Source organism: Salvelinus alpinus, chromosome 1 (genome assembly GCF_045679555.1).
Source record: "Salvelinus alpinus chromosome 1, SLU_Salpinus.1, whole genome shotgun sequence".
Classification (NCBI taxonomy): Eukaryota; Metazoa; Chordata; class Actinopteri; order Salmoniformes; family Salmonidae; genus Salvelinus; species Salvelinus alpinus.
Window position 1 is genome coordinate 26,645,763 of NC_092086.1, and position 144,179 is coordinate 26,789,941.

At 41.3% G+C, this 144,179-nt stretch overlaps 2 protein-coding genes across 2 annotated transcripts; both read left to right on the forward strand.

The window, feature by feature from the left end:
- The first annotated feature begins 472 nt into the window (after nucleotides 1-472).
- Nucleotides 473-46,498, forward strand: LOC139572088 (nuclear GTPase SLIP-GC-like). The gene is made up of 30 exons (XM_071394877.1): nucleotides 473-555; nucleotides 6,853-6,934; nucleotides 7,166-7,281; nucleotides 12,734-12,823; nucleotides 12,978-13,066; nucleotides 13,160-13,244; nucleotides 13,668-13,716; nucleotides 14,064-14,150; nucleotides 14,646-14,739; nucleotides 15,282-15,504; nucleotides 17,324-17,554; nucleotides 24,644-24,844; nucleotides 25,111-25,371; nucleotides 25,772-25,865; nucleotides 26,437-26,558; nucleotides 26,658-26,831; nucleotides 30,013-30,179; nucleotides 32,148-32,265; nucleotides 32,651-32,759; nucleotides 32,917-33,044; nucleotides 36,681-36,765; nucleotides 38,770-38,921; nucleotides 39,026-39,102; nucleotides 39,279-39,484; nucleotides 39,855-40,105; nucleotides 40,300-40,419; nucleotides 41,217-41,367; nucleotides 41,970-42,011; nucleotides 44,101-44,379; nucleotides 45,301-46,498. The coding sequence occupies exons 2-30, from the start codon at nucleotides 6,862-6,864 to the stop codon at nucleotides 45,315-45,317; spliced, it is 3,891 nt and encodes a 1,296-aa protein (XP_071250978.1). The 5' UTR covers nucleotides 473-555; nucleotides 6,853-6,861; the 3' UTR covers nucleotides 45,318-46,498.
- A 15,971-nt stretch (nucleotides 46,499-62,469) lies between these two features.
- Nucleotides 62,470-110,844, forward strand: LOC139572072 (nuclear GTPase SLIP-GC-like). The gene is made up of 27 exons (XM_071394876.1): nucleotides 62,470-62,564; nucleotides 65,696-65,777; nucleotides 66,010-66,125; nucleotides 66,714-66,803; nucleotides 66,977-67,068; nucleotides 67,162-67,246; nucleotides 67,816-67,864; nucleotides 69,861-69,947; nucleotides 71,330-71,423; nucleotides 71,519-71,735; nucleotides 76,599-76,826; nucleotides 77,033-77,233; nucleotides 80,951-81,211; nucleotides 81,608-81,701; nucleotides 83,647-83,768; nucleotides 83,868-84,041; nucleotides 90,172-90,341; nucleotides 90,862-90,979; nucleotides 94,211-94,319; nucleotides 96,052-96,179; nucleotides 97,788-97,872; nucleotides 106,829-106,980; nucleotides 107,085-107,161; nucleotides 107,338-107,543; nucleotides 108,225-108,475; nucleotides 110,316-110,435; nucleotides 110,689-110,844. The coding sequence occupies exons 2-27, from the start codon at nucleotides 65,705-65,707 to the stop codon at nucleotides 110,842-110,844; spliced, it is 3,555 nt and encodes a 1,184-aa protein (XP_071250977.1). The 5' UTR covers nucleotides 62,470-62,564; nucleotides 65,696-65,704.
- Nucleotides 110,845-144,179: the final 33,335 nt, after the last annotated feature.

Sequence of the window (144,179 nt, forward strand, 5' to 3'; positions counted from 1 at the left end):
TCTTAGTAATTCGATTTTTTTCTTTTGTTGCTTTTTACCAAAGTTTCCATTCTATTTCTCTGAAATGTTGCCTTACAAAACACTCCCCTAGATAAACGTATATGTACTTTTTGTAACAATGGTTTCCTTTGAAACTGAAACTCATGCCTTGCTTTATTGTGATGCTCTGTTTTGGCTGTCCAGCCAAAAGGTATATTTTAGCGGTCTGCAGAGTGGCCACTAGCTGCCACAAAGTCATAAAATGTCATTTTAAACCTAACCTTAAATGAATTCCTAAAAGCTCATTTTTGTTTTTATACATTTTTACGATATAACCAATTTTGTCTGCAGCTGGCCCATCTAACGGAAACCGCTCAGTTATGCCTCCAGGACAAGACAAATTAAAATGAACGTTAACCTGCGTTACAACATGACAAAGAACAGCCACACCTACAGTATACCCATACGGCTGTACTGCTTTCAACACCACATACTCCTGTTGTTCTGTCTGTTTTCTTGCTAGAGGACTGTGTCAGTAGCACAGAATATACATTTGCTGAACATTGCCTTTATGTGGTAAGTATCAGCATGTTTTTGTTGAAACTTTTCACACATTTCATGTTTTCAGAGTAAGGAAACAAATTAGAAAATTTGAAGAGATTTGCAACTTTATGTGAGTATAAAAATATATTTTTGTTTTATATAAGTAGCAACATTTATTCAACTATCTTTGATGAGGGTTAAGCTTGGGCTAAATTGATTCCGTTTTTGATGAATATCTTAAAAGGTGATAATGAAATGCAAAAATTCCTTCAAATGAGAAGATTTTGTAATTTGGAGATTGGAGAACTTTGTGTGCATTCGTTATATCACTCTAGAGTGTCAGAGTGCGCTCAGAGTGCACTCTGGGCATTTGTAAATTTAGAGCGTTGTCAGATTGGAGTAGCGTTGGAGCGTTGAGTGTTGGAGTAGGGTTGATCCAAGCATTCTGACCTCACAATGGCAGTCAAGCACACAAGCTAACTGGCTAAAGTTGGCTAGCTTGTTAGCTACTTAGAGACGTACAATAAACAAGAGAAAAACACTCTCTAAACCTTTTACTCGCCCTTGGTAGAGCCCTGGTAGAGCTGCTTGTGTGTTATCAAGAGGGTTCATGACTGTAACTGTGTTATTGGAAAACATTTTATTCCATTTATTAGGCAGATGTTTACTTACACCTGTCAGGACAACCGAGTTTAGGGTGTTTGTAAATTCCTCAATTATTCTGGCTCTGAAATTGGAGTAGATTGCCAAGGTGAATTTACGAACGCACCCTTTATGTAATGTGAATACATGTATAAAAAAAAAAATCTAAGTGGCAGCATTAATTAAATTAACTTGAATTTAGCTTGGGTAATATCTTGTAAAATTATAATTCAATGATAAAGTTATTGCAAATGAGATATGGAAAAGTAATTCATGTTTTACAGACTGCTCTACTATAGAAGCAACCTCCACTCTACTGGTGCGTTAGTAAAACATACAATGGTATTTTTTCATGGCTAAATCACATTTATCTACTTGGCAGATATGAAACAAACAGACAATCATAATTTCAGTAAAAATATCAAGTTCCTAGTTTATGCTACGAAACCACCTTTATAAGAGGTTTTACAAATAGGTTATATTTTACCCCAAAATTCCATGACCTGGGGTAAGGCATTGTTGGCAGAATAGATGGATGCAGTTCGATGCATGATTAATATAATTCACCAGTACATTTCTTGGTAGTCCAACAAATACTGCAATCAGGTTGTAAATCACAGCTGGCCTGGTACATTGTTTGCTGCTTCCACCCATTCAGAATGATCACTATTTCAGTTTCAATGACTCAGTACTTTGGACAAAAATGGACAAATGTAACTAAGGCTGGTAATGTGTTAGCTACAGTAGCTAACTTTCTAGCTTTTGGGAGGATGTCATGTCATTGGGCGTGGGCAACTTTTAGCCCCCTTTTCAGTGGCTACAGCCATAGTTGCATGTGTCATTTGGTTAGCTTGGAGAAATGTGAATCACTTTGCTTGCTAGCTATGGTGAACTTGAACGACTGTTATCCACAGTTAGCATATATCTTAGTTGTCAATCAAATGTATCTGGGATCGATCAAATTGGCGAGCAGGCAGGCAAGTTCCCATTCAGTTGTCAAAATGTGGGTTGGAACAATCATGCATTGGCAGGCAAGCTGCAGAAGGGCGAGCAGGCCATTTTGATGGCCAACTACAAGCTGAAAAAGTTTGAGGGTTTATCTACTGTTCCCTTGTTAGATATTTGCTTATCTCACTCTGGCTAGTATTAGTTGTTGATCTTGTTGTTGATGTGCATAGGCAACTGAGGGAGAGAGAGCCTCACTTCTCATGGTTGTTTGATCAATAGGACTGTAAAGTTCCCAAATGTAATAGGACTTCCATGGTGTTTGCATATTTGCAGAAGTCCATCCAGGTGTATTTTTTGGCTTGTGGCCAATGCTTTCTAATTATCTAAAGTTGCACTGTTGCTATTGCATGTAAACACACAGTCCAGTTCAAAGATCAGTGTCTATAAATTGTAAAAATGCACAGCTGCTTTCCCACTATATTGCTATAGAATTTTTACAAATGTCTTACTCTACGTCATTCCCAAACATTCTATGAAAGTATGAAAACGTGAAAATGACAATATCTAAGTGCTTGCTTGTCGAAAAAAAAAAAAAAAAAAAGTGTGATATTCTTCTTGGGGTGTATATGAACATATTTTAACAAGGTTTCATGTTGCTAAAACGCTCTCAGTTCCACTTAACAAAAATATTCCATATTTTAACTTAGCAGAGCTCTCCAACCAAAGCATGGGTTGCTGTCATACCTTATCCATAATAAACTGCTTACAGGGTAAGCAAACCAATATGTGATTTAGTAATTTAGGTGAACTACACTTTTAACATTGAGGGAACAACACCATCAGGGAACAGTACCATCTAGTGGTCAGAACCTGGTAATATCAGGATGTATGATAAGACATAAACCTAACAACTTCAATGACTAACTTCTCTGAACAGGGGGAAAAAACATCACAACATTTTCTGAGAATACATAGACAGTGGTTCCCAGGAAATGGGTCTCCCTAGTGAGGGAGATGATTCGTGTGTATCTCTAGCTGAGACCTGGGCAGAGATATGTGATGTAGTGTGCCCTCTGCAGGTTGGCCCAAGACCCATAGAGTTAGCAAGCGCAATAATATTAGCCATCTAGTTAATCGATTTCGTAACACTGAATTTGTATTTGTCCTGTGAATTTTTATTTGTCCAAATACTTATGACTTCTTCAAATGGGGGGACTAGATACAGGATAAACCCATCTTCTATTAGTTTTTACTTAAAGGGGAAGTTCAGTATTTTAAAACTTAAGTTGAGTTGTTTCCTCAACCTGAAAGTAGTCTATGGTTCTGGAAGAAACTGTAATTTAGCAAAAATTCATCTGTAGTGATAAAACCAACGGAAATCAACTCGATATTTGGTTTGACGTGACTTTCTATTTGGCCATAGAAAAAGAGCATGTTTCATCAATTCACCAGTAGAGTGGAGGTTGCTTCTATCGTACAACAGTTTTGTAATGTCTGTAAAACATGTATCACTTTCTTATCTCATTTGCAATAACTTTAGCATTGAATTATCATCTTTCAAGATAGTAATCAAAATCTGAATCAAATTTTACCTAAGCTAAACCCCAATTCAAGCTAACTTAATTCATGCTGCCACTTTGAAACAAAAAAAATATGTTCATACTCACATTACATTAAGGTTGCATAATATCAGGATGAGACATAAACCTGACAAAATGAATGATTAATTTCTCTGGATATTGGAAGAAAAACGCATCACCAAATTCACTGGGAATACTGTACATTACATAGGATGAATAAACAATACTCAGAGCCACAGCTACACCATACAACTCACATAAGCCTCTCTGAGCCAATGAACATTACAGAATGGGCAGTTATGAAACTAAGTCATGTAGTAGCGCTTACATCCACTTGACGGCAGTGTAATAATACACACCATTGGAGGAGCTGAAACCAGCCATAAATGTTAGACTTACATATCAGACTTTTTATTTTTTATCGATAAAAATAAAACTTAGTACCCGATTTTGGTGACTAGGATTTTTGTCAGCTCAAGAAGTCATATTAACAACCCATCCTAGTTGTTGCATATTTATATTTCCCCTCTTTCTAAGTTTCTAATGGAGATATTCATCTGTGTCAGTGGTGGGAAAATTACTAAATTGTCATAAAAGTAAAGATACCTTAATAGAAAATGGCTTAAGTAAAAGGGAAAGCCACCCAGTAAAATATTACTTGAGTGAAAGTCTAAAAGTATTTGGTTTTAAATATACTTAAGTATCAAAAGTAAATGGAATTGCTAAAATGTATTTAAGTATCAAAAGTAAAAGTAGAAGTATAAACCATTTCAAATTCCTTATTTAAGCAAACCAGACAGCACAATTTTCTTGTTTTTCTTTATTGACGGATAGCCAGGGGCATAATCCAACATTCAGACATAATTTACAAAGAAGCATTTGTGTTTAGTGAGTCCTTCAGATCAGAGGCAGTAGGGATGACCATGGATGTAATCTTGATAAGTGTGTGAATTGGACCGTTTTCCTGTCAAAATGTAACGAGTACTTTTGGGTGTCAGGGGAAAAGTATAGAGTAAAAAGTACATTATTTTCTTTGGAATGTAGTGTCGTAAAAGTAAAAAATGTAAATAGTAAAGTACAGACACCCCAAAAGACTACTTAAGTAGTACAACTTCTTTGGGGTAGGGGGCAGTATTGGGAATTTTGGATGAAACGCGTGCACAAATTAAGCTGCCTGCTACTCAGCCATAAAAGCTAGAATATGCATATAATTAGTAGATTTGGATAGAAAACACTCTGAAGTTTCTAAAACTGTTTGAACGATGTCTGTGAGTATAACAGAACTCATATGGCAGGCAAAAACCTGAGAAAAAATCCAACCAGGAAGTGGGAAATCTGAGGTTTGTAGTTTTTGAACTCAGCCCCTATCAAATACACAGTGGGATATTGGCAATTTTGCACTTCCTAAGGCTTCCACTAGATGTCAACAGTCTTTAGAAACTTGTTTGATGCTTCTACTATAAAGGAGGGGGGAATGGGAGCTCTTTGAGTGAGTGGTCTGGCAGAGGGCCACAAGCTCAGTCTCGCACGCTCACGTCAAAGGTAGCTTCGTTCCACTTCATTTCTGAAGACAAAGGAATTCTCCGGTTGGAACATTATTGAAGATTTATGTTAAAAACATCATAAAGATTGATTCTAAACATCGTTTGACATGTTTCTACGGACTGTAACGGAACTTTTTTGACTTTTCATCTGAAACTAGTGAACCCGCGTCATGAATGTGGATTACTGGACTGTACGCGCTAACAAAAGGAGCTATTTTGACATAAATGATGGACATTATCGAACAAAACAAACATTTATTGTGGAACTGGGATTCCTGGGAGTGCATTCTGATGAAGATCACCAAAGGTAAGTGAATATTTATAATGCTATTCTGACATCTGTTGACTACACAACATGGCGGATATATGTATTGGCTCTGAGCGCTGTACTCAGATTCTAGCATGGTGTGCTTTTTCGGTAAAGTTTTTTTTTAAATCTGACACAGCGGTGGCATTAAGGAGAAGTGTATCTATAATTCCGTGCATAATAGTTGTATCTTTTATCAATGTTTATTATGAGTATTTCTGTAAATTGATGTGGCTCTCTGCAAAATCTCCGGATGTTTTGGAACTACTGAACGTAACGCGCCAATGTAAACTCAGATTTTTGGATATAAATATGAACTTTACCGAACAAAACATACATGTATTGTGTAACATGAAGTCCTATGAGTGTCATCTGATGAAGATCATCAAAGGTTAGTGATTAATTTTATCATTATTTCTGCTTTTTGTGACTCCTCTCTTTGGTTGGAAAATGGCTGAATGCTTTCTGTGACTAGTTGCTGACCTAACATAATGATATGTTCTGCTTTCGCCGAAAAGCATTTTTGAAATCGGACACTGTGGTTGGATTAACGAGAATTTTATCTTTAAAATGGTGTCTAATACTTGTATGTTTGAGAAATTTGAATTATGAGATTTCTGTTGATTGAATTTGGCGCCCTGCAATTTCATTGGCTGTTGGCGAGGGGTTCCGCTAGCAGAACCTCGTTCCTAGACGGGTTAATGACAAATGTTGGGTCCTTGTACCCATGCATAGTATTTTCAATGGTCACATAATTGTACTTTTTGGAATTCATTTAGTTATTTAGTCGGCAGCAAAATTGACTGAAATTAGCATCCCCAATGAGAATTAAAAGACAAAACAATATGAAGATCAGAAGTAAAAGAGAAATTAGAAGTTTGTGTTGCAGAGGTAAATAATAAAAAACAAGGGTCTTGAAAGGCGCCTCAACCTTTCAAATAGTTATAGCAAAGTAAATAGGAGAATAATTACATATATTTAAAAAAAGAATATGTAGATAAGGGTTGAAAAGACCGATATACTTGCATTCAGATAAACTTTACTCGTCTGAGAACAAGTAAGTCTATGAAAAATTATTGCGGACATCCTACAATAACAAAATGGTTAGGAATCACAAGAACATGAGCACTTGATTTTCTCTTGCAAATGAAGCTTAAATACTGAATGGCATGTGCTTTTGTTGTTTTAATAAATCATCATGTTTTTCTTTATAGTTGCAGTTACACCTTTTGGAATAAAGGTAATGTGATAGCGCCTACCACAAATATCTAAATGATCTAATTTGTACCATTTTTCTCTCCCTTCATAGTAAAGTCTCATGGCATCATTTGATTTCGTCAGAGACAAATTAACTGAGTGGAACCTCAGTGACTTGATTCAGAGGTTTGAAGGTGAAGACATTTGTGATGTATTATTCTACATTGTATAATACATTGTGTATTAATACAATTATTGATTGATTTGATTAAAATAACGTAGGTATTATTGTACATTGTATTATTACACATTCAACTAAAGATTTCACCTCAATTGTAAACACGTATGTTTATTTGTTAATTTGATACAGTAATTATTATTTTATGATATTGAGATGCCTAAAATGTATATTTCCTTAATTTCAGATGAAGAAATTGATGAAGAAAGTTTCCTCTTCCTTAAGGAGAAAGACTTCATCAACTTGATTCCAAAAATAGGACCAAGGTCTGCATTTAGAAACAAACACAAAGAATTTCTCAAGGTACTTTACAAACTAGGTGTACAACAGCTACTGTTACACAGATTATAATTATAGATCCATTGGATGTCTTTTCAGTGATGTTCCTATCAGAGGATTAATTGCTAAATCTACAAACTGGCATATGTTTTCCAGTCTCTGAAAGACTACAACTCGTGTGGGGAAGTGTCGGTTATGGCAGCCCTCCACATCTCTCTGAATCAGAGGGGTTGGGTTAAATGCGGCATACACATTTCAGTTGAATGCATTCAGTTGTACAACTGACTAGGTATCCCCCTTTCGTGCTCTGGGCATATCTTCCAGTTTTGAATAGCATAAGTGACTTTCTGTAACAGGTTAGGATAATTAACTTGGTAGGTTGGGAGAATTAACGTGGCAGGTTAAGATAATTAGGTTTAGTTTAGGAATAGGGTTTGGTAAAATGCTAAAATTATCCCGACGCAACTTAAACATATCTAGCTACAACAAAGCCCTGAGAACAGTCTAAAGTTTACAGCTAATAATTGTTATATATATATTTTTATTAATTTTTTTATTTCACCTTTATTTAACCAGGTAAGCTAGTTGAGAACAAGTTCTCATTTACAACTGCGACCTGGCCAAGATAAAGCAAAGCAGTGCGACACAAACAACAACACAGAGTTACACATAAGTCACACGTAATAAACACGCGTACAGTCAATAACACAACAGAAAAAAAGAAAGTCTATATATAGTGTGTGCAAATGGCGTGAGGAGGTAAGGCAATAAATAGGCCATAGTAGCGAAGTAATTACAATTTAGCAGATTAACACTGGAGTGATAGATGAGCAGATGATGATGTGCAAGTAGTGATACTGGTGTGCAAAAGAGCAGAAAAGTAAATAAAAACAATATGGGGATGAGGTAGGTAGAGTGAGTGGGCTATTTACAGATGGACTATGTACAGCTGCAGCGATTGGTTAGCTGCTCAGATAGCTGATGTTTAAAGTTAGTGAGGGAAATATAAGTCTCCAGCTTCAGCGATTTTTGAAATTCGTTCCAGTCACTGGCAGCAGAGAACTGGAAGGAAAAGAGGCCAAAGTAGGTGTTGGCTTTGGGGATGACCAGTGAGATATACCTGCTGGAGCGCATGCTACGGGTGGGTGTTGTTATCGTGACCAGTGAGCTGAGATAAGGCGGAGCTTTACCTAGGATAGACGTATAGATGACCTGGAGCCAGTGGGCCTGGCGACGAATATGTAGCTAGGGCCAGCCGACTAGAGCATACAGGTCGCAGTGGTGGGTGGTACAAGGGGCTTTTGTAACAAAACGGATGACACTGTGATAGACTGCATCCAGTTTGCTGAGTAGAGTATTGGAAGCTATTTTGTAGATGACATCCCCAAAGTCGAGGATCAGTAGGATAGTCAGTTTTACTAGGGTAAGTTTGGCGGTGTGAGTGAAGGAGGCTTTGTTGCAAAATAGAAAGACGATTCTAGATTTAATTTTGGATTGGAGATGTTTGATATGAGTCTGGAAGGAGAGTTCACAGTCTAGCCAGACACCTAGATATTTGTAGTTGTCCACATATTCTAGGTCAGAACCGTCCAGAGTAGTGATGCTAGTCGGGCGGGCGGGTGCGGGCAGCGGACGGTTGAAAAGCATGCATTTGGTTTCACTAGCGTTTAAGAGCAGTTGGAGGCTATGGAAGGAGTGTTGTATGGCATTGAAGCTCGTTTGGAGGTTAGTTAACACAGTGTCCAAAGAAGGGCCAGGTGTATACAGAATGGTGTCGTCTGCGTAGCGGTGGATCAGAGAATCACCAGCAGCAAGAGCGACATCATTGATATATACAGAGAAAAAAGTCGGCCCGAGAATTTAAGCCAGTGGTACCCCCATAGAGCCTGCCAGAGGTCCGGACAACAGGCTCTCAGATTAGACACACTGAACTCTGTCTGCGAAGTAGTTGGTGAACCAGGCGAGGCAGTCATTTGAGAAACCAAGGCTATTGAGTCTGCAGATAAGAATACGGTGATTGACAGAGTCAAAAGCCTTGGCCAGGCCGATGAAGATGGCTGCACAGTACTGTCTTTTATCGATGGCGGTTATGATATCTGTAACGTTCGTCATATTCCTCCTCCTCGGACGAGGAGGAGCATGGATCGGACCAACACGCAGCGAGGTATGTAGACATAATGAATTTATTTGACAAGACGAACACTGACACGAACTACACTTGATAATTTACAAAATATCAAACAAACGACGTAGACTGACCTGAACATGAGAACTACATATAACGAAGAACGCACAAACAGGAAAGAACGAACGAACGAGACGAGACAGTACCGTGTGGTGCAACAAACACAGACACAGCAACAATGACCCACAAACAAACAGTGAGAACAGCCTACCTTAATATGGTTCTCAATCAGAGGAAACGTCAAACACCTGCCTCTAATTGAGAACCATATCAGGCAACACATTAACCCAACATAGAAACACATAACATAGACTACCCACCCAGCTCACGTCCTGACCAACTAAACAAAGTAAAACAAAGGAAAACCAGGTCAGGAACGTGACAATATCGTTTAGTACCTTGAGCGTGGCTGAGGTGCACCCTTGACCAGCTCGGAAACCGGATTGCACAGCGGAGAAGGTATGGTGGGATTCGAAATGGTCAGTGATCTGTTTATTAACTTGGCTTTCGGAGACTTTAGAAAGGCAGGGCAGGATGGATATAGGTCTATAACAGTTTGGGTCTAGAGTGTCATGACCGCGGCAGCTTTCCAATTTTTAGGGATCTTGGACGATACGAGAGGTTGAACAGACTGGTAATGGGGGTTGCAACAATGGCGGCGGATCATTTTAGAGAGGGTCCAGATTGTCTAGGCCAGCTGAGTTGTACGGGTCCAGGTTTTGCAGCTCTTTCAGAACATTTGCTATCTGTATTTGGGTGAAGGAGAAGCTGGGGAGGCTCAGGTAAGTAGCTGCGGGGGGTGCGGAGCTGTTGGCCGGGGCTGGGGTAGCCAGGAGGAAAGCATGGCCAGCTGTAGAGAAATGCTTATTGAAATTTTCGAATATCATGGATTTATCGGTGGTGGCCGTGGTACCTAGCCTCAGTGCAGTGGGCAGCTGGGAGGAGGTGCTCTTGTTCTCCTTGGACTTTACAGTGTCCCAAAACTTTTTGGAGTTAGAGCTACAGGATGCAAATTTCTGTTTGAAAAAGCTAGCCTTTGCTTTCCTGACTGACTGCGTGTATCGGTTCCTGACTTCCCTGAACAGTTGCTTATCGCGGGGACTATGCGATGCTATTGCAGTCCGCTACAGGATGTTTTTGTGCTGGTCAAGGGCAGTCAGGTCTGGAGTGAACCAAGGGCTATATATGTTCTAGGTTCTACATTTTTTGAAAGGGGCATGCTTATTTAAGATGGTGAGGAAATTACTTTTAAAGAACGACCAGGCATCCTCGACTGACGGGATGAGGTCAATATCCTTCCAGGATACCCGGGCCAGGTTGATTAGAAAGGCCTGCTCGCAGAAGTGTTTTAGGGAGCGTTTGACAGTGATGAGGGGTGGTCGTTTAACCGCGGACCCATAGCGGATAGGCAATGAGGCAGTGATCGCTGAGATCCTGATTGAAAACAGCAGAGGTGTATTTGGAGGGCAAGTTGGTCAGGATAATATTTCTGAGGGTGCCCATGTTTACGGATTTAGGGTTGTACCTGGTGGGTTCCTTGATAATTTATGTGAGATTGAGGGCATCTTGCTTAGATTGTAGGACTGCTGGGGTGTTAAGCATATCCCAGTTTAGGTCACCTAACAGAACAAACTCTGAAGATAGATGATGGGCAATCAATTCACATATGGTGTCCAGGGCACAGCTGGGAGCTGAGGGGGGTCTATAACAGGAAGCAACAGTGAGAGACTCTGCGCATCATGCGATGCTGGCGCAGAGGGGGACAGACAGAAAGGGAAAGGAAAGGGAAAAGGGGATACCTAGGCAGTTGTCCAACTGTATGCTTTCAACTGAAATGTGTCTAATGCATTTAACCCAACCCGTCTGAATCAGAGAGGAAGAGCAGCTAGGAGGAAGTTATTTCAGATTTCCGCGCGTAAAATTTTACGTGATTTTTTATTCAGATGGGACAGGAAAGTTCCAGGGTTATAGAACTGTTGCAGGATCAAGACAATACTGGAAAAAAATTGACAGGACAAGATTGACAGGAATGAATATTCACTCCCATGTCAACCTCTAGTGACTACAATGGCATAGGCGAAATTGATTGACAGTGTGCATCCAAAAGATAGCTAGCTATATGATTTAGCTGGTGGGTTAACGTTACCGAGTTCAATACACGACTGTAATGCTAGCTAGCTAATTTACCTATTCCAGCGAACGTCATGTTACTTCTAATCAAGAATCTTCCATTTTGTTGTGAAAAGAGAAAATGATGGTACAGTATCGCATCACTTCTCAGCTGTCGACTAAATAGATTCCGTTCAGCCAGAAAATCCCTCTGATAATCTTTGGTCACCGTAAGCATCATTCTTGATAGCCGCAAACCACTGGCAGCATTGGGGCAAATCTTTGGTAGGTAGAACAGTGAAAGAGAACTCTTTTTCACGCTTGTTGTAGTTAGCACAGCCAGACAGAACAACACACGGGCATGATGACAAACGTTAGTGAAAAACAAACATTTAAAAACATAAAATGCTACACTATGTTCTGAGATTACTGTGCGTTGGTCATTCGAAGTAAACAACGCCATCAGCCAAGGTTGTGGTCACGTCCCATCTACCTAGCGGGCGGTTTCTGCATTTGCTATGAATGCTGGACTTTGTGGTGCACTATGAGCAGACGAATGCCCAGGAAGTCAAAACTTTCAATTTAATTGATGTTTATGACGAAAATATAATGTTGTTAATATAGTAATGACTATACACAGGTGGCAGAGCCAGGATAAAATCCCCTTTTAAGGGTTGGCAGGTAGCCTAGTGGTTAGAGCGTTGGGCCAGTAACCGAAAGGTTGTTAGATCGAAACCCTGAGCTGACAAAGTAAAAATCGGTCGTTCTGCCCCTGAACAAGGCAGTTAACCCACTGTTCCTAGGCTGTCATTGTAAATAAGAATTTGTTCTTATCTGACTTGCCTAGTTAAAGAAAGTTTACTTTGTTTGAGCCAGTTTGCTACAGCATGAAAATAGTCTTGCAGCAATAGGAAATGTGAAATATTATGTTGATTATAATTAATGGACTTTTTTTGTAGTGGTTGATGCATTTTTCGATAGGAAAAATCAAGTGTGAAATTTCAAAATGGAAATTAAACTTCAGAAGCCATTTTAAACCTCAAATACACTACATTGCACGAACACCATGTGTATGTGACCAATATAATTAGATTAAATTTGTTGTAACTAAAGTCTGAACTGTTACTGTACCGTTCTTGTTCTTTGCCTAACAACTTAGAGAATTTTGTTTTTTAACTGCAGAAACAAAATCAACCCGATGATGATAAGAACATTCAAGCGGCCACGTGGTCATCAGTATCCATTAAGGCCTCCAAGAGTTCCTCACAAAATGTACCATCTTTACCCTCCTATATAACCATATACATTACATGAAATCTCAGCCCGAGTACAATTACCTAAACCAAATGCATAGTTGTTTTATTTAGATCAGTATACAGACCTTTATATTTGTCACCCTATAACTCAACACGGCTTCCGTCCCCAGGTTACTGGTGAGATGGTCAATCAAGAGTCTTGTCAAAAGGCCATCATAAAACCCAGAAATCAAACTCCTAAACGATCAGAGACTAAAAGGTAAGAAACACATAATTTCTTTATTCATCACTGACTACATATAATATCCCGTTGGTGTCAACAAAATGACAATTGTTGTGAGTCTGTCGCCAGGTCATTGGATAAACTCTTTGGTACACTTGGAGGAAGTGTGCCCACACTGAACACCTCTGGAGTGGGGGAAACAGTCTATGACCAGGTGGGTAAAATCTATATCTCATTTGTCCGTGGTCACAGCTAAGGCATCACTTCTTGGCACAACTTGGAAAGATTTCAGGCCATTTTACAGAGATGAATTATCATACATTAGGATAGCAGTGCACTCCACGGGGACTAAAATAATACTTTAAGATAATAACAATCAAATGTATTTAGCAAGCGCTTTCTCATAGTCACAACCCTATACAACATAGAAAACATCTACTCTGTAAACAACACCAGTCAGTGAAAACAACATACAGGTAGAAACCCAAATTATTAATAAAGAAAATGCATCTCAAACTAAAGCAAGAAAAGCCCATATAATAGCTACATAGAGGGTAACAATAGGGATATGTTTGTGTTGTAAGTTTTGTGGAACAATTCCTTTGTTAACCTGTTGATTATCTATATGTTTTTTCAGAGTGAACCCTCAACCAGTAAAACACGCCCTCTTCAAGTGAATATCCCAGGTAAAAAGCACAGTTGTTTCAGATCTCCACTTACAGAAAAATGATGCTAAAATACTAGTTTTAGAAGATGACAAGGAGAAAAATGTAGTGGTACCATCTTTCCAAAACATATAATAAAACTCACTCAGTTACGCATTGAATTATGAGATTCTATACACTTGATTTGCATGTACCCTTTGTACCGTGTACCATATGCACACAGTAAGTGGATAATCTGAAGTTATTTTCCACCGACTGATGCAACTCATTTGCATCACATCATTGGCTGTAAGGAGATTGGGAGATCTTTGACTGCTGTTGGATGATCTGTGTATTCATTAATAAAATACGTTTCCAATTGTTTCCAGGCAAAAGGAAATCTGATGAGACCGATGCAAACAAACAAACAAAGAAACGACAACGTGTTGCTGCATCCAGAATAACTGAGACATTTGGTAGGTGGATGAAGGGGTTTATATGAACCACAATCATTTTAAGAAACACTTGTTTAATTGGAAACCATTTAACATGATGTATTGTAGAGATTCCTAATTGAGAATCATACAAATGTACATGACTGACAGTTCACTGTTCTGTTCACTGATTGCAGGTTGCACAGTAGGACAAGCTACAATTGCAGTTCACTCCAAAATCAAAGTGTGTCTGTGGTGTTATAGATTCCAGTGCTCTGCTCTTGTAGCCATCTCTCTAAGAGTAGTAGATACTGTATATGCTTGTTTGAGTGGAGTACTCCTTTAACTTCACACATGCTGTAAATTCCTCTAACATCAGCACACAGAAAAAGGTTATCTCAGTGTATTATATAGCAGATCTGAATGCCACTGTGCATTACTCACGTTATTTCCCTGTAATATCTTTTTCACCTTTATAAACACATGTTGACGCAACAAGATTATAGCTGACTGGTGACCTGTGTTTAACTCTGACAGAAACTGAAACCAAGACAGAGGTGAAGAAGATCATGCAACGTATCAAAAGCAAACTTGATGATCTGCCTTCTACCAAACTCATTGACTTCCTCAGGTATGCATAATTTAAAAACATTTTTTACCCCTTTTTCTCCCCAATTGGTAGTTACAGTCTTGTCCCATCGCTGCAACTTCCATACGGACTCGGGAGAGGTGAAGGTAGAGAGATGTGTGTTTTCTGTAACACAACCCCACCAAGCCGCACTGCTTCTTGACACAATGCTCGCTTAATCTGGAAGCCAGCCACACCAATGTGTCGGAGGAAACACCCTGCGACCGTGTCAGCGTGCATGCGCCCGGCCTGCCACAGGAGTCGCTAGAGCGCAATGGGACAAGGGCATCCCAGCTGGCCAAACCCTTCCCTAACCCGGACGATGCTGGGACAATTGTGCACCGCCTCATGGGTTTCCCGGTCACGGCCAGCTGCGACACAGCCTGGGATCAAACCAGGATCTGTAGTAACGCAGTTAGCACTGCGATGCAGTGCCTTAGACCACTGTGCCACTCGGGAGGCTCCAGGTATGCAATTTTAAATGTGGGGAGATGCATATAATCCACTAAATTGCTTTAATTATTTTCGTCTTTCATTTCTAACAGAGGTAAAATCCAAACTTTGGAGAAAGACAAAAAAGAGATAGTGGGTGTTTTTGGGAAGACTGGAGCTGGTAAGAGCTTCTTGATTAACACCATCTTGGGTGAGAAGAAACTGCTGCCCTCTGGAAACCAAGGGGCGTGCACCTCGGTCATGATTCAGGTGGAGGCCAATATGACAGACTCGGACTCTAAATACATCGCAGAGATTGAGTTCATGACAGAGGAGGTAATAGCATCTGTTTCATCTGTTTATATCCTAATCTCACAATGTTTTGTGGTGTCATGATGAACAGTACATTTAATGAAAGGCTTCTTTGAAACATATCAAGGCCACTAAAACTAATATCTGAATCGAGGTCTGTCATTGATCCAATTGACACCTTGCATTAATTTAAAAGAAGAAGCAATGATAAAAGGAACAATGATACAATGTAGCCTAACATTGCTCGCAAACGGCACAAATTTGAGGGGGATTTTCTTGCTATGTGCTGGTCCTGGTCCTGGTCCTTTTAAATTTCAATTCCAGGTTGCACATAAAAATATTAATGCTACGATGGGTCACTTGCAGCTGTGCTCTGAATTGATGATTATTTGGGTGGTGGGCAGGGTTGAAATTTAAATTAAACCCAAGGAAAACTGTTACACACCCTATATTCCTTTCTCCAATCTCTGTTTTGGAAGATACTGACCTCATGAGGAGGTGAAATCACAGGCAAAATGGCCGTGCGGTACACAGTGCTGAGGTTGCCTATCAGCTGGTTTCACGCGGCAACGTTAATCTACAGACCCATTTTGGGCGGGAAAGAGGGAGCGAGCACAGATTTTTATGCTAATCAACACAGGAGGTGTGAATTGCAGGGAATTGCCACACGCCATGTGTTAGATTTGACATTTTGGTAATTTAGCAGACGCTCTTATCCAGTGTGACTGGAGAGTAGAGTGTGACTGCTGAAGCAAGTCACATTAATCATAATTTTACAGTATAGAGGAAACAGGGTGATAGCATGTTGCAGGTAGTAAGTCAGCAGGGTTTGTGGAGCTGGTGATGAGAATGAATACAAGTCACACTCCTTCATTTGTGAGTAACCTCAAAGCCTGGGCCTCCAACAAACATGGTAACAATAGAACAAATGCATCCCGTGACATTTTCACATGCAAATAGCACTCGATTTACATGATCTGTAGTTCTTTAGTAATGACTCAGTGGCAGAATGAGAGTTCATCAGAGCGGCCAGCACGCAGGCTCAACATGATGGCTAATTCAGCACTCTGATTGGTGTAAGGTGCTTCGCTGTTACACAATCAGGTCCAGATGAAAAGGGTTAAACACTTTGATGTTCTGACAGATATGAGGAAACAAAGGTTTTATACAAATAGAGAGGTAGATTCCCACTGCAGTATCTGATAGGCTTCATTCCTGTAGTTCTTAGCTATGTATGAGAGTTGATCAGAAACTGTGCTACCTGCCACAGAATGTTATTTAAGGTTGAACAAGTTATAAGGGTGCACACTGCGGTACCTTCCACAGTAATGGGGTAAAGGGACGGGATGTGCCCTTGTGCATAATGCTTCTTGCACAGTAACATGGTAAAGGGTGTGCCCACCTGGAAACGGCAAACTGGTTTCTAGCCACAATTCTACACCTCTGTGGGAGGGGAAGGGAGTTGATGTGGAGAGAGACTAGTAGTGACTACTATAAATAGTTGTGGGTTAGTTGCCATAGTGTAATAGTGACTGTAGGCAGTAGTAGTAGTAGTAGAAGGCCTAATAGCAGAGCAGTAATTGTAGTAACAGCAGTAGTAAGTTGCGAGTGAGTTTGAGGTGTGGGTCATAATTAGTCAGATTGCAGTGATGCTGGACTGTAGCCTCTTGGGCCATCCCACGTTTCTTGTGTGTAAATCTTTAGTTTTGGCATACCGCCTTTTCCCCTATTTGTATACTATGTGTTGGTCACCATTTGGGGGGCTAGGTGGTTTTGTAATGCAGGACTTTCAAATGAAGAGAGTATGCATTACACATTTGTAATGGTTTTACATTTTTATTAGGAATGGAAAGAGGAGCTATGGTCCATCTTAAGAGACAGATCTTATGAGGATGGAAATGATGAAGACCATGAAAGGGATGACGACGATGATGGCGATGATGATGAAAAGATATCATCTTTGTATGGAAAAGATGGACGTGGGGCAACCTTAGAAGAACTAATGGACAGGAAGCACTTCAGAGAAATTCCAGAGTTCCGTTTATCAGTCAAGAAAATATTTGTATGTGACACAGTAAGTTACTGTCATGCTAGTTCACTTCTGTGAAGATTGTGTGCTAAGGTGAAAATCATTGTTAAAAAAATAATTTAAAGAAGGTAACCACATCTGATTGCAAATGATATTAAATCATGTATTTATTCCCTTACCAAAAAAACTGCCTTCTGGCAAACAGTTGTGGCAAACCTTTGGCCAATTTGGCACAAATTTGCAGCAAGCGCATATTTTCACGGCAAACTACTGCGGCACATTTGCAGTGACTTGTGAACTTGTGGCAAACAATTCTGGGAAGCTTGTGGCAAAAATGTAACTGTTTGCTGCAAACATAGTATACATATGAAATTAAATCAGGTTTTTGGTTACTCTGTGTTAACATTGAAATGTTGTATCTACGTAAACCAAATAACATTCACTTTAAATGAAGTTGCTTCTCACAGAAAACTAAACCAAACATACAAAAATTACTAAATGTACTAAACATTGTATGCAATGTCTTAACAGATAAAAATTTATCCAATACAACTTGAAGTGAGCATGCTAATGAAGATAAGAGCAAAGACCAGATATTTAGCAAATAAATTGTTTATTTTGTAGTTTTATGTGCAGTTGCTACAACATCTACTGTATATGAGAGAAATTTGAACACTAAGGGGATGTTGGTCTTAGGATGTTTAAAAGGGCAAATACATGAATGTACATGAGCCAATTTGAAATTTGAAATCCCCTTAAATTGAACACTAAGGGGATGCTGATCTTAGGATGCTTAAAAGGGCAAATACATGAATGTACATGAGCCAAGTGACAATTGAGCAATAGCTTTCAACCAATGGAAGTTTAAAACTTCTTATGGCTGCAATCCCGTTAACGGGATGATATGACAACAGCCAGTGAAAGTGCAGGGCGCCAAATTCAAACAACAGAAATCTTATAATTAAAATTCCTCAAACATACATACAGTGGGGAGAACAAGTATTTGATACACTGCCGATTTTGCAGGTTTTCCTACTTACAAAGCATGTAGAGGTCTGTAATTTTTATTATAGGTACACTTCAACTATGAGAGACGGAATCTAAAACAAAAATCCAGAAAATCACATTGTATGATTTTTAAGTAATTATTTTGCATTTTATTGCATGACATAAGTATTTGATACATCAGAAAAGCAGAACTTAATATTTGGTACAGAAACCTTTGTTTGCAATTACAGAGATCATACGTTTCCTGTAGTTCTTGACTAGGTTTGCACACACTGCAGCAGGGATTTTGGCCCACTCCTCCCTACAGATCTTCTCCAGATCCTTCAGGTTTCGGGGCTGTCGCTGGGCAATACGGAGTTTCAGCTCCCTCCAAAGATTTTCTATTGGGTTCAGGTCTGGAGACTGGCTAGGCCACTCCAGGACCTTGAGATGCTTCTTACGGAGCCACTCCTTAGTTGCCATGGCTGTGTGCTTTGTGTCGTTGTCATGCTGGAAGACCCAGCCACGACCCATCTTCAATGCTCTTACTGAGGGAAGGAGGTTGTTGGCCAAGATCTCGCGATACATGGCCCCATCCATCCTCCCCTCAATACGGTGCAGTCGTCCTGTCCCCTTTGCAGAAAAGCATCCCCAAAGAATGATGTTTCCACCTCCATGCTTCATGGTTGGGATGGTGTTCTTGGGGTTGTACTCATACTTCTTCTTCCTCCAAACACGGCGAGTGGAGTTAGACCAAAAAGCTCTATTTTTGTCTCATCAGACCACATGACCTTCTCCCATTCCTCCTCTGGATCATCCAGATGGTCATTGGCAAACTTCAGACAGGCCTGGACATGCACTGGCTTAAGCAGGGGGACCTTGCGTGCGCTGCAGGATTTTAATCCATGACGGCGTAGTGTGTTACTAATGGTTTTCTTTGAGACTGTGGTCCCAGCTCTCTTCAGGTCATTGACCAGGTCCTGCCGTGTAGTTCTGGGCTGATCCCTCACCTTCCTCATGATCATTGATGCCCCACGAGGTGAAATCTTGCATGGAGCCCCAGACCGAGGGTGATTGACCGTCATCTTGAACTTCTTCCATTTTCTAATAATTGCGCCAACAGTTGTTTCCTTCTCACCAAGCTGCTTGCCTATTGTCCTGTAGCCCATCCCAGCCTTGTGCAGGTCTACAATTTTATCCCTGATGTCCTTACACAGCTCTCTGGTCTTGGCCATTGTGGAGAGGTTGGAATCTGTTTGATTGAGTGTGTGGACAGGTGTCTTTTATACAGGTAACGAGTTCAAACAGGTGCAGTTAATACAGGTAATGAGTGGAGAACAGGAGGGCTTCTTAAAGAAAAACTAACAGGTCTGTGAGAGCCGGAATTCTTACTGGTTGGTAGGTGATCAAATACTTATGTCATGCAATAAAATGCAAATTAATTATTTAAAAATCATACAATGTGATTTTCTGGATTTTTGTTTTAGATTCCGTCTCTCACAGTTGAAGTGTACCTATGATAAAAATTACAGACCTCTACATGCTTTGTAAGTAGGAAAACCTGCAAAATCGGCAGTGTATCAAATACTTGTTCTCCCCACTGTATGTCTTATACCATTTTAAAGGTAAGCTTGTTTTTAATCCCACCAAAGTGTCCGATTTCAAATAGGCTTTACAGCGAAAGCACCACAAACGATTATGTTAGGTCACCGCAAAATCACAGAAAAACAGTCATTTTTGCAGCCAAAGACAGGAGTCATTCAATAATCTGAGAACAGCGTTCAGCCACAAAAGGAAGCAGTCAACAAAACTCATAAAAATCATTATAAATCTTCACTTACCTCTGCTGATCTTCGTCGGAATGCACTCCCAGGACTCCCACTTCCACAAGAAATGTTCCTTTTGTTCGGTAATGTCCATCATTTATGTCCAAATAGCTATTTTTGTTAGCGTGTTTGGTAAACAAATCCAAAGTCAGAAAGCGCGTTCACTAAAAGCTGACGAAATGTCAAAAAGTTCCGTAACAGTCAGTAGAAACATGTCAAACGATGTATTGAATCAATCTTTAGAATGTTTTTAACATAAATCTTCAGTAATGTTCCAACCGGAGAATTACATTGACTTCAGATGTGCGATGGAACAGAGCTCCCTCTCATGTGAACGCGCATGGTCAGAGCATGGCCAGGTCATGGTAGACCTGACTATTTCCTGTCTCCTTCGGCCCCACTACACAGTCACTACACAGTAGAGGCATCAGATAAGGTTCTACAGACTGTTGACATCTAGTGGAAGCCGTAGGAAGTGCAAACTCATCCATATCCCACTGTGTGTTCTGTAGGGGCTGTGTTGAAAATCGACCAACCTCAGAATTCCCACTTCCTGTTTGGATTTTTTCTCAGGTTTTTACCTGCCATATGAGTTCTGTTATACTCACAGACATCATTCAAACAGTTTTAGAAACTTCAGAGTGTTTTCTATCCAATATGAATAATAATATGCATATATTAGCAACTGGGACTGAGGAGCAGGCAGTTTACTATGGGCACCTCTGTGCACCTTTCATCCAAGCTACTCAATACTGCCCCTGCAGCCATAAGAAGTTAAAAGGTAGACTCAGCGGCTAATGGCCAGGTTTGGCATTGGAAAAACTGGGTCAGCTGTTACAAAGTTGCCTTGATATTGCAATGCTTCTCACTGAAACTGGAATTCTATATATTTTTCAGCATGGAAACAATTTTTCTGCCTTGTATAAATGCTACATAAACAAACAAAGTATCGAGAATAAACTGGGACTTAGCTCTACTAAAAACTACTACATTTAAAATGTGTGGCCAACTGTTCCTAGAGATCCACAGTATACACTATACATCACTAAGACAGTTGTCTACTAGTTCTCTTCTTCCTGACTCAGTGCATTTGGAAAGTATTCAGACCCCTTGACTTTTTCCACATTTTGTTACGTTACAGCCTCAGTCTAAAATGTAATTTAAAAAAATCCCTCATTCTACACACAATACCCCATAATGACAAAGCGAAACAGGTTTTTAGAAATTTGTGCAAATGTATTAAAAATAAACGGATACCTTTATTTACATAAGTATTCAGACCCTTTGCCATAAGACTCGAAATTGAGCTCAGGTGCATCCTGTTTCCATTGATGATCCTTGAGATGTTTCTACAACTTGATTGGAGTCCACCTGTGGTAAATTCAATATGATTTGACATGATTTGGAAAGGCACACATCTGTCTATATACGGTCCCACAGTTGACAGTGCATGTCAGAGCAAAAATCAAGCCACGAGGTCGAAGGAATTGTCCGTAGAGCTCCAAGACAGGATTGTGTCGAGGCACAGATCTGGGGAAGGGTACCAACAAATGTATGCAGCATTGAAGGTCCCCAAGAACACAGTGGCAGCTCCAGAGTTCCTCTGTGGAGATGGGAGAACCTTCCAGAAGGACAACCATCTCGGCAGCACTCCACCAATCAGACCTTTATGGTAGAGTGGAAAGACGGAAGCCACTACTCAGTAAAAATGAACTTCACAGCCAGCTTGGAGTTTGCCAGAAGGCACATAAAGGACTCTGACCATGAGATACAAGATTCTTTGGTCTGATGAAACCAAGATTGAACTATTTGGCCTGAATGCCAAGCGTCACATCTGGAGGAAACCTGGCACCATCCTTACAGTAAAGCATGGTAGTGGCAGCAACATGCTGTGGGGATGTTTTTCAGCGGCAGGGACTGGGAGACTAGTCAGGATGAAGGGAAAGATGAACAGAGCAAAGTACAGAGATATCCTTGATGAAAACCTGCTCTAGAGCGCTCAGGACCTCAGACTGGGGGGAAGGTTCACCTTCCAACAGTACAACAACCCTAAGCACACAGCCAAGACAGACAACGCAGGAGTGGATTCGGGACAAATCTCTGAATGTCCTTGAGTGGCCCAGCCAGAGCCCGGACTTGAACCCAATCAAACATCTCCGGAGAGACCTGAAAATAGCTGTGCAACGATGCTCCCCATCCAACCTGGCAGAGCTTGAGAGGATCTGCAGAGAAGAATGGGAGAAACTCCCCAAATACAGGTGTGCCAAGCTTGTAGTGTCATATCCAAGAAGACTCGAGGCTTTAATCGCTGCCAAAGGTTTTTCAACAAAGCACTGAGTAAAGAGTCTGAACACTTATGTAATTGTGATATTTATTTTATATACACATTTGCGAACATTTAAAAAAAACGTTTTGCTTTGTTATTATGGTTTATTGTGTGTAGATTGATGAAAAAAAAACATATTTTATCAATTTTAGAGGAAGTCTGTGTAACGGCTCTCGTTGGGAGAAGGAGACCAAGGCGCCTACAACGCTGTAGGCATACATCGTATATTTATTGACAACACCAAACAAAATAACAAAGACAAAAAAAACGAAAGCGCACAGTTCTGTCAGGCTCAGATACTAAACAGAAAACAAGATCCCACAAAACCCAAAAGTAAAATGACAACTTATTAATGATCCCCAATCAGAGACAACGATAGACAGCTGCCTCTGATTGGGAACCACACTCGGCCAAAAAAACAAAGAAATAGAAAACATAGACTTTCCCATCCGAGTCACACCCTGACCTAACCAAACATAGAGAATAATAAGGATCTCTAAGGTCAGGGCGTGACAGTCTGTAACAAAACAAAATGTGGAAAAAGTCAAGGGATCTGAATACCTTCAGAATGTAAATGCTCCTGAGTGGCGCAGCGGTCTAAGGCACTGAATCAGATCTTGAGGTGTCACTCTGGACACCCTGGTTCAATTCCAGGCTGCATCACAACTGGCCATGATTGTGAGTCCCATAGGGCGCCCAAAATACACCCAGCATGAGCGCTCACAAAGAAGAGGCAAACAAAAGAAAAACCCACACCAAACATAAAGACAGGATGCAACCCCCAAAAATTGATTTTTTTCTCCTATAAATCAAATAGGGAGCGCCAACTACAGGTGATGACCCTACACATCTCTCAAGACAACTAGAACACTGGGCCAGGCACTCTTAAACAGCACCTGGGCAAGCACAGCTGAAACACCTTCCCACTAAAGAGATGGCAACCAGCACAGGTGTAACACATACTGACTAACGAGGTGACACCAACCGGTGTGCAATACGTGCTGAAGTCCAACCTCAAAACATAAATGGAAAAACCAAAGCCTGTAACAAGCTTGAAGATGATAAACTAATTTATCACTCAGAAAACGTGTTATGAGTGAGTGCACCACAAGCATCTTTCCAGGGTGTTAATGAATCCTCCTCCAACACCACGGGTAGGGGAAGGGTATCCATCTGCAAAAGTGAAGTCTTGCTTTGATGTCAAGTCAGCTCATATTGTTGCTACCTTAGCTGTTGTGCTAGCTAACATGCTAGTGAACAGAGACTCTAGCATATTGACATGCATATTGGTATTAAATTACAGCAATGTATTCACCAAAAAAGATAAGTGTTTAGGCATATCATTAGTTAGCTAGCTAGCTATCACATTAATTGTGAAAAAATAGGATAGCTAACGTTAGTTAGCTAAGCGCTAGCCAGCCAGTGGTGCTGACAGATTAAAACTGATATCAACAAAATGTGTTTCACTGTATCCCATAAAACATGACATTGCTAACTAGGCATCAATTAGCTAACACAATTTTAAAGTTTATTAAGATGTTTAAGTAATAAGTTAGACACTCACCGGACAACTTTGGTAGGTAGCTAGCTAGATAAATGGAAACCAAGCTTCCTACAGATTTTCAAATCCCCCTGATTGGTCGTCAATGGATACAGGTCTTGGAACTCATGTGTTCACCAGAAGCGGCTTCTAGTAAACTCTTTGCCACTAGTGGGAATAAATATTATTGTGGCCAAAGAATTGCCACAAACTCACCACTAGCGGCAAACATTTGCAAACTTCTGGCAACATTTCGTGGCCCACTATATAATTTGCAGCAGATTTGCCACAAATTTGCGAGAAGTTGGCCACAACAAATTCCCTTTTGTAAGCTATTGCTGGAAAATATGGAACTACTGTACATCTTTTAGGCTCTTTGAACTTTGTCAAAGTGTTCTTTAGGAGAAAATAATTTTTTCACCAATGCATGTAATGATACTTTATTACAATTGCAGGCAAAAAAACTCTCTGAAAAGATAACTTGTTACACACGGAGTGACACACAGAGTGATACATTTAAAAGACAGTATTGGCCACTTGTGAAGTGTATAACCATCAAGGTGCCAAACTCCAAAGACCTGCTGGAGCATGTTGTGCTGGTTGATCTTCCAGGCAATGGAGACAGCAACAAGAGCAGAGATGAGATGTGGAAATCGGTAATTATTTACAATTCTTATTGGTAATGGTTCGATATTCAATTTAGAATTGTATACATACAATTTCTAATTTGGTTGATGTTAGATTAACATCATAGGTACAGGGCCAAATGTCTGGCTATAACTATGTATTTGAGTTTATTTATATGTATGTTCAATTGATTAAACATATTATATAGGCCTATGTATGTTATTAATATTATGTTTATTGTGTATTTTACACCATTAATGTTGGGATGTTTTAAGTTAATTTTACACTTCTTTAGTTTGTTGGAAACTGCTCTGCTGTGTGGATTGTAAGCGACATTGCAAGAGCAACTTCAGAAAAGGAATCATGGGAGATTTTAGACAGCACCGTTAGCCTCATCGGGCCTGGTGGAGAATGTCGAAGCATCAGTTTCATCTGCACCAAGACAGACGACATTGAGGAGAATCAAAAGGCAAATGCACGTACCTTTATTTTGCGCAGAAATGAAACAACCAAGAGGCAAGTGAGGGTCAAATTCAACAAACAAAAAGAAGTCAAGGTAAGTCCCAACTGACATAAAGGAATCTTTTGTGACTTGTCAACATGCTCATACTGTATGTTGTAGTGGTGAAGATTTAAGAATTTCATGGAATTAAATGAAAGCAAGATTACATTGTACACTAAAGCTTTTCATTAGACATTTGTGTTGTCTAATATACAAAACAAACAATTGAGTAATAGGTGCTTATTTGTATTTATGATAAGGTAAGAAAGTTGTTCTAATCTGGTATTTATCAGTCATATCAAAATCTTCAAAATGTATTGAATTATTTTTTTTAAATGGTTGAAGCACATCTGTTTGCATGAGCATAATGAATTTCGATTTTTTTTGAGCTTGCAAAATGTCAGTGTGTGGACATTATTTAATTGGCTGTCATTGTCTCATAAACACCTTCCAGAAACACTTCAGTGGGGGAAAGGATTTCCTTCAGGTGTTTACTGTGAGTTCCAAGGAATACCAAAAGGAAAAGCATTTGCAACAAGAAGAGACAGGTACGATAACTAAACGTGTTTATTGATTCTACAACATAGAGACAATTGTGTCCCCTATTTTTATGCCTATGCATTTTTTTAGATTATTTGTGTTGTTAATTACCTTACATAGCAACAAACTTCACCTAAGCAGCATGCATATTTGAGTATGACCTGTCGTATCTGGAACATTTAAACATGCAATATGTCTTAATCAATAACAATTACAAGTGTAACCTGGACCATATGATACTCAATAATGCAGGTTGTTATTGTCTCTCAAATATTGTGGGTAGTGTGTATACATACAGAATGCTAAGCTATCCTCATGTCCTCTGAAACATTTCACTATATTCTAAGGAGACTCGTCTTCTCAGGAAATAACATCCTGCTCTTTTGACCACTAATATGCGCTGATTCCTAATTGAAATTCTGCATGCATAACTAGGATTATGCCCATAATCAATAATTCAGTTAATCAAACGGAAAATTAAATGATCAAGAATTTAATCCAGGATCAATAAGAGCATCAAAGAACACTGACACCAACCAAAGGTAGAAATAAATATTTTGTTTTTAACTGATGTTGCAGAAATACCCAAACTTCAGGAATTTCTCAGAAATCTCAATGATCGTAGTACAAAGACTTCAGATTATGTTTCTGGAGCCTATGGGATCCTCTCTCTGATAGAAGGAGCCAAAAGCAGTGACATGGTATTGTACTTAAGGCAGAACAAAGTATTTCTCTCAGAAAACATATTCCTTACATGTGAATCAATGTATTATATTGATTATGTTGAGTTTGAATTTCAGACAGACAGCAAAGAAGAGGTGTGCCAGGTTCTGGAACAGAGGCTCAAGGATGAGATCAAGCCCATTGGTCAAACTTTGGATGAGGCTTATGAGACTTTTGAACGATGCCTCTCAGAAGGAGTTCGACAGTCAGAAGAATCATGCGAAAAATTAATGAATAAAGTGATAGCACCAGTAAGCTACTTTAAAAAAAAAATCAGTTTTAAGAATAGCTGCTTTTGCACTGTCACCCTACACTGAGTTTGCCAAATATTAGGAACACCTTCCTAATATTGAGTTGCACCCGGTCTCTTTTGCCCTCAGAACAGCCTCAATTTGTCGGGGCATGGACTTTACAAGGTGTCGAAAGTGCTTCACAGGGTTGCTGGCCTATGTTGACTCCAATGCTTTCCACAGTTGTTCAAGTTGGCTGGATGTCCTTTGGGTGGTGGACCATTCTTGATACACACGGGAAACTGTTGAGTGTGAAAAACCCAGCAGCGTTGCAGTTCTTGACACAAACAGGTGCGCCTGGCACCTATTATCAGACCCCGTTCAAAGGCACTTAATCGTTTGTCTTACCGATTCACACTCGGAATGGCACACATACACAATCCATGTCTCAATTGTCTCAAGGCTTAACAATCCTTATTTAACCTGTCTCCTCCCCTTCATCTACATTGATTGAAGTCGATTTAACAAGTGAGATTAATAAGGAATGATAGCTTTTAGCTGGAATCACCTGGTCAGTCTTTGTCATGGAAAGAGCAGGTGTTCTTAATGTTTTGTAAAATCAGTGTACAGTATATCCGTGCTAGCCAGTTTGTGCTAGCGCCAGAGAAGCTGAAAATCAAGAGACTCAACCAGGATCCCAAAAGCGATTTGATTTACTTCTTGTAACTCAGTTTAGCGTGAGATAGAAACATAAAGTAAATGGGAGAGTAATCTTTCATGGACGGATGCAAGTAACATAACCGGTATTGGCAGCATCTGTTAACAGAGTGTGGGATGCGACGACTAACAGGGAAATGTTTTGCCTTCCGGTAAGGAGATTTTTTTTTCCGGTAAGAATTTATTTCCTTCTTAATGCGTTTGAGACAATAAGTTGTGTTGTGACAAGGTAGGGTTGGTATACAGAAGATACCCCTATTTGGTAAAAGACCAAGTCCATATTATGGAACAGCTCAAATAAACAAAGAGAAACAACAGCCCATCATTGCTTTAAGACATGAAGGTCAGTCAACCCGAAAAATGTCAAGAACTTTGAAAGTTTCTTCAAGTGCAGTCGCAAAAACCATCACGCTCTGTGATGAAACTGGCTCTCATGAGGACCGCCACAGCAAAGGAAGACCCAGATTTACCTCTGCTGCAGAGGATACGTTTATTAGAGTTACCAGAAATCTGCAATTAACTGCACCTCCAAATGCAGCCCAAAAAATGCTTCACAGAGTTCAAGTAACAGACATCTCAACATCAACTGTTCAGAGGAGACTGCGTGAATTAGGCCTACATGGTCGAATTGCTGCAACTAAACCACTACTAAAGGACACCAATAAGAAGAAGAGACTTGCTTGGGCCAAGAAACATAAGCAATGGAAATTAGACCGATGGAAATCCTTTGGTCTGATGAGTCCAAATGTGAGATTTTTGGTTCCAACCGCCATGTCTTTGTGAGATGCAGAGTAAGTGAGCGGATGATGGAGGTGTGATGGTGTGGGGGTGCTTTGCTTGTGACACTGTCAGTGATTTATTTAAAATTCAAGGCATATTTAACCAGAATGGCTACCACAGCATTATGCAGCAATACGCCATCCCAACTGGTTTGCGCTTAGTGGGACTATCATTTGTTTTTCAACAGGACAATGACCCAAAACACACCTCCAGGCTGTGTAAGAGCTATTTGAACAAGAAGGAGAGTGATGAAGTGCTGCATCAGATGACCTGGCCTCCACAATCACCCGACCTCAACCCAATTGAGATGGTTTGGGATGAGTTGGACTGCAGAGTGAAGGAAAATCAGCCAACAAGTGCTTAGTGTATGTGGGAGCTCCTTCAAGACTGTTGGAAAAGCATTCCAGGTGACTACCCCATGAAGCTGGTTGAGACAATGCCAAGAGTGTGCAAAGCTGCCATTAAGGCAAAGGGTGGTTACTTTGAAGAATCTAAAGTCTAAAATATACATTTTTTGGTTACTACATGATTCCATTTGTGTTATTTCATAGTTTTGATGTCTATACTATTATTATACAATCTATTACATTGTCAAAATAAAAACCCTTGAAAGAGTAGGTGTGTCCAAACTTTTGACTGGTACTGTATATTTTTTTTACTGACGTCTTCAAAAACGCCACTAAGGAACTCAAAGGCATTTACATCAGATACAAGGATGATGCTTCAATCTACAACCTGCGCAGGCTCCGAGCAAAGACCAAAACACAAGAACATCTTGTCCATAAGGCCCTCTTTGCTGACGATTGTGCCTCAACGGATCTACCGCAACTCATGTGAGTTCCAGAATGTCGAACACGTTACATACCTGGGGAGCACCATCTCTGAGGACGGCTCAAGCCAATCATTGGGAAGACTGAGGAACAGGATACTCAACCATAACACCATCCCTCTTTCCACAAAACTGAAAATCTATACTATGGTAGTGATCACAACCCTGCTGTATGTCTGTGACACTTGGACCCTGAACAGTCACCACATCAAACAGCTGGAAACATTCCATACACAATCTCTGAGATCTATTATGGGTATGCAGTGGTAAGACAAGGTCCCCAACCTGGAGGTAATGCAGAGGGCAAACAGAAGAAATGCACAGCTCCAATGGACTGGCCACACCATCAGGTTTCCCCAACACAGTCTCCCAAGAAGGATTTTCTTTGGCGAGCTGCAGCAAGGGCATTGAAAGACAGGCCAGCCCAAAAAGCACTTAAAAGACAACCAGCAGAAGGCAACTTCGAGCGAGAAAGAAGCAACCATCTAACTGAAGCCAGAGAAAAATATCATTACTGCACAAACCCGGGTCCAAAACACCAACAGAAGCACTTGTCTGTCCCTCATGACTCAGTCTGTGCTTCAAGACTCAAGAACCCACAATTAACCGAAGTAATGTGCACAAGTCGTCATTATCCAAACTACCAGAGGGAGAAAGAAATGGGAGAGTTGTAAGTTCTTATGTACATGAAGTTATCATGTATCCAGTCTCTCGATTTTCACATTTCTCTGGCGATAGCACACATTGGTTCGCACAGATATACTGTAGGCTTGCACGATACTGGAAAAGCAACTATTGAAGAGATACTCATCCATGACAGATTTCCAGTGCTGTGCTGTTAAAAACATTTAACATATGTTCATTTTTTATTCCCAGAGAGGGAAAAAAGGCTGTGGATATCAAGTAGTGAAGGCTTTATGCAAGAATGGCGGCATTTACAAACCAAAAGGGAAAAAGGAAAGGAGAAGAGGAATAAACCTTAATGAGAGTTTAGCCTCATGTATGAGAATTCTCATTGATGAACAGTTTAAGATACATTTCCCGTAAGTCATTTAATCATTATCTAAATATATATACAGTGGCGAGAACAAGTATTTGATACACTGCCGATTTTGCAGGTTTTCCTACTTACAAAGCATGTACAGGTCTGTCATTTTTATCATAGGTACACTTCAAACTGTGAGAGACGGAATCTAAAACAAAAATCCAGAAAATCCCATTGTATGATTTTAAGTAATTCATTTGCATTTTATTGCTTTATAAGTAAGAAAACCTGCAAAATCGGCAGTGTATCAAATACTTGTACTCACCACTGTGTATATATATATATATATATAGCGCATTTGGAAAGTATTCAGACCCCTTGACTTTTTCCAAATTTTGTTACGCTACAGGCTTATTCTAAAATTGATTAAATATTTTTTTTCGCTCATCAATCTACACAAAATACCCCATAATGACAAAGCGAAAACAGGTTTTTAGAATTTACCTTATTAACATAACTATTCAGACCCCTTGATATGACTCGAAATTGAGCACAGGTGCATCCTGTTTCCATTGATCATTCTTGAGATGTTTCTGCAACTTGATTGGAGTTCACCTGTGTTAATTCAATTGATTGGACATAATTTGGAAAGGCACACATCTGTCTATGTAAGGTCTCATAGTTGACCGTGCATGTCAGAGCAAAAACCAAGCCATGAGGTCGAAGGAATTGTCCGTAGAGCTCCGAGACAGGATTATGTCGAGGCACAGATCTGGGGAAGGGTAACAAAACATTTCTGCAGCATTGAATGTCCCCAAGAACACAGTGGCCTCCATCATTCTTAAATGGAAGAAGATTGGAACCACCAAAACTCATCCTAGAGCTGGCCGCCCGGCCAAACTGAGCAATCAGGGGAGAAGGGCCTTGGTCAGGGAGGTGACCAAGAACCCAATTTGTCACTCTGACAGAGCTCCAGAGTTCCTCTGTGGCGATAGCAGAACCTTCCAGAAGGACAACCATCCCTGCAGCACTCCACCAATCAGGCCGTTATGGTAGAGTGGCCAGACTGAAGGCACTCCTCAGTAAAATGAACTTCACAGCCCACTTGGAGTTTGCCAAAAAGCACCTAAAGGACTCTCATACCATGAGAAACATGATTCTCTGGTCTGATGAAACCAAGTTTGAACTCTTTGGCCTAAATGCCAAGCGTCTCGTCTGGAGGAAACCTGGCACCATGCCTATGGTGAAGCATCGTGGTGGCAGCATCGTGGTGGCTGTGGGGATGTTTTTCAGCAGTAGGGACTGGAAGACTAGTCAGGATCAAGGGAAAGACGAACAGAGAGAAGTACAGAGAGATCCTTGATGAAAACCTGCTCCAGAGCGCTCAGAACCTCAGACTGGGGTGGCGGTTCACCTTCTAACAGGACAATGACCCTAAGCACACAGCCAAGACAACGCAGGAGTGGCTTCGGGACCATTCTCTGAATGTCCTTGAGAGGCCCAGAAAGAGCCCGGACATGAACCCAATCGTACACCTCTGGAGAGACTTGGAAATAGCTGTGCAGCGACGCTCTCCATTCAACCTGACATTGCTTGAGAGGATCTGCAGAGAAGAATGGAAGAAACTCCCCAAATACAGGTGTGCCAAGCTGTATGCCTTTCCAAATCATGTCCAATCAAGTTGTGGAAACATCTCAAGTATGATCAATGGAAACAGGATGCCCCTATAGCTCAATTTCGCGTCTCATAGCAAATGGTATGAATACTTTTTTAGGTTTAATAAATTTGCAAAAATTTCTAAAAACATGTTTGTGCTTTGCCATTATGAGGTATTCTGTTTAGATTGAAGAGGAATTGTTTTTATTTAATACATTTTAGAACAAGGCTGTAACGCACCAACATGTGGAAAAAGTAAAGGAATCTGAATACCTTCCGAATGCGCGTAAATAATACACATGGAATGATTAGGGCCCTGTTTAATCAAATCTTGTAACCATCTTTCTGATTTCAACATATTGTGTTTCAGAAACGAGGGCAAAGGTGGCCCAATCAGGGAGCAGATTGAGACATTCACCCTTGACACGAACAGCTTGGTTGGGAAGCACCCGGAAGTGTCACTGCATCTGACATTCCTCAAGACAGAGGTAGGGTTTAAAAAGAAATCCGTTTTGAGGCTGATATGTAAAGCTTGATAAAGAACGATGATACTAGCAAGAGGATTGTGCGGTTTTCTCATGTCTTTCAAGTATTCAATTGTTACCATGCACCTGCTACAAAGATAGAAGATAGCTCAGATGTACAAGTGCCTTTTTGAATTTTTAAACGAACAATCAGGAACATTGAACCCCCCCCCTCCCCCACATACCCCATTTTTAGAAAGTAGCCATGTAAACACACCCTCCAGAAATAAGATTACTCTTATCTGGTCCATAGACTGGAAACCACTTAAATAAGATTACTCTTATCTGGTCCATAGACTGGAAACCACTTAAATTAGGGTCTTCTTGACCATGTTTTTCTATCTGAAAGGAAACTGAATTGAAGGCAAAACTAATCTTTGACCTCCGAGAGAAAAAGAAGAAAATCTACTCCACTTTAACCGAGTCAATCAAGGACACCATGCATCGATGCTATATAAGTAAGTCTTAAAATGAAAATGTATTATCTGAGAAAGTGTTGTATTCTACTTATTAAAATTATAATGATATTTGGGAAGTAACACATTCTTAAACATATTTAAATGTATTAATAGCAGATACAATGGTTATGGAAACAATATGATGAACTTGTTTTAGGGGCATCAGAGCAGACAGGAAAAGATTCTCTGAAAAGGATGAAAGATGAGCTCCATCATCACATGAAGAATAACAACATATTCCTGAAGGCCAAGGAAGCTATGCTGGTTTGTTTAACCAACCTAAAGGTTTGAAACATTGTACTGGCGAGTTAGAGTTTGAAAAATGCATTTAAGTGACACTCAACAATGATACAATAATACAAATAACACATGAAATTGAGTTTTGAGGCACTAAAAACAATCATGGTCAAACATGGTACATGCTTAAACATGGTACATGCTTCATCTATAATACATGACATCATCTATACACATGTATGCATAAAAACAAATAATAAAAGGGTAAGGCTTGACTTTGACTACATATCCATAATGCATTTATTACACTAAGCGTTTCATGAACGTGTTATTACAGGTCCCAAACGCATCAATAAAGATTATTGAAATATATTCATTGCTTATCTATAACTCGTTTGTGTCATGCTATGCAAAAGCTCATATTTAGGTACAATATCTTAATAGATGTATCATTACAATGACAGCCTAGTGTCATCATTACGGCTGTTCTCTAAAGTGTGCTTCTGCCATACCAGTGCTAGAGATTATGCCAAACCACGTTTTGAAAATTAAGCTGAAATGTAGCATGTACCAGCCCCATTTCTCCCACCGGCCGCTATAGGCCCATGACTTACCTTCTTTTCCCTCTCACTGAGGTCGATGGTGCATGAAGATCCCCACAGGGTTGAATCCCTAGAGTACATTTTATGGATCAAATCGTGTAGTTGAGGTTCATATCATAACTCATTAACAGTCCTCCTCCACATCACAATTAAGATGGTCATACTGGTCTATAACGCACACATTAAGGGTCTATGTATGAATTATATGCAGTCAAAGTAAAGTCAAATCTATTTTCCCATTCATAAAGCATTTATAGCTAATCATTTCGTGGTAGCTAACTGTGCAGTTTCCCACTGATCTATAATACCAACAATAAAGGTCTGTGTATGAATTTAATGCAGTCAATATACTGTCATATCTATTTTCCCATGCATTCAGCATGTATAAATCATTCCTTATCAAAAATAATATGGACATCCTACAATATAGAATGTTAAAAGTAATATGAACATTTTATAAACTTTTTCCAAATGTAACGTTAGCTAGCTAGCACAGAAAACAATTGCTGAGGACATCGCCAAAGAATCCTACCATTTTAATTTTTAAATTGTACTTTTCTTGAATAGATTGAACAAATATTCATATTCAAAGCATTCAATTTCAATTCCCCATTTCAGACTCATAGCTAGCAATAACTATTTTAGTGAGTAAAATGTACTAAAACAGGGAGGTAAAGCCAGCTAGCATTTCCTCCATATTCATTAATGTAATGTTAGCAAGCTAGCTAGTTAAGTTAGCTAAGCCCCTGGCACAATGTCAACACGTTTTACAACTCGGTCAATAAACATTACAAAATTTGGGACATTTTGTAAAAAAAAATAGCAATTTCACTATTAACATTGTACTTTTGCACATTACACACCTTTTAAAACAGGACATATTAAGAGATGGACAGAAACCAGTTCCTTTCGTTTTGACCCAAAGCTATTATATTGACTCCAAGGTAGCCAAGTGACCGCTCTAACAATGGTAATACACTGAGTGTACAAAAAATATTGCTTGCGCTTTGTGTAACTTCTTTTTTTACTTATTGTGTACATGTTGCTGCTACCGTCTCTTATGACCGAAAATAACTTCTGGACATCAGAAAAGCGATTACTCAGAAAAACTTTTTCCATTAACGAGTCCGACGAGAAGGATATCCTGCTTTCACTGGAACAGGCCCAGATCCACACCTTTTGCATGAAGAAAAGACGCAGGAAAAGGGTAACCAGATTGGGGATCCTTCTGAGAAGCCGGAGTCGAGCGAGTAAACTCCCAATGCCTTCCATTCTTCTTGCTAATGTGCAATTGTTACAAAATAAAAGTGAGTGATGACCTACTATTAAGATTATCCAACCAACCCGACATTTAAAACTGTAACATCTTATGTTTCACCGAGACGTGGCTGAACGAAGAAACGGACAATATAGAGCTGGCGGGATTTTCCATGCACCGGCAGAACAGAGACGCTACCTCTGTTGAGACGAGGTGTGGGGGTGTGTGTCTTTTTGTCAATAACAGCTGTTGCGCGATGTCTAATTATTAAAGAAGTCTCGAGGTATTGCTCGCCTGAGGTAGAGTACCTTGTGATAACTGTCGAAAAAAACATTATACCAAGAGAGTTCTCATCTGTATTATTCGTAGCCATCAATTTACCACCACAAAACAAAGCTGGCACTAAGACCACTTTCAACCAACTCTATAAGGCCATAAGCAAAGAAGAAAATCTCACCCAGAAGTGGCGCTCCTAGTGGCCGGGGACTTTAATGCAGGCAAACTTAAATCAGTTTTACCAAATTTTTACCAGCATGTCACATGTGCAACCAGGGGGAAAAAAAATCCTAGACCACCTTTACTCCACACACAGAGATGCATACAAAGCTCTCCCCCGCCCTCCATTTGGCAAATCTGACCACAATTCTATGCTCATGATTTCTGCTTACAAGCAAAAACTAAAGCAGGAAATACCAGTGACTCGCTCAATAAAGAAGTGGTCAGATGACGCGGATTTTGTTGTATAACCCACAGTAAAATAATGCATGAGCTTCAGTTTCAAAGGAAATCATCGTTACAAAAAGTACATATACGTTTATCTAGGGGAGTGCTTTGTTTCGACCAGTCTCAATAGAGAGAGGGGCCACTCCACATCTAGATTTGGCAAAATAGTGTTGATATTGCTTGGATAAAACAGTACGTACATAGGGTTCTGTCCCAAAAGTTACTTTCAGGTCTGTTTATCAGCAACATCACAATCCCATAAAATAAACGTTTACATAGACGTTCATTTGTCATGCTGCAAAATCTCTGAAAATTCTAAAGAAATACATTGCCACTGGTGAAGCCATATAGGTTTATAGTCCATATTGCCTTGAATAGCAGCATGTGGCATGTACACTACCGGTCAAAAGTTTAGAATACCTACTCATTCAAGGGTGTTTCTTAATTTAGTCTATTTTCTACATTGTGCTGTTTGAGAGAATGCCAAGAGTTTGCAAAGCTGTCATCAAGGCAAATGTTGGCTATTAGAAGAATCTCAAATCTCAAATATATTTTGATTTGTTTAACACTTTTTTGGTTACTACATGATTCCATATGTGTTATTTCATAGTTTTGATGTCTTCACTATTATTCTACAATGTAGAAAATAGTAAAACTAAAGAAAAACCCTTGAATGAGTAGGTGTTGTAAAAGTTCTGACCGGTAGTGTATGTTAGGGTTCAAATGAAGTACATTTGTGTCTGTACATATAACAACCCTTCAGTTTACACAGCAGACGGATTGATGTTTGCTAAAGGTAAATGTACTCAAGTACTGTTGCTATTGTCATTTTTGCTTTCACACAGCAGGTTAGGGGTGCATTTTCAGATGGGTTTAGGTTAGTACTTCTCTTGGGATCTGCATGTTTCCACAGGTCACCATAGAGATTATGATCACACTTGCTGAATTCAAGTATTTGCGGCTTGAAAGCACACCAAAATGCACTTAAGAAGAACTTAGTTTATGAACACCCAGTGCACAGCATTTAGACTTGGTTGTGGTAAAGTACAATCATCACTTAATGTCAGAGTGGACTAAATAATAATTTCTGTCCTGTATTAGGATCACATCATGATGCAGCTGAAGTGTAAACTACAAGAATCAATGGATCTCTCACTGAAGACCCCCAACAGCTCGTTCCTCCCAGGTAAATGAAACGGACCAAATGCTTTACCTATTCTAATATAGTTTAAATCAAGTCAAGTACTCATCAGAACAAGTCTGGAAACCATGTCCACTTTATCTTGAGCTCCATTTAGCTCGTGTCATAAGTAAATGTTTTCAAGTTATACATTACTCACGTTACTTTCAATCTTGTTGTTTGTAAACAATTGAGTAATAAACATTTATATTTTGGGTTATAATAGAGTAAGACAAGAACACAAAAACATTTCAGGATTTTTGTCCATGGCAGTCTAAAATGACTAAAGAAACTTCAATATTGGATGACAGCTAGATAGCTTTTTACTTAAAGGAGAAGTTGAGGATTTTACAACTTGATGTGAGTGTGACCTGGTGAGATCGGACCCAGGTGCAGAGAAGAGACCAGTCGAGGAGTCAGTGATTAAGGATAAACATGAATTCTTTACTGAGAAACGGTAACCGAAGGATCACAGTAACACTGGGGAAAAAAATACTGTCTCAAACTCACTCAGGAGACAAATGTACATGGCAAACAATTCAAGCTTCTGCAAAGGAAACCAGAAAACACACCTCTTTTAACTTCACTAGGGTAGGGGGCAGCATTCAGAATTTTGGATGAAATGCATGCCCAAATTAAACTGCCTGCTTCTCGGGCCCAGAAGATATGATATGCATATAACAGGTAGATTTGGATGGAAAACACTCTAAAGTTTCCAAACTGTTAAAATAGTGTCTGTGAGTATAACAGAACTGATTTGAAAAATCCATTCAGGAAGGAGTTTTTTGGGGGGTTTTGTAGTTTTCTATTCAATGCCATTACAGTATCCATTGACTTAGGACTTTAACTTCATTCTGACTTAGGACTCAAATTGTAGTTTCTATGACTTCCACTAGATGTCAACAGTCTTTAGAAATTGTTTCAGGCTTGTATTCTGAAAAATGAAGAAGTAAGAGCAGTCTGAATGAGTGGACCCTAAAGTGTCACAGAGCTTTTTCATGCGCACGACCGAGAGAGTGCGTTTCTTGTTTACCTTTTAAATTGACGACGTTATTGTCCGGTTGAAATATTATGGATTATTTAGACTAAAAATAACCTGAGGTTTGAATATAAACATCGTTTGACATGTTTCTATGAACTCTACGGATACAATTTGGATTTTTTTGTCCTCCTGGTTTGACTGCGTTTGAGCCTGTGGATTACTGAAGAAAACGCGCGAACAAAACGGAGGTTTTTGAATATAAAGAGACTTTATCGAACAAAAGGAACATTTATTGAGTAAATGAATGTCTGCTGAGTGCAACCATATGAAGATCGTCAAAGGTAAGGGATTAATTTTATCTCTATTTCTGACATGTGTAACAGTTCAACCTGGCTGGCTACTGTTTGTAATGATTTGTCTAGTGGGCTATGTTCTCAAATAATCGTAAGGTATGCTTTCGCCGTGAAGCATTTTTTAAATCTGACACCGTGGTTGGATTCACAAGAAGTTAATCTTTAAACCTATGTAAAATATGTTTTGTTTTCTGAATTTTTTATTTGAATTTGGCGCCCAGCAGTTTCACTGGCTGTTGAAGAGGTGGGACGCTGCCGTCTCACGTGCCCAAGAGAGGTTAACAGGGAACTCATAATGAGTAGTAGGACACACCGGAGTGTCATTAATGTCTCTAGGGCGGTCTCTGCTGCCATCTGGTGACAGGTGGAACCATGACAGGTGGTTCCTCACTCTTAAAGTAATCCATTGGCCAGGAGAAACTGTAATCCATGTTTGGTTTTCTTTAAACAGCCACTACAAACTTCAGCTAACTTTAGCCACCACAAGCTAACAAACAATAGAAATGATGGGAACATTTGATCATGTGTTTTTTATTCTTAAAATGAAATGATCAAATTACCTTAAAGTAACATCAAACCAAATAGAGTTAATTTCAGGGGATTGGCCACTATCTAACATAAAACATTTTTAATCTTAAAAGTTGCTGCTTGTTCTGAACCCTTTCCCTTGTGCAGATGATGTCACTGTGGAGTATAACAAGATGAAGATGTGCTATGAGAAACTGATGGGTTGCTCTAGTACAGTACAATTCACTCCAAGACTGGATTTACACACAAAAACTACCAGATTTGAATCGCAGTCTGGGAATAGAAGGAAGCGTGTGCAGGTATGTTTGTGGGGAGTTGATTAACCATATTTCAACCACAATTCAGTCTGAGAGTATTTGATCCCATGTACTAGAGTTACCTGGTCTTCCTTTTTCTGTTACAGGTGTCAACAGGTGTACCAATGTTAACTCCTGAGATTGTCAAAGATCTTACAACACATAACCACAAGCCTACGTATAGGTAACTATTGATCACTGAAACGTCCACTACTTTATCATGGCCTTTTCCTATGGTCATGTTTACCACTAATCAGTTCCACACAGAATCTACAAAGACATTATGTCAAGAGTGCTTGACTCTTTTTATTCCCCCAAAAAGTTTACAGCTGTCATCTTTTCCCTTCGTCTGCCTCACAGGCTCCAATCCCCCAAGGCAGGTCTTTTCCAGTGCAGTTCCACTGGACTGGTGTTTCTGATGGAAGGGAAAGGAGATGTGGTTTACAAGGTGACTCAATGGGACAGCAGCCTCCTGGGCTCCAGGATACCAGCAGGACCCCTATTCAGCATTGACTGTCCTGAGCAGTCTGTCCGCCAACTGCATCTCCCACACTGTATGTGTGATGGTAAGTGGTGCCTCGCTGTATGTGTGATGGTAAGTGATGCATCACTGTATGTGTGATGGTAAGTGATGCCTCACTGTATGTGTGATGGTAAGTGATGCCTCACTGTATGTGTGATGGTAAGTGATGCCTCACTGTATGTGTGATGGTAAGTGATGCCTCACTGTATGTGTGATGGTAAGTGATGCATCATTTCAGTATATTGATTGTTTTAATATACAATATCAAGATTATTCTAATACAATTATAAAACAAGTATAATGGGACAATAACGGTGAATAATACATTCAATAATAATACATACTTTGGATGAGACTTACAGTAAATTAAAGCATTATTTACAGTCAATGAAAGCATTGTTCTTATTCTGCAGAGAAGGATGACAAATTGTCCGTGGCCCATGTTACTGATGGCAACATGGAGATTGTTCAGCCACTCAAGACGACTGCTACACACGTGATTGTAAACATCACACACCTCTCCCTCTTTGGCCTCATCAGGGATGTGTTCTCCTTCCTCCCGGTCCGAAGCCAGGTGCTGCTGTTCCTCCGACCACAAGGGAACAGACCCCAGAAGAGCATACTGAGTGTTATTTTGTTGCCCAGAAATGTGCCACTTTGTGAGGTAATATTTACAGTATGAAGGAATTAATTCTGCACACTGCAAGAGCTGTTTTGTAGAATGAACTTGAACGTAGATATTGTTCTAGCTGGATAAGTGGTGGTAAAATGTCTCATTACCATTACTTGATTTCTCTCTGTTAGTGTGAATGTATTTGATCAGTTTACCCTGAAGTAATGCACCTTTATTCTTTGAAGGTGGAACATCAACAGAAGGGGAGTACTTTCATTCAAACCAGCTCCAACTGCACATTGACTCCTAGAGGAAAATATGGTCTCTGCTGTGAGCTGGTGGCAAATTCTAGCATACAGCCAAAAGTAAGCATGGCCATCACATACTACCATACATTCCTATATGCACAGAGTGTACAACACATTAAGGACACCCACTCTTTTCATGACATTGACTGACCAGATGAATCTTGTTAAATCCACTTTAATCAGTATAGATGAAGGGGAGGAGACAGGTTAAATACTATTTTTTAAGCCCTGAGACAATTTAGATATGCATTGTGTATGTGGGCCATACAGAGGGTGAATGGGCAAGACAAAATATTTAAGTGCCTTTGAACGGGGTATGGTACAGAAGTTGGCTTGTGTCAAGAACTGCAAAACTGCTGTGTTTTTCAAGCTCAACAGTTTACCGTGTGTATCAAGAAGATATGGATTGTGTATATGGGCCATTCAGAGGGAGAATGGGCAAAACAAAAGATTTAAGTGCCTTTGACCGGGGTATGGTACAGAAGTTGGCTTGTGTCAAGAACTGCAAAACTGCTGGGTTTTTCAAGCTCAACAGTTTACCGTGTGTATCAAGAATGATCCACCACCCAAAGGACATCCAGCCATGATGACAAAACTGTGAGGAGTGGGGTTGTGACTCAATATTAGGAAGGTGTCCTTAATGTTTTGTACACTCAGTGTAAGTATTCCTTTGTAATGTGCTACTACTGGTTTGTGGTGTTGGGTTTGATGTGTGGTTTTTATGTGCATGTACCTGACACCATGAAGTTTCTACAGGAAAAAACATTCTATGTGCTATATGACCAGCTACAGTAATTCTAGCTCTCTGTTACTGTCTACATTTGGCTAATATTATCTTTCATTTTGTGTTTCAGAGTGGGGAGTTTGACTATGACTATAGCCCAAACTTCCACCCCACATTTCAGGTGTTTTTAGACTGTATGTCGGGTGCAGAGAACATCAGACTGAGTCTTTTAGACAGAGGAAGTAACGACCAAAGAGTGTGGGAGTGTCTAGTTCCAACAGGTTAGATCAAATGCCAGTTTGTTATGAACCTGTACACCCCTCACCCCCTACTTATTTAAACTCTATTCAACACACTGTACACCCCTCACCCCCTACTTATTTAAACTGTATTCAACACACTGTACACCCCTCACCCCCTACTTATTTAAACTGTATTCAACACACTGTACATCCCTCACCCCCTACTTATTTAAACTGTATTCAACACACTGTACACCCCTCACCCCCTACTTATTTAAACTGTATTCAACACACTGTACACCCCTCACCTCCTACTTATTTAAACTGTATTCAACACACTGTACACCCCTCACCCCCTACTTATTTAAACTGTATACAACACACTGTACACCCCTCACCCCCTACTTATTTAAACTGTATTCAACACACTGTACACCCCTCACCCCCTACTTATTTAAACTGTATTCAACACACTGTACACCCCTCACTTCCTACTTATTTAAACTGTATACAACACACTGTACACCCCTCACCCCATCTTATTTAAACTGTATTCAACACACTGTACACCCCTCACCCCCTACTTATTTAAACTGTATTTAACACACAGGATAAAATAAATGTGTTTCGATTTTCTCCAGATTTCGAACCACCTCAAGTCAACCCGATCAACCCTAATCCTGGTAGGGTTTTGTTTTCTCTTTCATTGTCTGTGGCTAAATGTCTGATATGGATTGTGTTTGAGTCTTGTCTTACGCAAAATAATTAATCATTGTTATTGTTATGTACATCATCAAGTGATCAGTCTTGTTAAACTTCTACTTGGTACTCATCCCGGATCCGGGAGCATCCTCATCAGTAAAAAGCTGACTAGCATAGCCTAGCATAGCGCCACAAGTAAATACTAGCATATAAATATCATGAAATCACAAGTCCAAGACACCAAATGAAAGATACACATCTTGTGAATCCAGCCATCATTTCCGATTTTTTAAATGTTTTACAGCAAAAACACAATATGTATTTCTATTAGTTAACCACAATAGCAAAAGACTCAACCGCATATTTTCACAATTTTTCTACCGCATAGGTAGCTATCACAAAACCGACCAAATAGAGATATAATTAGTCACTAACCAAGAAACAACTTCATCAGATGACAGTCTTATAACATGTTATACAATAAATCTATGTTTTGTTCGAAAAATGTGCATATTTGAGGTATAAAATCATAGTTTTACATTGCAGCTACAATCACAAATAGCACCGAAGCAGCCAGAATAATTACAGAGAGAAACGTGAAATACCTAAATACTCATCATAAAACATTTATGAAAAATACATGGTGTACAGCAAATGAAAGATAAACATCTTGTGACTCCAGCCAATATTTCCGATTTTTTAAGTGTTTTACAGCGAAAACACAATATAGCATTATATTAGCTTACCACAATAGCCAAACACACAACCGCATTTATCAGCAGCAAAAGGTAGCGATTGCAAAAAAACAGCAAAAGATATAAAATTATTCACTAACCTTGACAAACTTCATCAGATGACAGTCCTATAACATCAGGTTATACAATACACTTATGTTTTGTTCGAAAATGTGCATATTTAGAGCTGAAATCCGTGGTTATACATTGTGAAAATGTAGCAACTTTTTCCCAGAATCTCCGGATATATTTCTGACACTCACCTAATCTGACCAAATAAATCATCATAAACTTTACTAAAAAATACATGTTGGATAGCAAATGAAAGATACACTAGTTCTTAATGCAATCGCCGTGTTAGATTTTTAAAAATAACTTAACAAACAGCTTACGTTATAGCGAGACAGCGCCCGCAATAAGGGCGGAAAATAGGACTAAACATTTTCCACAGAAATACGAAATAACATCATAAATGGTTCCTACTTTTGCTGAGCTTCCATCAGAATCTTGTACAAGGAGTCCTTTGTCCAGAATAATCGTTGTTTGGTTTTAGAATGTCCTCTTCTCCTGTCGAATTAGCAACCATAGCTAGCCATGTGGCGCAAACGTGCCCAACTTCACATCACGCAAAGAAAAGAAAATTCCAAAACTCGCAATTAACGTTCAATAAACTGATACAACTCGGTTGAAAAAAACTACTTCATGATGTTTTTATCACACCTATCAAATAAAATCAGAGCCGGAGATATCTACCGTGTATACCGAAAGCTTTTCAGAAGGCAATCTGGGGTTCCTTCTCGCGCCTTCGAAGACAATGAAATTTCCAGACACGTCATTCCAAAAGCTCTTGTTCGACCTCAGATCAAGCTAGACACCCCATTTCACCTCCCACTGCCTGTTGACATCTAGTGGAAGGCGTATGAAGTGCATGTATATCCATAGATTTCAAACAAATGAATAGGAAGGCCCTGGAACAGAGCATCGATTTCAGATTTTTCACTTCCTGTCAGGAAGTTTGCTGCAAAATGAGTTCTGTTTTACTCACAGATATAATTCACGGTTTTAGAAACTTGAGAGTGTTTTCTATCCAATAGTAATAATAATATGCACATTGTACGAGCTAGAACAGAGTACGAGGCAGTTTAATTTGGGCACGATTTTTTACAAAGTGAAAACAGCGCCCCCCTATTGAGAAAGTTAATTAAGAGAGACACATTCAGGTCATCAAATATGTTTTGTTGTATTTAGTGGCTTGTTATGTAGAACACAGTTGTTCTTGAGGGTTTTAGTTAATTATGGCTCTAATAATATGACCACTTTCTGACATGAATCTCAGGTGCTGAGACTGAACTGAAGCAGCTCTCGGGTGAAGCGTTTGTGGATAAGCATATGGCTGCTCTCATTCAGAGGGTCACGATGGTGCTGCATGTAGCAGATGACCTGCTTGTGGAGGAGATGATCCCAGATGAATTGTACTCAAGAATCCTCATGGCTTGGCCCAGTCAGGAACAAAGGAGACTACTGTTTGATGCTGTACAAGCAGGAGGAACAAGAGTGAAATCTGCCTTCTACAAAGCTCTCCTTAACCATGAACCTCGTCTTGTCCAGGACCTGGGTAAGATCAAACTCCTCTGATCCCTTGTAGCTCAGTTGGTAGAACATGGTGCTTGCAATGACAGGATAGTGGGTTTGATTCCCAGGAGCACCTATTCGTAAAAATATATGCAGAACTATATATAGTCCCTTCGGATAAAAGCGTCTGATAAATGTCATATCATTTATTATTATTGCTCTCCCACTATGAGTTCTTGAAACATGGAGGGACATTTGAACGGCCCCTGTAATTGCAAAGTTTCCCAAAATAACCATCATATTTCAAATAGACGGCCCTCACTTAGGGCTTGTACAGACAGAATACATTTTGTGGATAGAGAGTATATTGTTCCTATAGTGTGTATTCCAATAGTATGTATTTTTGTGTGTGTATTCAGTGTGTATTCCCATCGTGTGTATTCAGAGGGTGTATTCCCATAGTGTGTATTATTATGTGTGTATTCAGAGTGTGTATTATTATGTGTGTATTCAGAGTGTGTATTATTATAGTGTATTCGTATGTGTGTATTCAGTGTGTATTATTATGTGTGTATTCAGAGGGTGTATTCACATAGTGTGTATTATTATCTGTGCATTCAGAATGTGTATTATCATAGTTTATTCGTATGTGTGTATTCAGTGTCTATTATTATGTGTGTATTCAGAGGGTGTATTCACATAGTGTGTATTAGTTTCTGTGCGTTCAGAATGTGTGTTATCATAGTGTATTCATATGTGTGTATTCAGAGTGTGTATTAACCATAGTGTGTATTATTATGTGTGCATTCAGAATGTGTATTCTCATCGTGTGTATTCCCATAGTGTGCATTATTATGTGTGTATTCAGAGTGTGTATTCTCATAGTGTGTATTCTTATGTATTTTGATGGGAAGTATGTACATTTACAGTAACATTTCTAATCCCATTCTTCTACCAATGGCAGCAGCAGCTTCCTGCTGATGAATGTGATGGCCTGGGTTGGTCCTCGACCGCTGGACAAAGGGCAGCAAGTGGTCCCTCTTCCAGAGCAGGATGTCACAATACTACAGTCACTATGCTCCTAATCTGCATTGGAGTGTTGGGAGATATGACTGACAGCAGGAAGTCTATGATGATTTAAAGTTAAAGATGATATAGTCCTGTGTTTGTGCTAACATTCCACTACTTGACACTTCTTGTCATGCCAAACAGTCTGGCTGTAAGGCATGCCAAGAATCAATTAAAAATCAAAGTTTATTCATCACGTGCACAGAATACACTGTGTATGAATGTGGGTGTGCGTGAGTGTAGGTGGGTGGGAATGTGTGGAGTGGTGTGTGTAGACAGCCAGTGATTGCAGGTAGACAGTCATTGATAAGCTGTTCAGCAGTTTTAATGCTTCAGAGTTCGCCCCCAGTGATGAACGGTGCAGCCTTCACCACCCTCCGTAGAGCCTTGTGGTGGAGAGGGGTGCAGCCTTCACCACCCTCTGTAGAGCCTTGTGGTGGAGAGGGGTGCAGCTGCCGTACCAGGCGGTGATACAGCCAGTCAGTATGCAGCTCAATGGTACATCTGTAGAAACAGGTACAAAGTTTTTTCAGCTGCCTGAGAAAGAACAGGCGCTGGCGTACCTTCTTGATAAATGCACAAAGGAGTGGAATGTTACCACAAACACACCAGATTTCTTCATGCTAGTAGTGTGTCCTAGTATTTACAATAATATGTAACCATGTTCATTTTTAAATGTCTTTGTCTTCGTAATTCGTTTTTTTTCTTTGTAATAGGGTGGTGCATTTCCGCATTTCTCTCATTTACTTATATTAATGTAGTGAATATAAATTACTATTTTAATGTTGAAATGTTGACATTTAACACCATTCAGTTTCTACAAATGTGTTGAACCAGAAGGGTGCAGGGTCATGTTATTAATAGTCAGATTGTATGTTTCTGACTGGCTACTCTGTTCTCTGGTGGTACTGTAGCCTTCACAGGTCCATATAGAGATAGAAGGAAAATAAATATCCTTGAGGAAAAACTTTAACCTTGTGATTTACATTTACATTTAAGTCATTTAGCAGACGCTCTTATCCAGAGCGACTTACAAGTTGGTGCATTCACCTTATGATGTCCAGTGGAACAACCACTTTACAATAGTGCATCTAACTCTAAGGGGGGGGGGGGGGGGTTAGAAGGATTACTTTCTCCTCTCCTAGGTATTCCTTAAAGAGGTGGGGTGATGGTCCAATTGTTGCTGTTTACCAACGTTTCCATTCTATTTCTCTGAAATGTTGCCTTCCTCTACTTTGGAATAGCAAGTTTCTATGGAAACGGTGTAGTCAAAACATTATATGCAATTTTGAGTATTGTCATATACTAAATGTGTCAATGTGATGTTGTTATAACCTAATAGTTATGTTTCGTCATTTTGTAATTTGTTGATTATTGTTATGTCCATTGTGGGGGAAAGAGGAAGTTTGAAAATCATGTCCTGTTATGGGTTTATTTCTCAATAAATAAATACTATAAATAGTATAGTTATGGTGTGGTGATTCCCTTCACATGAAACAACATGGTGTAGTGTTTAGGGTGAGGGGGGTTAATGATTGTACTAAACATAATAGCTACTATATGGTCAATACCAACGTTCAACATGATTAGAATTCATTTTCAAATTACAATTATCATGGGTCTTAATACAAGAAATAGATCATGCTAAATGTATATTATCAACGTGTAACACTGCCCTACTACACCACCCCAGGTTTAAACAGGAGCATAAGGAGCTCTGCCTAACACATTATACACAGGTTCTAACAATCCAGCTTGAGCTGACAAATGTGGAAATGAGCAAACCATCACCAGGTAACGGTACAGTATCTATTTTCTCTGTTCTTTAGAGTTAGAAAAAGACAAGGCCCACTCAACATGTAGATTAGTGAACCAGATGGACAAACATCACCCAACGTTCATCATCAACAGAACAGTATATACTTACAACTAGAAAGGGGCAGGAGAAAGTCAGGGGGAAACTGGGCATCAAACTATAAATTATTCTTCAAAAACTGGGTCAAACTTGTCAAATCAAAACCAACAGCTCTATTCCCTCTCATCTGCTCCTTCCTCTGGGCGGCCACACCCAGGTCTCATCACACCTGATATTGATGAACCTCATCAGCCAATGAGAATAGTTCCAAAATTAGACAACCGTCACCGGGTTACGCAACAGCATGTAAGGAAAATAGTGCCAAGGGCTTTGTCAACCATGATACAAATGTACAAAACAAAGTACTTTTTGTATCTAATAACTCACATTTCAAAGAGAAAGCAGAAATACCACACAACTACAAAATCAACCTGCAGGAGGCCTTATGTATATGTTGCTGTAACCTACAGCTTTTAAAAGCAGGTTTATATGAGCATGAATTCAAGTCATGGTTTTCACATGGTTGACCTTGGGGTTAGTGTTGGCTGAGCTGGTTCAGAAAAGGCCGTCCACACAGTGTACCTCAAGCTGATAGGTTACCTTGGTTTCCATTTCATGCTTTCTCACATCAACCAATAGATAATCAGCTATAGCGCAAACATGCAGTGTCACAGAGCACGTCTCTGTCATAGAGCACGTCTCTGTCATAGAGCACGTCTCTGTCATAGAGCAAGTCTCTGTCATAGAGCACGTCTCTGTCATAGAGCAAGTCTCTGTCATAGAGCAGGTCTCTGTCATAGAGCACGTCTCTGTCATAGAGCACGTCTCTGTCATAGAGCACGTCTCTGTCATAGAGCACGCCTCTGTCATAGAGCACGTCTCTGTCATAGAGCTTGTCTCTGTCATAGAGCTCGTCTCTGTCATAGAGCACCTCTCTGTCATAGAGCTCGTCTCTGTCATAGAGCACGTCTCTGTCATAGAGCACGTATCTGTCATAGAGCACGTCTCTGTCATAGAGCACGTCTCTGTCATAGGGCACGTCTCTGTCATAGAGCTCGTCTCTGTCATAGAGCATGTATCTGTCATAGAGCACGTCTCTGTCATAGAGCAAGTCTCTGTCATAGAGCACGTCTCTGTCATAGAGCCGTTCTCTGTCATAGAGCACGTCTCTGTCATAGAGCACGTCTCTTTCATAGAGCAGGTCTCTGTCATAGAGCACGTCTCTGTCATAGAGCACGTCTCTGTCATAGATCACGTCTCTGTAATAGAGCAGGTCTCTGTCATAGAGCACGTCTCTGTCATAGAGCACGTCTCTGTCATAGAGCCGTTCTCTGTCATAGAGCACGTCTCTGTCATAGAGCACGTCTCTGTCATAGAGCACGTCTCTGTCATAGAGCACGTCTCTGTCATAGAGCACGTCTCTGTCATAGAGCACGTCTCTGTCATAGAGCATGTATCTGTCATAGAGCAGGTCTCTGTCATAGAACACGTCTCTGTCATAGAGCTCGTCTCTGTCATAGAGCACGTCTCTGTCATAGAGCATGTTTCTGTCATAGAGCAGGTCTCTGTCATAGAGCAGGTCTCTGGCATAGAGCACTTCTCTGTCATAGAGCAAGTTTCTGTCATAGAGCACGTCTCTGTCATAGAGCATGTTTCTGTCATAGAGCACGTCTCTGTCATAGAGCATGTTTCTGTCATAGAGCATGTTTCTGTCATAGAGCACGTCTCCAGTGAAAAATACATTTAGAACACAGCAGTACATTCAACTGTCAACAAGCTGGACATTTACACATTGAAGTTTGTCAGAAAAAGACAGATATATTAAACTGCACAAACCACACACAAAACACACCGACATGTTATGGTGCAGAGAACATTTAGATTGATAAAAGGTCATCACCATGAACCAGAGGGAGAGAGTCCTCTAAGCCCTTTGAATGAGCAAAGACAAAAGCTAGGCATCACAGTGTGTGTGTGTGAGTGTTTGTGTGTGTGTGTGTGTGTGTGTGTGTGTGTGTGTGTGTGTGTGTGTGTGTGTGTGTGTGTGTGTGTGTGTGTGTGTGTGTGTGTGTGTGTGTGTGTGTGTGTGTGTGTGTGTGTGTGTGTGTGTGTGTGTGTGTGTGTGTGTGTGTGTGTGTGTGTGTGTGTGTGTGTGTGTGTGTGTGTGTGTGTGTGTGTGTGTGTGTGTGTGTGTGTGAGAGAGTCGGCTGCCTCTGCCTGGCAGGTTCCCCTCTCTCCACTGGGATTCTCTGCCTCTAACCCTATTACAGGGGCTGAGTCACTGGCTTACTGGTGCTCTTCCATGCCTTCCCTAGGAAGGGTGCGTCACTTGAGTGGGTTGAGTCACTGATGTGATCTTCCTGTCCGGTCCTGCGCCCCCTCGGGCTCGTGTTGTGGAGTAGATCTTTGTGGGCTATACTCGGCCTTGTCTCAGGCTAGTAAGATGGTGGTCTGTTAATATCCCGCTAGTGGTGTGGGGGCTATGCTTTGGCAAGGTGGGTGGGGTTATATCCTGCCTGGTTGGCACTGTCCGGGGGTATCGTCGGACGGGGCTACAGTGTCTCTCCTCCTATCTCAGCCACCAGTATTTATGCTGCAATAGTTTGTGTCAGGGGGCTAGGGTCAGTCTGTTATATCTGGAGTATTTCTCCTGTCTTATCCGGTGTAATGTGTGAATTTAAGCATGCTCCCTCTAATTCTCTCTCTCTCTCCCTCTCCCTCCCCTCCCGGAGGACCTGAGACCTGGGACCATGCCTCAGGACTACCTGGCCTGACGACTCTTTGCTGTCCCCAGTCCACCTGGTCGTGCTGCTGCTCCAGTTTCAACTGTTCTGCCTGCACCTATGGAACCCTGACCTGTTCACCGGACATGCTACCTTGTCTCAGACCTGACATTTACTCCTGAGGTGCTGACCTGTTGCACCTTCTACAATGACTGTGATTATTATTATTTGACCCTGCTGGTCATCTATGAACGTTTGACCATCTTGGCCATGTACTGTTATAATCTCCACCCGGCACAGCCAGAAGAGGACTGGCCACCCCTCAGAGCCTGGTTCCTCTCTAGGTTTCTTCCTAGGTTCCTGCCTTTCCAGGGAGTTTTTCCTAGCCACCGTGCTTCTACATCTGCATTGCTTGCTGTTTGAGGTTTTAGGCTGGGTTTCTGTACAGCACTTTGTGACATCGGCTGATGTTAAAAGGGCTTTATAAATACAATTCGATTGATTGATTGTGAGCATTTGTGTCGTGAACGTGCAATTCCACATGTGAATGTGACATTTTCACGTGTTGTTTTACATGTGAAATGACAAATGTGATTTTCACATTGTAATGTGATGCTACTGGCGGTAGAAAAGTCAGGCGCAGAAGAGCGGAAACTGATTTACAACGGTTGTGTTTAATAACCATAAACCACTGTCAACAGAACAATACAATAAATGGGTCATACAAAACCCGGTAAAATACCAGCATACCGTGCATAAGCACTACAACAAACAATTACGGACAAGGACATGGGGGGGAACAGAGGGTTAAATACACAACATGTACTTGATGGAATTGGAACCAGGTGTGATGGAAGACAAGACAAAACCAATGGAAAATGAAAAGTGGATCAGCGATGGCTAGAAGGTAGGTGACGTCGACCGCCGAACACCGCCCGATGTGGAAAACATGTGGAAATCTCAAGTTCATATGCGGAATTGCATTTTCAAATGTGAAAAACATTTATGTGTTCCGCCGAAGTTGGTCCCTCTCCTTGTTCGGGCGGCGTTCGGCGGTCGACGTCACCCGAACAAGGAGAGGGACCAACTTCGGCGGAAGTCGTGACACACATAAATGTTTTTCACATTTGAAAATGCAATTCCGCATATGAACTTGAGATGTTGAGTTAACATGTGAAAACACAAACATCACATGTGAAATGGTGAAAACATGTTATTTGCCCCACATGTGAAAAGAAGGTGTTAACGTGTGAATTCTAAATGTAATACATGTGGAAATATGGTTTCACATGTGAAATTTAAGCTCAACATGTGAAAATAGCTATTTCACATGTACACATGTGAAACTGCAAATTTGACATGTTTTTTTGTAACTGTGGTGACGATGACATTACAATTTTGGGGACAACATCCATACAAGTATTACAGTCCGATTTACCCCCCAACATAGTGTGAAATACACATAAAAACAATAGCCTAAAGCTAGGCTTATTCTGATAACCGGTAAAGAGGAGATTCCGGATCTATCCCACAGAGGTCAGACGTGTGGTTTTTATGGTTTTGGTCGAACTCAGTCTTAATGTTTACATACTTCAGGTGCACAGCAACTGGACCTGAAAGGAAATCATTGTTTATTATTAACCTCATTGTTATTCCGAACATAATTGAACATGAGGAGGTTCTCAACATCTATCATATCTGATAATTGTAAGTCACTCTGGATAAGATCGTCTGCTAAATTACTAAAATATAAATGTAAATCTGATCTGGTTTATGCAACATGATCTTTGTTCCTTTGACTTAATATCTTTCCTTTGAACGAGGAGATTATCCCAGGTCTAGTCAGCCAGATCAGTTTAGGGCAGGTATATCATGTTGAACAGTCTTCTGAATGAGGAGATTATCCCAGGTCTAGTCAGTCAGATCAGTTCAGGGCAGGTATATCATGTTGAATGAGGAGATGATCCTAGGTCTAGTCAGCCAGATCAGTTTCACGGCAGGCATATCATGTTGAACGAGGAGATTATCCCAGGTCTAGTCAGTCAGATCAGTTTAGGGCAGGTATATCATGTTGAACAGTCTTCTGAATGAGGAGATTATCCCAGGTCTAGTCATTCAGATCAGTTCAGGGCAGGTCTACCATGTGTTCTATCAAACAAATATTACACATACATTCAATAGTTTAACTCATTTAGCCTGTATGTTTGCAAGCCAAAGACATTGAGATGTGACATTGCACCCCAACACCCAGCCTTTTCAAATCAAATCCCTGTTGTCATTTTTAATATGATGCACTCTGACTTCATGGAAACATCAACCAATACAACAGTTTGGGTTACAGCAAAACTATAAATAGGACATTTACTGGCAAGAGAGGTTTGAGCGTGAGAGAGGGAAAGAGAGAGAGGGGAAGGGAGAGAGCGGGAATGAGAGAGAGAAGGAGAGAGCAGGAAGGAGAGAGCGGGAAGGAGAGAAAGGGAAGGAGAGAGAAAAAAGGAGAGAGGGAGGAAAGGGAGGAAAGGAAGGAGAGGGAAGGAGAGAGATGAAAGGAATAAGAGGGAAGGAGAGAGAGAGGAAAGGAGAGAAAGGGAAGGAGAGAGAGGGAAGGAACAGTGAAATTGGTATAGTGAGAGCACACTCTACACTGTAGTATCAAACAAAACTTTAGTCTTGAATTTTTCTTTCACACAAGGTTCTATTGCTATGAAGTAGATAGACCAATAGGATTTGATTTATGAAGTAGGCCTACTTTCGTGCCAGCAGATCTTCTCATTATAATCTGTCTAGACTTGTTCAGCAATGTACATGTTTCTTCTGTTCTGTTCTTTTCATAGGAAGTACATCCACCCATTTCATAACAAGTAGTCCTACCTTCACTCATCCATAAGATACAGTATCTATCCATCACAAATTGATACTAAAATGCGCTGTCGCCTAGAACAATTTGAAACAAATAAATCCAACCAAATAATGTTGAATTCAGTTGTGACAGAGAACTAGCCTAAACTGGTGCTCCACACACAGTAGGTGCTCCATTATTCCAACATGATTGTAAAGACAGTGTTTTGGTCTACTGTATTTTGCTTTGACACAGTTTAAAGGTGAGGTGTGACTGATTAGTACGTACATTAGGAGTGACTCTTTACTTGCACCCTTCACCATGTTTCTTTGTTACTATATTTCTTACAGTAGATACTGTATGTTTGCAACTGTTGTTTCCATTTCACAAGAATGGACAAAAATTTTGATCTACAGATGCTCTTTAATATATCATGAAAAGTTTGTTATTACATTGTGTGTGTAAAAACTACTTTCACTTCTACATCCTCCTAACTTCAAATCAAATCAAATCACATTTTATTGGTCACATACACATGGTTAGTAGATGTTAATGCGAGTGTAGCGAAATGCTTGTGCTTCTAGTTTTGACCATGCAGTAATATCTAACAAGTAATCTAACAATTTCACAACAACTACCTTATACACACAAGTGTAAAGGAATGAATAAGAATATGTACATATAAATATATGGATGAGTGATGGCCGAACGGCATAGGCAAGACGCAGTAGATGGTATAGAGTACAGTATATACATATGAGATGAGTAATGTAGGGTATGTAAACATTATAAAAAGTGTCATTGTTTAAAGTGACTAGTGATACATTTTTTACATCCAATTTTTTATTATTAAAGTGGCTCGAGATTTGAGTCAGTATGTTGGCCGCAGCCACTCAATGCTAGTGATGGCTGTTTAACAGTCTGATGGCCTTGAGATAGAAGCTGTTTTTCAGAATCTCAGTTCCAGCTTTGATGCACCTGTACTGACCTCACCTTCTGGATGATAGCGGGGTGAACAGGCAGTGGCTCGGGTGGTTGTTGTCCTTGATGATCTTTTTTGGCCTTCCTGTGACATCGGTTGGTGTAGGTGTCCTGGAGGGCAGGTAGTTTGCCCCTGGTGATGTGTTGTGCAGACCTCACTACCCTCTGGAGAGCCTTACGGTTGTGGGCGATGTGATGCGTTGTGCAGACCTCACTACCCTCTGGAGAGCCTTACGGTTGTGGGCGGAGCAGTTGCCGTACCATGTGGTGATACAGCCCGACAGGATGCTCTTGATTGTGCATCTGTAGAAGTTTGTGAGTGTTTTTGGTGACAAGCCAAATTTCTTCAGCCTCCGGAGGTTGAAGATGCGCTGTTGTGCCTTCTTCACCATGCTGTCTGTGTGGGTGGACCGTTTCAGTTTGTCCGTGATGTGTACGCCGAGGAACTTTAAACTTTCCACCTTCTCCACTACTGTCCCGTCGGTGTGGATAGGGGGCTGCTCCCTCTGCTGTTTCCTGAAGTCTTTGTTTTGTTGACGTTGAGTGTGTGTCACGTTCGTTGTATGGATGAGACCAAGGCGCAGCGGGAGATGAATACATCTTCTCATTTAATGAAACGAAGAACACTTAAACAAACTTACAAAACAACAAAACGAACGTGAAGCTATATATGAAAAGTGCAGACACAGGCAACTAACACATAGACAATCACCCACAACCCACAATGACAAAACAGGCTACCTAAATATGGTTCCAAATCAGAGACAACGACTAACACCTGCCTCTGATTGAGAACCATATCAGGCCAAACACAGAAACAGACAAACTAGACATACAACATAGAATGCCCACTCAGATCACACCCTGACCAAACAAAACATAGAAACATACAAAGCAAACTATGGTCAGGGCGGGACAGTGTGAGGTTATTTTCCTGACACCACACTCCGGGGGCTCTCACCTCCTCCCTGTAGGCCATCTCGTCGTTGTTGGTAATCAAGCCTACCACTGTAGTGTCATCTGCAAACTTGATGATTGAGTTGGAGGCGTGCGTGGCCACGCAGTCATGGGTGAGCAGGGAGTACAGGAGAGGGCTGAGAACACACCCTTGTGGGGCCCCAGTGATGAGGATCAGCGGGGTGGAGATGTTGTTTCCTACCCTGACCACCTGGGGGCGGCCCGTCAGAAAGTCCAGGACCCAGTTGCACAGGGCAGTGTCGAGACCCGGGATCTCGAGCTTAATGACGAGTTTGGAGGGTACTATGGTGTTAAATGCTGAGCTGTAGTCGATGAACAGCATTCTCACATAGGTATTCCTCTTGTCCAGATCGGTTAGGGCAGTGTGCAGTGTGATTGCAAATGTGTCGTCTGTGGACCTATTGGGGCGGTAAGCAAATTGGAGTGGGTCTAGGGTGACAGGTAGGGTGGAGGATCCTTGACTAGTCTCTCAAAGCACTTCATGATGACGGAAGTGAGTGCTACGGGGCGATAGTTGTTTAGCTCAGTTACCTTAGCTTTCTTGGGAACAGGAACAATGGTGGCCCAATACCCAAGCAGGCAACGTCATGACAGCAGTGCGCAGTGTGGTTGCGATTGCGTCGTCTGTGGACCTATTGGGTCGGTAAGCAAATTGGAGTGGGTCTAGGGTGTCAGGTAGGGTGGAGGTGATATGATCCTTGACTAGTCTCTCAAAGCACTTTAATGATGACGGAAGTAAGTGCTACGGGGCGGTAGTCGTTTAGCTCAGTTACCTTAGCTTTCTTGGGAACAGGAACAATGGTGGCCCTCTTGAAGCATGTGGGAATAGCAGACTGGAATAAGGATTGATTGAATATGTCCGTAAACGCACCAGCCAGCTGGTCTGCGCATGCTCTGAGGACGCGGCTAGGGATGCCGTCTGGACCAGTAGCCTTGCGAGGGTTAACACGTTTAAATGTTTTACTCACATTGGCTGCGGTGAAGGAGAGTCCGCAGGTTTTGGTAGTGGGCCGTGTCAGTGGCACTGTATTGTCCTCAAAGCGAGCAAAGAAGTTGTTTAGTTTGTCTGGGAGCAAGACATCGGGGTCCGCGACGGGGTGGTTTTCTTTTTGTAGTCCGTGATTGACTGTAGACCCTGCCACATACCTCTCGTGTCTGAGCCGTTGAATTGCGACTCTACTTTGTCTCTATACTGACGCTTAGCTTATTTGATTGCCTTGCGGAGTGAATAGATACACTGTTTGTATTCGGTTATGTTTCCGGTCGTCTTGCCCTGATTAAAAGCAGTGGTTTGCGCGTTCAATTTTGCGCGAATGCTGCCATCAATCTACGGTTTCTGGTTCGGGAAGGTTTTAATAGTTGCTGTGGGTACAACATCACCGATGCACTTGCTAATAAACTCGCTCACCGAATCAGCGTATACATCAATTTTACTGTCTGACACTATCCGGAACATATCCCAGTCCACGTGATCGAAGCAGTCTTGAAGAGTGGAATCAGATTGGTTGGACCAGCGTTGAACAGACCTGAGCACGGGTGTTTCCTGTTTTAGTTTCTGTCTATTAGCTGGGAGCAACAAAATCGTGGTCAGATTTTCTGAAAGGAGAGTGAGGGAGGGCTTTGTATGCATCGCGGAAGTTAGAGTAACTGTCACGATCGTCTTCGGGTGAATGAGTGGACCAAGGCGCAGCGTGATACAAATACATCTTCTTTTTATTAAAATGAAGATGAACACGAAACGAACACTTTTACAAAACTAACAAAACAATAAATGACCGTGAAGCTACAAACAAAAGTGCACACACAAGCTACTAACGTTAAACATAGACAATTACCCACGAAAACTCAATGAATATGGCTGCCTAAATATAGCTCTCAATCAGAGACAAATGAACAACAGCTGCCTCTAATTGAGAACCAATCTAGGCAGCCATAGACATACAAACACCTAAACAAGACACTGCCCCATTAAACATACAAAACCCCTTGACAATCCAAAAACACATACATTCCCCATGTCACAACCTGACCTAACTAAAATAAGAAAGAAAACAAAGATAACTAAGGCCAGGGCGTGACAGTACCCCCCCCCCAAAGGTGCGGACTCCGGCCGCAAACCTGACACAGAAGGGGAGGGTCCAGGTGGGCCTTCTTATGGCGGCGGCTCGGGTGCGGGACGTGACCCCCACTTCACCATAGTCAATTCCTGCTTTGGTGGCGCCTCTGGAACGGCGAGTCCCGGACTGAATACCATCCTAGATGGCGTCACTGGACGGAGGGGCAGCTCCGGACTGAGGGGCAGCTCCGGACTGAGGGGCAGCTCCGGACTGAGGGGCAGCTCCGGACTGACTGACGGCTCTGGCAGATCCTGGCAGGCGGGCGGCTCTGGCAGATCCTGGCTGGCGGGCGGCTCTGGCAGATCCTGGCTGGCGGACGGCTCTGGCAGATCCTGGCTGGCGGGCGGCTCTGGCTGGTCATGGCTGGCTGACGGCTCTGGCTGGTCATGGCTGGCTGACGGCTCTGGCTGGTCATGGCTGGCTGACGGCTCTGGCTGGTCATGGCTGGCTGACGGCTCTGGCTGGTCATGGCTGGCTGACGGCTCTGGCTGGTCATGGCTGGCTGACGGCTCTGACTGGTCATGGCTGGCTGACGGCTCTGGCTGGTCATGGCTGGCGGGCGGCTCTGGCTGCTCCTGACTGGCGGGTGGCTCTGGCTGCTCCTGACTGGCGAGCGGCTCTGGCTGGTCCTGACTGGCGGCCGGCTCTAGCGGCTCCTGACTGACGGACGGCTCTGAAGGCTCAGAACAGACGGGCGGCTTTGAAGGCTCAGGACAGACTGGTGGCTTTGAAGGCTCAGGACAGACGGGCAGCTCAGACGGTGCTAAGCAGACGGGCAGCGCAGACGGCGCTTGGCAGACGGACATCTCAGACGGCGTTGGGCAGACGGGCAGTGCAGGCGATGTTGGGCAGACGGACAGCGCAGACGGCGCTGGGCAGACGGCAGACTCTGGCCGGCTGAGGCGCACAGTAGGCCTGGTGCGTGGTGCCGGAACTGGTGGTACCGGGCTAAGGACACGCACCTCAAGGCTAGTGCGGGGAGCAGCAACAGAACGCACAGGACTCTGGAGACGCACAGGAAGGCTTGGTGCGTGGTGCCGGAACTGGTGGTACCGGGCTGGAGACACGCACCATGGGGCGAGTGCGTGGAGGAGGAACAGGGCTCTGGAGACGCACTGGAAGCCTGGTGCGTGGTGTAGGCACTGGTGGTACTGGGCTGGGGCGGGGAGGTGGCGCCGGATATACCGGACCGTGCAGGCGTACTGGCTCCCTTGAGCACTGAGCCTGCCCAACCTTACCTGGTTGAATGCTCCCCGTAGCCCGACCAGTGCAGGGAGGTGGAATAACCCGCACTGTGCTGTGTTGGCGAACCGGGGGCACCATGCGTAAGGCTGGTGCCATGTATGCCGGCCCGAGGAGACGCACTGGAGACCAGACGCGTTGAGCCGGCTTCATGGCACCTGGCTCAATGCCCAATCTAGCCCGGCCGATACGAGGAGCTGGTATGTACCGCACCGGGCTATGCACCCGTACAGGAGACACTGTGCCCTCTACCGCATAACACGGTGTCTGCCCGTACTCTCGCACTCCACGGTAAACACAGGGAGTTGGCGCAGGTCTCCTACCTGACTTCGCCACACTCCGTTGTAGCCTCCCCCAAGAAATTTTTGGGTTTGACTCGCGGGCTTCCAGCCTCGTTTCCGTGCTGCCTCCTCATATCGCCTCCTCTCGGCTTTAGCTGCCTCCAGCTCTTCACCAGGGAGGCGATATTATCCCGGTTGTGCCCAAGGTCCCTTACCATCCAGTATCTCCTCCCAAGTCCATGAATCCTGTATATGTTGCTCCTGCTGCTGCTTGACACGCTGCTTGGTCCTGGTATGGTGGGTAATTCTGTCACGATCGTCTTCGGGTGAATGAGTGGACCAAGGGGCAGCGTGATACAAATACATATTATTTTTATTAAAATGAAGATGAACACGAAACGAACACTTTTACAAAACTAACAAAACAATAAACGACCGTGAAGCTACAAACGAAAGTGCACACACAAGCTACTAACGTTAAACATAGACAATTACCCACGAAAACTCAATGAATATGGCTGCCTAAATATAGCTCTCAATCAGAGACAAATGAATAACAGCTGCCTCTAATTGAGAATCAATCTAGGCAGCCATAGACATACAAACACCTAAACAAGACACTGCCCCATTAAACATACAAAACCCCTAGACAATCCAAAAACACATACATTCCCCATGTCACACCCTGACCTAACTAAAATAAGAAAGAAAACAAAGATAACTAAGGCCAGGGCGTGACAGTAACAATGATCCAAAATTTTGCCAGCCCGGGTCGCACATTCAATATGCTGTTAAAATTTAGGGAGCCTTGTTTTCAGATTAGCCTTGTTAAAATCCCCAGCTACAATAAATGCTGCCTCGGGATATGTCGTTTCCAGTTTGCATAGAGTCCAATTAAGTTATTTCAGGGCCGTCGTGGTGACTGCTTGGGGGGGGGATATCCACGACTGTGATTATAATCGAAGAGAATTCTCTTGGTGGATAATGCGGTCAGCATTCGATTGTAAGGAATTCTAGGTCAGGTGAACAAAAGGACGTGAGTTCCTTTATGTTGTTATGATCACACCATGACTCGTTAATCATAAGGCATACACCCCCGCCCTTCTTACCAGAGAGATGTTTGTTTCTGTTGGTGCGATAAGTGAAGAAACCAGGTGGCTGTACCGATGCTGATAACGTATCCCGAGTGAGCCATGTTTCCGTGAAACAAGAATGTTACAATCTCTTATGTCTCTCTGGAAGGCAACCCTTGCTCGGATTTCGTCTACCTTGTTGTCAAGAGACTGGACATTGGCGAGTAGTATACTCGGGAGGGGTGTGTAATGTGCACGTCTACGTAGCCTGACCAGAAGACCGCTCCGTCTGCCCCTTCTACGGCGCCGTTGTTTTGGGTCGCCTGCTGGGATCCAATCCATTGTCCTGGGTGGTGGACCAAACAGAGGATCCTCTTCGGGAAAGTCGTATTCCTGGTCGTAAGTTGACGTTGCTCTTTTATCCAATAGTTCCTCCCGGCTGTATGTCATAAAACTTAAGATTTCCAGTAACAGTGTAAGAAATAATACATACAAAAACAAAATAGTGCATAGTTTCCTAAGAACGCGAAGCGAGGCGTCCATCTCTGTCGGCGAACGCGAAGAACGCGAAGCGAGGCGTCCATTTCTTCACAAATGTCCACATTTGCCTGTCAGAACTTCTTAGTAACCATGTATTTAGAATAAATACACTAATTACATATGATCATGGATGTAGAATAGCAAATATATACTTGTACTTTTTGTCTACTGTCATTTTTTTTGCTATGCAAGTAGAAACCTGCAAAATAACTTGCAATTTTGGCAACACTTGTTATTCTTAGATTTAACAACACTCAATAAAAGATGCCAGCCAGAAAGCTATTTTATTAAATGATCAGTAAAAGAAAGATGAATCATGCCGCTAAACCGTTAGCTTGAAACATTAAAAATAAATCATGAACATGTTACAGCTAAAGCATTGTTTAGTTGAATGAAGCAAAAGTTATTGTGTGACAGGATTTTTTACGAGTTTAATTTGTTTTAACCTGTCTAGCCCCGGACCCCCCCCACATTCCACTGAAAAGGCAGCGCATGAAATTCAAAAATATTTTTTTGAAATATTTAACTTTCACACATTAACAAGTCCAATACAGCAAATGAAAGATAAACATCTTGTGAATCCAGCCAACATGTCCGATTTTTTAAATGTTTTACAGCGAAAACACCACGTATATTTATGTTAGCTCACCACCAAATCCAAAAAAGCATAGACATTTCTTTCACAGCACAGGTAGCTTTCACAAAACACCCAAATAGAGATAGAATTAATCACTAACCTTTGAAATTCTTCATCAGATGAGTCATATAACATCATGTTACACAATACATTTATGTTTTGTTCGATAATGTGCATATATATATATATAAAAAATCTCAGTTTACATTGGCGCGTTACGTGCAGTAATGTTTTGATTCCAAAACATCTGGTGATTTTGCAGAAATACTCATAATAAACATTGATAAAAGATGCAAGTGTTTTTCACACAATTAAAGATAAACTTATCCTCTATGCAACCGCTGTGTCAGATTTCAAAATAAACTTTACGGAAAAAGATTAATCTGAGAACGGCGTTTAGAGCACAATCCAGCCAAAGAAATAGTCGCCATTTTGGCGTCAACAAAAGCTACAAAAACACTATAAATATGCACTTACCTTTGAATAACTTCATCAGAAGGCACTCCCAGGATTCCCAGATCGACAATAAATGACTGAAAAGTTCCATAAAGCCCATCATTTAGCCACTTGTTGTTAGCATGTTCAGACCAGGAATCCATTTTCATGACGCACGAACAATCCCTCCAGACAAAAACTCTAAAAGTTCCGTTACAGGTCGTAGAAACAGGTCAAATGATGTTTGCAATCCATATTTAGTATGTGTTTTACATTAATCATCAATAAGGATCCAACCGGAGAATTTCATTGTCTGAAGAAAGAGCATTGGAACGAGAGCACTCTCTCTCCCTCACGCGCAAAACCAGACTGAGATTTCTGATGACCACTCACTAAAACAGCTCCTATGAGCCCCTCCTTTATAGTAGAATCATAAGACTAAAATCTAAAGACGGTGACATCTAGTGGAAGCCCTAGGCAGTGTTTGTTCAGTCATATCTAGAAAATCGAGTTCTCATTTCCTGTTTTGACCTCTTCTCAGGTTTCTGTCTGCCAAATTAGTTCTGTTATACTTACAGAAATAATTCAAACAGTTTTAGAAACTTCAGAGTGTTTTCTATACAATAGTAATAATAATATGCATGTATTACCTTCTAGGACAGAGTAGGAGGAAATTTCGTTTGGGCACGCAATTTGTTCAAAGTCGAAATGCTGCCCCCTATCCCGATGAAGTTTTAAGCACTATTGAGCAACCACAGTAATATACCGAGCAAGGTCATTCTATTTTTTTAGAGGGGAAATTAGGGGTTCAGAATGGCTACCACACTGAGGTGCTTTTAGTTTTTTGTACCTCGCATAATTTTGCATGCAAATGAATATGAAAACCAGTCACAACAGCAGCTTGGCATTTATTGAGATGACTCATGTACTGAAGGCAGCTCTGCAGAGTGGTCTCTAGCTGGCACAGCCACAAAGTCATAACATCTCATTTGAAACCTAACCTTAACCCTACTCTTAACCACACTGCTAACCCTAGTGCTTAACCTTAACCTTAAATTAAGACCAAAATGCTCATTTTCGTTTTCATGAATTTTTACAATTATTGCCAATTTTGACTTTGCAGTTGGCCTTTCTAGAGGAAACCGCTCAGTTTTGCCTAACCTTAACCTTAAATTAGACCAAAAAGACCATTTTCGTTTTCATGAATTTTTACAATATCGTCAATTTTGACTTTACCCTTCTAGCAGAAATCGCTCAGTTATGCCTCCAGGGCAAAACTCATGCCAGTAAACGTTAACCTGCGTCAGAACATGACAAAGAACAGCCACACCTACAGTATACCCATACGGCTGTACTTCTGTATGCAACACCACATACTCCTGTTGTTCAGTGTGTTTTCTTGCTAGAAGACTGTGTCAGTAGCACAGAATATACATTTGCTGAACCTTGCCTTTATGTGGTAAGTATCAACATATTTTTGTTTAAACGTTTCACACATTTCACGATCAACTCTCAGTTGATCAATGTGGACTCATTTAAAGGAAAGACATGAATTAACTTCAATTTCCTCATGCAAAAGGTTTTTGAAAGAAACTGTTTAGAAATGCCTGAAATACCTTTAGGACTGCTTTCAGAGTAAAAAAACGAATCAGTCATTTTTAAGAGATATGCAACTTTATGTAATGTGAGTATAAAAATATATATTTGTTTTATATAAGTAGCAACATTAATTAAATTATCTCTGTTTAGGGTTAAGCTTGGGCTAAATTGATTCCGATTTGGATTAATACCTTACAAGGTGAAAATTAAATGCATAAATTCCTGCAAATTAGATAAGCAAAATTGAGTAATGTAAGAGATTTGCAAACATTGGTTGCATTCGTAAATTCATTCTAGAGTGTCAGAGTGCGCTCTGGGTGTTTGTAAATTTAGAGCGTTGTCAGATTGTCTGTTTGTAAATTCAGAGCATTTTGCTCTCTGAGTGTTGGAATAGGGTTGATCCGAGTGTTTTGACCTCATAACGGCAGTCAAGCACACAAGCTAACTGGCTAAAGTTGGCTAGCTTGTTAGCTACTTATAGACACAAATAAGAACATTTTACTCGCCCTTGTAGAGCTGCTAGGGTGTTTTCATGTTATAAAGAGGGTTCGTGACTGCAACTGTGTTACTGGCAACAATTTAATTCAGTTTTATAGCAGATGTTTACTTATACCTGTCATAACAACGAAGTTTAGGTTGTTCGTAAATTCTTCAATTATTCTGCGCTCTGGCACTCAAACCAGTAGATTGCCAGTGTGAATTTACGAACGGCCACTTTATGTAATGTGACTATAAACATAATTTTGTGTTTCAAAGTGGCTGTATGAATTAGGGTTTAACTTGGATAAAATTGAATGCAGATTTTGATTAATATCTTGTTAAGTGATAATTCAATGCTAAAGTTATTGCAAATGAGATATGGAAAAGTGATGAATGTTTTACAGATATTACAAAGTTGTTCTACTATAGAAATACATCTCCTCTGTACTGGTGCGTTGGTGAAACATACAATATATATATAAATTGTTTATGGCCAAATTACCTTTAAGTAACGTCGAACCAAATATTGAGTTGATATCATTTGATATCAGTGGATTTCAGGTGATTTGGGGATCTTTATTTTTTTTCACATTTGCTAAATTACTGTTTTTTCCAGGCCCATACTTTCAGAAAATCAACAAAAAATTAAATACTGAAGTTCCCCTTAAAACAATTTCATATGTTAGCTTAGTAGCTTTTGTAGTACTCAATGGTACCGATATTTGCATTTTCACTCTTCATGTCGAAATACTCCTAAAGTATCAAATAATTTATTTATATATTATGCTAATATAGGTACCATTGACTTGTATTGGATTTGTGACACAAATACTACAAACATAGCATTTGAAACAGGGGCCAGGTAAGCAAAACCAAAGCATGGGTTGCTGTCATACCTTTTCCATAAACTGCTTACAGGGTAAGGAAACCAATATGTCAATTTGTCATTTGGGTGAAGTATCCTTTAGCATTAAGGGGGATTCTAAAACAAATAAAAGCACATCTATGTAGAAACAGCACCATCTAGTGGTCAGAACCTGGTAATATCAGCATGTAGGATAGGACACCAACTTACCAACTTCAATGACTCATTTCTCTGAACAGTGGAAAAAAAACATCACAACATTTCTGAGAACACATAGTGGTTTCCAGGAAATGGGTCTCCCTAGTGAGGGAGGTGATTCTTGTGTGTCTCTAGCTGAGACATGGGCAGAGATATGTGATGTAGTGTGTCCTCTGCAGGTTGGCCCAATACCCCTAGTATTAGCGAGTGCAACAATATTAGCCGGCTAGTTATTCGGTTTCAAAACAACACTATAAGTCAGTTTGCCCAAATACTTATGACTTCTTGAAATGGATGGACTAGATACATAATTTGCTTTCATTTCTTAACTGTAAAACGTATTATGTGAAGGCTTGCAAATTTGACTAATCAAAGCAGTATTACAATATGACCGCACAAAACTGTCCAATCATCGCACTACAAAAAGAGGCCTCATAATTGTAAGCACACGCTGACTACTTCCTGCTGACCCCTTGCCAGGTCCCCCTCGCAAAAAAAAGGACAACTAAATGTAATTTTTCTGAGACCTATGACACATAGACTACTGTTGAATGTCTGAAAGTCTAAGGAGTTGGATAAAACATTGTCCAAACACATCCATAAATCGATTACTGATTTAGAGGATTAACCAATCTTCTTTTATTGTTTTCTTAAAGGGGAAGTTCAGTATTTTACAAAATAATGGGCCAGGATTTTTTGATATTTTTGGCGAAGAAAAGAAAATACCCTTGAAAGAGGCGGTTTGGAAGAGATGGAGGATGCAGAGTAAATCTGTTTTTTCCTAGAAGGGATAAAGCTTTTGTCAAAAATATACTTTTCTTAGCAGGTTAGGAGGAGTAGGTTAAGGTTAGGAAAAGGGTTAGGGCAGGGGTGAAACTAATTTCATGGAGGGCCTCCGTGGAGGGAGTTTTATACGTGGTGTATTAGGAAAATTATCTGCAACAAGACTGATCACGTTAAGATCTGACCTCTCTCTCTCTCTCTCTCTCTCTCTCTCTCTCTCTCTCTCTCTCTCTCTCTCTCTCTCTCTCTCTCTCTCTCTCTCTCTCTCTCTCTCTCTCTCTCTCTCTCTCTCTCTCTCTCTCTCTCTCATTTTAACAGTATAAGACAAATGATCCTTCATGTGTTGTCATGTCAAATAATCCTGCATGTTCAATAATATGAGAAGATAAGCAGTAGAATCATGATTTGTTTTTTTTGTTTTTTTTTTGATGTGAAACATTCCTGCTAACATCCTACAATAACAAAATGGTTGGGATTCACAATAACATGAGCACTTGATTTTCTCTTGAAAATGAAGCTTAAATACTGAATGCCATGTGCTTTTGTTGTTTTAATAAATCATCATGTTAATCTTTATAGTTCCACTTGCACCTTTTGGAATAAAATGTATGTGATATCGCCTACCACAAAAATGTGAACTGTACTATGCTTCTCTCCCTTCATAGTGAAGTCTCATGGCATCATTTGATTTCGTCAGAGACAAATTAACTGAGTGGAACCACAGGGACTTGATTCAGAGGTTTGAAGGTGAAGACATTTGTGATGTATTATTATACATTGTATAATACATTGTGTAATAATAAAATTATTTATTGACTGATTTGATTAAAATAATGTATGTATTGTGCATTGTATTATTGTAAATGAAAGTAAAGATATCACCTCAATTGTAAACATGTATGTTTATTTGTTAATTTGATACAGTCATTCTTATTGTCTGATATTAATATGCCTAAAATGCATGTTTCCTGATTTTCAGATGAAGAAATTGATGAAGAAGGTTTCCTCTCCCTTGAGGAGACTGACCTCATGAAGTTGATCCCAAAAGCAGGACCAAGGTGTAGATTTAGAAAAAAACACAACAAATATCTGAAGGTACTTTACAATTTATCAGTACTGCATCAGTAGTGCAGAATAAACAGTTTGCATTTAGTTCTCAGCTGTGACATTGTACTCTAACATGTCCACTGTACTGGCATATATTTTCAGTTTACAAATGTCTTAGAATAACAGGAGATTTTGTGTTCCATTTTGTGTTACACATGTAGGATCTTAATTTGAGTCAGTTTGCAACAGCAGGAAAGTAATCCTGTCGCAACAAGAAATGTGAATTATTGTGTGATTTATAAATAATGGGCATTTTTGTAGGGGTTGATACATTTTCGAAAGGGAAAATCAAATGTGAAATTTCAAAGTGGAAATTACAAACTTCAGAAGCTTTTTTAAACATCAAATGCCCTACACGTTTTAAATGTCCTGCATTGCAGAATGGAATGCCTGACTGAAATACGGAACAAATCGACCTTTGTAAATTAGTGGTGTTGGAATTTTTAAAATAAAATGCGGGCCATGATTGTTTGGTTGCGGGACGTGGGACAAAAGGCCAACATGCGGGACTGTCCGGCATAATCCGGGACATGTGGTCACCCTAACTGAGAGTCATCTAATGTTTTTTAACTGCAGAAACGGCAGCGACACAATGATGATATGAACATTCAAGAGGCCACTTCGTTGTCAGCCACCATTAAGGTCTCCAAGAGTTCCTCAGGAAATGTACCATCTTTACCGTCCTATATACCCATTTACTGTACATGAAACTGTACTGTACTGTACACTAGCCCTAAAGTACAATAATTACCTAAACCAAATGCATAGTTTTTTATTTAGATCAGCATACAGACCTTTATATTTGTCACCCTACAACCCAACACGGTTTCTGTCTCCAGGTTACTGGTGAGATGGTCAATCAAGAGCCTCGTCAAAAAAACATCCTAAAACCTCTCAGAAATCAACCTCCTAAACGCTCAGAGACTGAAAGGTAAGCAACACATCATTCCTTTATTCATCACTGACTACATATAATGCCCCGTTGGCGTGGACAAAATGACAATTGTTGTGACTCTGTCACCAGGTCATTGGATACACATTTTGGTACACTTGAAGGAAGTGTGCCCACAACCGACATGTTTGGAGTGGGAGAAACAGTGTATGACCATGTGAGTAAAATCTATAACTCATGTGTCTGTGGTCACAATTAAGGCAGTGCTCAGTGGTGATCCCAAGGCATCACCTCTTGGGACATTTCATGCCATTTAACAGACATGGACTATCATACACTAGGATTAGGATAACAGAGCACTCCAGAGGGACTAAGATAATAACAATGAAATGCATTTATCAAGCATTTTATATTTCAGTCATTTGGCAGACACTCTTATGCAGAGCGACTTACAGGAGCAATTAGGGACACGGTCCTCGCTCAAGGGCAAGTGCTTTTTCACCTAGTCGGCTTGGGGTTTCAAACCAGCCACTGTTCGGTTAATCGCCCAACACTCTTAACCGCTAGGCTACCTGCCACTTTCTCATAGTCGCAACACTATACAACATAGCAAACATCTACTGTCATCTAATCTATAAACAACATCAGTCAAAGGTTATCAGTGAAAACAACATTCAGGAAGAGACTAAAATTATTCAAGAAAATGCGTCTCAAACTAAGGCAATTATGATAAGTTTTGTGGAATGATTCCGTTAATAACCTGTTGATTATCTATATGTTTTTCAGAGTGAACCCTCAACCAGTAAGAAACCCTCTCTTCAAGTGAATTTTTCAGGTGAAAAGCACAGATGTTTCAGATTTACACATACAGAAAAACATCACAAAAATACCAGTTTTAGAAGATGACAATGCGAAACATCTAAAGTGATATATGTATATACAGTATATCACAAAAGTGAGTACACCCCTCACATTTTTGTAAATATTTGAGTATATCTTTTCATGTGACAACACTGAAGAAATGACACTTTGCTACAATGTAAAGTAGTGAGTGTACATCTTGTATAACAGTGTACATTTGCTGTCCCCTCAAAATAACTCAACACACAGCCATTAATGTCTAAACCGCTGGCAACAAAAGTGAGTACACCCCTAAGTGAAAATGTCCAAATTGGGCCCAAAGTGTCAATATTTTGTGTGGCCACCATCATTTTCCAGCACTGCCTTAACCCTCTTGGGCATGGAGTTCACCAGAGCTTCACAGGTTGCCACTGGAGTCCTCTTCCACTCCTCCATGACGACATCATGGAGCTGGTGGATGTTAGAGACCTTGCACTCCTCCACCTTCAGTTTGAGGATGACCCACAGATGCTCAATAGGAGACATGCTTGGCCAGTCCATCACCTTTACCCTCAGCTTCTTTAGCAAGGCAGTGGTCATCTTGGAGGTGTGTTTGGGGTCGTTATCATGTTGGAATACTGCCCTGTGGCCCAGTCTCCGAAAGGAGGGGATCATGCTCTGCTTCAGTATGTCACAGTACATGTTGGCATTCATGTTTCCCTCAATGAACGGTAGCGCCCCAGTGCCGGCAGCACTCATGCAGCCCCAGACCATGACACTCCCACCATCATGCTTGACTGTAGGCAAGACACACTTGTCTTTGTACTCCTCACCTGGTTGCCGCCACACACGCTTGACACCATCTGAACCAAATAAGTTTATCTTGGTCTCATCAGACCACAGGACATGGTTCCAGTAATCCATGTCCTTAGTCTGCTTGCCTTCAGCAAACTGTTTGCGGGCTTTCTTGTGCATCATCTTTAGAAGAGGCTTCCTTCTGGGACGACAGCCATGCAGACCAATTTGATGCAGTATACGGCGTATGGTCTGAGCACTGACAGGCTGACCCCCCACCCCTTCAACCTCTGCAGCAATGCTGGCAGCACTCATACGTCTATTTTCCAAAGACAACCTCTGGATATGACGCTGAGCACGTGCACTCAACTTCTTTGGTCGACCATGGCGAGGCCTGTTAATGAGTGGAACCTGTCCAGTTAAACCGCTGTATGGTCTTGGCCACCGTGCTGCAGCTCAGTTTCAGGGTCTTGGCAATCTTCTTATAGCCCAGGACATCTTTATGTAGAGCAACAATTCTTTTTTTCAGATCCTCAGAGAGTTCTTTGCCATGAGGTGCCATGTTGAACTTCCAGTGACCAGTCAGTATGAGGGAGTGTGAGAGCGATGACACCAAATTTAACACACCTGCTCCCCATTCACACCTGAGACCTTGTAACACTAACAAGTCACATGACACCGGGGAGGGAAAATGGCTAATTGGGCCCAATTTGGACATTTTCACTTAGGGGTGTACTCACTTTTGTTGCCAGCGGTTTAGACATTAATGGCTGTGTGTCGAGTTATTTTGAGGGGACAGCAAATGTACACTGTTATACAAGATGTACACTCACTACTTTACATTGTAGCAAAGTGTCATTTCTTCAGTGTTGTCACATGAAAAGATATACTCAAATATTTACAAAAATGTGAGGGGTGTACTCACTTTTGTGATATACTGTATATATATATATATATATATATATATATATTTAAATCACTTAGTAAATCATAAGTCGTACTATTGAATTATATATACTACCCCTTTGTACCGTTTATCATAAGCATGCAGTAAGTAGACAATCTGAAATGCTTTTTCACCGACTGATGCAAATCATTTGCATAACATCATTGGCTATAATGAGATTGGAAGATCTGTTACTGCTGCTGGATGGTTTGTGTATTCATTAATAAAATATGTTTCCAATTGTTTCCAGGCAAAAGAAAATCTGATGAGACCGATGCAAATAAGCAAAGAAAGAAACATCAACGTGGTGCCGCAGTCAGATTAACTGAAACACTTGGTAGGTGGATGATGGTGTTGATATGAACCACAATCATTTGAACCCTTTACAGTTGTGGGAATTGACCTCCATGCCTAGGGCTAAACTGAAATGTTCTTACAGAAGAAATATGGAAAGCAGATGCATAACCATGGTAGCAATTAAAAGGGAACAGTTTGGAGATGATGGGAAAGGTATAGACTAAAGGTGATAACATCACAGTACACTTGACACATGACTGAATCCAAACATTACACTGATAGATTTTTGGAGCATTTTATATTTACTGTACTTTTTGCTGCATTTATTGATAATGAAATATAAAATATAATCTGGATACATTTAGTAACATGACAAGAATCATTTGGGGTAGGGACAACATAAGACAAAAAACATTACAAGGGTTTGAGTGAGAGGACTAACTGGTGTCTCCATAAAACTTCTCCGGGATCGGTGTCCCTTCCACGGGACGGTTGAGCTAATGTAGGCTAATGCGATTAGCATGAGGTTGTAAGTAACAAGAACATTTCCCAGGACATAGACATATCTGATATTGGCAGAAAGCTTAAATTCTTGTTAATCTAAGTGCACTGTCCAATTTACAGTTGCTATTGCAGTGAAAGAATACCATGCTATTGTTTGAGGAGAGAGCACAATTTTGAACATGAAAAGTTATTCATAGACAAATTAGGCACATTTGGGCAGTCTTGATTCAGAAGTATGAACAGAAATGCAATGGTTCATTGGATCAGTCTTAAACTTTGCACATACACTGATGCCATCTAGTGGCCAAAATATCAAGTGCACCTGGGCTGGAATAATACATTATGGCCTTTCTCTTGCATTTCAAAGATGATGGTACAAAAAAATACAAAAGAACGGTTGTTTTTTTCTTCGTATTATCTTTTACCAGATCTATTGTGTTACATTCTCCAACATTCCTTTCACATTTCCATAAACGTCAAAGTGTTTCCTTTCAAATGGTACCAAGAATATGTATATTCTTGCTTCAGGGCCAGAGCGACAGGCAGTTAGATTTGGGTATGTCATTTTAGGCGAAAATTGAAAATAAGGGGCTAATCCTTAATCCTACAGTTGACTGTAATTTTTCAGATGTTTTCAGACCTCAAAAGTGGTGTTATAGAGTCCAGTGCTCTGCTCTTGTAGCCATCTCTATAACAGTAATAAATGTATGGTTATTTCAGTGGAGTACTCCTTTAACTCAACACATAATGTAAAAACATCAGCACACAACAACATTTTATCTCAGTTTTTGATATAGTAGATCTGAATGCCACTGTGCATTCCTCTCATTATTTCCCTGTAATATCCTTTCCACCTTTATAAACATGTTGACACAACAAGATTATAGCTGGTTGGTGACCTGTGTTTAACTCTGCCAGAAATTGAAACCAAGACAGAGGTGAAGAAGATCATGCAACGTGTCGAAAGCAAACTTGATGATCTGCCTTCTACGAAACTCATTGATTTCCTCAGGTAAGCATTTTTAAATGTGAAGAGAAAACACATGGAGAAAGACTCATACAGGCCACTAAATTGCTTTAATTGTTTTGGTCTTTCATTTCTTACAGAGGTAAAATCCAAACATTGGAGAAAGACAAAAAAGAGATAGTGGGTGTTTTTGGGAAGACTGGAGCTGGTAAGAGCTTCTTGATTAACACCATCTTGGGTGAGAAGAAACTGCTACCCTCTGGAAACCAAGGGGCGTGCACCTCGGTCATGATTCAGGTGGAGGCCAATATGACAGACTCTAAATACATCGCTGAGATTGAGTTTATCACAGAGAAGGTAATAGCACCTGTTTTATCACAATGTTTTGAAAGTGGTGTCATGATAAATAGTACAATTAATGGAAGGCTTCTTTGAAACATATCAAGGTAACTAAAACTTAGATCTGAATCAAAGTCCGTCATTGACCCAATATACACCTTGTATTAAAAGAAACAACAATATAAGAAACAACAATACAATGTACCTTAACATCACTGCACATCACGGCACATGTTTGGGGGAGGGGCTTCCTGGTAGAAGTGCTGGTCCCCTTACATTTTTATTCCAGGTTAAACATCAAAATATTTCAGGGCATATCCGATGGTTTGCTGTGCCATTCAGTCATGAAGATGTCTTAAATTCAAGGGAAAAGTGAGATCCGAACACAGTGCAGACACAATCCGTCCAAATTGCAAGCGTTTTAGTACCAAGTGTAATTGCAAGTAATACCAGGTGTAATTGCCAGCGTTTTAATACCAGGTGTAATTGCAAGTAATACCAGGTGTAATTGCAAGCGTTTTAATACCAGGTGTAATTGTAAATAAATGCAAGGCCAGAGTTCAGAATGTAATCCTATCCCAGCAGTTTGGATAGGGATAATGCAAGGTGTAAATTGGGTCAGAGTGTACAGTTTCTTATATGTGTTTTGGATGCTCAATTGAGTGTGTTCCAGGTGTTATACAATAGATACTGTAGATAGATTAGTAGTAGGTCACAAATAGACACTACACTTTCACTTCCACACCTCATCCCTAGGCGCAGTAGCAACCGTGTCCAGGTGATGTGCCAGGCTTGTCGATTGACTCATGGGCATGCCAATCTAATTAGCATAATAAAAAACACATCAACATCTGTCTGTTTAAGCTAAAGATATCTGGTTTTGTGCATGGGCTGCGTCTCAATCCACCACATCCGCCGATGTCGACCTTCCGCATCTTCGGTGGAAGGAGGCAGGCAGTGTTTTTCAGACCAGAAGACATTCTGAAAATAAAACATCTAGCATTTATGCTGAAAACTCGGGGGTGTTCTCTGGTTTGCTCTACGACCACCACAAGATTCACGGGACTCATCTGAAGTCAGTACAGCGAAGGTGCCAACTTCGGTCTGTAGAGTCGAAAGGGTTTAGGCTACAAATTAATATGACCCCACCATCGAAAGCTGAGACTATCATGAACACATACAACATATACAACGACACCCACAAGCTTTACAAGACTTGTCTGAAGGTAACCCGGTACTGGTTACCGGGTTAAAATTTATGGAAGTAAGTTTTGTTGCAAATATATTTCATATATATATATATATATATATATATATATATATATACACTACCGGTCAAAAGTTTCAGAACACCTACTCAGTCATTGATTTTTCTAAAATGCTAATATTTTCTACATTGTAGAATAATAGTGAACACATCAAAACTATGAAATAACACATATGGAATCATGTAGTAACCAAAAGAGTGTTAAACAAATCAAAATATATTTCAGATTTGAGATTCTTCAAATAGCCACACTTTGCTTTGATGACAGCTTTGCACACTTGACATTCTCTCAACCAGCTTCATGAGGTAGTTGAAATGCATTTTAATTAACAGGTGTGCCTTCTTAGAAGTTAATAATGTGGAACTTCTTTCCTTCTTAATGCGTTTGAGCCAATCAGTTGTGTTGTGACAAGGTATGGGGAGGTATACAGAAGATAGCCCTATTTGGTTAAGAGACTAAGTCCATATTATGGCAAGAACAGCTCAAATAAGCAAGAGAAACGACAGTCCATCAGTACTTTAAGACATGAAGGTCAGTCAATACGGAAAATGTCAAGGACTTTTCAAGATTCTTCAAGTGCAGTCGCAAAAACCATCAAGCGCTATAATGAAACTGTCTCTCATGAGGAACACCAAAGGAATGGAAGACCCAGAGTTATCTCTGCTGCAGAGGATACGTTCATTAGAGTTACCAACCTCAGAAATTGCAGCCCAAGTAAATGCTTCACAGAGTTCAAGTAACAGACACATCTCAACATCTGTTCAGAGGAGACTGTGTAAATCAGGCCTTCATGGTCGAATTGCTGCAAAGAAACCAGTACAAAAGGACACCAATAATAAGAAGAGACTTGCTTGGGCCAAGAAACACGAGCAATGGACATTACACAGGTGGAATTTTGTCCTTTGGTCTGGAGTCCAAATTAGATTTTTTGGGTCTTTGTGAGACTCGATGTGGGTGAACGAATGATCTCCGAATGTATATTTCCCACCGTAAAGCATGGATGAGGTGTTATGGTGTGCGGGTGCATTGCTGGTGACACTGTCTGTGATTTATTTAAAATTCAAGGCACACTTAAGCAGCATGGCTACCACAGCATTCTGCAATGATATGCCATCCCATCTGGTGTGGGCTTTGGGGGACTATCATTTGTTTTTCAACAGGGCAAAGACCCATCTCCAGGCTGTGTAAGGGCTATTTTACCAACAAGGAGAGTGATGGAGTGCTGCATCAGATCTGGCCTCCACAACCCCCTGACCTCAACCAAATTGAGATGGTTTGGGATGAGTCAGACCGCAGAGTGAAGGAAAACAGCCAACAGCATATGTGGGAACTCTTCAAGACTGTTGGAAACTCATTCCAGATGAAGCTGGTTGAGAGAATGCCAAGAGTGTGCAAAGCTGTCATCAAGGCAAAGGATGGCTATTTGAAGAATCTCATATATATATACAGTGGGGCAAAAAAGTATTTAGTCAGCCACCAATTGTGCAAGTTCTCCCACTTAAAAAGATGAGAGGCCTGTAATTTTCATCATAGGTACACTTCAACTATGACAGACAAAATGAGAAAAAAAATTCCAGAAAATCACATTGTAGGATTTTTTATGAATTTATTTGCAAATTATGGTGGAAAATAAGTATTTGATCACCTACAAACAAGCAAGATTTCTGGCTCTCACAGACCTGTAACTTCTTCGTTAAGAGGCTCCTCTGTCCTCCACTCGTTACCTGTATTAATGCCACCTGTTTGAACTTGTTATCAGTATAAAAGACACCTGTCCACAACCTCAAACAGTCACACTCCAAACTCCACTATGGCCAAGACCAAAGAGCTGTCAAAGGACCCCAGAAACAAAATTGTAGACCTGCACCAGGCTGGGAAGACTGAATCTGCAATAGGTAAGCAGCTTGGTTTGAAGAAATCAACTGTGGGAGCAATTATTAAGAAATGGAAGACATACAAGACCACTGATAATCTCCCTCGATCTGGGGCTCCACGCAAGATCTCACCCCGTGGGGTCAAAATGATCACAAGAACGGTGAGCAAAAATCCCAGAACTACACGGGGGGACCTAGTGAATGACCTGCAGAGAGCTGGGACCAAAGTAACAAAGCCTACCATCAGTAACACACTACGCCGCCAGGGACTCAAATCCTGCAGTGCCAGACGTGTCCCCTTGCTTAAGCCAGTACATGTCCAGGCCCGTCTGAAGTTTGTTAGAGAGCATTTGGATGATCCAGAAGAAGATTGGGAGAATGTCATATGGTCAGATGAAACCAAAATATAACTTTTTGGTAAAAACTCAACTCGTCGTGTTTGGAGGACAAAGAATGCTCAGTTGCATCCAAAGAACACCATACCTACTGTGAAGCATGGGGGTGGAAACATCATGCTTTGGGGCTGTTTTTCTGCAAAGGGACCAGGACGACTGATCCGTGTAAAGGAAAGAAGGAATGGGGCCATGTATCGTGAGATTTTGAGTGAAAACCTCCTATCAGCAAGGGCATTGAAGATGAAACGTGGCTGGGTCTTTCAGCATGACAATGATCCCGAACACACCGCCCGGGCAAAGAAGGAGTGGCTTCGTAAGAAGCATTTCAAGGTCCTGGAGTGGCCTAGCCAGTCTCCAGATCTCAACCCCATAGAAAATCTTTGGAGGGAGTTGAAAGTCCGTGTTGCCCAGCAACAGCCCCAAAACATCACTGCTCTAGAGGAGATCTGCATGGAGGAATGGGCCAAAATACCAGCAACCGTGTGTGAAAACCTTGTGAAGACTTACAGAAAACGTTTGACCTCTGTCTGTAACGGCTTTCTTCCTGGGGTGAAAGAGAGGACCAAAATGCAGCGCGGCTAGTGTTCAACATGTTTAATAAAGCACAAGTGAACACTACACACAACAAACAAAATAACAAACAGTGAAAACCGAGACAGTCCTATCTGGTGCAGAACAAACACAGAGACAGGAAACAAACACCCACAAAATCCCAACACCAAACAAGCCTCCTATATATGATTCTCAATCAGGGACAACGATTACCATCTGCCTCTGATTGAGAACCATGTTAGGCTGGACATAGAAACAGACAAACTAGACACACAACATAGAATTCCCACCCAGCTCACGTCCTGACCAACACTAAACAAGCAAAACACATAATAACTCTGGTCAGGACGTTACACTGTCATTGCCAACAAAGGGTATATAACAAAGTATTGAGATAAACTTTTGTTATTGACCAAATACTTATTTTCCACCATAATTTGCAAATAAATTCATAAAAAATCCTAATCCTTTTCTCATTTTGTCTGTCATAGTTGAAGTGTACCTATGATGAAAATTACAGGCCTCTCTCATCTTTTTAAGTGGGAGAACTTGCACAATTGGTGGCTGACTAAATACTTTTTTGCACCACTGTATATATGTGTGTCCTAAAATTCAACATCAAATAGCTAATTGACCTATGGTATGACCATCTTACAACAATTCCATATGGCCTTGGACCCCTAGACATTGCATTGCTAGTGTAGCGTTAGAAGTAGGCTGGCTAGGTTGTTTCGTAACACAAAGAGATACAGTATGTATTACACATTTGTTATGGCTTTACCTTTTTATTAGGAATGGAAAGAGGAGCTATCGTCCATCTTCAGAGACAGATCTTATGAGGATGGAAATGATGAAGACCAGGAAAGGGATGATGATGATGATGACGATGATGAAAAGATATCAGCTTTGTATGGAAAAGATGGACGTGGGGCAACCTTAGAAGAATTAATGGACAGGAAGCACTTCAGAGAAATTCCAGAGTTCCGTTTATCAGTGAAGAAAATATTTCTATGTGATACAGTAAGTGACATTGTCATGGTAGTTCACTTCCGTGAAGATTTTGTGCTTTTGTAAAAATATATATTTTGGTTAAAAAAACATTTTAGGTCGGCAACCAGACTGATTACAAATCTGTTAGGTTCTTTGATCTTTGTCAATGCGTTATTTTAAGAAAAACCCTTATTTTTTTCATCATTGCATGTAATGATTCTTTATTACAATTGCAGGCAGAAGAACTCTCTGAAAAGATAACCTGTTACACACGGAGTGACACACAGAGTGATACATTTAACAGACAGTATTGGCCACTTGTGAAGTGTATAACCATCAAGGTTCCAAACTCCAAAGACCTGCTGGAGCATGTTGTGCTGGTTGATCTTCCAGGCAATGGAGACTGCAACAAGAGCAGAGATGAGATGTGGAAATCGGTAATTATTGATAATTCTTATTGATGATGATCCCATGATCTGTTTAGAATTGTATTCATGCAGCTTCTAATTTGGTTGATGTTAGATCAACGTCATAGGTTAGTATCAATATCATAGGTACAGGTCCAAATGGCTGGCTATATCTATGTACTTTAGTTTATTTATACTTATGTACAATTGATTAATAAATACATATTATATAATCATAGCTGCGGGAAGTAGTTTGGTATGCAGAAGAAAAGAAATCGCCCGCGCTGAAGACGTCTATATCGGTCCCTCATACAGGACTAGTAAAGGCCCAGTGCACTACTTTGGTGAATTATTTTTCTTTAAATACTTTGCAAATGCAACTTGTTTCAAAGTGAAAGCTGAAATGGTCTTTTAATTTCTTACCCATTTTAGTAGACACTCTTATACAGAGCAACTTTCAGTAGTGAGTGCATACATTTTCATACTGGTCCCCTGTGGGAATCAAATCCACAACCCTAGCAGTGTAAGCACCATGCTCTTCCAAATCAAATCAAATCAAATGTTATTTGTCACATACACATGGTTAGCAGATGTTAATGCGAGTATAGCGAAATGCTTGTGCTTCTAGTTCTGACAATTCAGTAATAACCAACGAGTAATCTAACCTAACAATTCCACAACTACTACCTTATACACACAAGTGTAAAGGGATAAAGAATATGTACATAAAGATATATGAATGAGTGATGGTACAGAACGGCATAGGCAAGATGCAGTAGATGGTATAGAGTACAGTATATACATATGAGATGAGTAATGTAGGGTATATAAACATAAAGTGGCATAGTTTAAAGTGGCTAGTGATACATGTATTACATAAAGATGGCAAGATGCAGTAGATGATATAGAGTACAGTATATACATATACATATGAGATGAGTAATGTAGGGTATGTAAACATTATACATTGTTTAAAGTGGCTAGCGATACATTTTTACATACATTTCCATCAATTCCCATTATTAAAGTGGCTGGAGTTGAGTCAGTATGTTGGCAGCAGCGACTAAATGTTAGTTGTGGCTGTTTAACAGTCTGTTGACCTTGAGATAGAAGCTGTTTTTCAGTCTCTCGGTCCCTGCTTTGATGCACCTGTACTGACCTCGTCTTCTGGATGATAGCGGCGTGAACAGGCAGTGGCTCGGGTGGTTGTTGTCCTTGATGATCTTTATGGCCTTCCTGTGACATCGGGTGGTGTAGGTGTCCTGGAGGGCAGGTAGTTTGCCCCCGGTGATGCGTTGTGCAGACCTCACTACACTCTGGAGAGCCTTACGGTTGTGGGCGGAGCAGTTGCCGTACCAGGCGGTGATACAGCCCGACAGGATGCTCTCGATTGTGCATCTATAGAAGTTTGTGAGTGCTTTTGGTGACAAGCCGAATTTCTTCAGCCTCCTGAGGTTGAAGAGGCGCTGCTGCGCCTTCTTCACAACGCTGTCTGTGTGGGTGGACCAATTCAGTTTGTCCGTGATGTGTACGCCGAGGAACTTAAAACTTACTACCCTCTCCACTACTGTCCCGTCGATGTGGATGGGGGGTGCTCCCTCTGCTGTTTCCTGAAGTCCACAATCATCTCCTTTGTTTTGTTGACATTGAGTGTGATGTTATTTTCCTGACACCACACTCCGAGGGCCCTCACCTCCTCCCTGTAGGCCGTCTCGTCGTTGTTGGTAATCAAGCCTAACACTGTAGTGTCGTCCGCAAACTTGATGATTGAGTTGGAGGCGTGCATGGCCACGCAGTCGTGCGTGAACAGGGAGTACAGGAGAGGGCTCAGAACGCACCCTTGTGGAGCCCCAGTGTTGAGGATCAGCGGGGTGGGGATGTTACCTACCCTCACCACCTGGGGGCGGCCCGTCAGGAAGTCCAGTACCCAGTTGCACAGGGCAGGGTCGAGACCCAGGGTCTCGAGCTTGATGACGAGTTTGGAGGGTACTATGGTGTTAAATGCTGAGCTGTAGTCGATGAACAGCATTCTCACATAGGTATTCCTCTTGTCCAGATGGGTTAGGGCAGTGTGCAGTGTGGTTGCGATTGCGTCGTCTGGACCTATTGGGTCGGTAAGCAAATTGGAGTGGGTCTAGGGTGTCAGGTAGGGTGGAGGTGATATGGTCCTTGACTATTCTCTCAAAGCACTTCATGATGACAGAAGTGCTTTAGCTCAGTTACCTTAGCTTTCTTGGGAACAGGAACAATGGTGGCCCTCTTGAAGCATGTGGGAACAGCAGACTGGGATAAGGATTGATTGAATATGTCCGTAAACACACCAGCCAGCTGGTCTGCGCATGCTCTGAGGATGCGGCTGGGAATGCCGTCTGGGCCTGCAGCCTTGCGAGGCTGAGCAACATCAACACATCACATCATCACAAATCACTTGATGTCGCAATGTAGTCCATTAGTGTATTGTGCATTGTTTTTCTTCATGGTGATGGAAAGTCTACAGGTACAAACCTAGTTGACCAGCCTCTGCTTAATACAATAATGAACATTTACATTAAGTGGTTTGTAAGGATGGTAAATTAATACTGCGCACAATGTGGCTGTTTTCCATGTTAGTTGATAAAGTGTACTTTTTTTGTTGATGTGGATGCTTTCTGTCTTTGTGTAACGCCCATCGGAAGAAGTGGACCAATGTGCAGCGTGGTACATGTTCATGATTCTTTATTTACTCAGAACACCAAACAAAACAACAAAAGAATATCGAACGTCACGTTCTGTAGGCTTCACAGAGCTAACAAAAAACAACATCCCACAAAACTAAGCTGGAAAAACAGGCTGCCTAAGTATGATTCCCAATCAGAGACAACTATAGACAGCTGTCCCTGATTGAGAACCATACCCGGCCAAAACATAGAAATAAAGAACATAGAGTTTCCCACCCGAGTCACACCCTGACCAACCAAACATAGAGAATAAAAAGGGCGTGACACTTTGCCCATAACTTTGCACCTTTTGATGTAAATATTTGAGGACAGGGTTTTGTTCTTTCTGGAATCCATGAAAATGACAATAGCAGAGAAAATGACGGGGCAATAACTCTTACAATTCCATCTAAAATCCTGTAAGATACTGTTATTAATTCAACATAAATTCAACAACTAGCTAAAACAGAGGTGCTGAATTTTTTTTTTGCCTGCACTATAGATGTCTATATAGGTCCACTAATACTAGTAAACGCCCAGTGCACTATTTGAGTGTATTTTTATTAAATAAAAACATAAAAAAATTTTTTTTGTTGTTGTTGATTTTTCAGGGGATGCTGCAGCACCCTTAGCACCTCTACTTCCCGCGGCTATGTATGTAGGCCTATAAAAGCTATGTATGTAGGCCTATAAAAGCTATGTATGTAGGCCTATAAAAGCTATGTATGTAGGCCTATAAAAGCTATGTGTAGGCCTATAAAAGCTATGTGTGTAGGCCTATAAAAGCTATGTGTGTAGGCCTATAAAAGCTATGTGTGTAGGCCTATAAAAGCTATGTGTGTAGGCCTATAAAAGCTATGTGTGTAGGCCTATAAAAGCTATGTGTGTAGGCCTATAAAAGCTATGTGTGTAGGCCTATAAAAGCTATGTGTGTAGGCCTATAAAAGCCATGTGTGTAGGCCTATAAAAGCTATGTATGCTATGAATAATATATTGTGTATATTATACCTATACTGTTGGAACGTTTTAAGTTAATTTTACACTTCTTCAGTTTGTTGGAAACTGCTCTGCTGTGTGGATTGTAAGCGACATTGCACGAGCAACTTCAGAAAAGGAATCATGGGAGATTTTAGACAGCACCGTTAGCCTCATCGGGCCTGGTGGAGAATGTCGAAGCATCAGTTTCATCTGCACCAAGACAGACGACATTGAGGAAAATCAAAAGGCAAATGCACGTACCTTTATTTTGCGCAGAAATGAAACAACCAAGAGGCAAGTGAGGGACAAATTCAACAAACAAAAAGAAGTCAAGGTAAGTCCCAACTGACATAAAGGAATCTTTTGTGACTTGTCAACATGCTCATACTGTATGTTGTAGTGGTGAAGATGTAGGAATTCCATGAGAGCAAGATTACATTGTACACTAAAGCTTTTGATCAGACATTTTCGTTGTCTAATATACAAAACAAACAATTGAGTAATAGGTGCTTATTTTTATTTACAATAAGTTAAGACAGTTATTCTAATCTGATATTTATCAGTCATATTCTTCAAAATCTTTAAAATATATTTGATTACTTTAAATTAGTTGAAGCACATCTCCTTGAGCTCCGCATGAGCACAACGAATATTCATTTTTAGACCTTGCAAAATGTCAGTGTGTGGACATTATTTAATTGGCTGTCATTGTCTCATTAACACCTTTCAGAAACACTTCAGTGGGGGAAAGGATTTCCTTCAGGTGTTTACTGTGAGTTCCACGGAATACCAAAAGGAAAAGCATTTGCAACAAGAAGAGACAGGTACGATAACTAAACGTGTTTTTTTGATTCTCCGACATACACTATTAGAAAAAAGGTGCTTAGTTGAACCGTACAGGGTTCTTCGGTTTGTCCCCACAGGGCAACTATTTTTGGTGCTTGGGAACCGTTTGCAGAGGGTTCTGTCTAGAACCCTCTATGTAGGGTTCTTCAAAGAACCCCTGTATATGGTTCTACCTAGAACCCTCTTTGTAGCGTTCTTCAAAGAACCCCTGTATATGGTTCTACCTAGAACACTCTATGAAGGGTTTTGCCTAGAACTGTCTATGAAAGGTTCTACTGACAACCCTTCTTATCTTTGGAGGGTTCTTGCTAGAACCCTCTATGAATAGTTCCACCTGCCTTATTAGCATTTAAATGTTATTATTTTTGACAATACATTCCACATAACACAAAGCCTTTCTTTGAGGGCCTAGTTATACCCTAACACAGTGGTGTTTGGAATATCCTGGTTCACAGGCCACATCAGGCCTTCAAGTCACATTATGCTGGCTTGCAAAGTAATGTCTAATTCCTATTGGAATCCAGCCAGAGTAAGGATATCCAACAAGTGGAATTGTCACCTGCAACCTGCATTCAGAATGACTGCCAGGGTAAAGAAGATTGAATACTGAGACCCCCTCAATCATCTAAACTGGAACAACCATCTCAGTAACGGGTGCAATACATCCATCAGATTGGATAAGTTTAGAAAACAGTATGTTATATATCTTTATGTAGCATAAAATGTATCAACCAATCAATGTACATGCAGAAAAAAACACATATTACTGCAAAACAAACAATTCTGAAAATCTCCCTGCAATAGAGCATGCTGGGAAATATTATATATGGTCTATGTAGAACCCTTCTTGCCTTCCAAAGAATCCTTTTGTCTTCCAGAGAATCATCTAAGAACTCTTTCTTCTAAAAACTGTTCTTAGGATGTTAAAGGTTCAAGGTAGAACCACTTGCCTTACAAAGAACGATTGTCTTCCAAAGAGGGTTATTATGCTCAAACGGTTCCTGGATAACCCTATCCCTCTGCAAAGAACCCTTTTGTAAAACTTTTTTCTAAGCCTTCAGAGACAGATTACATCTAATTGTGTCCTGTATTTACCTGCCTATGCTCTCTTTGAGATGATTTGTGTGTTTTGTAATGCAAAGTGCTTGACATAGCAACAAACTTCACCCAAGCAGAATACCTATTTCAATATGACCTGTGGAGCCAAGCAGAATACCTATTTCAATATGACCTGGGGAGCCAAGCAGAATACCTATTTCAATATGACCTGTGGAGCCAAGCAGAATACCTATTTCAATATGACCTGTGGAGCCAAGCAGAATACCTATTTCAACATGACCTGTGGAGCCAAGCAGAATACCTATTTCAATATGACCTGTGGAGCCAAGCAGAATACCTATTTCAACATGACCTGTGGAGCCAAGCAGAATACCTATTTCAATATGACCTGTGGAGCCAAGCAGAATACCTATTTCAACATGACCTGTAGTATCTGTCAAATTGAAACATGCAATATGTCCTGGTCAAGAACAACTCTAAGTGTAACCTGGACAATATGTCAATAATAGTCAATAATGCAGGTTCTTGTTTTATATCAAATATCGTGGGTAGTGTGTATGCATACAACATGCTAAGCTATCCTCATGTCCTCTTAAAAATGTCACTCTATTGTAAGAAGACTCATCTAGGCAAAGAATATATTGCACTTTTGACTCATACTAAGTACTGATTCCTAACTTGAGATCTGCAAACATAACTATCGTAGGCTTATGGCCTTAATCAATCATTTTGTTAATCAAACTGAAACAGAAATAGGAAAACAAAATAATCAAGACTTGAATCCAGGGTCAATAATAGCATGAAAAGAACACTGACACCAACCAAAGGTAGAAATAAATATTTTGTTTTTAACTGATGTTTCAGAAATACCCAAACTTCAGGAATTTCTCAGAAATCTCAATGATCGTAGTACAAAGACTTCAGATTATGTTTCTGGAGCCTATGGGATCCTCTCTCTGATACAAGGAGCCAAAAGCAGTGACATGGTATTGTACTTAAGGCAGAACAAAGTATTTCTCTCAGAAAACATATTCCTTACATGTGAATCAATGTATTATATTGATTATGTTGAGTTTGAATTTCAGACAGACAGCAAAGAAGAGGTGTGCCAGGTTCTGGAACAGAGGCTCAAGGATGAGCTCAAGTCCATTGGTCAAACTATGGATGAGGCTTATGAGACTTTTGAACGATGCCTTTCAGAAGGAGTTCGACAGTCAGAAGAATCATGCGAGAAATTAATGAACAAAGTGATAGCACCAGTAAGCTATAAAAAAAGTATATACATTTTTAAATGGGAGCTTTTCCATTGACACCCTATATCAACGCTAGCCATTTTGTGGTAGCGCCAGGGAAGCTGAAAATCAAAACACTCAAACAGGGCCCCAAAGCGACTTGATAACTTTTTGTAACTCACATTGGTGTGAGATAGATTCAGAGTGAAGTACAGTGCATTAAGAAAGTAATCAGACCCGTTCCCTTTTTCCACATTTTAGAAAATGTATTAAATAAAAATTTTCCTCATCAATCTACACACAATACCCCATAATGACAAAGCAAAAACAGGTTTTTAACATTGTTGCAAAAAAAAAAAAAATCTAATGTAAATACCTTATTTACATAAGTATTCAAACCATTTGCTATGACATTCGAAATTAAGCTCAGGTGTATCCTGTTTCCATTGATCATCCTTGAGATGTTTCTACAACATGATTGGAGTCCACCTGTGGTAAATTCAATTGATTGGACATGATTTGGAAAGGCCCAAACCTGTCTATATAAGGTCCCACAGTTGACAGTGCATGTCAGAGCAAAAACCAAGGTCGAAGGATTTGTCCGAACAGCTCCAAGAACGGATTGTGTCGAGGAACAGATCTGCGGAAGGGTACCAAGAAATGTCTGCAGTATTGAAGGTCCGCAAGAACACAGTGGCCTCCATTATTCTTAAATGGAAGTTTGGAACCACCAAGACGCTTCCTAGAGCTGGCTGCCCAGCCAACCTGAGCAATCGGGGGAGAAGGGCCTTGGTCAGGGAGGTGACCAAGATCCCGATGGTCACTCTGTTCCTCTGGGGAGATGGGAGAACCTTCCAGAAGGACAACCATCGCTGCAGCACTTCACCAATCAGTCCTTTATGGTAGAGTGGCCAAACCGAAGCCATCCTCAGTAAAATGCACATGACAGCCTGCTTGGAGTTTGCCATAAGGAACCTAAAGGACTCTCAGACCATGAGAAACAAGATTCTCTGGTCTGATGAAACCAAGATTGAACTCTTTGGCCTGAATGTCAAGCATCACATATGGAGGAAACCAGGCACCATCCCTACGGTGAAGCATGGTGGTGCCAGCATCATGCTGGGGGGATGTTTTTCAGCAGCAGGGACTGGGAGACTAGTCAGGATCGAGGGAAAGATGAACGAAGCAAAGTACAGAGAGATCCTTGATGAAAACCTGCTCCAGAGCACTCAGGACGTCATACTGGGGCTTCTGTTCACCTTCCATCAGGACAACGACCCTAAGCACACAGCCAAGACAACGCAGGATTGGCTTCAGAACAAATCTCTGAATGTGCTTGAGTGGCTCAGCCAGAGCCCGGAATTGAACCCAATCGAACTTCTCCGGTGAGACCTGAGAATAGCTGTGCAGCGCCGCTCCCAATTCAACCTGACAGAGCTTGAGAGGGTCTGCAGAGAAACTCCCCAAAACAGTTATGCCAAGCTTGTAGCGTCATAGCTTGAAGACGCAAGGCTGTAATCATTGCCAAAGGTGTTTCAACAAAGTAAAGTAAAGGGTCTGAATACTTACAGTACCAGTCCAAAGTTTGGACACACCTGCTCACTCAAGGGTTTTTCTTTATTTGTACTATTTTCAACACTATAGAATAATAGTTAAGACATCAACACTATGAAATAACAGATATGGAATCATGTAGTAACCAAAAAAGTGTTAAACAATCAAAATATAAGTAGCCACCCTTTGCCTTTGCACACTTTTGCATTCTCTCAATCAGCTTCATGATGTAGTCACCTGGAATGCATTTCAATTAACAGGTGTGTTTTGTTAAAAGTTACATTTCTTTCCTTCTTAATGCGTTTGAGCCAATTAGTTGTGTTGTGACAAGGTAGAGGAAATTACCAAGTCCATATTATGGCAAGAACAGCTCAAATAAGCAAAGAAAAACGACAGTCCGTCATTACTTTAAGAGATGAAGGTCAGTCAATCTGGAAAATTTCAAGGAAGACCCAGAGTTACCTCTGCTGCAGAGGATAAGTTCATTACAGTTACCAGCCTCAGATGTTGCAGCCCAAATAAACACTTCACAGAGTTCAAGTAACAGCAACATCTCAACATCAACTGTTCAGAGGAGACTGTGTGAATCAGGCCTTCATGGTCGAATTGCTGCATAGAAACCACTACTAAAGGACACCAATATTAAGAAGAGACGTGCTTGGGCCAAGAAACACGAGGAATGGACATTAGATGGTGGAAATCTGTCCTTTAGTCTGATGAGTCAAAATGTGAGATTTTTGGTTCCAACCGCCGTGTCGTTGTGAGACACAGAGTAGGTGAATGGATAATCTCTGCATGTGTGGTTCCCACCGAGAAGCATGGAGGAGGAGGTGTGATGGTGTGGGGGTGCTTTGCTGGTGACAATGTCTGTGATTTATTTAGAATTCAAGGCACACTTAACCAGCCTGGCTACCGCAGCATTCTGCAGTGATATGCCATCCCATCTGGTTTGCGCTTAGTGGGACTATCAACAGGACGATGATGCAACACACCTCCGGGCTGTGCAAGGGCTATTTGACCAAGAATGAGAGTGATGGAGTGCTGCTTCAGATGACCTGGCCTCCATAATCACCCAACCTCAACCCAATTGAGATGGTTTGGGTTGGGTTGGACCGTAGAGTGAAGGAAAAGCAGCCAAAAAGTGCTCAGCATACAGTTGGTCGGAAGTTTACATACACCTTAACCAAATACAATAAAACTTAGTTTTTCACAATTCCTGACATTTAATCCAAGTAAAAATTCTCTGTCTTAGGTCAGTTACGATCACCATGTTATATTAAGAATGTGAAATGTCAGAATAATAGCGGAGAGAATGATTTATTTCAGCTTTTATTTTTTTCATCACATTCCCAGTGGGTCAGAAGTTTACATACACTCAATTGGTATTTGGTAGGATTGCCTTTAAATTGTTTAACTTGGGTCAAACTTTTCGGGTAGCCTTCCACAAGCTTCCCAAAATAAGTTGGGTGAATTTTGGCCCATTCCTCCTGACAGAGCTGGTGTAACTGAGTCAGGTTTGTAGGCCTCCTTGCTCGCACACGCTTTTTAAGTTCTGTCCACATATTTTCTATAGGATTGAGGTCAGGGCTTTGTGATGGCCACTCCAATACCTGGACTTTGTTGTCCTTATTAAGCTATTTTGCCACAACTTTGGAATTATGCTTGGGGTCATTGTCCATTTGGAAGACCCATTTGCAACCAAGCTTTAACTTCCTGATTGATGTCTTGAGATGTTGCTTCAATATATCCACATAATTGTCCTTCCTCAGGATGTCATCTATTTTGTGAAGTGCACCAGTCCCTCTTGCAGCAAAGCACCCCCACAACATGATGCTGCCACCCCTGTGCTTCACGGTTTTTCCTCCAAACATAACAATGGTCATTATGGCCAAACAGTTGTATTTTTGTTTCATCAGACCAGAGGAAATTTCTCCAAAAAGTATGATATTTGTCCCCATGTGCAGTCTGGCTTTTTTATGGCAGTTTTGGAGCAGTGGCTTCTTACTTTCTGGGCGTCCTTTCAGGTTATGTCGATATAGGACTCGTTTTGCTGAGGATATAGATACTTTTGTACCTGTTTCCTCCAGCATTTTCACAAGGTACTTTGCTGTTGTTCTGGGATTGATTTGCACTTTTCGCACCAAAGTACATTCATTTCTAGGAGACAGAACACGTCTCCTTCCTGAGCGGTATGACGGCTGCGTGGTCCCATGGTGGTTATACTTGTGTACTATTGTTTGTACAGATGAACGTGGTATCGTCAGGCTTTTGGAAATTGCTCCCAAGGATGAACCAGACTTGTGGAGGTCTTCAATTGTTTTTCTGCGGTCTAGGCTGATTTCTTTTGATTTCCCATGATGTCAAGCAAAGAGGCCTTGCGTTTGCAGGTAGGCCTTAAAATACATCCACAGGTACACCTCCAATTGACTCAAATTATGTCAATTAGCCTATCAGTAGCTTCTAAAGCCATGACATAATTTTCCGGAATTTTTTAAGCTGTTTAATGGCACAGTCAACTTAGTGTATTTAAACTTCCAATCCACTGGAATTGTGATACAGTGAATTATAAGTGAAATAATCTGTCTGTAAACAATTGTTGGAAAAATTACTTGTGTCATGCTCAAAGTAGATGTCCTAACCGACTTGCCAAAACTATAGTTTGTTTTAACTAGACATTTGTGGAGTGGTTGAAAAACGAGATTTAATGACTCCAACATAAGTGTATGTAAACTTCCGACTTCAACTGTATGTGGGAACTCCTTCAGGACTGTTATAAAAGCATTCCAGGTGAATCCTGAGAGAATGCCAAGAGTTTTAGAAGCTGTCATCAAGGCAAGGGTTGGCTACTTTGAAGAATCTAAAATATCAAATATATTTTGATTTGTTTAACACTTCTTTGGTTACTACATTATTCTACTGCATGTGTTATTTCATAGTTTTGATGTCTTCACTATTATTCTACAATGTAGAAAATAGTAAAAATAAAGAAAATCATTTGAATGAGTAGGTGTGTCAAAACTTTGACTGGTACTGTATGTAAATGTCATATTTCCGTTTTTTTTTTTTTAATTGCCACATTTCTAAATAGCTGTTTTTGCTCTGTCAATATAGACCATTGTGTGTAGATTGATGAGGGGGGAAAAACTATTTAATCCATTTTAGAATAAGGCTTTAACGTAACAAAATGTTGAAAAAGTTAAAGGGGTCTGAATACTTTCCGAATGCACTGTAAATGGGAGAGTAATCTCTCGTGGGCAGACGCACCTAACATAACTGTTATTGGCAGCATCTGTCAACAGAGTGTGGGATGCGACATCTAAAGAGGAACTTTGTTCCAGTAATCAGATTTTTTGTCACTGGTCATTTGGACTAATCATGATTTCCAAGGTGCTCGCATCTTTCACATTTGGGAAGGGGAGGGGACATTTGGCCCATGGACTTGCCCGTAACTTGCAAAGGAAGGGGGTTGGAGCTATCACTCTGCTTCCACTGGTTCAATCTACACTATGTGCAGGCTCCGAGCAAAGACCAATACACAAGAACATTTTGGCCATGAGGCCCTCTTTGCCGACGATTGTACCTCAACGGATCTACCTCAATGCCTCTGAGCTCCGGAATGTCGACCAAGTCACATACCTGGGGAACAGCATCTCTGAGGATGGCTCACTCAACCAAGAAATAACAAGCAGAATCCTGCTTAAGCCAGTCATTGGGAAGACTGAGGAACAGAATACTCAACCATCACACCATCCCTCTTTCCACAAAACTGAAAATCTATACTATGGTAGTGATCACAACCCTGCTGTATGGCTGTGAAACTTGGACCCTGAACAGTCACCACATCAAACAGATGGAAACATTCCATGTACAATCTCTGAGATCTATTATGTGTCTCCGGTGGCAAGACAAGGTCTTCAACCTGGAGGTAATGCAGAGAGCAAACAGCATAAAGACACAGCTCCGATGGACTGGCCACACTATCAGGATGCCCCAACACCGTCTCCCAAGAAATATTTTCTTTGGCGAGCTGCAGCAGGGGCATTGAAAGATAAGTCAGCCCAAAAAGTGTTTCAAAGACAACCAGCAACAGGCAACTTCGAGAGGGAAAGAAACATTCATCTAACTGAAGCCAGAGAAAAGTGTTTCAAAGACAACCAGCAACAGGCAACTTCGAGAGGGAAAGAAACAATCATCTAACTGAAGCCAGAGAAAAGTGTCATTACTGCACAACAGGGCCAACATCACCAACAGAAGAACTTGTCTGTCCCTCATGTCTCAGAGTCTGCATTTCAAAAGTTGGACTCCTGAGCCACTCAAGAACCCACAATAAACCAGAGTGACGTGCACAAGATGTCATTATCCTAACCGATGGACTCCCAGGGAGAGAGAGAAATGGGAGAGTGGTACGTTCCTATAAACATGAAATGATCGTGTGTTGAGTCTCTCGATTTTCACATTTCTCTGGCGATAGCATGAATTGGCTCCCACAGATATAGGCTTGCACAATAGTGGAAAAGCAGCTATTGATAGATACTTATCCATTATAGATGTTGAATGCTGTGCTGTTAAAAACATTGAACATATTTCAATTTTTTATTCCCAGAGAGGGAAAAAAGGCAGTGGATATCATAAAGTAGTGAAGACTTTGTGCAAGAATGGCGGCGTTTACAAACCAAAAGGGAAAAGGCAAAGGAGAAGGGAAATAAACCTTAATGAGAGTTTAGCCTCATGTATGATCAAGCTCATTGATGAAGAGTTTAAGACATATTTCCCGTAAGTAATTTAATCATTATTAGGAGAAAAATGTAAAATCAATAATTAATACTGGAATTGAATCAACTTGGAATTCAATTAAATCTGGTATGTCACGCCCTGACCAGAGTTTGCTTTGTATGTTTCTATGTTTTGGTTGGTCAGGGTGTGATCTGTGTGGGCATTCTATGTTGTTTGTCTGGTTTGTCTATTTCTATGTTTGGCCTGATATGGTTCTCAATCAGAGACAGGTGTTTTGCATTGTCTCTGATTGGGAACCATATTTAGGTAGCCTGTTTTGTATTGTGGGTTGTGGGTTATTGTCTATGTCTATACGTTGGTTGCTTGTGTCTGCACTTTCGTTATATAGCGTCACGGTCGTTTTTGTTGTTTTGTAGTTTGTTTAAGCGTTCTTTGTTTATTAAATTAAGTATGTATTCTAACCACGCTGCGTTCTGGTCCGATCCTTACTCCTCCTCAGACGAGGAGGATTACGACGTTCGTGACACCATACTTCTGATTTGGACATATTGTGTTTCAGAAATGAGGGCAAACGTGGCCCAATCAGGGAGCAGATTGAGACATTCACCCTTGACACGAACAGCTTGGTTGGGGAGCACCCAGAAGTGTCACTGCATCTGATATTCCTCAAGACAGAGGTAGGTTTTCTTTTTAATATCTGGAAAAGCAACATTGACATACACAACTGATTTTGCCTGTGCTTAGCTGTACTCCATTTCTTTTTTTCCTAAAAACTCCCTAGTTCTTTCCGATGACAAGCATACCCATAACATAATGCAGCCACCACTATGCTTGAAAAGATGAAGTGGTACTCAGTTATGTGCTATGTTGGATTTGCCCCAAACATAACGCTTTGTATTCAGAACAAAACGTTAATTTATTTTCCACATTTCTTGCAGTATTACTTAAGCGCCTTGTTGCAAACAAGATGCATGTCTTTGAATATTTGTATTCCTTTTTTTCACTCTGTCATGTGGAGTAACTACAATGTTGGTGATCCATCCTCAATTTTCTCATATAACAACTATTCAACTGTAAATGTTTTAAAATCACAATTGGCCTCATGGTGAAATCCTGAGCAGTTTTCTTCCTCTCTAGGAAGGACGTCTGTATCTTTGTAGTGCCTGGGTGTATTGATACACCATCCAAAGCCGAATTAATAACACCATGCTCAAAGGGATAGTCAGCGTCTGTTTTTTGTTAGACCTCTGGATGCTGTTTGCCATTGTGCCCTTAGATTCATTACTGGTGTTCATTCACAAACCAGCCCCGTCGCGGACCAGGATGTCTTGCTCCCAGACAGGCTAAACAACTTTTTTGCCCGCTTTGAGGACAATACAGTGCCACTGACACGGCCCCCTACCAAAACCTGCGGGCTCTCCTTCACTGCAGCCGAGGTGAGTAAAACATTTAAACGTGTTAACCCTCGCAAGGCTGCAGGCCCAGACGGCATTCCCAGCCGCGTCCTCAGAGCATGCGCAGACCAGCTGGCTGGTGTGTTTACGGACATATTCAATCAATCCTTATCCCAGTCTGCTGTTCCCACATGCTTCAAGAGGGCCACCATTGTTCCTGTTCCCAAGAAAGCTAAGGTAACTGAGCTAAACGACTACCGCCCCGTAGCACTCACTTCCGTCATCATGAAGTGCTTTGAGAGACTAGTCAAGGACCATATCACCTCCACCCTACCGGACACCCTAGACCCACTCCAATTTGCTTACCGACCCAATAGGTCCACAGACGACGCAATCGCAACCACACTGCACACTGCCCTAACCCATCTGGACAAGAGGAATACCCATGTGAGAATGCTGTTCATCGATTACAGCTCAGCATTTAACACCATAGTACCCGCCAAACTCGTCATCAAGCTCGAGACCCTGGGTCTCGACCCCGCCCTGTGCAACTGGGTCCTGGACTTCCTGACGGGCCGCCCCCAGGTGGTGAGGGTAGGTAACAACATCTCCACCCCGCTGATCCTCAACACTGGGGCCCCACAAGGGTGCGTTCTGAGCCCTCTCCTGTACTCCCTGTTCACCCACGACTGCGTGGCCATGCACGCCTCCAACTCAATCATCAAGTTTGCGGATGACACTACAGTGGTAGGCTTGATTACCAACAACGACGAGACGGCCTACAGGGAGGAGGTGAGGGCCCTCGGAGTGTGGTGTCAGGAAAATAACCTCACACTCAACGTCAACAAAACAAAGGAGATGATTGTGGACTTCAGGAAACAGCAGAGGGAGCACCCCCCTATCCACATCGACGGGTCAGTAGTGGAGAAGGTGGAAAGTTTTAAGTTCCTCGGTGTACACATCACGGACAAACTGAATTGGTCCACCCACACAGACAGCGTTGTGAAGAAGGCGCAGCAGCGCCTCTTCAACCTCAGGAGGCTGAAGAAATTTGGCTTGTCACCAAAAGCACTCACAAACTTCTACAGATGCACAATCGAGAGCATCCTGTCGGGCTGTATCACCGCCTGGTACGGCAACTGCTCCGCCCACAACCGTAAGGCTCTCCAGAGGGTAGTGAGGTCTGCAGAACGCATCACCGGGGGCAAACTACCTGCCCTCCAGGACACCTACACCACCCGATGTCACAGGAAGGCCATAAAGATCATCAAGGACAACAACCACCCAAGCCACTGCCTGTTCACCCCGCTATCATCCAGAAGGCGAGGTCAGTACAGGTGCATCAAAGCAGGGACCGAGAGACTGAAAAACAGCTTCTATCTCAAGGCCATCAGACTGTTAAACAGCCACCACTAACATTTAGCGGCCGCTGCCAACATACTGACTCAACTCCAGCCACTTTAAAAATGGGAATTGATGGAAATTTATGTAAAAATGTACCACTAGCCACTTTAAACAATGCCACTTAATATAATGTTTACATACCCTACATTACCCATCTCATATGTATATACTGTACTCTATATCATCTACTGCATCTTGCCATCTTTATGTAATACATGTACCACTAGCCACTTTAAACTATGCCACTTTATGTTTACATACCCTACAGTACTCATCTCATATGTATATACCGTACTCTATACCATCTACTGCATCTTGCCATGCCGTTCTGTACCACCACTCATTCATATATCTTTATGTACATATTCTTCATCCCTTTACACTTGTGTGTGTGTATAAGGTAGTAGTTGTGGAATTGTTAGGTTAGATTACTTGTTGGTTATTACTGCATTGTCGGAACTAGAAGCACAAGCATTTCGCTACACTCGCATTAACATCTGCTAACCATGTGTATGTGACTAATAAAATTTGATTTGATTTGATTTGATTTTAGATCTCACCATTGTGTATTGTATCAAAAGGTGGGTTGGACCTCTCTGTATGTAAGAAGAGATCATCATTCCCTTCTGTTTATTTACAAAGCACTCATGCAGAAACTTCCAGCATATCTGATTTCACTCATTAAGGTTAAAACAATAAAATACAGCACAAGAACAAAAGATTGGACAACACTAGATATACCAAAAGTATATAGTTTCAGAACTAGGAAAAAACACCTTAAATTTTCATGCTCCGCAGATGTGGAATATACTACAAAATGAGCTCAGGCTTGAACGCCTTGTGCCTTTAAATGTATTTAAAGCATTGATGGAGGATATACTTAAGGAAGACTATACTTGTTTCTGATGTCTGCTTGTGTGCTTGTTGCTAAATGTATTTTTAAAATCTATTTAAACAGGGCACACTTGCGAAAGAGAACGTTTTTTAAATGTGTTTTCCCTGAATAAATATAGGTAAAGGAAACCACCTAAATGCAAATTTGTAATTTGGGTGAATTATCCCTTCAACTTAAATGAGGGGTCTTCTTGATCATGTTTTTCTATCTGAAAGGAAACTGAATTGAAGGCAAAACTAATCTGTGACCTCCGTGAGAAAAAGAAAAAAATCTACTCCACTCTAACCGAGTCAATCAAGGACTCCATGCTTCAATGCTATATAAGTAAGTCTTGAAATGAACATGTATTATCTGAGATAAAGTGTTGTGACCTAGTCATGAAAATTATAATGATATTTGTGAAGTAACACGTTTTCAAACATACTGTACAGTGCATTCGGAAAGTATTCAGACCCCTTCCCTTTTTCCACATTTTGTTACATTACAGCCTTATTCTAAAATGGATGAAATAAAAACATGTCCCTCATCAATCTACACACGATAGCCCATGATGATAAATAAAAAACAGAAATACCTTATTTACATAATTATTCAGACCCTTTGCTACCAGACTCGAAATTGAGCTTAGGTTCATCCTGTTTCCGTTGATCATCCTAGGAGATGTTTTTACAACTTGATTGGAGTCCACCTGTGGTAAATTCAATTGATTGGACATGATTTGGAAAGGGACTATATATAAAGTCCCATAGATGACATGGCGTCAGAGCAAAAACCAAGACATGAGGTCGAAGGAATGGTCCGAAGAGCTCCGAGTCAGGATTGTGTCAAGGCACAGATCTGGAGAAGGGTACCAAAAAATGTCTGCAGCATTGATGGTCCCCAAGAACAGTGGCCTTCATTATTCTTAAATTTAAGAAGTTTGGAACCACCAAGACGCTTCCTAGAGCTGGTTGCCCAGCTAAACTGAGCTATCGTGGTAGAAGGGCCTTGGTCAGGGAGGTGACAAAGAACCCGATGGTCACTCTACAAGAGCTCCAGAGTTCCTCTGTGGAGATGGGAGAACCTTCCAGAAGGACAACCATCTCTGCAGCACTCCACCAGTCAGGCCTTTATGTTATAGTTGCCAGACGGAAGCCACTCCTCAGTAAAAGGAACATGACAGCCTGCTTGGAGTTTGCCAAAAGGCACCTAAAGGACTCTCAGACCATGAGAAACAAGATTCTTTGGTCTGATGAAACCAAGATTGAACTCTTTGGCTTGAATGCCAAGCATCACGTCTGGAGGAAACCTGGCACCATCCCTACGGTGAAGCACGGTGGTGGCAGCATCATGCTGTGGGGATGTTTTTCAGCGGCAGGCACTGGGAGACTCGTCAGGATTGAGGGAAAGATGAACAGAGCAAAGTACAGAGAGATCCTTGATGAAAACCTGCTCCAGAGCGCTCAGGACATCAGACTGGGGCGAAGATTCACCTTCCAACAGGACAACGACCCTAAGCACACAGCCAAGACAATGCAGGAGTGGCTTGGGGATACGTTTCTGAATGTCCTTGAGTGGCCCAGCCAGAGCCCGGACTTTAACCCAATCGAACATCTCTGGAGAGACCTGAAAAAAGCTGTGCAGGGACGCTCCCAATCCAACCTGACAGAGCTTGAGAGGATCTGCAGAGAAGAATGGGAGAAACTCCCCAAATAGAGCTGTGCCAAGCTTGTAGCGTCATACCCAAGACGCCTCGTGGCTGTAATCGCTGCCAAAGGTGCTTCAACAAATTACTGAGTAAAGGGTCTGAATACTTATGATAATGTGATATTTAAGTTTCTTAATTTTTTATATATTTGCAAAAATACCTAAAATCCTGTTTTTGCTTTGTCATTATGGGGTATTGTGTGTAGATTGATGAGGGGGGGGAAAACAATGTCATCCATTTTAGAATAAGGCTGTAACATAACAAAATGGTCTGAATACTTTCTGAATGCATTGTATGTAGAATGTGCAGTGTTAATAGCAGATGAAATCATACAATGGTTATGGAAACAATATGTTGACTGTTTTTTAGGGGCATCAGAGCAGACAGGAAAAGATTCTCTGAAAAGGATGAAAGATGAGCTCCATCAGCACATGAAGAATAACAACATTTTCCAGAAGGCCAAGGAAGATATGCTGGGTGGTTTAATAAACCTGAAGGTTTGACACATTCAGTGCCGGATAGCATATGATAGCAAAATATGTAGAATGGCTGGAAATTTGCATTGAAACTGTTAAATGTTCTCTCAGCTTCATGGCAAAATGTGTAGAATAGCAGGAAATTATCACAAATATATTTAATCCACATGGAAAAATGTGATCAACAGCATGACCTGAGCTATAAAACAACACGTTTTCCTCTGTCCCATGGCAAGGAAATTAGCTTTAAAACTGCAACATTTTCTCTTAGCCTCATAACAAAGTGTAAAATAGCATTATAAAACTACACATTTTTCTCTCTGCATCATGGCAAAATGTGTTGGAATGCAGTATGCAGTAAGTTAGCTAGTTAGTTCGTTAGTTACAAGCCCTGGACACATTATACAGTATAGTTAGAAGCATGTATTAAAGTGTCACTCCACAATGATACAACACTACAAAATACAGATTTGTTTTTATCACATTGTGGACCACTCAAATTTCATTTTGAGACACTAAAAACAATCATAGTCAAACGTGGTACAGGCATAATCTACAATGAATTGAATAATCTATACACGTATGCATGAAAAAAGTAAAGTGAATTAAAGGACAATTAGGCACTGAAAAATAAACGTATTTGTTGGAGGATAGGGTGGCAGACTATGTCTCAGGCATTTACATTATTGTTACCTGATAAAATGTCACATAATGTATTTTCATCAAGACTGTTAAAATGTTCATTTTGGTTGGACAGCTGACAAAAAAGATAATCCATAATCATCCATAATGACGTTCAGTTTCAATGGAATGATTGTTGCAAAAAGTATATACACATTAATCTAGGGGAGTGTTTTGTATCGACCAGTCTCAATAGCGAGATGGGCCACTCCATATCTACATTTTTCAAGAGTTTCGATATTGATTGGATAAAACAGTACATACATAGGGTTCTGTCCCAAAAGTGCATTTAAAAAGACAGTAGGTGCGCAGTTTGTTACTTTCAGGTTTGTTTATCAGTCGGTACCACTTTAGTTCAATGCTCTCTAAAATAATTCAAAAGCATTATGGTCATTTCTAGAATACAGTCTGTCTGTATCAGAGTCATACAGATGGAGTTAAAAAAGGATTTGACATGGTATATAAATATTTTCTTTGCAGTAGCAACATTGCAAGCCCTTAATAATATACTTTTACGTAGATGTTCATTTGGCATGGTGCAAAAATGCATAGCCACTGGTGATGCCATATAGGTTTTCAGCCCATATCACCTTGAATAGCAGCATTTGGCATGTATGTTACCGTTCAAATTAAATTCATTTGTGTAATGTCTGTACATGTAACAACCCTATTGTCATTCTGCTTTCACACAGCAGGTTAGGGGTGCATTTTCAGATGGGTTAAGTTTAGTAATCTTCTTGGGATCTGCATGTTTCCACAGGTCACCATAGCAATTATGATCGCACTTGCTGAATTCAAATATTTGCGGCTTGAAAGCAAACCAAAATACCCTCAAGAAGAACCTAGTTTATGAACACCCAGTGCACAGCATTTAGACTTGGTTGTGGTAAAGCACAATCATCACTTAATGTCAGAGTGGACTAAATAATAATTTCTGTCCTACATTAGGAACACATCGTGATGCAGCTGAAGTGTAAACTACAAGAATCAATGGATCTCTCACTGAAGACCCCCAACAGCTCGTTCCTCCCAGGTAAATGAAATGGACCAAATACTTGAGCTATTCCAATATAGTTTAAATCAAGTCAAGTACTTGTCAGAACAAGTCTGGAAACGATGTCCACTTTATCTTGAGCTGCATTTAGCTTGTGTCATAAGTAAATGTGTATACCCTACTTACATTTCAGATCAGAACCACAATTTTTGAAGGAAGATGCATCATTTGATTTTTCAGCAAAACTTATTTTGGTGTACAGCTGAGGGGTGGGGCTCGGGAAATGTAACCCAGAGCACTCTCAATGAAAGGATTGACAATCCATGACATCCATTTAATGGTTTTAAAGTAACAGTCCAGTTTTTCCAGATTTCTATGAAACGACCTATAATCAATGACAATAGGAGTGAAATATTTTTTACTTACATTTTTTTTAAATTAATATGTTAAAAACAGCTTTTCTGTGTTGGAATGGGCATATACTGGTCATTAAACATATTCATGTCACGCCCTGTCCTTAGAGAGCCTTTTATTCTCAAATTGGGTTAGGTCGGGTTGTGACTAGGGTGTGTACTCTAGTTTTGTTATTTCTATGTTGGCCTGGTATGGTTCCCAATCAGAGGCAGCTGTCTATCGTTGTCTCTGATTGGGGATCATATTTAGGCAGCCTTTTCCCACTGGGTTTTTGTGGGATCTTGTTTGTTTGTGTGTAGTTGCCAGTGAGCACTGCATTTGACTTCACGTTTCGTTTTGTTCTGTATTGTTTTGGTGAGTTTTATTTAATTAAACATGTGGAACTCTTCGCACGCTGCGCCTTGGTCCGTTAATTCTACAAACGATCATGACAATTCATGCCAATAGGCACCCTGAATGACCTACTTGTCACGGCCGTCGAATGAAGTAGACCAAAGCGCAGCGTGGTGAGCATACATATTCCTTTTTGTTAGGATGCCGCCGACAAAATAATAAACAATACAAAAACAACCGTGAAGTTTAAGGCTATAGGGACACAAACAAAGACAACTTCCCATACTGAAAGGAGGGAAAAGGGCTACCTAAGTATGGTTCCCAATCAGAGACAACGATAGACAGCTGTCCCTGATTGAGAACCATACCCGGCCAAAACATAGAAATACAAAATCATAGAAAACAAAAACATAGAATGCCCACCCCATATCACACCCATACCAAACCAAATAGAGACATAAAAAGGTTCTCTAAGGTCAGGGCGTGACAGTACCACCCCCCAAAGGTGTGGACTCCGGTCGCAAAACCTGAACCTATAGGGGAGGGGCTGGGTGGGGATCTATCCGTGGTGGCGGCTCAGGTGCGGGACGCAGACCCCGCTCCACCACTAGCTCACCCCACCTTGGTGGCACCTCTGGTGCGGGGACCCTCGTTGCCGACCCTGACTGGGGACCCTCGTTGCGGGCCCCGGACTGGGCACCCTCGTTGCGGGCCCCGGACTGGGCAGCCTCGTTGCGGGCCCCGGACTGGGCACCCTCTTTGCGGGCCCCGGACTGGAGACCGTCGCTGGAGGCCCCGGACTGGAGATCGTCGCTGGAGGTTCCGGACTGGAGACCGTTGCTGGAGGCTCTGGACTGGAGGCCGTCGCTGGAGACTCCGGACTGGAGACCATAGTTGGAGGCTTCGTGCCATGACTCCTCACTGGAGGCTTCGTGCCATGAATCATCACTGGAGGCTTCGTGGCATGAATCATCACTGGAGGCTTCTTGCCATGGATCATCACTGGAGGCTTCGTGCCATGGATCATCACTGGAGGCTTTGTGCCATGGATCATCACTGGAGGCTTCTTGCCATGGATCATCACTGGAGGCTTCTTGCCATGGATCATCACTGGAGGCTTCGTGCCATGGATCATCACTGGAGGCTTCGTGCCATGGATCATCACTGGAGGCTTCGTGCCATGGATCATCACTGGAGGCTTCATGCCATGGATCATCACTGGAGGCTTCTTACGATGGATCATCACTGGAGGCTTCTTACGATGGATCATCACTGGAGGCTTCTTACGATGGATCATCACTGGAGGCTTCTTACGATGGATCATCACTGGAGGCTTCGTGCCATGGATCATCACTGGAGGCTTCTTGCCATGGATCATCACTGGAGGCTTCGTGCCATGGATCATCACTGGAGTGAGGAGACGTATGGGCAGTCTGGTACGTGGAGCTGCCACAGGGCTCACCAGGCTGGGGAGACATACAGGAGGCCTGGTTCTGGCAGCAGGCACAGGACTCACCAGGCTGGGGAGACATACAGGAGGTTTTGTCCTTGGCAGAGGCACCGGATATACTGGGCCGTGGAGGCGCACTGGAGGTCTCGAGCTTAGAGCCTGCACAACCCGTCCTGGCTGGGTGGTTATCTTCGCCCTGCAAATCTGCGCCCATTGCCTGAAAAATATGAACTTAGTTTGGCCACTTTTCAGCATATTACAAATCTTCGATGTGCTTGTTACAGTGTATACTTGTTACAGTGTATACAAGAACCAGAGCGCATGACTTGAAAACCCCCCACAATTTAAATGAACCCCCCCACACAAACCCCCCTAAAATGGTTTCCTCCCTGTTTAGCTTTTGTGCTACGGTTAGGCTAGGCAGTATGCTTGTATTTGGGGTGATGATCTGCGAGGTGATAACATTTGACCTGCTTTGTGATTTGTCAAAAATTGTAAACGACTTATCAAGTCCATGGGGGGTAGAAATGGGGGAAGGTATCATGGGGGATATGATGCAGGAAATATTACTATGATGGGGGACTTATCAATCAATGAGAGGCAACACAGGAGAAGTTTATAAGATAAATACAAATAAAAGCCCTGGAAAGGGGGGTCTGTGCTGGCAACCCATAGTTAAAATCTGATGCCGCATTCAAAACAACTGGGAACTTGGAACTTGGAAATTCTTTTTTATTTTTTTTATTTCACCTTTATTTAACCAGGTAGGCTAGTTGAGAACAAGTTCTCATTTGCAACTGCGACCTGGCCAAGATAAAGCTTAGAAGTGTGAACAGACAACACAGAGTTACACATGGAGTAAACAATAAACAAGTCAATAACATGGTAGAAAAAAAGAGAATCTATATACAATGTGTGCAAAAGGCATGAGGTAGGCAATAAATCGAATAATTACAATTTAGCAGATTAACACTGGAGTGATAAATCATCAGATGATCATGTGCAAGAAGAGATACTGGTGTGCAAAAGAGCAGAAAAGTAAATAAATAAAAGCAGTATGGGGGGTGAGGTAGGTAAATTGGGTGGGTAGTTTACAGATGGACTATGTACAGCTGCAGCGATCGGTTAGCTGCTCGGATAGCAGATTTTTAAAGTTGTTGAGGGAGATAAAAGTCTCCAACTTCAGAGATTTTTGCAATTCGTTCCAGTCGCAGGCAGCAGAGAACTGGAAGGAAAGGCGTCCAAATGAGGTTTTAGCTTTAGGGATGATCAGTGAGATACACCTGCTGGAGCGCGTGTTGCGGGTGGGTGTAGCCATCGTGACCAGTGAACTGAGATAAGGCGGCACTTTACCTAGCATAGCCTTGTAGATGACCTGGAGCCAGTGGGTCTGACGACGAACATGTAGCGAGGGCCAGCCGACTAGGGCATACAGGTCGCAGTGGTGGGTCGTATAAGGTGCTTTAGTAACAAAACGAATGGCACTGTGATAAACTGCATCCAGTTTGCTGAGTAGAGTATTGGAAGCTATTTTGTAGATGACATCGCCGAAGTCGAGGATCGGTAGGATAGTCAGTTTTACTAGGGTAAGTTTGGCGGCGTGAGTGAAGGAGGCTTTGTTGCGGAATAGAAAGCCGATTCTTGCTTTGATTTTGGATTGGAGATGTTTGATATGAGTCTGGAAGGAGAGTTTGCAGTCTAGCCAGACACCTAGGTACTTATAGATGTCCACATATTCTAGGTCGGAACCGTCCAGGGTGGTGATGCTAGTCGGGCGTGCGGGTGCAGGCAGCGAACGGTTGAAAAGCATGCATTTGGTTTTACTAGCGTTTAAGAGCAGTTGGAGGCCACGGAAGGAGTGTTGTATGGCATTGAAGCTCGTTTGGAGGTTAGATAGCACAGTGTCCAAGGAAGGGCCGGAAGTATATAGAATGGTGTCGTCTGCGTAGAGGTGGATCAGGGAATCGCCCGCAGCAAGAGCAACATCATTGATGTATACAGAGAAAAGAGTCGGCCCGAGAATTGAACCCTGTGGTACCCCCATAGAGACTGCCAGAGGACCGGACAACATGCCCTCCGATTTGACACACTGAACTCTGTCTGCAAAGTAGTTGGTGAACCAGGCAAGGCAGTCATTAGAAAAACCGAGGCTACTGAGTCTGCCGTTAAGAATATGGTGATTGACAGAGTCGAAAGCCTTGGCCAGGTCGATGAAGACGGCTGCACAGTAATGTCTTTTATCGATGGCGGTTATGATATCGTTTAGTACCTTGAGCGTGGCTGAGGTGCACCCATGACCGGCTCGGAAACCGGATTGCACAGCGGAGAAGGTACGGTGGGATTCGAGATGGTCAGTGATCTGTTTGTTGACTTGGCTTTCGAAGACCTTAGATAGGCAGGGCAGGATGGATATAGGTCTGTAACAGTTTGGGTCCAGGGTGTCTCCCCCTTTGAAGAGGGGGATGACCGCGGCAGCTTTCCAATCCTTGGGGATCTCAGATGATACGAAGGAGAGGTTGAACAGGCTGGTGATAGGGGGTGCGACAATGGCGGCGGACAGTTTCAGAAATAGGGGGTCCAGATTGTCAAGCCCAGCTGATTTGTATGGGTCCAGGTTTTCCAGCTCTTTCAGAACATCTGCTATCTGGATTTGGGTAAAGGAGAAGCTGGGGAGGCTTGGGCGAGTAGCAGCGGGGGGGGGGGCGGGGCTGTTGGCCAAGGTTGGAGTCGCCAGGAGGAAGGCATGGCCAGCCATTGAGAAATGCTTGTTGAAGTCTTCGATTATCACGGATTTATCGGTGGTGACCGTGTTACCTAGCCTCAGTGCAGTGGGCAGCTGGGAGGAGGTGCTCTTGTTCTCCATGGACTTTACAGTATCCCAGAACTTTTTGGAGTTAGAGCTACAGGATGCAAATTTCTGCTTGAAAAAGCTGGCCTTTGCTTTCCTGACTGACTGCGTGTATTGGTTCCTGACTTCCCTGAACAGTTGCATATCGCGGGGGCTCTTCGATGCTATTGCAGTTCGCCACAGGATGTTTTTGTGCTGGTCGAGGGCAGTCAGGTCTGGAGTGAACCAAGGGCTATATCTGTTCTTGGTTCTGCATTTTTTGAACGGAGCATGCTTGTCTAATATGGTGAGGAAGTAACATTTAAAGAATGACCAGGCATCCTCAACTGACGGGATGAGGTCAATATCCTTCCAGGGTACCCGGGCCAGGTCGATTAGAAAGGCCTGCTCGCAGAAGTGTTTTAGGGAGCGTTTGACAGTGATGAGGGGTGGTCGTTTGACCGCGGACCCGTGGCGGATACAGGCAATGAGGCAGTGATCGCTGAGATCTTGATTGAAGACAGCAGAGGTGTATTTGGAGGGCAGGTTGGTCAGGATAATGTCTATTAGGGTGCCCATGTTTACGGATTTAGGGTTGTACCTGGTGGGTTCCTTGATGATTTGTGTGAGATTGAGGGCATCAAGCTTGGATTGTAGGACTGCCGGGGTGTTAAGCATATCCCAGTTTAGGTCACCTAACAGAACAAACTCTGAAGCTAGATGGGGAGCGATCAATTCACAGATGGTGTCCAGGGCACAGCTGGGAGCTGAGGGGGGTCGGTAGCAGGCGGCAACAGTGAGAGACTTATTTCTGGAGAGATTAATTTTTAAATCTCTGAGTTCCGACTTCAGTGCGTTCAAGACAACTGGGAACTCTGAAAAAAACTAGCTCCGACTCTGAAAAATTGTTTTGAATGATCATCCAACTCCTATTTCGAACTAGGGCCTCTTTCTAGAGCTCTGACTTTCCTACCTGAAGATCACTGACGTTATGATTTGACCTTGTATTTTTCAGAGTTCCCAGTTGTCTTGAAGCACCATAACTCAGTCAAATGAACTGTCCCTTAACCTTGTTTTGTTATAACATCTTTGGTCTGACGGACATTTACGTGACAACCAGAATGCAATGTATGATGTCAACAAACATGGAGCCACACATAGCTGGCAAATAGCTTAGCATTAGCATGATCAGTACAACCCTCAAAAAAGTATTAAATTGTCCATTAAAATCTATGCAAGAATCTAAATGCATTATTTGTTAATACATGATGTTCCATGCATACATACAGTATGCTACAGTAGAAACGAAAACACAATATGAAGAAAATGAGGCACTTACTTTGATAGGAACGCACACATCTGTAAGGAAAACAACAATGTAAGGAAAATAACAATGAAGACAATGCGGGCACCAGACAAAAAAAATGTGCTGGGGGAAAAGTTTGTGCAAGGCCTGTTCTGACTAGAGATGCACAAATGTCTGCATACTTGATCTTCGGAAACACTGGGGAAGTGCTTGGGTTCTCATCGAAGAGAGAAGTTTGTACGGTTTAGTAAAGCCTCAAACATAAATTGTCCGCAACAGTGAAATGGGCTACTTCTACGTGAATTAATAAGGAGGCGGAACACACAAACTGTTGTTAGAAAATGAAACTTTATAGAAAATAATTTGAAATGTACAAGTTGAAAGATAGCCAATAGATAATTAGCAGGCAGCGTGCCTTGGTTTGAGGGCAGCACAGGTTAACTGTCCTGTTGCAGAACAATCACATGTTGGAACAGTGGGTGCATTCTGAAATCACACTCATTCATTAAAAAAAATTCACGCTGGGGCAACCATTAGAGATATTTGGAACTCACACGTGAAAAGGTAAAAGATTTCTTTAAACAGCCACTACAAACATCAGCTAACTTTAGCCACCACAAGCTAACAATCAATAGAAGTGATGGAGACATTTGAGCATCTTTTGTTATCTTAAATGGCCATAACACCTTTAAGTAACATCAAACCATCACAGCACAGTTGAACAATATATGGCACATAGAAATCCAATATGGATGGTGTTAAGAGATAGATGGGAGGGGTTGAGTGGAGCTGAAGGGTGGGACTAATAGCAACAGGATAATAAATGTAAAATATACTATGTCTGTAAAATGTATATAGGTTCAGAACTTTTGTGAAATAGCTCAGTTAAATGTATATGGCAAATAGAAATCAAACTGGATGGACATCAGAAATAGATGGGAGAGGTGGAGGTTTGATATAACTATTGTAAAATAGATTGTGTCCGTGAAATGTATATAATATGTATAAGCTGGAAGTAGAAGACTTAGTGTTGTTTATTAGTTTACTCCAATTAGGGGAGAGGTGGTAGGGTTAGGGGAAATAATAAAGGAAAATCTATGTTAAAAAGACGTGTGTGTGTGTATGTATATATATATAGATATATATATATATATATATATATATATACTTATATATATATATATATATATATATATATATATATATATACTGCTCAAAACAATAAAGGGAACACTTAAACAACACAATGTAACTCCAAGTCAATCACACTTCTGTGAAATCAAACTGTCCACTTAGGAAGCAACACTGATTGACAATATATTTCACATGCTGTTGTGCAAATGGAATAGACAACAGGTGGAAATTATAGGCAATTAGCAAGACACCCCCAATAAAGGAGTGGTTCTGCAGGTGGTGACCACAGACCACTTCTCAGTTCCTATGCTTCCTGGCTGATGTTTTGGTAACTTTTGAATGCTGGCGGTGCTTTCACTCTAGTGGTAGCATGAGACGGAGTCTACAAACCACACAAGTGGCTCAGGTAGTGCAGTGCTTACAGCCCAACACCGTGCAGGACGTTTGGCATTTGCCAGAGAACACCAAGATTGGCAAATTCGCCACTGGCGCCCTGTGCTCTTCACAGATGAAAGCAGGTTCACACTGAGCACATGTGACAGAGTCTGGAGACGCCGTGGAGAATGTTCTGCTGCCTGCAACATCCTCCAGCATGACCGGTTTGGCGGTGGGTCAGTCATGGTGTGGCGTGTCATTTCTTTGGGGGGCCGCACAGCCCTCCATGTGCTCGCCAGAGGTAGCCTGACTGCCATTAGGTACCGAGATGAGATCCTCAGACCCCTTGTGAGACCATATGCTGGTGCGGTTGGCCCTGGGTTCCTCCTAATGCAAGACAATGCTAGACCTCATGTGGCTGGAGTGTGTCAGCAGTTCCTGCAAGAGGAAGGCATTGATGCTATGGACTGGCCCGCCCGTTCCCCAGACCTGAATCCAATTGAGCACATCTGGGACATCATGTCTCGCTCCATCCACCAACGCCACGTTGCACCACAGACTGTCCAGGAGTTGGCAGATGCTTTAGTCCAGGTCTGGGAGGAGATCCCTCAGGAGACCATCCGCCACCTCATCAGGAGCATGCCCAGGCGTTGTAGGGAGGTCATACAGGCACGTGGAGGCCACACACACTACTGAGCCTCATTTTGACTTGTTTTAAGGACATTACATCAAAGTTGGATCAGCCTGTAGTGTGGTTTTCCACTTTAATTTTGAGTGTGACTCCAAATCCAGACCTCCATGGGTTGATAAATTTGATTTCCATTGATAATTTTTGTGTGATTTTATTGTCAGCACATTCAACTATGTAAAGAAAAAAGTATTTAATAAGAATATTTCATTCATTCAGATCTAGGATGTGTTATTTTAGTGTTCCCTTTATTTTTTTGAGCAGTGTATATGTATATATGTATGTGTATATATTCATATATATATATATATGTGGGTATGTGTATGCAAAAATATATATATATAACCAAATACAGAGTTGATTTTTAGTTAAATTCAGGTGATTTGGCCACTATCTAACATCAAGTTCTAAATCCTGAACTTCCCCCTTAAAAGTTGATGCTTGTTCTGAACCCTTTCCCTTGTGCAGATGATGTCACTGTGGAGTATAACAAGATGAAGATGTACTATGAGAAACTGATGGGTTGCTCTAGTACAGTACACTTCACTCCAAGACTGGATTTACACACAAAAACTACCGTATTTGAATCACAGTCTGGGAATGGTAGGAAGCGTGTGCAGGTATGTTTGTGGGGAGTTGATTAACCACACCTCAACCACAATTCAGTCTGAGAGTATTTGATCCCATGTACTAGAGTTTACTGGTCTTCCTTTTTCTGTTACAGGTGTCAACAAGTGTAACAATGTTAAATCCTGAGATTGTCAAAGAACTTACAACACAAAACCACAACCCTACTTATAGGTAACTATTGATCACTAAAACGTCCACTGCTTTATCATGGCCTTTTCCTATGGTCATGTTTACCACTAATCAGTTCCACACAGAATCTACAAAGACATTATGTCAAGAGTGCTTGACCCTTTTGATATATAAAATGAGTTCCATCTGTCACCTCTGCCCTTCGTCTGCATTCGCAGGCTCCAATCCCCCAAGGCAGGTCTTTTCCAGTGCAGTTCCACTGGACTGGTGTTTCTGATGGAAGGGAAAGGAGATGTGGTTTACAAGGTGACTCAATGGGACAGCAGAATCCTGGGCTCCATGACACCAGCAGGACCCCTATTCAGCATTGACTGTCCTGAGCAGTCTGTCCGCCAATTGCATCTCCCACACTGTATGTGTGATGGTAAGTGATGCATCACTGTATGTGTGATGGTAAGTGATGCGTCACTGTATGTGTGATGGTAAGTGATGCATCACTGTATGTGTGATGGTAAGTGATGCATCACTGTATGTGTGATGGTAAGTGATGCATCACTGTATGTGTGATGGTAAGTGGTGCATCACTGTATGTGTGATGGTAAGTGATGCATCACTGTATGTGTGATGGTAAGTGGTGCATCACTGTATGTGTGATGGTAAGTGATGCATCACTGTATGTGTGATGGTAAGTGATGTATCACTGTATGTGTGATGGTAAGTGATGCATCACTGTATGTGTGATGGTAAGTGATGCATCACTGTATGTGTGATGGTAAGTGATGCATCACTGTATATGTGATGGTAAGTGATGGATCACTGTATGTGTGATGGTAAGTGATGCATCACTGTATGTGTGATGGTAAGTGATGCATCACTGTATGTGTGATGGTAAGTGATGCATCACTGTATGTGTGATGGTAAGTGATGCATCACTGTATGTGTGATGGTAAGTGATGCATCATTTCTAATAATACAATAATAAAATGGGTATGACATGACACTACCACTGAATAATACATTCAATAATAATACATACTTTGGATGAGACTTACAGTCAATTAAAGCATTATTTACAGTCAATGAAAGCATTGTTCTTATTCTGCAGAGAAGGATGACAATTTGTCCGTGGCCCATGTTACTGATGGAAACATGGAGATTGTTCAGCCACTCAAGACGACTGCTACACACGTGATTGTAAACATCACACACCTCTCCCTCTTTGGCCTCATCAGGGATGTGTTCTCCTTCCTCCCGGTCCGAAGCCAGGTGCTGCTGTTCCTCCGACCACAAGAGAACAGACCCCAGAAGAGCATACTGAGTGTTATGTTGTTGCCCAATAATGTGCCACTTTGTGAGGTAATATTTACAGTATCAATGAATTAATTCTGCAGACTACAAGAGCTGTTTGGTAGACTGAAAGAGTCAAGCTGCAGGGCCTTCAGAAAGTACTCACACACCTTTTTTACTTTCTGTTGTTACAGCCTAAATTGAAAATGTATTAAATTGAGATTTAGTGTCACTGGCCTACACACAATACCCCATAATGTCAAAGTAGAATTATGTATTATTATTAGTTATTGTTTTTACAAATGAATTATCGACGAAAAGCTGAGATGTCTTGAGTCAATAAGTATTAAACCACTTTGTTATGGCAAGCCGAAATAGGTTCAGGAGTAAAGATGTGCTAAACAAGTCACATAATAAGTTGCATGAACTCGCTCTGTGTTAAACATGATTTTGAATGACTACATTATCTCTGTATCCCACACATATAATTATCTGTAATTAATTGTCATCGGCAAGAACTAGGGAGAAACGGAATAGAGCGAAGCACAGGCAAAATCCTACAGGAAAACCAGGTTCAGTCTGCTTTCCAACAGACACTGGGAGACAAATGTACTTTTCAGCAGGACAATAATCTAAAACACAAAGCTAAATATACACTGGTTGCTTACCAAGACAACATTGAATGTTCCTCAGTGGCCTAGTTACAGATTTGACTTAAATCAGCTTGAAAATCTATGGCAAGACATGAAAATGACTGTCTAGCAATAATCAACAACCATGTTGACAGAGATGGAATCATTTATTTAAGAATAAGGCGTCACTGCAGTACCTGGTTGGAATCCAGGCTGCATCACATTGGGAGTCCCATAGGGCGGCGCACAATTGGCCCAGCGTCGTCCGTGTTTGGTCAGGGTAGTGTGGTGGGGTATTTCTTTACTATCAAATGAGGAGAGACAAACTCATCACACAAGTCAGAGTTATACTTAAACTAAATATTTAATAATAAGAGCTTTGCAATAGCAATGACTTTTAAAATAGCAATGACTTTCAACGATTCACCATTTCTAATGAACCGTTGAGAGTGTCAAGACAAAAGTACAAAGGTCTTTTATAGCCAAGCTACACCCCTTTCAACCTACATGACGAACAACAGATACATAGAATGTGTCACAAGGTTAAGACTCCAAACTGGAACCATCTCTCCCTGGTACGGTATAGAACAGAACCATTAGCTCATGTTCTCTGGAATGCTCTTTAGGTTTTATCACCCAAAGACATCGTAAATCTCCTCTGTCAGTGTTATTCATAGAGGCCCATCCTCAGTGGAACACTGAACACACAATAGTTAACAGAACACTCTATTCTGTCGAATAAAACAACCATTATAATGCAATACAAGCATTATAACATAATCTTGCAATTTCCATGACAGTAGGCCATCATTGTAAATAAGAATTTGTTCTTAACTGACCTGCTTAGTTAAATATTAAAATAATAATGTGCAAATATTGTACAATCCAGGTGTGCAAAGCTCTTAGAAACTTACCCAGGAAGACTCAGAGCTGTAATCATAGCCAAAGGTGATTCTAACATGTTTTGACTCAGGGGTGTTAAGTAATACTTATGTAAATTTGATATTTAATTTAATATTTAAATATTAAATATTAATTTAATTTTCAATACATTTGCAAAGATTTCTAAAAACATGTTTTTACTTTTTCATTGTCGGGTATTGTGTGTAGTTGGGTGAGAAAAGGAAAACAATTTGGAACTCAAGCTTTAACACAACGAAATGTGGAATAAATCAAGGGGTATGAATACTTTTTGAAGGCACTGTAGCCATTACTTGATTTCTGTCAGTGTGAAGGTTTCAGTTTACCGTGAAGTAATGCACCTTTATTCTTTGAAGGTGAAACATCAACAGAAGGGGAGTACTTTCATTAAAACCAGCTCCAACTGCACATTGACTCCTAGAGGAAAATATGGTCTCTGCTGTGAGCTGGTGGCAAATTCTAGCATACAGCCAAAAGTAAGCATGGCCATCACATACTACCATACATTCCTATATTTGTAGTGATGTAATTCCTTCAGAGTATTCCTTTGTAATGTGCTACTACTGGTTTGTGGTGTTGGGTTTGATGTGTGGTTTTTATGTGCATGTACCTGACACCATGAAGTTCCCACAGGAAAAAACATTATATGTGCTATGGCCAGCTGCAGTGTCTCTGTCTCTCTGTTAAAGTCTATATTTGGCTAATATTCTTTTTCATTTTGTGTTTAAGAGTGGGCAGTTTGACTGTGACTATAGCCCAAACTTCCACCCCACATTTGAGGTGTTTTTAGACTGCATGTCGGGTGCAGAGAACATCAGACTGAGTCTTTTAGACAGAGGAAGTAATGACCAAAGAGTGTGGAAGTGTCGAGATCCAACAGGTTAGATCAAATGCCAGTTTATTATGAACCTGTACACCCCTCACCCCAACACATTTAAACTGTATACAACACACTGTACACCCCTCACCCCCTACTTATTTAAACTGTATTCAACACACTGTACACCCCTCACCCCCTACTTATTTAACCTGTATACAACACACTGTACACCCCTCACCCCCTACTTATTTAAACTGTATTCAACACACTGTACACCCCTCACCCCCTACTTATTTAAACTGTATACAACACACTGTACACCCCTCACCCCCTACTTATTTAAACTGTATACAACACACTGTACACCCCTCACCCCCTACTTATTTAAACTGTATTCAACACACTGTACACCCCTCACCCCCTACTTATTTAAACTGTATACAACACACTGTACTCCCCTCACCCCCTACTTATTTAAACTGTATTCAACACGCTGTACACCCCTCACCCCCTACTTATTTAAACTGTATTCAACACACTGTACACCCCTCACCCCCTACTTATTTAAACTATATTAAACACACTGTACACCCCTCACCCCCTACTTATTTAAACTGTATACAACACACTGTACACCCCTCACCCCCTACTTATTTAAACTGTATTCAACACACTGTACACCCCTCACCCCCTACTTATTTAAACTGTATTCAACACACTGTACACCCCTCACCCCCTACTTATTTAAACTATATTAAACACACTGTACACCCCTCACCCCCTACTTATTTAAACTGTATTCACACACTGTACAACTCTCACCCCTACTTATTTAAACGGTATTCAACACACTGTCCACCCCTCACTTCCTACTTATTTAAACTGTATTCAATACACTATACACCCCTCACCCCCTACTTATTTAAACTGTATTCAAAACACTGTACACCACTCACCCCCTACTTATTTAAACTGTATTCAACACACTGTACACCCCTCACCCCCTACTTATTTAAACTGTATTCAACACTGTACACCCCTCACCCCCTACTTATTTAAACTGTATACAACACACTGTCCACCCCTCACTTCCTACTTATTTAAACGGTATTCAATACACTGTACACCACTCACCCCCTACTTATTTAAACTGTATTCAAAACACTGTACACCACTCACCCCCTACTTATTTAAACTGTATTCAACACACTGTACACCCCTCACCCCCTACTTATTTAAACTGTATTCAACACTGTACACCCCTCACCCCCTACTTATTTAAACTGTATTCAACACACTGTCCACCCCTCACTTCCTACTTATTTAAACTGTATTCAATACACTGTACACCCCTCACCCCCTACTTATTTAAACTGTATTCAACACACTGTACACCCCTCACCCCCTACTTATTTAAACTGTATTCAACACACTGTACACCCCTCACCCCCTACTTATTTAACCTGTATACAACACACTGTACACCCCTCACCCCCTACTTATTTAAACTGTATTCATTACACTGTACACCCCTCACCCCCTACTTATTTAAACTGTATTCAACACACTGTACACCCCTCACCCCCTACTTATTTAAACTGTATACAACACACTGTACACCCCTCACCCCCAACTTATTTAAACTGTATTCATTACACTGTACACCCCTCACCCCCTACTTATTTAAACTGTATTCAACACATTGTACACCCCTCACCCCCTACTTATTTAAACTATATTAAACACACTGTACACCCCTCACCCCCTACTTATTTAAACTGTATTCACACACTGTACAACTCTCACCCCTACTTATTTAAATGGTATTCAACACACTGTCCACCCCTCACTTCCTACTTATTTAAACTGTATTCAATACACTATACACCCCTCACCCCCTACTTATTTAAACTGTATTCAAAACACTGTACACCACTCACCCCCTACTTATTTAAACTGTATTCAACACACTGTACACCCCTCACCCCCTACTTATTTAAACTGTATTCAACACTGTACACCCCTCACCCCCTACTTATTTAAACTGTATACAACACACTGTCCACCCCTCACTTCCTACTTATTTAAACGGTATTCAACACACTGTCCACCCCTCACTTCCTACTTATTTAAACTGTATTCAATACACTGTACACCCCTCACCCCCTACTTATTTAAACTGTATTCAACACACTGTACACCCCTCACCCCCTACTTATTTAAACTGTATTCAACACACTGTACACCCCTCACCCCCTACTTATTTAACCTGTATACAACACACTGTACACCCCTCACCCCCTACTTATTTAAACTGTATTCATTACACTGTACACCCCTCACCCCCTACTTATTTAAACTGTATTCAACACACTGTACACCCCTCACCCCCTACTTATTTAAACTGTATACAACACACTGTACACCCCTCACCCCCTACTTATTTAAACTGTATTCATTACACTGTACACCCCTCACCCCCGACTTATTTAAACTGTATTCAACACACTGTCCACCCCTCACTTCCTACTTATTTAAACTGTATACAACACACTGTACACCCCTCACCCCTACTTATTTAAACTGTATACAACACACTGTACACCCCTCACCCCCTACTTATTTAAACTGTATTCAACACACTGTACACCCCTCACCCCCTACTTATTTAAACTGTATACAACACACTGTACTCCCCTCACCCCCTACTTATTTAAACTGTATTCAACACGCTGTACACCCCTCACCCCCTACTTATTTAAACTGTATTCAACACACTGTACACCCCTCACCCCCTACTTATTTAAACTGTATACAACACACTGTACACCCCTCACCCCCTACTTATTTAAACTGTATTCAACACACTGTACACCCCTCACCCCCTACTTATTTAAACTGTATACAACACACTCTACACCCCTCACCCCCTACTTATTTAAACTGTATTCAACACACTGTACACCCCTCACCCCCTACTTATTTAAACTGTATTCAACACACTGTACACCCCTCACCCCCTACTTATTTAAACTATATTAAACACACTGTACACCCCTCACCCCCTACTTATTTAAACTGTATACAACACACTCTACACCCCTCACCCCCTACTTATTTAAACTGTATTCAACACACTGTACACCCCTCACCCCCTACTTATTTAAACTGTATTCAACACACTGTACACCCCTCACCCCCTACTTATTTAAACTATATTAAACACACTGTACACCCCTCACCCCCTACTTATTTAAACTGTATTCACACACTGTACAACTCTCACCCCTACTTATTTAAACGGTATTCAACACACTGTCCACCCCTCACTTCCTACTTATTTAAACGGTATTCAACACACTGTCCACCCCTCACTTCCTACTTATTTAAACTGTATTCAATACACTATACACCCCTCACCCCCTACTTATTTAAACTGTATTCAAAACACTGTACACCACTCACCCCCTACTTATTTAAACTGTATTCAACACACTGTACACCCCTCACCCCCTACTTATTTAAACTGTATTCAACACTGTACACCCCTCACCCCCTACTTATTTAAACTGTATACAACACACTGTACACCCCTCACCCCCTACTTATTTAAACTGTATTCAACACACTGTACACCCCTCACCCCCTACTTATTTAAACTGTATTCAACACACTGTACACCCCTCACCCCCTACTTATTTAAACTGTATTCAACACACTGTACACCCCTCACCCCCTACTTATTTAAACTGTATTCAACACACTGTACACCCCTCACCCCCTACTTATTTAAACTGTATTCAACACACTGTACACCCCTCACCCCCTACTTATTTAAACTGTATTCAACACACTGTACACCCCTCACCCCCTACTTATTTAAACTGTATACAACACACTGTACACCCCTCACCCCCTACTTATTTAAACTGTATACAACACACTGTACACCCCTCACCCCCTACTTATTTAAACTGTATTCAACACACTGTACACCCCTCACCCCCTACTTATTTAAACTGTATACAACACACTGTACTCCCCTCACCCCCTACTTATTTAAACTGTATTCAACACGCTGTACACCCCTCACCCCCTACTTATTTAAACTGTATACAACACACTGTACACCCCTCACCCCCTACTGATTTAAACTGTATTCAACACTGTACACCCCTCACCCCCTACTTATTTAAACTGTATACAACACACTGTACACCCCTCACCCCCTACTTATTTAAACTGTATACAACACACTGTACACCCCTCACCCCCTACTTATTTAAACTGTATTCAACACACTGTACACCCCTCACCCCTTACTTATTTAAACTGTATACAACACACTGTACACCCCTCACCCCCTACTTATTTAAACTGTATTCAACACACTGCACACCCCTCACCCCCTACTTATTTAAACTGTATACAACACACTGTACACCCCTCACCCCCTACTTATTTAAACTGTATTCAACACACTGTACACCCCTCACCCCCTACTTATTTAAACTGTATTCAACACACTGTACACCCCTCACCCCCTACTTATTTAAACTGTATACAACACACTGTACACCCCTCACCTCCTACTTATTTAAACTGTATTCAACACACTGTACAATTCTCACCCCTACTTATTTAAACGGTATTCAACACACTGTCCACCCCTCACTTCCTACTTATTTAAACGGTATTCAACACACTGTCCACCCCTCACTTCCTACTTATTTAAACTGTATTCAATACACTGTACACCCCTCACCCCCTACTTATTTAAACTGTATTCAACACACTGTACACCCCTCACCCCCTACTTATTTAAACTGTATTCAACACACTGTACATCCCTCACCCCCTACTTATTTAAACTGTATTCAACACTGTACACCCCTCACCCCCTACTTATTTAAACTGTATACAACACACTGTACACCCCTCACCCCCTACTTATTTAAACTGTATTCAACACACTGTACTACCCTCACCCCCTACTTATTTAAACTGTATACAACACACTGTACACCCCTCACCCCCTACTTATTTAAACTGTATACAACACACTGGACACCCCTCACCCCTACTTATTTAAACTGTATTCAACACACTGTACACCCCTCACCCCCTACTTATTTAAACTGTATTCAACACACTGTACACCCCTCACCCCCTACTTATTTAAACTGTATACAACACACTGTACACCCCTCACCCCCTACTTATTTAAACTGTATACAACACACTCTACACCCCTCACCCTCTACTTATTTAAACTGTATTCAACACACTGTACACCCCTCACCCCCTACTTATTTAAACTGTATTCAACACACTGTACACCCCTCACCCCCTACTTATTTAAACTGTATTCAACACACTGTACACCCCTCACCCCCTACTTATTTAAACTGTATTCAACACACTGTACACCCCTCACCCCCTACTTATTTAAACTGTATACAACACACTGTACACCCCTCACCCCCTACTTATTTAAACTGTATTCACACACTGTACAACTCTCACCCCTACTTATTTAAACGGTATTCAACACACTGTCCACCCCTCACTTCCTACTTATTTAAACGGTATTCAACACACTGTCCACCCCTCACTTCCTACTTATTTAAACTGTATTCAATACACTGTACACCCCTCACCCCCTACTTATTTAAACTGTATTCAAAACCCTGTACACCCCTCACCCCCTACTTATTTAAACTGTATTCAACACACTGTACATCCCTCACCCCCTACTTATTTAAACTGTATTCAACACTGTACACCCCTCACCCCCTACTTATTTAAACTGTATACAACACACTGTACACCCCTCACCCCCTACTTATTTAAACTGTATTCAACACACTGTACTACCCTCACACCCTACTTATTTAAACTGTATACAACACACTGTACACCCCTCACCCCCTACTTATTTAAACTGTATTCAACACACTGTACACCCCTCACCCCCTACTTATTTAAACTGTATACAACACACTGTACACCCCTCACCCCCTACTTATTTAAACTGTATTCAACACACTGTACACCCCTCACCCCCTACTTATTTAAACTGTATACAACACACTGTACACCCCTCACCTCCTACTTATTTAAACTGTATTCAACACACTGTACACCCCTCACCCCCTACTTATTTAAACTGTATTCAACACACTGTATAAAATAAATGTGATTCGATTTTCTTCAGGTTTCGAACCACCTCAAGTCAACCCGATCAACCCGAATCCAGGTATGGTTTTGTTTTCTCTTTCATTTTCTATGGCTATACCTCTGATATGGAATGACAATTATTGTTCTGTTAACTTTTATTTTAGATCTTGTAAGTAAAGCATCAAGTGATCAGTTTTGTGCATACAGTGCCTTTGGAAAGTATTCAGACCCCTTTACTTTTTCCACATTTTGTTACGTTACAGCCTTATTCTAAAATGGATTAAATGAATAAAAATTCTCATCAATCCACACACATTACCCTATAAAGACAAAGTGAAAACAGGGTTTTTAGACTAATTTATAAAAAAATGTATTTAAAAAAAAAACTGAAATACTTTATTTCCATAAGTATTCAGACCCTTTGCTATGAGAATTGAGCTCAGGTGCATCCTGTTTCCATTGATCATCCTTGATGTTTCTGCATTTTCATTGAAGTCCACCTGTGGTAAATTCAATTGATTAGACAATTGATTGGACAACCTAACAGAGCTTGAGAGGATCTGCAGAGAAGAATGGGAGAAACTCTCCAAATACAGATGTGCCAAGCTTGAAGCGTCATACCCAAGAAGACTCAATGCTGTAATCACTGCCAAAGGTGCTTCAACAAAGTCCTGAGTAAATGGGTAAAATTCAAAAAAAATTGGTCATTATGGGGTATTGTGTGTAGAGTGATGAGGGGAAAAATGATTCAATCAATTTTCGAATAAGACTGTAGCATAACAAAATGGGGATAAAGTCAAGGAGTCTGAAGGGGTCTGAATACTTTCCTAAGGCACTGTATATATTTATACTCCGGACTCCAACGTTAATCTTCCTAATATTTATATATTACTTAATTTCCTTATTTTACTTTTTTAATTTGTGTATTATTGTGTAGAGATTTTACTGCAGTTGGAGCTAGGAACCCAAGCATTTCTCTACACCCACAATAGCTTCTGCTAAATATGTGTATGTGACCAATAACACATGATTTGATTTGTTAAAAGAAACACATTCAGATAAATATGTGTTGTTGTATTTAGTGGCTTGTTATGTAGAACACAGTTGTTCTTCAGGGTTTTAGTTAATTATGGCTCTAATAATGTGACCACTTTCTGTCATGAATCTCAGGTGCTGAGGCTGAACTGAAGCAGCTCTCGGGTGAAGCGTTTGTGGATAAGCATATGGCTGCTCTCATTCAGAGGGTCACGATGCCGCTGCCTCTAGCAGATGACCTGTTTACTGAGAAAATGATCCAACAGGAAATGTACACAACAATCCGCTGTGCTAAAACCAGTCAGGACCAAATGAGACTGATGTTGGATGCTGTACGATCAGGAGGAACAAGAGTGAAATCTGCCTTCTACAAAGCTCTCCTTAACCATGATCCTCATCTTGTCCAGGACCTGGGTAAGATCAAACTCCTCTGGTCCCCTGTAGCTCAGTTGGTAGAACATGGTGTTTGCAATGACAGGATAGTGGGTTCGATTCCCAGGAGTACCCATGTGTAAAAAGATATGCATAAATATACACTGCTCAAAAAAAGAAAGGGAACACTTAAACAACACAATGTAACTCCAAGTCAATCACACTTCTGTGAAATCAAACTGTCCACATTTGTGCACATTTGTGGCCTGCTGGATGTCATTTTGCAGTGCTACTCCTTGCACAAAGGCGGAGGTAGCGGTCCTGCTGCTGGGTTGTTGCCCTCCTACGGCCTCCTCCACGTCTCCTGATGTACTGGCCTGTCTCCTGGTAGCGCCTCCATGCTCTGGACACTACGCTGACAGACACAGCAAACCTTCTTGCCACAGCTCGCATTGATGTGCCATCCTGGATGAGCTGCACTACCTGAGCCACTTGTGTGGGTTGTAGACTCCGTCTCATGTTACCACTAGAGTGAGAGCACCGCCAGCATTCAAAAGTGACCAAAACATCAGCCAGGAAGCATATGTGGTCACCACCTGCAGAATCACTCCTTTATTGGGGGTGTCTTGCTAATTGCCTATAATTTCCACCTTTTGTCTATTCCATTTGCACAACAGCATGTGCAATTTATTGTCAATCAGTGTTGCTTCCTAAGTGGACAGTTTGATTACACAGAAGTGTGATTGACTTGGAGTTACATGGTGTTGTTTAAGTGTTCCCTTTATTTTTTGGAGCAGTGTATATAGTCCCTTTGGATAAAAGTGTCTGATAAATGTTATATATTTCATTATTATTGCTCTCCCACTATGTGTACCTGAAACATGGAGGGACTTTTGAACAGCCCCTGTAACTTGCAGTTCCCCAAAAAACAACATATTTCAAATAGACGGCCCGCACAATACATTAAGTGTTGGTCTGTCCATCAAAAGTTAACAATATGGCAGCATTGTGTGCATTGAATTTCCCCCTCTTTTTACTTTAAATGTCTTAATTATTTTGCTGCATAAACAATCACTGCCTTCTTATAGACATCATACAATACATTCAAAGATCAGTTACCAGATAATTCCTGCTTCAATATTGTAAGGTTTTGCTGCAGAATTCAGCTCAGTTTTGCGGAGTGTTTTCTCATGTGTGTATTCTCATAGTGTGTATTCTTATGTATTTTGATGGGAAGTATGTACATTTACAGAAACATTTCTAATCCCATTCTTCTACCAATGGCAGCAGCAGCTTCCTGCTGATGAATGTGATGGCCTGGGTTGGTCCTCGACCGCTGGACAAAGGGCAGCAAGTGATCCCTATCCAGAGCAGGATGTCACAATACTAGTCACTATACTCCTAATCTGCATTGGAGTGTTGGGAGATATGACTGACAGCAGGAAGTCTATGAGGATTTAAAGTGAAAGCTTCTTGTGAAATCTATAGTCTGTTAATGTACACTGCTCAAAAAAATAAAGGGAACACTTAAACAACACAATGTAACTCCAAGTCAATCACACTTCTGTGAAATCAAACTGTCCACTTAGGAAGCAACACTGATTGACAATAAATTTCACATGCTGTTGTGCAAATGGAATAGACAAAAGGTGGAAATTATAGGCAATTATCAAGACACCCCCAAAAAAGGAGTGATTCTGCAGGTGGTGACCACAGACAACTTCTCAGTTCCTATGCTTCCTGGCTGATGTTTTGGTCACTTTTGAATGCTGGCGGTGCTCTCACTCTAGTGGTAGCATGAGACGGAGTCTACAACCCACACAAGTGGCTCAGGTAGTGCAGTTCATCCAGGATGGCACATCAATGCGAGCTGTGGCAAAAAGGTTTGCTGTGTCTGTCAGCGTAGTGTCCAGAGCATGGAGGCGCTACCAGGAGACAGGCCAGTACATCAGGAGACGTGGAGGAGGCCGTAGGAGGGCAACAACCCAGCAGCAGGACCACTACCTCCGCCTTTGTGCAAGGAGGTGCACTGCCAGAGCCCTGCAAAATGACCTCCAGCAGGCCACAAATGTGCATGTGTCTGCTCAAACGGTCAGAAACAGACTCCATGAGGGTGGTATGAGGGCCCGACGTCCACAGGTGGGGGTTGTGCTTACAGCCCAGCACCGTGCAGGACGTTTGGCATTTGCCCGAGAACACCAAGATTGGCAAATTCGCCACTGGCGCCCTGTGCTCTTCACAGATGAAAGCAGGTTCACACTGAGCACATGAGCACATGTGACAGACGTGACAGAGTCTGGAGACGCCGTGGAGAACGTTCTGCTGCCTGCAACATCCTCCAGCATGACCGGTTTGGCGGTGGGTCAGTCTGGTGTGGGGTGGCATTTCTTTGTGGGGCCGCACAGGCCTCCATGTGCTCGCCAGAGGTAGCCTGACTGCCATTAGGTACCGAGATGAGATCCTCAGACCCTTTGTGAGACCATATGCTGACACATGCACATTTGTGGCCTGCTGGAGGTCATTTTGCAGGGCTCTGGCAGTGCACCTCCTTGCACAAAGGCGGAGGTAGCGGTCCTGCTGCTGGGTTGTTGCCCTCCTACGGCCTCCTCCACGTCTCCTGATGTACTGGCCTGTCTCCTGGTAGCGCCTCCATGCTCTGGACACTACGCTGACAGACACAGCAAACCTTTTTGCCACAGCTCGCATTGATGTGCCATCCTGGATGAACTGCACTACCTGAGCCACTTGTGTGGGTTGTAGACTCCGTCTCATGCTACCACTAGAGTGAGAGCACCGTCAGCATTCAAAAGTGACCAAAACATCAGCCGGGAAGCATAGGAACTGAGAAGTTGTTTGTGGTCACCACCTGCAGAATCACTCCTTTTTTGGGGGTGTCTTGCTAATTGCCTATAATTTCCACCTTTTGTCTATTCCATTTGCACAACAGCATGTGAAATTTATTGTCAATCAGTGTTGCTTCCTAAGTGGACAGTTTGATTTCATAGAAGTGTGATTGACTTGGAGTTACATTGTGTTGTTTAAGTGTTCCCTTTATTTTTTTGAGCAGTGTAGTTTGTTAGACTGGAAATCCATTGTGTTTGTGCTAACATTCCACTCCTTGCCACTCCTTGTCATGTCAAACAGTCTGGCTGTATGGCATGACAAGAACCGCCTGATGTGGGTGTCCTGTAGGCATGGAAACTTGCCCTCAGGGATGGACTGTGCAGCCTTCACCACCCTCTGTAGAGCCTTGTGGTGGAGGGCGGTGCAGCTGCCGTTCCAGGCTGTGATGCAGCCAGTCAGTATGCAGCTCAATGGTGCAGTACATCTGCAGAAGCTGGTGAGGATCTGAGGGGCCATGCCAGGTTTTTCAGCCGCCTGAGGAAGAACATAAATGCTCCACCGTTCCCACAATGAGTGGAATGTTATCACAAACACAACAGATTTATTCATGCTAGTAGTGTGTCCTATTGTTTACAAATATTTTTAACCATGTTCATTTTTAAATGTCTTGTGTCTTCGTCGTTAGATTGGGTGGTGCATTTTCACATTTTTCTCATTTACTTATATTAATGTGGTGATTATAAATTACTTTTTTAATGTTGAAATGTTGACTTAATACCATTCATTTTCTACAAATGTGTTGAACTATAAGGGTGCAGAGTCATGTTATTAGTAGTCAGATTGTATGTTTCTGACTGGCTACTCTGTTCTCTGGTGGTACTGTAGCCTTCACAGGTCCATATAGAGATAGAAGGAAAATACATATCCTAGAGGAAAAACTTTAACCTTGTGATGGTCCAATTGTTGCTGTTTACCAAAGTTGCCATTCTATTTCTCTGGAATGTTGCCTTACTCTACTTTTGGAACAGCAAGCCTCTGTTGAAACGGTGTAGTCAGAACAATATACGCAATGTTGGGTGTTTTTCCTGTTTTCCTATTTCATTGTTCTAAATGTTCATATCTTATCACAAAGTCCTTTATTACACAGATGTTTACTAAGTATGTCTGCTATTGAATGGATGCATATTAGTTGAGCTACTACAGTTATTCTGATCTTTTTATTTTAGTATACTAATCATGTGTTGATGGTTTATTTGAATTAATTCAAAGGATTGATGTGTCTATTGTTTTATGTTTGACTTTTAAACCTTTTGTGTAATGTTGGTTAATTGTTGTATACATGTTTTTATGCAGAAATACAATATCTGGATGTGTTTCTTTCCAAATGACCATTTAACCAACATGTGTTAATGTGATGTTGTTATAACCTACCATAGGTTATATTTTTAATATACTTTTCTATTTAGTCTATTTTTGAGTATTGTTAAATGATTCCCTGGCATGTCCATTGTGCGGAAAGGGGATGTTTGAAAATCATGTCCTCTTGTGGGTTTATTTCTCAATAAATAATGACTATAAATAGTTATGGTGTGGGGATTCCCTTCACATAAAAACATGGTGTGGTGTTTGGAGTGAGGGGTGTCATGACGTGGCCCTTTCTGGGTATAGATCATGGCTTCCCACTCTCCTACACCCAGGTTCTGTAATCTCAGTTCGTAAATTCCTGGCAGAGACTCTCTCCCCCTGGCAACGCAGAAAGAGAGGCACAGAGAGAACAAAGGATTTCACATGGCGAACTCCTAAATCCCCAAAATGGGAATTTGATACAAAATGTCCACTTGTGAGAAGGTGGGAATGGTCCTTGGACACTTAAGGGACGGGTATGACGAGTGTGTTTCATTTGGTGACCTCAGAGAGGACAGGAAACACACATAACTCTATCTCTGAATGTGTACATTTCTCAATTGTGGGGTTTGCATCTAATTCTTGTATAAAATGAATGAGGAAAGATTAAACTATTTGTGAAATGATGTAAGGTGATGTTAAACCTTTTAATGAAAGAGAATTGTATTCCCTTTAAAGTTTAACTAAGTCATTGGCCCGCCCCCCGTGAGCACAGACATGATCAGGTGTCATAGAACTGCCTGTCCTACTGTTACGAATAAAATCCCCTCCTGAGGAAATCCAGTTAACTCAATCCAGTCGATCGATCCCGACAGAATAAGAGCAAATCTTAAATACTAATTACTAGTCTGGAGCTAGAAACATCTATGTGAATACTTCTGAACGGTACTCTGAAGTATCCATTCTAACCACAAAAGACTTGGATCTTCAGGGAAGCAGAGAGAGAGAGAAAGATATGCGGATGACCTGACTCTCCAGCAGACGGACCGGATTCCAACAGAAAAGATCACGAAAACATTGGCGTAAATATGAACTCAGCAAAAAAAGAAACGTCCCATTTTCGGGATCGATTTGGAGGTGGAGGGTCCGTCATGGTCTGGGGTGGTGTGTCACAGCATCATCGGACTGAGCTTGTTGTCATTGCAGGCAATCTCAACGCTGTGACATCCTCCTCCCTCATGTGGTACCCTTCCTGCATGCTCATCCTGACATGGCCCTCCAGCATGACAATACCACCAGCCATACTGCTCGTTCTGTGCGTGATTTCCTGCAAGACAGGAATGTCAGTGTTCTGCCATGGCCAGCGAAGAGCCCGGATCTCAATCCCATTAAGCACGTCTGGAACCTGTTGGCTCGGAGGGTGAGGGCTAGGACCATTCCCCACAGAAATGTCCGGGAACTTGTAGGTGCCTTGTTGGAAGAGTGGGGTAACATCTCACAGCAAGAACTGTCAAATCTGGTGCAGTCCATGAGGAGGAGATGCACTGCAGTACTTAATGCAGCTGGTGGCCACACCAGATACTGACTGTTACTTTTGATTTTGACCCCCCCTTTGTTCAGGGACACATTATTCAATTTCTGTTAGTCACATGTCTGTGGAACTTGTTCAGTTTATGTCTCAGTTGTTGAATCTTGTTATGTTCATACAAATATTTACACATGTTAAGTTTACTGAAAATAAACGCAGTTGATAGTGAGAGGATGTTAATTTTTTTGCTGAGTTTATGTATTGATTGCAATTATTCCCGAATGAGTGAGCGTTCATGTGCAAAGGATTATCATTTCAATTCATATAATTATAGTAGTACTGTGTGGTGATCCCTCTGGTCTTTCCCGCTCTCGCTCAGTCCACACCCACCTCCCTTTGTCCACCAAGCCATCATATCGGCTTAGCCCACTAGGGAATCTCCCCTATCATTTGTTAGTAACAGATCTACTGTTTGTTTGTTTATGCATTTCTGTGATTATTTAGTTAGTTAGTAAATAAATGATTAAGACAATTGGTGTATGAATGATTCATAGTAAAGGCTGGGTTTGTGCAGATAACCAACAATTTACAACGTTTGGAATGAGCCTGACGTGAGGTAAATAATAATTAATTAATTAAGAAGACTAATCGATCAGATATTGAAAATATTTGAAGAGTTATATTAGGAAAATTATAACTTTGTAATCTGAAGATTTTCCGTGGTGCCCCGACTTCCTAGTTAATTACATCTACATGATTAGTTTAATCACGTAATAATAATTACAGAGACTTTATTTGATAAAATAATACTCTGATGATGATTTCAAAGACACGACAGAATGATTGTACATGATAAATAACAACGTTCAACATGACTTTCATCGGTGTACATTTATAATACAAATGTACAAAACAAAGCACTTTTTGTATCTAATAACTCACATTTCAAAGAGAAAGCAGAAATACCACACAACTACAAAATCAACCTGCAGGAGGCCTTATGTTGCTGTAACCTACTGCTTTTAAAAGGTTTATATGAGCATGAATTCAAGTCATGGTTTTCACATGGTTGACCTTGGGGTTAGTGTTGGCTGAGCTGGTTCAGAAAAGGCCGTCCACACAGTGTACCTCAAGCTGATAGGTTACCTTGGTTTCCATTTCATGTTTTCACTCATCGACCAATAGATAATCCATGTCTAGTTTTTTGAAAGGCTGCTACATTGCTGTACATAATGAATGGGCTGTTTTAAGACTCTACAATAGGCTTGTGTATCAGCTACATCTCAAACACAGTGTCATAGAGCACGTCTCTGTCATAGAGCATGTATCTGTCATAGAGCACGTCCCTGTCATAGGGCACATCTCTGTCATAGGGCACGTCTCTGTCATAGGGCACGTCTCTGTCATAGGGCACGTCTCTGTCATAGGGCACGTCTCTGTCATAGGGCACGTCTCTGTCATAGGGCACGTCTCTGTCATAGAGCACGTCTCTGTCATAGAGCACGTCTCTGTCATAGAGCACGTCTCTGTCATAGAGCACGTCTCTGTCATAGAGCACGTCTCTGTCATAGAGCATGTATCTGTCATAGAGCACATCTCTGTCATAGAGCATGTTTCTGTCATAGAGCATGTCTCCAGTGCAAAATAAATGAGAAGACAAGAGTACAGGGTTATTTGACATTGTAACAGCTACTATAGCAAAGGCAAAATCTAGGCATCACAGTTTGTTTGTGTGTGTGTGCCTGTCTGTTGTGACTGTGTGCTCATGTAACAGAGAAACTGAAGGAGGGGGGCAGTTACAGAGTCATGTCTATTTCTCAGGACCAAAAGAAGAGTGTTAACTCCATTGGGAAACAGTAATCTACACTGAGGTTATGAGTGGAGGAGTGTCACCACCTGTCAGAAGACAATCCACAGCCCTGACTAATGAAACTTAATGGAGCTTACTTCCTTTAATTTGGTAATGTTTGTCAGTTTTCTTGTAAAACCTTGAAGTCCATCTCCCTATTACATATTGGTCAGTGTTATCCTGGATCCTTGGGATGTCCCTACCCTAACACTAACCTTACCTTAACCCTAACACTTTTTTATTTCAACTTTAATGGGGGTAGGGACGTTCCAATGAACACGAATAGCTCACTCCAATACACATTCCACTAATCAAGGCCTCTAGCTACAAAGTATTTGCAAGTTAAGCAGCCTAAATACCTAGCTAGCAGCAATTAAAACCTAATTATCTTAGCAAAAGACTGCACAGCAGTGTTCAAACCTAAGGAATACATCAACTTGTCGTAAGTTTGTAATAGTAGAAAAATCTATGGAATTATAATAACAATTCGTTGGGTCCTGGGAGGAGAGCACTGGACTGCACCATTAGAGTGGTTTCAGAGGGAGGTTTGAGGGACTAGCAGCATTGGTGGTTGTTGTTGTGCTGGAACCATATTGGAACATGGGGCTGATAGAAGGGTCAGGGGTCAGGAAGGAACCTGTTATCCCAGGGAGTTCTGCTTCTTCAGTATTTCTGAGCGCCTCACTCTGTCCTCAGGGGTATTTCTGTATCAGCTCCTGACAGCAAGCAGAGACGTTAAGCAGGGAGAGAGAGAGAGAGAAAGAGAGTGAGAGAGAGAGAGAGAGAACGATAGTGAGACAGAGAGAACCACTGACCTGTACTGACATCAACTACACTCATATGCAGATGTCTATGCCTATATGTAGATGTCTACAGTAATCACCGAATCAACAGTATTTTAGGGCCTATAGGGGAGGCAGTAAGGGACAACGAAGGAACACTGTTGTGTGCAGAGCCTGTTGGTGAGTTAAAGAGTCAGTATAGGGGAGCACTGTTCTGTACCTGTTAGTGGGAGGGCTCTTTGGCTTGTGCTGTACATTCCTGGCTTGTCCTGGAGACTCACCCACCCTGAGAGAACAGAACGATACACATCAGAATAATTATGATTTTATCTCAATAATGTCAGCCAAACATGAGTACATGAATTCTCCTGACAGAAATATACTATATGTTTAATATTTTATCATCTCCTGGTACAAATTCAACTTAGACATCTGGTTTGATTACAGATCCACCATCTAACCAGTCCCACAGGACTCCACCTCCTCACCTCTACTTCCTGTCTAGTTACCTCTGTGTGGCAGCAGACAGCACTCTGTCATTAGAGCGCCTGGCTGTCGCCTATGGACAACACATTACAGATCCACCATCTAACCAGTCCCACAGGACTCCACCCCCCCACCTCTTCTTCCTGTCTAGTTACCTCTGTGTGGCAGCAGACAGCACTCTGTCATTAGAGCGCCTGGCTGTCGCCTATGGACAACACATTACAGATCCACCATCTAACCAGTCCCACAGGACTCCACCCCCCCACCTCTTCTTCCTGTCCAGTTACCTCTGTGTGGCAGCAGACAGCACTCTGTCATTAGAGCTCCTGGCTGTCTCCTATGGACCACACACACACACAGCCAGCAGATTCTCAGATACAGTTACACATCAGAATCCTCAACTGTATGTTTTAGGCCAGGGTCAGTATGTTTTAAGCCAGGGTCAGTATGTTTTAGGCCAGGGTCAGTATGTTTTAGGCCACGGTCAGTATGTTTTAGGCCAGGGTCAGTATGTTTTAGGCCAGGGTGAGTATGTTTTAGGCCAGGGTAAGTATGTTTTAGGCCAGGGTCAGTATGTTTTAGGCCAGGGTCAGTATGTTTTAGGCCAGGGTCAGTATGTTTTAGGCCAGGGTCAGTATGTTTTAGGCCAGGGTCAGACCTAGATTGTGTGACATATAGATCAATATTTTTCCATGGGGCTCATACGTTGAAGAACAATAGAGAGAAAGCAGAGTTTTTATATATGTTTTGGTACATCAAAGGTGTGTACATCTCTGCTTTGAAAAGTCCCGCCCAGAGTTGAAATGCCTCACATTTTGGCACACAGCAATCAAATCAATTCAAATCAAATTGTATTTGTCTCATTTATATATAAAAACATATTTTACCTTTATTTAACTAGGCAAGTCAGTTTAAGAACAAATTCTTATTTACAATGACGGCCCAGGAACAGTGGGTTAACTGCCTTGTTCTGGGGCTGTCACGTCCTGACCTTAGTTCCTTTTTTGTGTCTCTATTTTAGTTTGGTCAGGGCGTGAGTTAGGGTGGGTTGTTTTTCTATGTGTTTGGCCTGGTGTGGTTCCCAATCAGAGGCAGCTGTTTATCGTTGTCTCTGATTGGGAGCCAAATTTAGGTAGCCTGTTTTCCATTGTGTGTTGTGGGTGATGTTTCCTGTGTTAGTTTCTGTTTCACATTTCAGGACTGTTTCGGGTTTTCGTTATCATTCACTTTGATATTTTTGTATTTTGTCGTGTTCAGTTTTATTAAACTATCATGGACACTTACCACCTGCGTATTGGTCCGATCCTTCATACTCCTCGTCTAAAGAGGAAAATCGTTACAGGGGCAGAACGACAGATTTTTACCTTGTCAGCTCAGGGATTCGATCTAGCATGTGCCAAATACAACAGGTGTAGACCTTACCGTGAAATGCTTACTTACAAGTCCTTAACCAACAATGCAGTTTTAAGACTTAAGAAAAAATATATTTTTTAAAACACAATAGAATAACAATAACAAGGCTATATGCAATGTGCAGGGGTACAGGGTAGTCGAGGTAATTGAGGTAATATTTACCTAGTTAGGGGTAAAGTGACTATGCATTGGGGGGGGGGGGGGGGGGGTCAAAGCAAATAGCCCAAGTAGCCATTTGATTAATTGTTCAGCAGTGTTATGGCTTGGGGGTAGAAGATGTTAAGGAGCCTTTTGGACCTAGACTTGGCTCTCCGGTCGTCTCCAGTCTCTGACTTGGTTGGCCCCATGGCAGGAAGCTTGGCCCCAGTGTTGTACTGGGCCGTACGCATTACCCTCTGTAGCGCCTTACGGTCGGATGCCGAGCAGTTGCCATACCAGGTGGTGATTCAACCGTCCAGGATGCTCTCGATGGCGCAGTTGGTGCAACTTTTTGAGGATCTGGGGACCAATGCCAAATCTTTTCAGTCTCCTGAGGGGGAAAGGGGGTTGTCGTGCCCTCTTAACGACTGTCTTGACGTGTTTGGACCATGATAGTTTGTTGGTGATGTGGACACCAGGGAATTTGAAGCTCTCGACCCGCTCCACTACAGCCCAGTCGATGTTAATGGGGGCGTATACGGCCCTCTTTTTCCTGTAGTCCACGATCAGCTCCTTTGTCTTGCTCACGTTGAGGGAGAGGTTGCTGTCCTGGCATCACAATGCCAGTTCTCTGACCTCCCTATAGGCTGTCTCATCATTGTCGGTGATCAGGCCTACCACCGTTGTGACATCAGCAAACTTAATGTGTTGGAGTCGTGCTTGGCCACGCAGTCATGGGTGAACAGGGAGTAGAGGAGGGGACTAAAGATGCACAAAGGGAGTTGTCAGGGGTCAAATAACTGTTACAACACAGAGACACCACTATCCACACTCTAAGGGAACAACTGGAGCCCACCACAATCTTCAGTACCACACCATCACATCCCCTCATCAGCAGTACCAGTGCTTCTCATAGTGAACCTCTGGAACTCACACAGACTCAGCACAAGATAATCAGACCCAGTACAACTCCTCCTCCCACACCAGCACATTTTCCTCATCAGATAGGTCTGACCAGACCTCCCCGAGATCCTCACATGCCAGCCCTAGAGCACCAGTGCCAGCGGCCCCATCCTGGGACCCTCAGGAGAGAGGAAGACAACAAAAGACCACATGTGGTCTTCCCCCCAGTCCATCCAAATACCATCGCTCCAAACATCACAACCCACAACAGCTGCACACAGGCAGAGCACCCTACGACCTTCATTTTATGTGATTTGTTGTGAATGGTCTTTGCTCTGATGACCTGAGACCTGTCCCCAAGCCTCCTAATAGGAAAGAGAGGAGAGCTCATGACGATGAAAGGAGAAGACCGGAAGGTGGGAAAGGGGAACTCTCGGAGCGGAAGGACCTAATATGGTGCTACCGGTGGGAGTCAGAAACAACCCACATAGGGAAGTACCCCCGGTGAGCACACTCACGCCTGCCCATGAAGAAACCACGAAGCATGAACAGGAACGTGTGTGGGACGATCTGGAGGAACTGTATACAGAGCATACTGCTGCTTGGTATTCTGCCACATGTAGGCGCTTCGACCATGTCAGAAAGAGAGGAATCACTAATGGTCGACAGACCTTGGTATTTGATAAACAGGAGCCTGATAATGGACTCTTCAGCATTAACACCTACAACAATGACACTGTAATGATTCAAGACCCAGAAGCAGCACTTATCCTCTATGTACATGAGTTTACATCACTGAAGAGCTTGCAGACACCTTGAAAGAGAATGGCACTCTAACTGCTACACTTCAATCAGAAGACCTGATGAGAAATTAGTTCAATTAAGTCCCCCCACCTTTATATTTAACCAAGCCATCCTAGCAGACATGAAGAGTGACAACCTGTCCCACTCACACCTGCCCATGAAGAAACCACAGAGCTAGAAGAGAGACATGTGGGAGGATCTGAAGGAACTGTGTGGTGATGTCATAGTTGATTAGGGGTCAGATAAGTGAAACGTATATAAGCAGCAGTAATGTGAAGTCAGACAACTGGCCCCCAGCTCCTGACGACAGGATCGACTCGACTCTGTTAGCAGTGAACCCATTGACAGATGCTAGGAAACCCACGTAAGTGTTCTAACGTTTACCTTTCATTTGCTTTTTTTCAAAACCTGTATTTTTGCTACTATAAGTGCTGAAGTAATACATTGTTAAAACCTGTTTTTAACTACTCTGTAATTTATTATCTAGTTGTCGTACCAATTTAAATAACCTCAAGGGGTAAGACCCCAGGTGTAGTGGTGTGAGATCATATCCCGGGCAGGAACTGGTCGATGCCTGGTTCCTGGGTAACTATTTGAAAAGGCTACGAGAGTCTAGTCCTCTATAATAAACCCTGCCTGAAGGGACCTTAGTCTCATGTCAGAAGACAATGCACACCCCAGTTTACATTTAAAGGGGTTTTTACAGTTTATAAACAAAATGCATTATTTTAAAAGATGGTACATTTTACTGGTTGTACGTTTGTAACTTTGATGGCTTGTTGAATGTTGACAGGTAGCCTGCTTTTGACAGGTAACTGTAAATCTGTTGAGACAAAAATTATACTTTGTGCATAGTACACTGAACAAAAATGCAAACACAACATGTAAAGTGTTGGTCCAACTTTGTGACACCTAGTGTCATAACCATGTCATAATATGTCATAACAGCTGACATAACCTGTCATGGCGCATATATTTACACATTTGGTGACATATATTGCATTATTTTATGACATTTACTCAAATTAGTATTTTTCCCTGCAAGAAGTTTCCTTTTGTTTGTTTCTTAAATGCTCTGTTGATTGTTGAAAAGAATTATTTACAGTCATGTTTTTTCATCATATTTTTTAAAAACTGGTAGAAAATACACTTTATGACACTTTTAGTTTGACATCAATGTGTGAGCAATTACAATTTAATATGGTCAATAAAAAAGGTATACAACATCAACATACTGTTGACTAGTAGGCTATGGTGTAATGGAATGATTTGCCTTGTGTGGCAGGTTTTGTGGGTTGTGACACTCTTCTGTAGGAGTCATATCCAGCCATAAAATAACACAATATATGCTACAACAGGTCTAAATATATGTGGAATGACAGTGGTATGTCCATATTACAACACGTTTTGACAAGTTATGTCAGCTGTTATGACATAATAGGGCATGGTTATGACTGTGTCATAACGTGTTATGACACTTGGTGTCAAGTAAAGTGTTACCAAGTTTATTTCTTTATTGCATCCCTGTTAGTGAGCTTTTCTCCTTTTCCAAGATAATCCATCCACCTGACAGATGTGGCATATCAAGAAGCTGATTAAAACCCCCAGAGTCTATTGACCCACCGGTGCATCAAAGTAACGTAAAATCTGTCAGTTTAAGCCGGAGATATCCGTCTCTTTCGGCCTTCCGCATCTGCTGTGGAAGGTGGCCGAGCTACAGCAGTGCTTGTCAGACCATGAGACACCCCGAAAATCGGTCTCCTCACAAACAAGTTTTGCTCTATCTACAACCTCCACAAGCCCCAAGGGAATTGTCTGAAGTCGGTACAGTCGATGTGCCAACTTCTGTTTGTAGTGTCCAAACTGGGCTTACAAATTAAATGTGACCCCACTATGGAAAGGGGATGTTACGGATACAAGTGTTCTGTTCTGTATCCTGTGAGTATTTCTTTTCTCTCCTTCTCCCCTACTCACAGGTGACCATCATCATTCCACAATCAGTCATCAATCAGTCGCTAATCAGAAGACACCTGCTCCTTTTCCCTTACCCAATCACAGTCCTATTCCCTTGGTTTAAAACCCCTGTCAGTTGTTTTCTCCCCAGCTCAATCTCTTTTGTAAATGCCTTCTGTTTGTAGATCGCTTGTGTGTTTTGCATCTACATGTCACTTGGTCCCCATCTGTGAGTGTTACGAATCCCTTTTGGCCCGACAGTCTAGGGGGGGATGGTAGTGGGACCCGTAACACAACTCATGCAAATTATAGTAGTGAAAACGTAACAGTGAGAACAAATAACACAGACAACTTAATTACCATCAAACACTAAATGTTTATTTAAAAACACACGGTAATGGGGGGAGCAGGAAAAGGGGCTGAGCGGGACCCAAGGAATGAAAGAATAATAATTCAAAACACCCCTAAGCTAGACTAGCCTACGTCACAAATAGCTAACTAACCAAAAATACAGGGGGTGGTCCGCCCAGTTCTAACTAGTGTTTATATAACAAAGTTTACCTACGGGTAGTGTAGCCCAAGGGCAACTTGTCTGGTTACCCCCTTTTCCCACCATCAAACAAACACTCAAACAACATAACCAAAACAATACTCACAGGTGGGGACAAAGTGACATGTAGCTGCAAACCATACAAGCGATCTAACAGAAGTAACAGAAGACATGTTACAAAGAGATTGAGCTGGGGAGAAAACAACTGACAGGGGTTTTAAACCAAGGGAAAGGGACTGTGATTGGGTAAGGGAAAAGGAGCAGGTGTCTTCTGATTAGCGACTAATTGATGACTGATTGGGGAATGATGATGGTCACCTGTGAGTAGGGGAGAAGGAGAGAAAAGAAATACACACAGGATACAGAACAGAACACTTGTATCCGTAACAGTGAGTATTGTTTTGGTTATGGTGTTTGAGTGTTTGTTTGATGGTGGGAAAAGGGGGTAACCAGACAAGTTGCCCTTGGGCTACACTACCCGTAGTTAAACATTGTTAAAAACACTAGTTAGAACTGGGCGGACCACCCCCTGTATTTTTGGTTAGTTAGTTAGCTGTTTGTGAAGTAGGCTAGTCTAGCTTAGGGGTGTTTTTGAATTATTATTCTTTCATTCCTTGGGTCCCACTCAGCCCCTTTTCCTGCTCCCCCCATTACCGTGTGTTTATAAATAAACCTTGAGTGTTTGACGGTAGTAATTTAGTTGTCTGTGGTTATTTCTGTTCTCACTGTTACGTTGTCACTATAATAATTTGCATGAGTTGTGTTACGGGTCCCATTACCATCCCCCCTAGATTGTCGGGCCAAAGGGATTCGTAACAGGGGAGATTCTCACAAATACGACGGTTAAAACGTTTTATGGAAGTATTGAGGTAGATTTGTGCCACCCCAAAAAATGGTTGAAATATGTGTAAAGAAATAAACATTATATATATATATATATATATATATAAAGTAGCAGCCAAAAGATTGGACATCTACAGTACTCATTCGAGGGTTTTTCTTTATTTGTACTATTTTCTACATTGTAGATTCATAGTAAAGCCATCAAAACTATGAAATAACACATATGGAATCATGTAGTAACCAAAAAAGTGTAGATTTTCTATTTGAGATTCTTCAAAGTAGCCACCCTTTGCCTTGATGACAGCTTTGCACACTTTTGGCATTCTCTCATCCAGCTTCATGAGGTAGTCACCTGTAATGCATTTCAATTAACAGATGTACCTTGATAAAAGTTAACCTGTTATGGCTGTAAGAGCAGCATTGAGTAACCTGGAAAGAGGTGGCCATTTCAAACGGCCTCGTTCTCAATTCTTGCTCGTACAATATGCATATTATTATTAATATTGGATAAAAAACACTCTAGTTTCTAAAAACGTTTGAATTATGTCTCTAAGTGAAACAGAACCCTTTTTACAGCTCATTTCCTATCCGGAAGTGAGATTTCCAAAAGCGAAGTCTCTCTTCAAGAGCTTGTCTATAAAAGGTCATGTCACTTAGGACTGTAGAAACACGTCATACACCTTCCTCTGGGTGTCATGCGGAAGTGAGAGCAGAAAGGAGTTGAATATCTCTTTCAGAGAATGCATACACCCTCTTTGAGTGAGACGACCGCAATCATTTCTCTTTTCATAGGCGCGAATTTGGACCAGCACTCTCCACCTGGAAAACGGTCGTTCTAGATGAATATGACATCTGGCTTCGATTTTATTTGATACATGTCACAATATCATCCTAAAGTATGTTTTTTCAATATAGTTTAATTATATTATTTAAATTTATTCGGGACTTTATACGTGATGCGTAGGAAGAATTTTTTTCAAGAAGGAGAGGTTAGCACAGCAAGGCCAGTGTGCTTGCTAATTCAAGAGGGAAAGAGTTCGTTCTGGATCGAAACAAAGACGGTTCTGAACAAAAGACCCCTTGTACAACAATCTGATGGAAGATCAACAAAGATAAGGACCCAATTTGGGATGCTATTTCATATATATCTGTCGAACTGTGCTATGCTACCGTTTGCCTTGAGTCAATGCTGTTGCTATGTTTGCTATTGTAGTAAGCTAATATGACGATATATTGTGTTTTCGCTGTAAAACACTTAAAGAATCGGAAATATTGTCTGTATTCACAAGATCTTTGTCTTTCATTCACCATATATTTTTCTGAAATGTTTTATGATGAGTAATTAGTAGTTGACGTTGGTGTCTGTAATTACTCTGGCTGCTTCGGTGCTATTTCTGACTGTAGCTATGATGGTAGCAGTAATGTAAAACTGATTTATAGCTCAAATATGCACATTTTTCGAACAAAACATAGATTTATTGTGTAACATGTTATCTCACTGCATCTGAGGTAGTTTTTTCTAGGTTATTTAGGTTAGTTCTAGGTTAGTTAGGTTGGCTTTGCATGCTAGCTGCATGCTAGCTGCATGCTAGCTGCATGCTAGCTGCATGCTACCGGTGCTGTGAGAAATGTCTGTCTCTCTTTTTGTATTTGGTGGTGAGCTAACATAAATATATGTGGTGTTTTCGCTGTAAAACATTTAACAAATCTGAAATATTGTCTGTATTCACAAGATCTTTGTCTTTCATTTGCTATCCACCATATATTTTTCTGAAATGTTTTATGTGTAATTAGGTAGTTGACGTTGGTGTCTGTATTTACTCTGGCTACTCCCGTGCTATTTCTGACTGTAGCTATGATGGTAGCAGTAATGTAAAACTGATTTATAGCTCAAATATGCACATTTTTTGAACAAAACATAGATTTATTGTGAAACATGTTATAGGACTGTCATCTGAGGTAGTTTCTTCTAGGTTATTTAGGTTAGTTCTAGGTTAGTTAGGTTGGCTTTGTGCATGCTACCGGTGCTGTGAAAAATGTCTGTCCTCTTTTGTATTTGGTGGTGAGCTAACATAAATATACGTGGTGTTTTTGCTGTAATACATTTAAAAAATCGGACATGTTGGCTAGATTCACAAGATGTTTATCTTTCAAATGGTGTATTGGACTTGTTAATGTGTGAAAGTTAAATATTTAAAAAAAATAGATTTTGAATTTCGCGCCCTGCACTTGAGCTGGATGTTGAGCTGGATGTTGTCATAGGTGTACCGACCTCGGGCTTGCAGCCTTAACAGGTTTTAATTAGTGGATTATCTTTCCTTCTTAATGTGTTTGAGCCAATCAGTTGTGTTGTGACAAGGTAGAGGTGGTATACAGAAGATAGCCCTATTTGGTAAAAGACTAAGTCCATATTATGGCAAGAATAGCTCAAATAAGCAAAGAGAAACGACAGTCTATCATTACTTTAAGACATTAACCTCTCTTGGGTATATGGGACGTAGCGTCCCACCTCTTCAACAGCCAGTGAAACTGCTGGGCGCCAAATTCAAATACAGAAATAATCATTATAAAAATTCAGAAAACAAAACATATTTTACATAGGTTTAAAGATGAACGTCTTGTGAATCCAACCACGGTGTCAGATTTAAAAAATGCTTTACGGCGAAAGCATACCTTACGATTATTTGAGAACATAGCCCACTAGACAATTCATTACAAACAGTAACCAGCCAAGTAGAACAGTCAGAGTCAGAAATAGAGATAAAATGAAACCCTTACCTTTGATGATATTCATATGGTTGCACTCAGCAGACATTCATTTACTCAATAAATGTTTATTTTGTTCGATAAAGTCTCTTTATATACAAAAACCTCCGTTTTGTTTGCGCGTTTTCTTCAGTAATCCACAGGCTCAAACGCAGTCAAAACAGGAAGACAAAAAAATCCTAATTGTATCCGTAAAGTTCATAGAAACATGTCAAACAATGTTTATATTCAATCCTCAGGTTGTTTTTAGCCTAAATAATCGATAAAATTTCAACCGGACAATAACGTTGTCAATTTAAAAGGTAAACAAGAATTGCTTTCTCTCTGTCGAGCGCATGAAAAAGCTCTGCGACACTTTACCGTCCAGTAATTCCGAATGCTCTTATTCCCTCATTTTTCAGAATACAAGCCTGAAACTATTTCTAAAGACTGTTGACATCTAGTGGAAGGCATAGAAACTGCAGTTTGAGTCCTAAGTCAATAGATACTGTAATGGCATTGAATAGAAAACTACAAAACCACAAACAAAACTACTTCCTGAATGGATTTTTCTCAGGTTTTTGCCTGCCAAATCAGTTCTGTTATACTCACAGACACTATTTTAACAGTTTTGGAAACTTTAGAGTGTTTTCTATCCAAATCTACCAGTTATATGCATATCATATCTTCTGGGCCCAAGAAGCAGGCAGTTTAAATTGGGCATGCATTTCATCCAAAATTCCGAATGCTGCCCCCTACCCTAGTGAAGTTAAGGTCAATCAATATGGAACATTTCAAGAATTTTGAACGTTTCTTCAAGTGCAGTCGCAAAAACCATCAAACGCTATGATGAAACTGGCTCTCATGAGGACCGCCACAGGAAAGGAAGACCTAGAGTCACCTCTGCTGCAGAGGATAAGTTCATTAGAGTTAACTGCATATCAGATTGCAGTCCAAATAAATCCTTCACAGAGTTCAAGTAACAGACACATCTCAACATCAACTGTTCAGAGGAGACTACGTGAATCAGGCCTGCATGGTCGAATTGTTTCAAGGAAACCACTACTAAAGGACACCAATAATAAGAAGAGACTTGCTTGGGCCAAGAAACACGATCAATGGACATTAGACCGGTGGAAGTCTGTCCTTTGGTCTGATGAATGTAAATTTGAGATTTTTGGTTCCAACCGCCGTGTCTTTGTGAGGCTCAGAGTAGGTGAACGGATAATCTCTGCATGTGTGGTTCCCACTGTGAAGCATGGAGGAGGAGGTATATGGTGTGGGGGTGCTTTGCTGGTGACACTCTCTCTGATTTATTTAGAATTTAAGGCACACTTAACCAGCATATATACCACAGCATTCTGCACCAATATGCCATCCCACCTGGTTTGCGCTTTGTGGGACTATCATTTGTTTTCCAACAAGACAATGACCCAAACACACATCCAGGCTGTGTAAGGGCTATTTGACCAAGGAGAGTGATGGAGTGCTGCATCAGATGACCTGGCCTCCACAATCACCCAACCTGAACCTAATTGAGATGGTTTGGGATGAGTTGGACCGCAGAGTGAAGAAAAAGCAGCCAACAAGTGCTCAGCATATGTGGAAACTCCTTCAAGACTGTTGGAAAAGCATTCCTCATGAAGCTAGTTGAGATAATGCCAAGAGTGTGCAAAGCTGTCATCATAGCAAAGGTTGGCTATTTGAAGAATTTAAAATATAAAATATAGTTTGATTTGTTTAACGTTTTTTTGGTTACTACATGGTTCCATGAGTTATTTCATAGTTTTCATGTCTTCACTATTATTCTACAATGTAGAAAATAGTAAAAATTAAGAAAACCCTTTGAATGAGTAGGTATGTCCAAACTTTTGACTGGTACTGTATATTCCCTGAGCTTTCTCATATCTCCTATATGTAGGACAGACACATAAAAAACCCGATGATTTATGATATATTTTTGGGCTGTCCTTTTTGCCGTTTATGAATGAGTTATTCAATACGTTTATATGGGCTATAGTAGAAAAGCCAAATTCAATATTTTATCAAATAATTTTTGTATATCATTTTTTGATACCTTAAAGCACATATGTCAGAGTCAAGGCCCGCGGGCCACATCCGGCCCGCGAGAAGGTTTTTTACGGCCCCTGGGATGATCTTGATTTATTATTAGAACCGGCCCGCAGACCGCAGCAAGCCGGCAGCCCGCAGATCTTTTACACGCACCAATACTACATTTCCCACAATGCAACGGTGACGCACCGAGCAGTAGGCTGCTTCATTTCAATATTTATTGGCACAGCAGTCGTCAGCATCACAGTAAAATTAACTTTCAGATACCCATCAAAAATGGCAAAACGGAAGGTGGACACTGAGAACCGGGGGTTTCAAACAAGGTGGGAGTCGGAGTATATGTTCACGGAGGTAGCTGGAAAACCTGTGTGTCTTCTGTGTGGAGAAAGTGTGGCGGTACTGAAAGAGTATAATCTGAGACGACATTATGAAACGAAACACGCGGACAAAAACAAGAATATGGACATGGAACAAAGGCTACAAAAGGCAGAGGAATTAAAACGAGGCCTCAAATCTCGACAGGCTCTGTTCAAAAAAGCCAAATCACAAGGCCAGGCTGCTGTCAAGGCCAGTTTTATTTTGGCAGAAGAGATCGCTAAATCAGCCCGGCCATTTACGGAGGGGGATTTCATCAAAAACTGCATGATTAAAGTTTGTGACGAAGTTTGCCCAGAAAAAAGGCAACTCTTTTTAAATGTGAGTCTGAGCAGAAACACCATTGCCGAGAGAGTAGACCAGTTGTCCATCAATCTAAAAGAGCAGCTTGTGAAAAAGGGAAAAGATTTCATTGCATATTCCTTGGCTGTGGATGAGAGCACCGACATTTCTGACATTGCCCAGTTGTCAATTTTCATCCGCGGAGTGGACTCCAGCCTAAGCGTGACAGAGGAGTTTTTGGCTTTACGTCCTATGCATGGCACAACTACGGGGCATGATTTGTATGAAGAGGTGTCAAGATGTGTAAATGAGATGGAGCTGCCTTGGGAAAAACTCGTGGGTTTGACAACCGACGGAGCACCTGCGATGTGTGGACACAGGAGCGGACTGGTGGCGAAGATACGGGAAAAGATGCAAGAGGAAAACGCGACAGGTGAGCTGACAGCTTATCATTGTATCATACACCAGGAAGCGTTGTGCGGTAAAGCCTTGAAAATGGAGCATGTAATGAGCATCATCACGCGCACAGTTAACTTTATCAGAGCCAAAGGTTTGAATCACCGCCAGTTCAAGGCATTTCTGACGGAGTTAGAAACGGAGCATGGTGATTTGCCTTATCACACAGAGGTGCGATGGCTAAGCCAGGGAAAGGTGCTTCAAAGATGTTTCGAGCTTCGTGAGGAGATTTGTCTGTTCTTGGACAGCAAAGGGAAAGACACAACACAACTCCGAGACGAAATGTTTCTGTGTGAAATGGCTTTTCTGTGTGACATTACGAGTCATCTGAATGCAATGAACTTGCAGCTGCAGGGTCGGGATCATGTCATCTCTGATATGTACAGTACAGTGAAGGCATTTAAAACCAAACTGACTCTGTGGGAGACGCAGATGCGGAAAGAAAATTTGAGCCACTTTCCCAGCTGCCAGACCATGAAAGAGAAGCTCTCTACCAGTGCGTTCCCGAGCGCACAGTTGGCTGATAAAATAGGTATGCTTGCCGCTGACTTTCGACGCCGATTTGCTGACTTTGAAGCACAAAAAAGCAGGTTGGAACTGCTCGGTAACCCATTTGCTGTTGACGTGGAAAGCTCACCACCAAACCTCCAAATGGAGTTGATTGACCTCCAATGCAATGATGCACTGAGGGCAAAATATGCGGCAGTGGGTGCTGCGGAGTTCGCCCGTTTCCTCCCCGACACAATGCCCCAGCTGCGCATCCAGGCTGCTCAAACGTTGTCTATGTTTGGCAGCACATACCTGTGTGAACAACTGTTTTCTTTGATGAACCTGAACAAAACATCACACAGAAGTCGACTTACTGCTGAACACCTCCACTCAATTCTGAGGATTTCCTCAGCTCAGAGCCTTACCCCGAACATTGATGAACTTGTGGAAAAGATGGGACACCACCAAGTATCACCCTCAACCTCAAACAAGTGAACATTACTGTGCAATCACATATTTAGAGTTTTTACTCAGTTCAAGTTTAAAAGTTAAAGTTTAATATTTGTTTTCACTGCATGTTACTTCTCCTTAAACAAAGTGTTGTTTTTGATTAATAGATTTTTGCACTTTATTTTATTGTATTTCAATCCAATTATATTTTAAAAATATTTCAGTTGAGTGGATGATAGAAAATTGCTATTATTGTTTTTTTCTTTGAAGTAAATTTAGCCCACTTTTGCTAAAATAGAAAATATAGGCTACTGATGGTGCCTTGAATACCGGTTTCTTTCATTTAATGTTCATGTTATGGGGATTTTTATATAAAGGAAATTTGTCTTTTGTGTCTGTTGAAAATTAAAGATTACTGACAGAGCCATAAGAAAATATTGCTTTATTTATCTGATCATATTGGAATATATTTGTTAGGTTTTCAGTAGGTTCAATTAGGTTCACTAGACTATATGCGTCATTTAAAAATTTTTCAATGAACATTCGAACAGTCCGGCCCTCGGCTTGTAGCTAAATTTTTTATTTGGCCCTCCGTCCATTTGACTTTGACACCCCTGCCTTAAAGGGTCCTAAAATTCTAAATCAAATAGCTAAATAATCCATGGTATGACCATCTTAAAACAATTCCATAGGTCATTTTATGTCAACCATGTTGATATTACCTGAGGCATAAAAAAACGAATGATGGATGATGAATACAGCAAATTGTCAGTATAAACTTTCCTGAATGTCGACAACAAAAAATAGTCCAACGTTCAAGAACTCAGAAAGGCTTTTAATGTTCAAACCCACCTGGCACCTGAACCTTAGATTCTTTACACCATTATTACTCTTTTTAGATACAAAGTAAACCCAACCAAAAAAGGTTGAATTAATTTGTGACAGAGAACAACCCTGCAAACAATAATGTGTCAGTAGGCGTTAGGATGTCCCGGGACGTCCCTGAGGATGTTTTTAGGACGTTCTTGGAACGTTGTGTCATGGTCCTCTGGAGGTTTGTCTAGTTCTTGGATGGTCCCAGGTGATGTTTTTGTGAGGTTGTGAGTTCAAATCACAGGTGGGGACATGTTAAATAACAATGACCGTAACAATAAACATACACAATCTAATCATGTACGTCAAAGTGTGTCAAATATCTAAGCTGAATGCACAATGTTAAAAGCAATGTTTGAATGGTTGTTCATAGCATTGCGAAAAGACTAAGAGCTGCGTTCAATCGGGACAAACCGGGAACTATAAAAAGGTCCCCTAGAGAACATTCCCTAGGGAACATCGGGCAACGTCCTAAGGAATAGTAAAATTAGTCCAGAGAATGTCCTAAAAAGGTCCTGACATGGTCCTCAGTGATGTTCTGGAAACGTGCAAGGAGCTACACAAAGATCCCCCAGAGAACGTTCACTTGGGACCATCACGCAACGTCCTAAGGACTAGTAAATGTATTGTCCAGAGAACATCCTAAAAAGGTCCTAACATGGTCCTCAGTTACGTCCTTTGAATGTACAGGGAACAAGACAAAGCCTCCGGTGGACCATGACACAACATCCCATGAATGTCCAAAAAACTAGACAAAACTTCCAGGGGACCATGAAACAATGTCACAAGAACTTCCTAAAAATGTCCTTAGTGAGGTCCTGGAAACAAATCAGGAACTAGACAAAACCTCCAGGGGACCATGCCACAAGGTCCCAAACACGTCCTAAAACAACCCTCAGGGATGACCCCAGGACCTGTCCCAAGAATGTCCTAAAAACATCTCTGGGGATGTCCCCGGGACCAATTTGGATTGACACAATACCTCAAGGGGACTATGACACAATGTCCCAAGAACTTTCTAAAACCGTCCTCAGGACCTGTCCCAAGAAAAATCGTTCAGGGGACCTTCAGGCGGCTATCCCCGGGACAAACCTGGGAGCTCTAAAAAGGTCCCCCAGAGAACGTTCCCTAAGGAGTAGTAAAATGAAAGTCCTGAGAATGTCCTGAAAAAAAGGTCCTGACATGGCCATGACATGGTCTTCAGTTAGGTCCTGGTAACTTACAGGAATCTACACAAAGGTCCCCCAGAGAATGATCCCTTGGAATCATCGTGTGACATCCTAAGGACTACCATATTTAATGTCCTGAAAACAGGAAGGTAAGGCCATACACATTTTATTCAATGTTTCACTGATTTCATGTTTTGAAAAGTGAGACAAACAAAAAGTAGACCATCTTGTAGAACATATTATTAAAATAATGCAGTTCAACACCTAAAATCAAGAGATGTATCCTCTAAGGCAGGGGTGTCAAAGTCAAATGGACGGAGGGCCAAATAAAAAATTTAGCTACAAGCCGAGGGCCGGACTGTTCGAATGTTCATTGAAAAATTTTTAAATGACGCATATAGTCTAGTGAACCTAATTGAACCTACTGAAAACCTAACAAATATATTCCAATATGATCAGATAAATAAAGCAATATTTTCTTATGGCTCTGTCAGTAATCTTTAATTTTCAACAGACACAAAAGACAAATTTCCTTTATATAAAAATCCCCATAACATGAACATTAAATGAAAGAAACCGGTATTCAAGGCACCATCAGTAGCCTATATTTTCTATTTTAGCAAAAGTGGGCTAAATTTACTTCAAAGAAAAAAACAATAATAGCAATTTTCTATCATCCACTCAACTGAAATATTTTTAAAATATAATTGGATTGAAATACAATAAAATAAAGTGCAAAAATCTATTAATCAAAAACAACACTTTGTTTAAGGAGAAGTAACATGCAGTGAAAACAAATATTAAACTTTAACTTTTAAACTTGAACTGAGTAAAAACTCTAAATATGTGATTGCACAGTAATGTTCACTTGTTTGAGGTTGAGGGTGATACTTGGTGGTGTCCCATCTTTTCCACAAGTTCATCAATGTTCGGGGTAAGGCTCTGAGCTGAGGAAATCCTCAGAATTGAGTGGAGGTGTTCAGCAGTAAGTCGACTTCTGTGTGATGTTTTGTTCAGGTTCATCAAAGAAAACAGTTGTTCACACAGGTATGTGCTGCCAAACATAGACAACGTTTGAGCAGCCTGGATGCGCAGCTGGGGCATTGTGTCGGGGAGGAAACGGGCGAACTCCGCAGCACCCACTGCCGCATATTTTGCCCTCAGTGCATCATTGCATTGGAGGTCAATCAACTCCATTTGGAGGTTTGGTGGTGAGCTTTCCACGTCAACAGCAAATGGGTTACCGAGCAGTTCCAACCTGCTTTTTTGTGCTTCAAAGTCAGCAAATCGGCGTCGAAAGTCAGCGGCAAGCATACCTATTTTATCAGCCAACTGTGCGCTCGGGAACGCACTGGTAGAGAGCTTCTCTTTCATGGTCTGGCAGCTGGGAAAGTGGCTCAAATTTTCTTTCCGCATCTGCGTCTCCCACAGAGTCAGTTTGGTTTTAAATGCCTTCACTGTACT

Excerpts from the sequence above, each read along its gene's own strand:
- LOC139572088 (XM_071394877.1), top strand. The coding sequence starts at position 6,862 with ATGGCATCATTTGATTTCGTCAGAGACAAATTAACTGAGTGGAACCTC. Across the intron at positions 13,245-13,667 it reads GGGAAACAGTCTATGACCAG|AGTGAACCCTCAACCAGTAA; the intron begins GTGGGTAAAATC and ends ATGTTTTTTCAG. Across the intron at positions 39,103-39,278 it reads AACCACAAGCCTACGTATAG|GCTCCAATCCCCCAAGGCAG; the intron begins GTAACTATTGAT and ends TCTGCCTCACAG.
- LOC139572072 (XM_071394876.1), top strand. The coding sequence starts at position 65,705 with ATGGCATCATTTGATTTCGTCAGAGACAAATTAACTGAGTGGAACCAC. Across the intron at positions 67,865-69,860 it reads TCTTCAAGTGAATTTTTCAG|GCAAAAGAAAATCTGATGAG; the intron begins GTGAAAAGCACA and ends AATTGTTTCCAG. Across the intron at positions 108,476-110,315 it reads ATAATGTGCCACTTTGTGAG|GTGAAACATCAACAGAAGGG; the intron begins GTAATATTTACA and ends TATTCTTTGAAG.